This window comes from Mustela putorius, unplaced genomic scaffold, assembly GCF_011764305.1.
Source record: "Mustela putorius furo isolate JIRA1106 unplaced genomic scaffold, ASM1176430v1.1 tig00003845_pilon_pilon_pilon, whole genome shotgun sequence".
In the NCBI taxonomy this organism is placed as follows: Eukaryota; Metazoa; Chordata; class Mammalia; order Carnivora; family Mustelidae; genus Mustela; species Mustela putorius.
Window position 1 is genome coordinate 25701084 of NW_025421998.1, and position 144179 is coordinate 25845262.

Consider the following 144179-nt stretch of genomic DNA (forward strand, 5'->3'; position numbering starts at 1 on the left):
TCTGTTATGATTGAATAGTAGTAGCTGATGAATTTGCATCCTATTCCCCTTTCTAAGTATGTCTCTTGTTTAATCTAGAATCTAGATGACCAGGCAGCAGTCTACTTGGATCTTATTGGATGCATTTTCCCCTTGGAAAAGTTTCCCCAAAATGTTTTTTGTTCAATAGTATTTGTTTAGATCTTAAAATATTGTGAGGAATTAAACTCATTACTACAAGGATTTTGAGAATAGTATGCCTTACTTTAAGCTATTTTTTCTTTATTAGAACACTTAGAACAAATTCTTTTCTGGTTTTGGCATCAAGAAAGCTCTGTCTCTTCTGAGAAATTTTTGAGACTAAACTATATGTCTACCTATATGTTCCTCTTTGAGTTGTTTGTTAGGAAGCTTTAAAAAATGGCTTCATCCATTTATCAAGCTAGTATACTTCTGAGGCAGAGTTTTGTATATGTTTTGTGTTGTTCTCAGCTATTGGCTAGGAATGCCTGGGGCACTCACTTGGGCCTGTACTGCTTGTGGTGAGTCCCCACAGACAGTTCTCAAACAGAAGACAGTGTTATGGCTAGACCTGCCCTTGTGGTTCGTATTACTCTTACAAGATGGACTTCAGCAATAACCATCATGGAACTTTGAAAAAAGTTTTATTACTCACAAATCCTGTTGGGTGCACGGCACACTAAGGGTCACAGAGTAGAATGTCATGGATAGAGAGGCTTTGACCTGCAGTTCTGCTTTTATTGGGGTCAAGGGTGGAGTGCTTAGGATTTTGTGGGTTTACTTTTTATTGGTGAATTTAAAATCCAAGAACAGGAATTATAATTTGGGAATCGGAAAATAGCAGTCACTCAAGGGGTAAATTATCTAGGTCATCCAAGGCTTTCTGAAAGGGACTTCATGGGTGGGGTGGCCTGGTTTTTTATCTAGTTGTATAGCTGACAGTGTATTTATTTGAGATGGATGCCTTTGAAATGGATGCCTCTGCAATCAAAAGCTTCATGTCAAGCACTTTACATTATTATTAAAGCAGCTCATTGTCACATTTATACTACATTACACCAACCTCATCTTTGCTAAGAGTTAATGTTGTCCTCATTTTCTTCCTTTGGAGTTCTCTCTCATACATTCTTCCCCTACCCTCATGGGGGTTGCAAGTTGCCCCAAGGGGAGATATCACAAATACAGTCTCCATCATAGGAGTAGTGCTCATAGAAATTGCCTAACCCCAATTATAATGGCAGCAATGGCCTGGAGAAAGCTGCCAGATAGAGCAGGGTCTTCAGAAGGGCCTGGTGAGGAGAGAAAACATAGAAACCTTGGTGATTTAGTCTTTCCTGGAGCCCAACCTGGGGGAAAAGTGAGAGAGAGAAAGAGAGTGATGGAGTCCAAGCGGAGCCAGTGTGTGAGAGGGGTAGGAGGCTTGGGGACCTTCAGCTTCTGGGCTGGGGCTTAGGGGGCTTTCAGCTTCTGGGTTGGGTTTCAACCTCTGCCCTTCCCTGAATTCATCCAGTAGATGCTACATTGTTTCTTAGAAATGAACATAATGACTCCAGCCAGCTCAGCCAGTCTGGCAGCTGGAAGCTGGATGCACCTGTGTGGGGCTCTCACAGAGATCCATTATAACCTCCCCTTGCTCTGTTCTTCAGACGGGGCCTGACACCAGCAGACTGCACTTCTTAGCCTTACTCTGTTCAAACTGTGGAAGGCACTTTTGGAAGACTAGCTGGAGTCCAGAGGATGAGAGAAGCCCCATATTCTCTTTCTCCGATCATGTTCTAGTGACCTTTCTTCCCTGTGGCCCTGATTCCTGCCAGACTGACCTACGATGGGTCTAGCTCTTATAATAAGACTCCAGTCCTTACATCCCACTAACACAGCCTCATCACATGTTCTTTTATTTGAGGATGGCAGCTGCTTCCTACTGTTGCTAATTTCTGTGTTGCCTCACTGTACCCTATTTGGCCACCCTTTGGGTTATCACCTGCATAAACAATTTCTTCTTTTGAATTTACTTTATTAAAACATGATTAGAACAATTTCAATTTTCCTGGTAGACCCCAACAGTTATCTTGCTGAATTTGTTGTATTTCCGTATAAGGTAACTTAAATCCTGTTGGAAAACAGCAGAGTCTGGATAGATAGGGAGAGAGGAGAGAGGAAGATGGACAGTAGTGGAAGGAGAAGGGGTGATGGTGGGGGGAACAGAGAGACAGAGACAGGGACGAGGTATTCTACACTTGGTTATACATAGATCCTATGGCATAATTGTTTTCAGACATGCATTATTCAGACTGCAATTCATTCAGGTTTTTAAATTCATTTTTACTTTCTTCATATTCTTTGTGAGGTTGTTGTGAAAGAATGTTAAGAAATCTAACTCATGAAAAGAGTAACTGTTTTTGCATGATTCTGAAAGTAGCTGCAATCTTATAATACTTTCCATTTCTCATTTGGATTTATTTTCAGCATTCTTCAGTCTTGCCTAAAATAACATTTCTTGCTTACATACTCTTACACTTTGAATCAATTCAAAAATTATGTGCAAAATCTGAGTTTTTTCAAAGAAAGACACACTTTTTTTCTTTTTAATGTCATTAATATTAATCATTCCTAGAAGTTCCTGATATTAACATGTGGGGAGTATAATGGAGATATTATAAATCTGTTTAACCTTAGAGCAACCTAACAGCTGTCTTATTCCATATGTACTCGAGACATTTTTTTTCAGAATTCTTTAATGAGATATACGTGTATTATTATATATACATGATTTTAATGCTTTGTTAGGAGTTTACATTTTTTAATTTTTCTTTTTTTTAACATTCCTTTCTGACATGCCATATGTCAAGAAATAACATGTGATATGTGAGTTGTAACTCTTCAGTAGCAGATGTACGTCCATCGGAGACCTTGGGTTTCCTTTTGCTAAATATTTATGTGACATTCACACCACAAACTGCCTGTCTCAACAGGCAGAACTGATTTTTTTTTCTCTACACAAATCTTTATATAAAAATATATTGACAAAGGCAGTTACTCTCCATTTGCTAAATAATAATTACCAAAATAAAAATCAGCAATTATTACAAATTATAATTTTAAACTTTTGAGGTAAAGACTCTCACGTCTTTTAAAGCAAGGCTGAAGTTTTGCAGGTTGCTATTTAATAATTATGGTATGAAATTGCAATGCAGAATTTCTTTCTTTTTTCACAATGCATGAATTTCTCTTATCTCAGTTTACTCATGATTTATACTCCACATCTTCCAATAAGATTTTGGAAGGTATAAAATTAAGTACACAGGAAAAGGGAAAATGAAACTTTAAAATAAGTTTAAGACTACAGATAAAGGAGTTGTCGAGACCTAGAAAAACAAAGTACCAATATTAAATGATAATTAATTGTTATACATTTCTTGAAAATTAAGGCCAAAGAAAGCAAATACTGTATCACTCACAAAGTATACTAATTCACATGTATATACATTTTTTCCCAGAATTCAACTGGGAATTTACCTTCTATGACATTTAAAAATAGAGTACAAAATATCTTTAACTACAGCAAAGTTATCTTAAAATTAATTTTAATTATTCCAGTGATACCTATTTAACTTACATAAATTTTCCAGAAGGAAAATTTCTAATGGAAATTCTTCCACTTAATAGAAATTCTATGAAGTGGAGGGTATGATACTAAATCAACACAGAAGACTAAGACATAAGGTCCAGACACTTTACTTTTTTTTACTTTACTTTTTTTATGTACTTTTACTTAATACTGGAATAGAATTTGGAAAATGTAGTAAATAGATAGTTAAGATGTCCATTAGGCTGTCCTCAAATGTCAGTGTTTTAAAAGAGCCTCTGGCAGGTATTGGACAGCAGTCAAGACATGATTGAATTTTCGGATAATTATATTTCATTTAGATACATTGCTAATGTGAAATTAATATGCTATATGTAACAGAGAAAAGGGAGAGAAAGTCATTGTTCTACTTTAAATTTTTAAGAATTAGAATTTTAATCTCAAAGATAATTCAGAATTGTTGCTGCATTCGGTGTCAGTAGTTGGATGTAAGTTTGTGCTCAGTTAAGAGCTTTGGATCTTCTCAAGTGCTATGAGAAAATGTCAGAAGTATGAACTTTAAACCACAGAAGATATGACAGTGTGAAACAAAAAATTAGGGAAGTGTTAGTAGCTCTGTATATAACTCGCAAAATGTCTAAATTATACAAAGAAGTTTATCAGGCCATGATGAATTTAACCATAAATCTGAAAGAGTTTTGGTGCTATCATTTAAAGTCTATTGATTTTAATGTTGGAAAACACATACAGAATACAACCACTTTTGATTTTGTGGAATTGATACCGAGATGCCTTTGTAAGCATCCATCAGTCATCAAGCCCATTCTCAACATAAATCCAGTAGCAAAGTGCTGTTAAGTATGAATGATAATGTTTTATTTTGCATTTTTCATGGAGGAAAGGCATTTATTCAATTCATTAAAGTATCTATCGATTATAGATTAAATAGTAAAAAGACAAGAAGTAGCCATTTGACAGTCATTTAAAGTTGGGTTTTTATCTGGGTGTAACTGATACAGTAGTATAAGCATAGAAGATAACTAGTTAGGATTAAAAGAATAAATAAAAAATTTGTACATAGGGAGAAGAAAAGAATAAGAAAATTAATATCAATGTTTAAAGAATCATATTGCTCAATTGTCCTATGTTAGCTAACACAGGAGTCTAGTTCAAGGAATTTCTGGGTGTTAACAACTATTCAGAAGATAACAATTAGCTTGTAACATTTCCAAGAGGTTATGGTTTATATCCAAGGAATTACATGGTAACTGATAAAAAGTACCTTTTTCTATCAAGCTTTAACTTTGAACTGGCTTGGAGGACTACGAGAATGTTGGCCAATTCACTGGGTTGGATGAAACTCCTTTTTAAACTAACTATATTTACTTATAATTTACTTGCAGTCCACTTCCAGTTTTTCTCTCCAAGATCTATTCGTGATAAAGTAATATGTGTACTTTTAATGCCTACTGAGAGTGGGATTATTTAAAGTATGGAGGCAAAACCTTAAGAAAAACCAAATCTCTGTGTTTTGGGGGAGATCCCACAATTTAAGGAGGAGAATTACTTTAACAGCTTCAGTATTTGTGACAGTAAATCTTAGAGACTTCTCTTTAAGGAATGATTCTAGCATTCTTTTTCTCACATAAATTTAATTGCCTTGCAGTCAGCTTTCAGTTACTTCTGGCCAATCCTACTGAATCAGAGTGCCCTACCACTTCACTTCTATCTCTTGTCACTAATAATTTGGTTTGGAACAATCATAACTACAAATGCACAGTTGGGCCAAGAAAAATATTTCATAATTTTTAAGTAGTGGTATTACTTAAATTCATATATTGTGTGTTTACTTCTATTCTCTGAAAAATGGGACCACAACTAAAGTACAATACTAGCTGCAAACTCTTATTGAAGGATTATAGTCTAAAAGACAAAAATGAGGGAAACTGATAAATTTAATCACATCAACTATGAAAAAGATTGGCTAGGAGGTGAAGCAGCTAAGTTTACAAGAAAACCACTAAAGTTAAAATTAGAGGTTATTTTAAGGTAAACACATACACAGTGCAGAATCCTCACATTACAAATTTCTAGAAAAATGTAACTCTAATTCTAAAGTCAGTTCTGGAGTTAATTAAAGATAAAAATCTATGCTTTTAAGCCAAAGGTGAAAGAGTTTAAAAGTACTAAAGGAACTTGGAAGTCAAGTGATTTCTAGTCTCTGAAACGACAGAAAAATGATTCCTAGGTATAGGCATACCTCATCTTATTGTGATTTACTTTATTGTACTTCTCAGATACTGTGTTTTTTTAAACAAACAACACTGCATGGAGCTAGTCTGTCAGTGCTATTTTTCCAATAACATTTTTTCACTTCATGTCTCAGTGTCACATTTTGATAATTCGGGCAATAGTTCAAGCTTTTTCATTATTATTATTATATTTGTTATGGTAATTTGTGATCATATCTTTGGGATTATTATTGCAATTGCTTTGGGGCATCATGAGCTGTGCCTATATAAGATGGTGAACTTAATCTATAAATGTTGTGTGTGTTCTGACTGTGCCCCCAATTAGCCATTTCCCCCCTCTGCTTTGGCCTCCCTAATTTCTGAAGTACAGCAATATTGTAATTAGGCCAATTAATAACCTTATAATGATCTCTAACTCTTCAAGTGAAAGGAAGACTTATACATCTTTTACTTTAAATCAAAAACTAGAAATTATTAACCTTATTAAGGAAGGCATGTCAAAAGCTGAGAGAGGCCAAAAGCTAGGTCTCTTCAACCAAATCAAACAGTGAGCCAAGTAGTGAATATAAAGGAAAAGTTCTTGAAAGAAATTAAAAGTGCTACTGCAGTGAACACACAAACACTAAGGAAAGAAAACAGCATTACTGCTGACATGGAGAAAGTTTTAGTGGTCTGGATAGAAGATCAAACCAGCCATAATATTCTCTTAAGACAAAGCCTAACGCAGAACAAGTTCCTAACTCTCCTCAATTCTTTGAAGGCCAAGAGAGGTGAGGAAGCTGCAAAAGAAATGTTTGAAGCTAACAAAGGTTGGTTCAGGAGATTTAAGAAAAGAAGCCATCTCCACAATATAAAAGTGCAAGGTGAATCAGGAAGTGCTGATGTATAAGCTGCAGCAAGTTATCCAGAAGATCTAGCTAAGGTAATTAATGACGGCAGTTATATTGAAAAACAAATTTTCAATGGAGATGAAAAGTCTTCTAATGGAAAAAGACACCATCTAGTTCTTTCATAGCTAGAGAGGACAAGTCAATGCCTGGCTTCAAAGGTTTGAAGAACAGGCTGACTCTCTTATCAGGGACTAATGTAGCTGGTAATGAACACTGAAGCCAATGCCTATTGACCATTTTGAAAATCCTAGGGCCCTTAAGAATTTCATTAAATCTGCCTGTGTTCTGTCAGTGAAACAGTAAAGTTTGGGTGACAGCACCACTGTTTGCAACTTGATTTACTGAATATTTTAAGCCCACTATTGAGACCTATCTCTCAGAAAGAAGACTCCATTCCAATTATGATGGCTCATTGACAATGCAGCTGGTCACCCAAGAGCTCTGATGGAGATATTCAGCAAGGTTAATGTTTTCACACCTGCTAATACAACATCCATTCTGGAGGGCATGGATCAAGAGGTAATTTTGACTTTCACTTTGTATTATTTAAGAAATACATTTTGTAAGGCTCTGGCTGCTATACATAGTGATTCTGCTAATGGTTGAAATAAACTGAAAATCTTCTGGAGAGAACTCATCATTTTGGAAGCCACTAAGAATGTTCATGATTTGGGGGTCAAAATATCAACAAGAACAAGGGTTTGGAAGAAGTTGATTCCAACTTTCATGGGTGACTTTTATGGGTTCAAGACCTCAGTAAAAGAAGTAAATTCATATGTGGCAGAAACAGCCAGAGAAGTAAGATCAAAGTTGAACCTGGAGATGTTAATGAATGGCTGCAATCTCATGATAAAATTTCCATGGATGAGAAGTTGTTTCTTAGGGATGAACAAAGAAAGTGGCTCCTTGAGATGACATCTACTCCTAGTTAAGAGCTATGAGGATTGTTGTAATGACAACAATGGATTTAGAAAATTACAAAAACTTAGTGGATAAGTGAGCAGGAAGATTTGAGAAGATTGAACCCAATTTTTTTTTTTTAAGATTTTATTTATTTATTTGACAGAAAGAGATCACAACTAGGCAGAGAGACAGGCAGAGAGAGAGGGGGGGGAAGCAGGCTCCCTGCTGAGCAGAGAGCCTGATGCGGGACTCGCTCCCAGGACCCTGAGATCATGACCTGAGCCGAAGGCAGCGGCTTAACCCACTGAGCCACCCAGGCGTCCCTGAACCCAATTTTGAAAGAAGTTTTAGTGTGGGACAAGTACTATCAAACAGCTTCCCATGCTACAGAGAAACCATTTGTGAAAAGAAGAGTCAATTTATGTGGCAAACTTCATTGTCTTATTTTGAGAAATTGCCACATTTACCATAACATTCAGCAACCACCACCCTATGCAGTGAATAGCCATCAACATCAAGGCAAAAAGATTTCAACTTGCTGAAAGCTCACATACATGATAGTTAGCATTTTTTAGTAACAAAGTATTCTTAAATTAAGGTATGTACATTTTTTTGACAAAATGCTATTATACAGAAGAGTATACTATAGACATAACTTTTATATGCTATGGGAAACCAAAAAATTCTTTGACTCACTTTCTTATGGTATAGAACTGAACCTACAATATGTTCATATATACCTGTGTTATTATGGTTTAAGGCAATTTAGCTTAATTTACCACTTGATCTTAATATGACTTAGTTAAGATATATACATACATTTTTTAAAAATTTATTTCCTAAGGAAAATAAGTTTTGCTCAACTATGGTAATGTTTTGTCCTGACAAAGAAAAAGAAAAGAAGGAAGAAACAGAGCAGGAGGGAGGGAGGAAGAAGGAAAGAAATTTGTTGTGTTAATGAAGCAACTTGAAAACATACTGGATTTCATTACATATCAGCCTAGTATTTGTGCAAATGAAAAGTTTGTTGCTAAAATATCCAAAAGGTAAACACAAGAATGAAGGAAAGGAGAGGAAAAAGGAGAGGAGAGGAGAGGAGAAGGCAGAAGAGGAAAGGAAATAAGTCAATTTGTGCCTGCAATTCAATCAGGAAAATCAGAGCAGTGAGCTAATTAGAGCCAAGGATAACAAATTGAAATGACAATCTTAAAATTTAAGATAAACACTTCTGGCCCTCATAAGGCAGAAATATTTGTTTATTTGCTGCCTTCATCACTGTTAGAATTTATCTTTTTCTCTTCTTCCTTGGGTTTCTTTTTTTCTTTTTTGCAGCCCTTCTGAAACGAAACAGACACTCCACTCTTGAATTGCCTTCCTCCAAGGAGTCAAGATACTCTCTAAGAACTTTCTGGGGGAGCTCCTGTTTGCTGGAACATAAATTAAAATCCAGCAAATGGATTTGTCGATTGTTACAAAAATTTAAAAAAAAAAGGATGCTTATAAGCTTAATAGCGACTACAACATTAGCAACACTTCTTTGATCATAATAGCATAAACTGGACATTATTGCAATAACCATCTTAGTTCCAAAGCCAAAAGAGCTTAATAAACTGGCCTTATACTTACAACAGATAAATGTGCTGTATAGCTGCATTTACACTTGATTGAAAGCTACATTGAATTATATGCCATTCTTTGGAGAGAATTTTACTTTTAGATTTATTTTTTGGAAAAAATCAAACAGCTGCTTTTAGTTTAAATTGTTTACTCTTGCTAAAAGCGATGGCAGTCCAGAAACATTTTTCTATCAAAGTTTATCTGCACTTGTTAAAGTTTAGATAAGAGACTGCCAGATTTTCTGCTTCAAAAGAGATAAGAACAAATGTAACCACAGACACTGCTCATTTATCACTAGCCTGTATGGTTTTGCAGAACAAAGTAAAAATGTGTCTATCTCCACTAAGAAACAGGATACATTTGAATTACACCAAGAAGGAAACATCAGATATTTAATTTCAAAAGATAGTGGCACAGTTTTTGTGCAAGAGAAGAGAATACTTCATAACTAATAAAATAATGAATTTTTAAAGATAAAGTTGATAAATTGGTTTTGAACTTCATTACACTCAGGTGTTTTTTAAAGGTTTTTGAAGAAGACAGTGTTTTAAAACAGTCATTTATTTTTAGTCTATTGCTCAGGATTAAAACATAATGATTTTTTTGACAGAAGAAGATTGCAGATTTGTTGATATCTACATAGTATCCTTTTTTCTCAGCCACTAACATTTACATACACTTAAATAAATTACTGAGAACTATTAATTATTAGAGACAAAATAATTCTTGGTAATTATTTTGTGGATGGTATAGTCTGGGCATGATGTTAAGCACAGAGGATTAAAAGACAACAAATAAAGAATTCCAGAGGGAGGAGATGTCTTTAAAAAAATACAATTAATCAGAACGTAGTAAGGTAGGGATTATGGCAGAAAAATAAGTGATCAATTTATGGATAAGGCAAGATTCATGGAAAGAAAGACATTGAATCTGGGACTTGGAAAATAACCAGGACTATACCAAATAAAGAATGAAAAAAGGAAAGGTATTCTATTTAAGGGACATAATCAAAGGCACTGAATCATAGGAAGATATTAAGAGTTTGGGGACAAAATATAACGTGACTTTTACCAGGTGCTAAAATCGTCTGGTGGCAAACAATGTAGGAGATAGAGACTTGGACCTACTAATGAAGTTAATTTAACTGAATCTTTGGCAGTATAGCACGGTAAATTTCTGTCACGGCAAATAGGCCACTAGGGTTCAAATATCTATCTCAACAAATTGAGAAGAGCTTTTAACATCAAATCATACCAAAAAGTTTGTATTTAACTTTAGTCAATGAAACAATACTGAATTTAAGCTAGGAGATAACACAATGAGATCTGTCATTGGGAAATTTCTATGATACTGTAGAGTATAAGAATGGGAAGGAATTGAATTGCACAAGACCAAGGGCACGTTAATTTGGCCTTCTCATCACTCTTCCTCCCCTTTTAGTAAAATCACATTTTGCTTTTTTTCTGATTCTGGGAGCAAGGAGCATCCTAACCTACCTTGGCTGTTTTAATTATAATATCCTTCATCTCCGGCTATGGTGAAAGGGCCAGCAATAGGTACAGATGCCTTGCAGAAGAAATTTGGATTTACCCCCAGATTATTATTATTATTATTCTTTTATCAGTTGCTGCTAGGGAAGAATTTACTTTCATTGTAAAGACAAAGCTACTTGCAACCTTAGAACCAGTCCCTGTGGGAATAGCTACCTGAGAATTATAGATTGAAGCTGAAGAGAGGAAGAGAGGGACTCATTCCCAGTAGAGTTACATCTTCATAGCCAGTCTTCTCTGAAAACAGCCCAATCCCATTTCTCAACTTTATGTATGTGACTATAGAAGATCTTCCTCTGCCTTTACCTGTGCCCTTTGCAATGTGAATTTTCAGTCCTTTTCATTAAGAAGTGAGTCTATTTCTCCATCTTTGAACTGGGATAACCTTGTGACTTGCTTTGGCCAACAGAATGAGGTGGAAGGGACTGTATGCCAGTTTTGAGCCTGGGCCTCAAGAGACATAGGGCAAGTTGTTCTCTTACAACCTTGCCATTCCTGTTAGAACAAACCCAGGCCAATCTGCTAAAGGTTGAGAGTCCACGTGGAGAAGAGCTGCGTCAACCTAGCCAGTTGATAACCCATCTGCCCCCCACCAGCTCAGACTCACAAGCTAACCTAGCCAAACCCAATTCCTATCAGTAGAATTACTTGCCTAACTCAGAGTTGAGAGCAAAGTACATTAGTGTTATATTCCCATCAAGATTTTATGATTGTTTCTGATACAGCATTATTGTGGCAGTATATAATTAATATAATAAGATAATAAATGTTCCCTTTTTGAATAAGTTAACTGAATTTGAGATTCTGACATGACTAAATTGGACCCTAATATAACTGGTTAAGAAGACACTTTAATACCTAGAAGAAAGTTCAAGCCTAAAAATCTATGGAGTATACAAGGCATTAATATTAAAAATCAGTCTGTTGATGGGAATGCAAGTTGGGCAGCCATTTGGAAAACAGTGTGGAAGTTCCTCAAAAAAATTTAAAATAGGGCTACCCAGTGACCCAGCAATTGCACTACCGGGTATTTACCCCAAAGATACAGATGTAATGAAAAGAAGGGCCATAGGCACCCCAGTGTTCCCAGCAGCAATGTCCGCAATAGTCAAACTGTGGACAGAGCCAAGATGCCCTTCAACAGACAAATGGATAAAGAAGATGTGGTGCATATACTATGGAGTATTATGCCTACATCAGAAAGGATGAGTACCCAACTTTTGTATCAACATGGACGGGACTGGAAGAGATTATGCTGAGTGAAATAAGTCAAGCAAAGAGAGTCAATGATCACATAGTTTCACTTACTTGTGGAGCATAAGCAATAACACAGAGGACATTAGGAGAAAGAAAGGAAAGGTAAAGTGGGGGAAATGGGAAGGGGGAGATGAACCATGAGAGACTGTGGACTCTGAGAAACAAACTGAGGGTTTTGGAGGAGAGGAGGATGGAGGGTTAGGTGAGCCCTTGGTGGGTATTAAGGAGGGCATGTATTGCATGGAGCACTGGGTCCATAAACAATGAATCTTGGAACACTGAAAAAATTAAATTAAAATAAAATAAATTCAAGCCTATTCATTCAGAATGAAAAAAATAAAAATTAAAAAAATAAAGTACCTAACTTTATTTTTGTGATTGATTCTTCCATGCCATGTGAAATAATCCTCTGTACTACTAGTGGCACAAGAACAAGTTGGAAAAGAATACCATCCATCATTAGAAGTGTAACAAAACAGAAAAGATAAACACTAAGAGAATCACCAAGGCCTGGAACTATTTGGGTAATGGTGGTAAAATTAGTTAACTTTATGTTGGACACTTTACATATCCTGAACATAGTTGCAAGTACTTCACCTTATAAGGATTTTATTACTGTCCCCATTTTATGGAATTGTATATGGGAAATAATGTATAGAGTCTAATAGGTTGATAGTCAGTTTTCTCATACTATTGGTTTTCTCTAAAGACTCAGGTGAATAAAATTTAAAAATCAGGATTATTATGAATAAGCCAACATTTATTAGGTACTTGTGTATTATTATTAGATTTAATGGGAAATTGGTTTTAATGGGATTTTGATGATATTTACTGATATTTAGTCTAGGCAGAAAGAAATAACCATATTTCTCCTGCTCATAAAAACTAACCTCTTGTCTTCCACTACTATGTGCATTTCCCTGTGGAATTATTCTTAGTGAATGGCAACAAAGTGAGGATTAAAGTGTCCATTGAGACAGGATTCCATAATCTCAAGGGATAGCTCTGGTGAAACTGAGTTGGAATATATAGTTTGGGCTTACATTCTACCTTCTGCCCACTTTACTTACCAATGGGGGGATATTTACTTAACAATGGGGGGTACTATCCACTTACCCCCATTGGTAAGTAGATATTGGTTATCTATGCTTTGAAAAGTACTAGAATTACAGGATTGAACATAAACCTCTCTACCTCCTGGAGTTTATATTTTTTTTGTTAGAAGAGTGACAATTAACAATTAAGTTAGATTTTTGGTCTGATGGATCATCTTAAGTAGTAAGTGGAAATAAATAAAGCAGGAAAAAACAATAGGGAAAGCCAGAAAGATGGAAATATAGTTTGTAATAGCATGGGCAAGAAAAGGTCTCATCGAGAGCTTTGTACTTTAACAAAGACCTGAAATCATTAAATAACTGACGTAAAAGCATTCTTTGTAGAGGTAGTCTGAGAACTGAAAGGCTCAGCTAGGATTTTAACCTGCAAAGAGGAAGAGGGAGAGAAAGATCGAAACAATGACAACCAACCTTTAAATTATAGTGAGTCCATTAGATATGAAGAAGGTGAGAATGTAAGATAGAAATCTCTTTTCACTGTACAACAGTTCAAAGAAGCCAACAGATATTGCCAGAGTTTACCACAATTTTAGGTCCAAAGCATGTGTACTGCTTTGTTGGCCACAAGGAAATGGGTGGAAGACTCCTCTGACCTTTCTTAAAAGCACAAGAACCTGCTGTTGCTTCATGATAGCCACACCTTACCTATTTATAAACTCGTCTTTCTGGTAAAGTTAACATTGGAAAGTCATGCTGGTGTCTCTTTTACTGGATTTCACTGACATTTGAGGGTCTTTTGATTAATTTTTATAAGCATCCATTTCTTATGATTTTAGAAGCAGAGTCTTTCCAGTGGGAGATACAAGAAATTCCTTTCAATAATATCTCATATTTGGAGGTTGCCTCCAACTGATGAGAAACTTTACTTTGGATTTGTGTTTATACTATCATAAAATTGTTTTCCAATGAAATACTGATTTCTTAAACTGAAAGTCAATCCTTCATTAAAAATAAGTTTCCTATCTAGAGGGGAAGAGGCCACAAAAGTGATAAAGTTTAGACCATGATTAGAATTATCCACAAGATACAAAAATACCCTCCCTTCAAAATGCAGATTTACATGAAATCTGATCAATATTCTCTTTATAGGTTTGGTAACTAATTATGTGGTCAGTGTTAGACAGTGGGGGAGACAACCTGAAGCCTTAAACCCAAATCTTACTTTCCAAAAGTTTGTGTTCTAGTGGAAATATAAACACAATTGTACTATAATATGATACTATGACATGTATCGTGGTAAAAGCATGTCCAAATTACTTTAACAGATCATAGTAGAAAGCGATTACTCTATGAGGAAGTTTAGGAGGGCTTTCCAGAGGTGGTGACAATTTAATGGGATGTGAATGTGAATATGAATTTAACATTTGTAGAAGTGAGGTGGGGTAGCATCTGAGAAAACATGCAAAGTTGTGAAACAATGTGTCTGGTTTGAATGAAAATTAGGTCAGCATAATAGTCGAATTGGGAAACAGGAGCAAAAGAGTTTGGCTCTTAAACATTGTTGATGATTTAAGACTAGATCCTTTAGAGAATTTGAAGCCATTGTGGTACTTAAGTAGGATTACTAAATTTTTTTTTTAGAAAGATTAATTTTGGAGCAAAGTAAAACAAATATTATTCATGACATACACTTAAGTAAGTGACATTAAATGGTATAATGCAAAGAATAAAGGAAACGTATTTATGGAGCCATGCACAAATACTTTCGCAACCATTTATCACCCTTACTTTTTAATCATTAGAACCACTTTTCCCTCCATTTTGTAAAATGGTAGTATATCATTGCATGTCATATAATCATCTATCATCATATCAATTTTGTACAATGACAACATATCTAACTTGAGTGATAGCTGGACAAAGTTCATATGGTAGGTATCCAAAAAATATTTTACCACCAATGGTTTTATTCACAGGATTACAAAGATAAAAGATAATGTACACTTTTATATATTTAAAGTTCCTACTATTGATTCTGGCACGTAAGACACAAATTTTTTATTTTCCTTTCTTTTTATGTTTAAATGAAAATAAGTGTTTATTAATGTTAGTTTTATAAGAAAAGGCAAAAAAAAAAATCTCATTTTGAAAGTGCCATAAAGAAATCTTAGGGATTAAGCAGTGTGATTTTTTTTTTAATGACAAAAATAAAGTTATGTGATATCCATTCACACCAAAAATAATAGTTTTCAAATGGAATGCTGACCTCTGTATGGACCACTGAAATATAGAATGGCTTCAGATATGATAGAGAGAAATGGCCTATAAAGATGATCATGGAAAGATGCACATGACATAGTGTTGAACATGCAAAAAAGATTACAAAATAATACGTACAGGCTGATCAAATTTTAGAAACAAATATATATTATTATAAATAGAATCCTATTTGAAAGATCTATGCCAGACCATTGATATTTCTATGATGATGTGTTACTTTCAATTTTAGCTTATAGTGTTATATTGTTTGGCATTCTTTGCATTTTTCGTAGCTATAGGCATGTGTTACGTTTTTATTATAAACACAAAACTTAGCGATGCATACACACATACACCCCTCAACAAGCTATTTGTTTATTGTGCACCAAGATAATACACGAAAGATAGTATTAAAGAACAAAATACCAGTTCCTTGTATGCAGTGACCTAGCTCACAAAAATCCAAAGCGGAAGTGGTGGCTCTACCTTAATGAAGATAAAGCTGACGTTGAGAAAGTCCAGGGGAGGGTAATTGAAGAGACACACAGAGGTATGCCTCCACTCACGTGTGGTTACTGACTACCAACGCTGCTGCCATGCACAGACAGCAGAGGCCATCTGTGAGGCTCTCAAGTAAATAAAGATAAATCACACCCTTTATTCTACACAGAATGAGAAGCAAAGGTAGTCAGGGACCGAGGTGATAGATAGCGTAAAGCTAAACTTCAGTATATGGCACCTACAGCCGCTCAGAGACTTTTTGGAGAATCCAGCTAGAATTAAGAAAGTCTGTGTCATTTTCAGGCCATAAATTCGAAATAGAAGATTTTGAAATGGCTTAATATGGAGTCATAAAAATTTTTATTATACGTCACACAAAAAACGTTGGCAATGGTAAAGGGAAAAGTGCTATTTTTCATGCAGAGGAGAACACAGATTTTCTCTTCTGAACACTTCGTGAACATTTTGCATTTGTATATATTATGTTTTCTACTTAGATACACCCAAGAGTGAGAGAGAACATTTGGAAAAACACAAACAAACTCAAATTACCTGCTAATCCAATACTTCATGTTTAATTTACTTTCTCCCGCAACTGAATCTTGTCCTTCTAGGTTCAACCGTAACACTGTCTGCCAAACCCGTTACCCCTATTTTTATCTGTGTTAAATGTGGGTACATGCATATACAATTTAGTAAGGTAACAAGAGTAATTTCAAATCACTTGTCTATCATCTTATCATTATAGATGCTGCTATTTTGTTTATTGCCGTTCTACAGTTTACTTTCTCACTTTTATTTTCACAGTAAGCACAAGTATTTTATATGTAACCTCAGCAATGTAACATATTTTAATGGCAGTAAAATGTATCTGAATTTGTACTATACATCACTGTAAAACTGGATATCTACATTTTGCAATGTTTAAATATTATAAAATTACTTTGATAAACATAGTTGCATTTATTTCTTCCGTAATGTAATTATTTCCTTACATTAGGTGAATTAGCCTTCTTGGTCACAATCTCAAGAATCAGTTATAATACTTGTGATAAATAAATTCCTGATACCACTTGCCCTGCCCTAAACCAGACTTGCTTATAGAGTGAGTGGCAGGTCAACTGTAATCAACATGTCTTCATTTGAAGTGTTGACCAGGGTACCTGGGTGGCTCAGTGGGTTAAGCCTCTGCCTTTGGCTTAGGTCATGATCTCAGGGTCCTGGAGTCGAGTTCCACATCGGGCTCTCTGCTTGGCAGGGAGCCTTCTTCCTCCTCTCTGCCTGCCTCTCTGTGTACTTGTGATCTCTCTCTCTGTCAAATAAATAAATACAATCTTAAAAAACAAAACAAACAAACAAAAAAAAAACAAAAAAACCCCAAAGTGCTGGCCAATCTTAATTTTAATTATGGCTTTTATGCGGAAGTAACATTTTTTTTCTCACTCCATAGAATCATTTTTTCTATCTCTATTGTCATAGGATCTTAATGCATATTGTGTGCTGGTACTTATTGACCTTCATGTAGGAATTGTAGTGTATCTTAATTGTAATCCTCAGAAGCATAATTCTATCAATCAAGCTAGGCTAGGTATAGTAATGTCATGGTAATAAACAACATGAATATCCTAGTGGTTTCTCAGACAAAAGCTTTATTTCTTTTTACCCCACATATCTACTGCTAGTGGAGAGGGCATGGAAAGGGCCATCTTCGGAGCTAGACAGACTTATATCCAAAATCTAGCTACTCTTGGAAGCCAAAGCAGAAGACAGTGTCCCTGTTATTCTCTATGAAGAAACTAAAATATATGAAGCCAGAAAACCAACTACTAGTGATGCTCTAATGACACTTAAATTTTCATATGTAGTTGATGGAAGTTTAAATTCATGCAACCCTATTTTAAAGGCAATTCAATTATATGTGTAAAGAACTTCAGAAATAGTCATCTTGGTAATCCAGTAATTCCTTTTCTGGGGCTTTATTTTTTCCTCAAAGATTTTATTTATTTTTTGACGGAGAGAGAGACAGTGAGAGAGGGAACACAAGCAGGGGGAGTGGGAGAGGGAAAAGCAGGCTCCCTGCTGAGCAGGAAGTCTGATGTGGGGTTCCATCCCAGAAACCTGAGATCATGACCTGAACCAAGGCAGATGCTTAATGACTGAGCTTCTCAGGTGCCCTGGGGCTTTAAATAAATGGAGATTTCAACCTGTTTGGTGGATCTCTTTGCTTCAGTGAAATAGGTGGAACTTTTCTTCCTCAAATTGGGAAAGTATCTTTTAAATGTTATGATTTAAATTTTGTTATATGAATGAAGTACATGAAATTTATTCAAGGAGTCCAAAGGACTGTCAAAGACACAGACAGTGATTATGGTCGGTTATGTTATTACTCACGAATGTTCCCTCCCCCTCCCTGAGGAAGGATTACTCTGTCTGTCTCACAGATGCAGACTTGGCCACATGACACACACTCATCAATGAACTAAATGCAGAAGTGATATGTGTTGCCTCTGGGCAGCAACTTTAAGTCCTTTCTGCAGTGACGACTGGCCGTGGTCCAGACTAAGGCTTTTCTATCAGGCTGAGTAAGCAGAGCTTCCTAGTACATTTAGAAAAGAAAAATCAAATAAAACAAACCTCCTAACCAAGGCCTACAAAGCTCTCCATATACGAATATACGATCTGGCTCCTGTCTACCTCTGAACCTCATCTTCTACTGCTCTTCAGACCTTCCTCTAGACATCAGACCTCTTCGTCACTTTCTTTCACCAAGCAGGGGCCACTCCATGTCTTTTATTTGCATGTCCCTCCCCGTGGAACCCTGTTTTTTTTTTTTTGGGTTTTTTTTCACCCTTGTTATGTTTTCTGTCTCTATTCAAATGTGATCTTTAGGAAGATGTCTTCCCTGATCATAGATCTAAAACCTCAGGTTATTCTTCTGAATTATCTCCCTATTCTTTTATTTTCATTCCTAAAACAACTGTTTTGTGTGTCTTTAAGAATTCCTTTACTTGTTTACTGCCTTAATTATTCAGTGCTATGTTCTTAGTGCTTAGAAAAGTACCTGACATGTAACATCTGTTCAGTAAATACGTGCAGGTTAAATTAATTAACAAATACTATAACTTCAAGAATGGCCAAGTTTTACATTCTTACATTAACGGTTTGTTGTCTTGCTGCAAGGAATTTCCATAAATATCAACAAGCAGAAAATGAATTAACTCCTTGAATTATATATTTGAAAACCGGGAAGACAGAACATACAAATACAGCAAAAACATTAGTATAGGGGCGCCTAGGTGGCTCAGTGGGTTAAAGCCTCTGCCTTTGGCTCAGGTAATGATCCCAGGGTTCTGGGATGGAGCCCTGCATCTGACTCTTTGCTCAGCGGGGAGCCTGCTTTCTCCTCTCTCTCTCTCTGCCTGCCTCTCGGCCTACTTGTGATATCTCTCTGTCAAATAAATAAATAAAATCTTAAAAAAAAAACACTAGTATATCTATCATTATAAATATTTTAGCTATATCATCCTGATATTTTATTTTTATTTTATTTTATTTTATTTGACAGACAGAGATCACAAGTAGGCAGAGAGGCACGCAGAGAGAAGGGGAAGCAGGCTCCCCACTGAGCAGAGAACCCGATGCGGGGTTCAATCCCAGGACCCTGGGATCATGACCTGAGCCAAAGGCAGAGGCTTTAACCCACCCAGGCACCCCTCATCCTGATATTTTAAAGAATGTGAATAAAGTACTTGTCATGGCAAAGCAAAATAAAAAATCTGTGGTAAAGAGCATGAGTTAGACGCAGTTCATTAATAGTTATCACCACACCTGGTACTTAACATTCCATTAATTTTTAGGTAACAGGAAGATATACAGATTGTTCTGAAGATGAAATTAGAAATCTATACTCATTTCTTAGTATAGTGGCATATAGAAAGCCCTCAAAAATATTAACTGTTATTTATTATCTTTAATAAAGATGTTTTAAATTGGGGGTATATAACACACCATTATCTAGAAGTAGATTAACTAATAAATATTTTCCAAATAAAATGTCTACTTAAAAACGAGAAAGCAGACATTACATTAGATATACACTTTAACTTAAGAATTTGGCCATTGTAAAATAAAACCCCCTTTCTCACAAGTACATAGAATCCATATAAGAAATTCCCATGGAATAATCAGGCTTTAGCATTTTTAGTGTTTTTTTTTAATGTACTGCATTCTTTATCACAAGAATATAAATATGTTAATTTAAATTGAAACATTAGTAGAATATGCTTAAAATGTACTATTCCACTTTCTGCCCTGCATAAGATCCAACTCTTTCATAACTATCAGTATATCTTCACATCACGAGTATTACCTAAAATACTCATGATGAGATAAATATAATTTTGTCTTCCTAATTTTAACAAGATATTGTTTTGATTTTTTCCTGTCTTCTTTAAAACTCATTGATCCATTGTACATTTTCTTCTCACAAAGTATACAAAATTGGTTACAATAAATGTATACATAACAATAGGTAAAATACATTTAAGCAGCATGAAGGAGGAAGAAGAAATGACAGAGGGCCCCCTCCCTTTAGTAACGCTTCCTGGGAGAGCCTTGGCGGTAACTCGGTCACATGGGAAACTGCGCTGAAAGGGTCCCTGGGATACATGGCCTCTTAGGCTCTATGTGCCCAGCTAAATACTGGGGATTTTATAACTAAGGAGAAATTGGGGAATGGATTTGGGGGAACAGTAGCAAACTCTGTGATAAAGGCAATTTACACCTCTGTGGAAAATATTTAAGTCTTTTTTCCCTTTGTACTAACTATTCACAATTGTTCACAACTTTGAGGAAAATACTTAGCATGTAACGTTGCACTGTCCTTTCAATATAATGCTACTATCACTAGGTGAGTTATAGAATTATGTCAATACTTGCTTTAAGTACGTATTGTAATAAGACTAGTTTGTTATCTCCCCACACTGTTGCTACAAGGAAAATAGGTTCTTTAAGGATATCCATCTAAAAACAGATGGAACAGATCTAGAGCAGTGTTTTGCTCCCAGACAATCAGGCTGGCAGGAACTGAACAAGAACGTGGGATCCAGCCAGCCAGCTGGTTGGGATAAAGGCCAAAAAGAGGTTACACCTAGGGTCAAACTCAAAAACTTAAGTAGAATATAGCAAAAATGGAGATGGGAGGCAGAACCATTTCAGGAAGACAGAACATCCCTAACAAAGTTATCAAGGCAAGAGACAAAGGAACAAATGAAAAGAAACAATGAAACAAATCACTGTTATTTCAAGCAGCTAACATGGTATTTCTTTCTCTGAAGCCCAGTTAGCGAAGAGGGAAGAGGTATTCAGTGAGCTCTGAGGTCACTAAGAGGCTTGGGGTCTGTATTCTGGCAGATGGAGAGCCAAATAATGACTGGAGGCGTGGCCTGCTTGTTTCATATGTGTCTTTTCTGTAGATCATGGAAACAACACAGACCATGACGGTTTCGAGGAGAACCAAAGTGGATTTAGCAGTTTAGGACACTAAATCAGTCAAGGAACATAACAAGGGCTTCACCCAGGGAAAGAGGTTAAAAAAAGAAGAGGAATGATGATTTTCAAAGCATAAATCGGCGCCCAAATCAGAGGACCCAGCCGTCTGGTCTGAGAAGGGAGAGAAGGATGGGATGGATCACTGCTCTCACTCGAGTTTCCGTCCTTTTCAGATAGTGCTGCCACAACTGGAATACAAAACAAAAGCTATTAGAGGCAAATCAGTTTAAAGGGAAACCACATGACCTGGGTTTGGAAGAAATTATTTGAAATACCTATTGGACATCCGGGCAGAGAGAGGCATATGGGTTTTCTGAGTAAAACCCAGGAGAGAATTTTGGACTCTAGATACACTAAACTCCAAGCATAACACTGTAAGAAAGTTCCAAAAAATTCAATTGACTTAAATGCATGTAACTTTATTGTGAAGCTAATAAAAAGGTTGTTTTTTTTTTTCAGTTTGTCTTTAAGAAAAAAATCCACAAAACTCAGCCTCATGCAACTGTATACTTTTAACTACATGCTAAAAAGATAAAACTTCAAATGAGACCACATAACAACCCTGCCTCTTCCCCATCAGAACCATTCGTGAAAGAAAGATGCTACAGTTTCCAGACAGGATCATTGGACTAAGGTGGGCTTTTTATTATGTTTTTAGACTTGTAAATATCCTGAGAACGCTCATGATATTCCAAGGTACATAGAGACAGTGTTTAAAGATTCAAACTGATGTGGGCACCTGGGTTGCTCAGTGGGTTAAAGCCTCTGCCTTCAGCTCAGGTCATGATCCCAGGGTCCTGGAATCGAGGCCCGCATCGGGCTCTCTGCTCAGTGGGGAGCCTGCTTCCTCCTCTCTCTCTCTCTGCCTGCCTCTCTGCCTACTTGTGATCTGTCAAATAAATAAATAAAAATCTTAAAAAAAAAAAAAGATTCAAACTGATGGATGTAGGTGGCTGAGTAATATACAGATCATGTGTTTAATATCAGGAACTGTAAGTACTCTTTAATAAGCTTTAATCCCAACGTGTAACCCCGTATTTGGGAAACTTAGAGCTACAGTTTCAAAGTCACAGGTTGCACAATCACAGTTGAGGAATTGTAAGCAATTCTAGTCTTCAGCAGATCCACTGTTCTGAAGCTGCTTTGAAAACCAGAATTGTCTCTGGGTCAGGAGCTCTTGCAGATTGCTAAATCGGTTAGCTCTAGCAGGTTTATTTCCCCACAGGTTGGGAAGGCTGGTCCTAACATTGTTCCATTTTGCGAGACAATTAATCCTTCAACTTGTCCTTAGAAGGCTCCTTCCCAGTCAGGGATGGAGTCGGATCACAAACTACAGAGGGGAAGGAAGCCAAATGACATCCCCTTGGCTCGCTCCTTATGGAGGAGTCTGCTAGATCTCTACCTGGGATTGGCTTTCTCTGCCTGGCCTTTGTCCACATCCCTTTAGGCTATGAAGTAAACTGGACCTCACTTTTGCTTGAGCAACATTTTAAGTTTTTTTTTTTTTTTAACTATTCTTGTATAATTCTTTTTAAGTACTACTGTTCTTTTGAGGTTTTAACTCTACATACTTTATACTTATGATCTCAGTTTATAAAAATAAGTAAATAATAAAACCAAGGTGTTGAATTAAAAAACGGAGTAGATTTTGTTTCCAGGACTAGTTCTGCCTCTAGCTGTGTGACCATGGACAAGTCATTTGTCTCATCCACTTTTCTTTCCTTTTTTTTCTTCTGTAAATCAAGTAGGTGATTTTTAGCATGTCTTTGAAACTTTCAAAACCTCTGATTTCGTATAATATAATGCAAAAAATAAATAGGTAAATCACATTTTTTTCTGGGACTGAAGTGACCCTACATAAAAGATTATAATAATGGCCTTTGAAGGTGTTTCCCTCTTTCATAAAACACCCTCGAGTATCTGCAATAAAGGGCAGGCACCATTACTTTTTTTTCTTTGCTTCAGAATAAATTCTGGGATTGTCTCCCCCTTTATGGGCCCCCTTTGAATTCTTACCATGCTATACGTTTTTCTAAATTTCATACTATTTCTATCTCACAAGCTTGTTGCTTTCCTTTGTCAATAAGCTATATCCCTCTGTCCCGCCAAAGATAAAGAATCCTCCCCTTCTAAACTAGCCCCCTCACCTTCCTAACCTTCAATTCCACAGTAATTAATATTACAAGCAACTCATACTTTAGCTAGTCATATTTGAAGGTGAGGAGGCCATGGTCCTTTAGTTGATGCCTCACAGAACTCTGGGCCAGGCGTACTTGAAAAACAGTTTGACCTCTGAATAGCTTCTTGTTCATATCCTGCACAGATGATGGCAATGTTTTCTTGTTTAAATAAGAGTTTCCCTGTTTCCCCTACTTTTCAGGAAAATAATTAAATTAAATGTTCATTCAACAGAATGGAAGGAAAAGGTCAAGCAGATTTAATATTAAAAATATGCCCAAGTGTGTTCTTATTACAAATTATTTGAAAACTTCCTTTTCTCTAGAATGGATAGAGTTAGAAAACTTGCCTATGTAACAATGTAATGATGATTAAATGACATAAAACAGAGCCTGGCAAAAAGAAATCACTGAATAAGCATTATGTATTATTATTATTATTAGATCATCTTCAAATATAATTAAAAACTTACAATGATGGAACATTTATCAGTCTTGCACTAGCAAAAAAAAAAACCTTTATAATTTCATCTTTAAAAAAATGCTAGTGTCTCACCATTTGAGAAGTTATGTTATTCTCTTGATAATAAATGTATAAACCTCTCTCAATCTACTAAAAGTGTCATAAGTTTCTTGGGAATGCGAGGAAGAAGGAGCAGGATTTAAAAGATTAGGAACCTGGATTGAACAAAGGAAGGGGAAGATGAAAGAAAGTAACTCTAAACTTAAACAATTAGTAATGCAATGATGGAAGTGTTCAAAAAATAGGAAGATAATATTCACATTGCCAGGATTTAAAACTACAACAATATAGAGGATTAAGGAAAAATGAGCCAAAAAGCTCAACCAAATCTTGCTGTATGTTCCAGAAGCTCTTTGCACTTCTCAGTTACCACTTCCACGTTCTTGTTTTGTGCTTGTCTCCCACACTTGTCTGTATTTATAATGAGGGTAGGGACCAAGTTTTATTTATTCACTATCACATTTCCAGTACCTAGCACAATCATAGTAAATGATTAATAACTATTTGCTCACATAAAACAAAAATGTATGACAAAAGCTGGTAGAAACCACCTTCCCAACATTACCATGAAAAGAATTTGAAAGAAGGGGGTGGGATTATGGACATTGGGGAGGGTATGTGCTTTGGTGAGTGCTGTGAAGTGTGTAAACCTGGTGATTCACAGACCTGTACCCCTGGGGATAAAAATATATGTTTATAAAAAATAAAAAATTTTAAAAAAAAGAATTTGAAGATATTACTATTTCAGTAGTGAATAAAATTGAGAGATTGTATATATCATTATATTTTGGAATTGAACAGAGAGGGGGAAAAAAGAAACTTGTAAGCAGATAATTATTGATAATTACTAATACATCCATGTAACAAATATTTACCATGTAGGGCTTAACCAGTACTAAAGAGAAAATGTGCGAAGAACCTAGATGTAGCCCATGTTCTCATGGAACTTACTCTCTGACAGGATAGATAGATAGATAGATAGATATTTGATTAACTGAGGTAAATGTTCTGAAATAGAAGTGTATCATACTTTCAAATATGCAGTGTGTTACTGGGTCAGGAGAGTGGGTGGGGGGACAATTGGTGACATTTAAGCTGAAGGATGAAATAGGCATTAGTCAGCTTGGGGAAGAGGTAATTCCAGGCAGAAAGAACAGCAGATGCAAAGACTTCGAGGAAGGAAAGATCCTAACCTTGTTTTAGGATGGAAAAAGTCTGAAATAGCATAAGTGTAGTGGGCAAAAGGAAGAGAGGTGAAGCATGCGTTGAACTGTTGAACAGTCAAGGATAGTCAATATGGCTATCAGTAGGCCAATGGGAAATCACTGAGGGCTTTTAAGCACTAGAATGACATAGCTCTATTTTAAAACATGTACTTTAGAAACTGAATATAAGATGGTTTGGAGTAGATATGAAGAATTGCTTTGATATTATTGTAGTAATAAAGGCAAAGGAGAACTGTGGCTTGGGTCAGGGAAGAGCCACTGGAGATGAAGACATGTGAATGCTGTGGCGTTTATGCAGGAAATAAAATCGTTCTCTTGGAATGTGTTTGGATATAGACAGGGAGAAATGGGTAAAAGGTAAATAGTTAAAAACTAACTTTCTGGATTCTGGTTTGGGTAAACCAGAATAACGTGCTTTTTATAGAGTAAAATATTGAAGGGAGGGAAGGGATTGATGTTTAGTTTTGGATACATTTGGTTCATACAGTGACAGCACATCCAAGGAGTGATCTCAAGGAGATGGTTAAGGTCTTGCCTTTGTAACTCCATCTGGTGCTTTAGTTCTTTCTGTTTAGCTGCTGTGCCAAAGTTCCGGCCAACTTCACCTGTAAGTTTTGGCAATGGAAAAATGCTGAAAGCCCTTGAAGCTGAGAAGAGTGTTATAATGCGTTAGAGAAGGACATTCATACAGAGAAAGCTTTGTTTTTCCCTGTTACTTTGAATCACAGTTAAGATATAATTGATGAAGGCAGCAAATAAAAAAGGGACGGAGAAAATGAAAGAATAAAAACGGAATATTGACTGTGAATGCCAATGATCTATGCTCAGACTCTATGTTTATTTATTTTAGAATGAGTCATTACACTTGGTGATTATGAGTGGATCTGGGAAATGCAGATAGTTATGACTAAAAAGGAAAGAGGGTAATAAAGAATAAGGCTTTAGATCTTTTTGTTGACTTTACTTTTGGGTCATGTAAAGACCCCCAGAAAACTTCCCCACAGCTCCTTCTTTTGCTTTCCTTTCCCCCTTTTCATTTTCTTTTCTTTTATAAACTTTACTCATCTTTTTCCTCCTTAGCACTCCCATTTCCAAATGGAACTTTCAGCCGATGAGGGGATATTGTGAGGGCTAGTAACACTTGAAAATATTAAAAATTTTTGTTCTTTTTTTTTTTAGTTTTGAGTGGGTGAAGTAGTGCCATATTTTTGTGTCATATTTTTGTGTCATAAACTTTGTTTTTATGTTAACAATATTCTTTTAAATCTTTTTTTTTTTTTAGATTTTATTTACTTATTAAACAGAGAATGAGAGAGTACAGGCAGGGGGAGCAGTAGAGGGAGAGGGAGAAGCAGAGTCCCTGCTGAGCACAGAGATGGAGGCGGGGCTCCATCCCAGGACCCTGGGATCATGACCCAAGCTGAAGGCAGATGCTTACCCATCTAAACCACCAGGCACCTGTTATGTTAATAATATTATATGAGAGTTCAAGTAGATGGAATAAGTCAGGGAAAAATATGCCTCAACTTTTCCTAAGTGTCAGAATTTTACTCAAATTGAGTATAGAAAAGCAAAAATTTTCCAAAGGAAAGATTGATGGGAGATTTTTCTTTAGAAAAGAAAAATCATTGTAGATTATGAAAGACAATAGAAATCTCAAACTATATAGTTACCACTGACTCCTATTCGGAAAATAAACACATTAATCAAGTTTTTCTAGACATTATTTAGCAGATCTGTTGTGCTAAGTGTGTTGTCTACATAGTTTTAAGGGGATTCTGTAGTATAGCAGATTTGAAGAATACGCCATACCATGCTCTCTCATGAAGCTTCAAAATACTTATGATCATCAAAAGGTCCTTGAGAACTCTGCAACAAAGTATCCCAACATCTCTAAAAGTTATGCAAGCCCCATTTTGTCTCCATTACAGCTTTAAAGTGTCCTGGAAAGCAGTATTCCAAGAGACCAGTTTGGGTAAAGCTTACCTAAGTCATTGAAGATTTTAAGAAATATCCAGAGTAAGAGCTTCCATGAGTTCATGAATGAGAAGGTTCTGCTTAGTACATAAACTACCTGACTGAAACATCAATCTTATTTCCCTAAATTCTTACTCTCTTAACTGGAAGGACTCATTAAACAACCAAAGTGAACCTTTTCCTCTCTCCTCTAAAGATCCTTAATCACTTTTATAATTCCATAGTTTCAAATTTTCATTATTTTTCTTTTATAGACTATAAAGTCTGTTTTAGGGTATAGTCCTATCTTCTAAACTATTGCTACATTTGAATTTTAGCCACTTAAAAAAAATCAGAGTCCTGAAAATTGGACAGTATCTTTGTAAAGCTTCAAAAAGGAGGGAGGAGTCAAGATGGCAGAGAAGTAGCAGGCTGAGACTATTTCAACTAGCAGGAGATCAGCTAGATAGCTTATCTAAAGATTGCAAACACCTGCAAATCCATCAGCAGATCGAAGAGAAGAAGAACAGCAATTCTGGAAACAGAAAAACAACCACTTTCTGAAAGGTAGGACCGGCGGAGAAGTGAATCCAAAGCGACGGGAAGATAGACCCCGGGGGGAGGGGCCGGCTCCTGGCAAGTGGCGGAGCAACAGAGCACAAAATCAGGACTTTTAAAAGTCTGTTCCGCTGAGGGACATCGCTCCAGAAGCTAAACCGGGCTGAAGCTCACGCGGGGTCAGCCTGTCCTCAGGTCCCGCAGGGTCACAGAAGGATCGGGGGTGTCTGAGTGTCGAGCTGCGGGTATTGGAACGGGAAAGCCGGCTACAGAGACAGAGCTGACAGTAAGCTCACAGCTCGGTGTTACCTTGAACCGGTCGCAGGCTCGATGAGCTCGGAGCGTGGCTGGAGGTCAGGCAGACGGGAGTAACTGGGTGCTGTTCTCTGAGGGTGCACAGAGGAGTGGGGCCCCGGGCTCACCGCTCCTCCGGGCCAGAGACCAGGAGGCCACCATTTGTATTCCCGTCCTCCGGAACTCTACGGAAAGCGCTCAGGGAACAAAAGCTCCTGAAAGCAAACCCAAGCGGATTACTCAGCCTGGCCCCTGGTAAGGGCGGTGCAATTCCGCCTGGGGCAAAGACACTTGAGAATCACTACACCAGGCCCCTCCCCCAAAAGATCAACAAGAAATCCAGCCAAGACCAAGTTCACCTACCAAGGAGTGCGGTTTCAATACCAAGGAGAGCAGCAGAATTCCAGAGGAGGAGAAAGCAAAGCACGGAACTCATGGCTTTCTCCCTGTGATTTTTTTATTCTTGCAGTTAATTTAATTTTTTTCTTTTTCATTTTTTTCTCTTCTTCTGCTAAAATTTTTTTAACTTTTACCCTTTTCTTTTTTAATGTTTTTTATCTAGTTTATCTAATATATATATATTTTCTTTTTTCTATTTTTCTTTATTCATTTTCTTTTTTTTAATTCTTTTCTTTTTTTTTCTTTTTCTTTTTTTCTTTCTTTCTGTTTGAACCTCTTTTTATCCCAATTCTCCCCGCTCACGATTTGGGATCTCTTCTGATTTGGTTAAAGCATATTTTTCTGGGGTTGTTGCCACCCTTTTAGTATTTTACTTGCTCCTTCATATACTCTTATCTGGACAAAATGACAAGGCAGAAAAATTCAACACAAAAAAAAGAACAAGAGGCAGTACCGAAGGCTAGGGACCTAATCAATACAGACATTGGTAATATGTCAGTTCTAGAGTTCAGAATGACAATTCTCAAGGTTCTAGCCGGGCTCAAAAAAGGCATGGAAGATATTAGAGAAACCCTCTCGGGAGATATAAAAGCCCTTTCTGGAGAAATAAAAGAACTAAAATCTAACCAAGTTGAAATCAAAAAAGCTATTAATGAGGTGCAATAAAAAATGGAGGCTCTCACTGCTAGGATAAATGAGGCAGAAGAAAGAATTAGTGATATAGAAGACCAAATGACAGAGAATAAAGAAGCTGAGCAAAAGAGAGACAAACAACTACTGAACCACGAGGGGAGAATTCGAGAGATAAGTGACACCATAAGACAAAGGAACATTAGAATAATTGGGATTGCAGAAGAACAAGAAAGAAAGAGGGGAGCAGAAGGTATACTGGAGAAAATTATTGGGGAGAATTTCCCCAATATGGCAAAGGGAACGAGCATAAAAATTCAGGAGGTTCAGAGAATGCCCCTCAAAATCAATAAGAATAGGCCCACACCCCATCACCTAATAGTAAAATTTACAAGTCTCAGTGACAGAAAATCCTGAAAGCAGCCCGGGAAAAGAAGTCTGTAACATACAATGGTAAAAATATTAGATTGGCAGCTGACTTATCCACAGAGACCTGGCAGGCCAGAAAGAGCTGGCATGATATTTTCAGAGCACTAAACGAGAAAAACATGCAGCCAAGAATACTATATCCAGCTAGGCTATCATTGAAAATAGAAGGAGAGCTTAAAAGCTTCCAGGACAAACAAAAACTGAAAGAATTTGCAAACACCAAACCAGCTCTATAGGAAATATTGAAAGGGGTCCTCTAAGCAAAGAGAGAGCCTACAAGTGGTAGATCAGAAAGGAACAGAGACCATATACAGTAACAGTCACCTTACAGGCAATACAATGCCACTAAATTCATATCTCTTAATAGTTACCCTGAGTGTTAATGGGCTAAATGCCCCAATCAAAAGACACAGGGTATCAGAATGGATAAAAAAACAAAACCCATCTATATGTTGCCTCAAAGAAACTCATTTTAAGCCCAAAGACACCTCCAGATTTAAAGTGAGGGGGTGGAAAAGAATTTACCATGCTAATGGCCATCAGAAGAAAGCAGGAGTGGTAATCTTTATACCAGATCAATTAGATTTTAAACCAAAGACTATAATAAGAGATGAGGAAGGACACTATATCATACTCAAAGGGTCTGTCCAACAAGAAGATCTAACAATTTTAAATATCTATGCCCCCAATGTGGGAGCAGTCAGCTATATAAACCAATTAATAACAAAATCAAAGAAACACATCAACAATAATACAATAATAGTAGGGGACTTTAACACTCCCCTCCCTGAAATGGACAGATCATCCAAGCAAAAGATCAGCAAGGAAATAAAGGCCTTAAATGAAACAATGGACCAGATGGACATCACAGATATATTCAGAACATTTCATCCCAAAGCAACAGAATACACATTCTTCTCTAGTGCACATGGAACATTCTCCACAATAGTTCTCATCCTCAGTCCTAAATCAGGACTCAACCGGTATCAAAAGATTGGGATCATTCCCTGCATATTTTCAGACCACAATGCTCTGAAGCTAGAACTCAACCACAAGAGGAAGTTTGGAAAGAACCCAAATACATGGAGACTAAACAGCATCCTTCTAAAGAATGAATGGGTCAACTGGGAAATTAAAGAAGAATTGAAAAAAATCATGGAAACAAATGATAATGAAAATACAACGGTTCAAAATCTGTGGGACACAACAAAGGCAGTCCTGAGAGGAAAATATATGGCGGTACAAGCTTTCTCAAGAAACAAGAAAGGTCTCAGGTACACAACCTAACCCTACACCTAAAGGAGCTGGAGAAAGAACAAGAAAGAAACCCTAAGCCCAGCAGGAGAAGAGAAATCATAAAGATCAGAGGAGAAATCAATGAAATAGAAACCAAAAAAACAATAGAGCAAATCAACGAAACTAGGAGCTGGTTCTTTGAAAAAATTAATAAAATTGATAAGCCCCTGGCCAGACTTATCAAAAAGAAAAGAGAAAGGACCCAAAAAAATAAAATCATGAATGAAAGAGGAGAGATTACAACTAACACCAAAGAAATACAAACCAATATAAGAACATACTATGAGCAACTCTCCACCAACAAATTTGACAATCTGGAAGAAATGGATGCATTCCTAGAAACATATAAACTACCACAACTGAACCAGGAAGAAATAGAAAGCCTGAACAGACCCATAACCAGTAAGGAGATTGAAACAGTCATTAAAAATCTCCAAACAAATGAAAGCCCAGGGCCAGACGGCTTCCTGGGGGAATTCTACCAAACATTTAAAGAAGAACTAATTCCTATTCTCCTGAAACTGTTCCAAAAAATAGAAATGGAAGGAAAACTTCCAAACTCATTTTATGAGGCCAGCATCACCTTGATCCTAAAACCAGACAAGGATCCCATCAAAAAAGAGAGCTATAGACCAATATCCTTATGAACACAGATGCAAAAATTCTCACCAAAATACTAGCCAATAGCAATCAACAGTACATTAAAAGGATTATTCACCACGACCAAGTGGGATTTATTCCAGGGCTGCAAGGTTCGTTCAACATCCGTAAATCAGTCAATGTGATACAACACATCAATAAAAGAAAAAACAAGAACCATATAATACTCTCAATAGATGAGAAAAAAGCATTTGACAAAGTACAGCATCGCTTCCTGATCAAAACTCTTCAAAGTGTAGGGATAGAGGGCACATACCTCAATATCATCAAAGCCATCTATGAAAAACCCACCGCAAATATCATTCTCAATGGAGAAAAACTAAAAGCTTTTTTGCTAAGGTCAGGAACACAGCAGGGATGTCCATTATCACCACTGCTATTCAACATAGTACTAGAAGTCCTAGCCTCAGCAATCAGACAACAAAAGGAAATTAAAGGCATCCAAATCGGCAAAGAAGAAGTCAAATTATCACTCTTTGCAGATGATATGATACTATATGTGGAAAACCCAAAAGACTCCACTCCAAAACTGCTAGAACTTGTACAGGAATTCAGTAAAGTGTCAGGATATAAAATCAATGCACAGAAATCAGTTGCATTTCTCTACACCAACAACAAGACAGAAGAAAGAGAAATTAAGGAGTCAATCCCATTTACAATTGCACCCCAAACCATAAGATACCTAGGAATAAACCTAACCAAAGAGGCACAGAATCTATACTCAGAAAACTATAAAGTACTCATGAAAGAAATTGAGGAAGACACAAAGAAATGGAAAAATGTTCCATGCTCATGGATTGGAAGAATAAATATTGTGAAAATGTCTACGCTACCTAAACCAATCTACACATTTAATGCAATTCCTATCAAAGTACCATCCATCTTTTTCAAAGAAATGGAACAAATAATTCTAAAATTTATATGGAACCAGAAAAGACCCCGAATAGACAAAGGGATATTGAAAAAGAAAGCCAACGTTGGTGGCATCACAATTCCGGACTTCAAGCTCTATTACAAAGCTGTCATCATCAAGACAGCATGGTACTGGCACAAAAACAGACACATAGATCAATGGAACAGAATAGAGAGCCCAGAAATAGACCCTCAACTCTATGGTCAACTAATCTTCGACAAAGCAGGAAAGAATGTCCAATGGAAAAAAGACAGCCTCTTCAATAAATGGTGTTGGGAAAATTGGACAGCCACATGCAGAAAAATGAAATTGGACCATTTCCTTACACCACACACAGTAATAGACTCAAAATGGATGAAGGACCTCAATGTGAGAAAGGAATCCATCAAAATCCTTGAGGAGCACACAGGCAGCAACCTCTTCGACCTCAGCCGCAGCAACATCTTCCTAGGAACATCACCAAAGCCAAGGGAAGCAAGGGCAAAAGTGAACTATTGGGATTTCATCAAGATCAAAAGCTTTTGCACAGCAAAGGAAACAGTGAACAAAATCAAAAGACAACTGACAGAATGGGAGAAGATATTTGCAAATGACATATCAGATAAAGGACTAGTGTCCAAAATCTATAAAGAACTTAGCAAACTCAACACCCAAAGAACAAATAATCCAATCAAGAAATGGGCAGAGGACATGAACAGACATTTCTGCAAAGAAGACATCCAGATGGCCAACAGACACATGAAAAAGTGCTCCTTATCACTCGGCATCAAGGAAATACAAATCAAAACCACAATGAGATATCACCTCACACCAGTCAGAATGGCTAAAATCAACAAGTCTGGAAATGACAGATGCTGGCGAGGATGCAGAGAAAGGGGAACCCTCCTACGCTGTTGCTGTGAATGCAAGCTGAATGCAACCTCTCTGGAAAACAGCATGGAGGTTCCTCAAAATGTTGAAAATAGAACTGCCCTATGACCCAGCAATTGCACTACTGGGTATTTACCCTAAAGATACAAACGTAGTGATCCAAAGGGGCACGTGCACCCAAATGTTTATAGCAACAATGTCCACAATAACCAAACTATGGAAAGAACCTAGATGTCCATCAACAGATGAATGGATCAAGAAGATGTGGTATCTATACACAATGGAATACTATGCAGCCATCAAAAGAAATGAAATCCTGCCATTTGCGACAACATGGATGGAACTAGAGCGTATCAGGCTTAGCGAAATAAGTTTAGCAGAGAAAGACAACTATCATATGATCTCCCTGATATGAGGAAGTGGTGATGCAACATGGGGGCTTAAGTGGGCAGGAGAAGAATCAATGAAACAAGATGGGATTGGGAGGGAGACAAACCATAAGTGACTCTTAATCTCACAAAACAAACTGAGGGTTGCTGGGGGGAGGGGGGTTGGGAGAAGGGGGTTGTGGTTATGGACATTGGGGAGGGTATGTGCTGGGTGAGTGCTGTGAAGTGTGTAAACCTGGCAATTCACAGACCTGTTCCCTTGGGGATAAAAATATATGTTTATAAAAAATAAAAATTTAAAAAAATATGAAAATCCATCTGCCTTTTCCTCACTTCATTTAATTGTACTGTGTTCCCCAAGTTGATTTCTCTCCATTAGGAGAAGTCATCAAATGAAAACCTTTTGTTAATTAAGTAACAATATTGTGAAACTTCTTGATATACAGCAGATGGCATATTTGTACGTATGTAATAAGTAGGCTATTGTTGCCTCAGAATATTTTTGCAATCATTGATACAATCCTTTCCCCCTCAATGTTATGATATCAATGCTCTATGGAAGAAACTCAGATGCAGAAACATTCACGGACATAATCAAAACTGTATAAGGCTGTATGAAGTAAACACCTCCATTCATTAGCAAGCTACAACCTACTTCTCCATTTTTATTTTTAATGACCACATTTACAAATATAAATGTATAAACTCTTCAGATTTAATAACTCCTCTTTTTTCCAACTGTGTGCTCTGGTGTGTAAAATACAATAGACCATTGAAAAATAGTCTCACTTACTAATTCAAATCTAAATATGAAACCCTAAAATTCTTAATCTTCACTGAGATTTGCCTAATTTTTACAAAAATTGCACATTTCTGTGTAATACTGATAAACCTTCAAAAAGAGGTTGGTTTATAGAATATAATAATTGTAAAATATCCATAGAGTATCATAACAGGTGAACTCCTGTGCAAAATAAAGAATATACAAATATTAACAACAAGACATTGCTTATGTCTCCGAGCAGCTCAAACTGGGTGGAGGCAGTTTGCACATTAAAAACAAAACCGAGTAGGGATGTCTGGGTGACTCAGTAGTTAAGCTGCTGCCTTCGGCTCAGGCCATGGTCCCAGCGTCCTGGGATAGAGTACCACATTGGGCTCCTTGCTCTGCAGAGAGCCTGTTTCTCTTTCCTCCTCTGCCTGCCACTCTGCCTGCTTATGCGTGCTCTCTCTCTCTCTCTGTGTGACAGATAAATAAATAAAATCTTTAAAAACAAAACAGAATAAAAAACAAAATAAATCTCATGCAATCATAGGAAGACTCTCATAACAAATGGAAAGGAACCATCAGCAAACCTAGCCTAGAGCTGGAGAAGTAATGACTTCTAGATAACAGGTGTTGAGGATGGATTCCCAAGAGAAATTATGTGACATTTAAAGGCTGAGGGTATTAAAGAGAAGCCTGGTATTCACAAGGAATGTTTGAATACAGGCATGACGTTTATTCTTTTTTAAAGATTTTATTTATTTATTTGGGCGTGAGTGGGCACAAGCAGGGTGAGTGGCAGAGGGAGAGGGAGAAGCAAACTCCCCGCTGAGCAGGGAGCCCTTCCTGGGACTGGATCCCAGATCCCTGGGATCATGACCTGAGCCAAAGATAGAGGCTTCACTTACTGAGCCACCCAGGTGTCCCATGGCATGAAGTTTAAAAGTGAAGACATTTATGAAGTGAAATAAAATAGTGAAAATAAAATGACTGGTGTTCAGGAGTATTTGAGAGAAATGAGGACCCAGAGTCAGTTTGGAATTAGCTATTAGGTCAGATTGATAGGTTTTGTTTTGTTTTGATGTTCTTCTCTATCTTTTTAAAAGCATAAAACAATACATATAATCTGTAATCACACACTCTTTTGAATTATTTCCTTTGCTCAGCATTTTCTGTCTTGCTTAGATGTGCTTCAGGAAATAACATATTCTTCATAGGACTATAAACTTTAACCAAATTACTACAAATATTCTTTTTATATTGAAGTTACTTTTAAATTTTGGCTCTCCTAAGCAACACGTGCAATTGAGATATTTGTAAATTTAAGGAACCAGATAGATAGATAGATAGATAGAGACTGTGTAGAATAACACTTTTAATCTGGATTTTAATGAAAGGGTTTCAATTTGGTAAAATGACATAGAAAGCACTTTTAGGGTTGTATAGATTAAGGCTGGTGCCTGTGTCAGAAAATAGTGAAATAGAATAGCAGTGAACTTTCTGGACTAAAACTTTGAGGGAATGCAAACTTAGTTGATTCTATTCAGGACTTCGACAAATGGGGTAATTAAAGCATTATAATTTATAAGAATAAATAAACTATAATAAGAAACCAACAAAAATGTTGTCCAAGTTTTATTTATTAGACCCCATATTTACCTAGCTTGCGCTTTCATGCCTGCTCAAATACCATCTCTTAGAGAACCTTTCCTGGAGTATTCTACTTAAAACAGCAGACTATAGGTTTAGAATGGAATAGAGTTCTTTTAAAAAAAAAAAAGAAGAAGAAGAAGAAGAAAAGAAAATTTAGAAAAATCAACAATATATGTATTTAAAAATTCTTTGATACTGCTACCAGAAATACAGATACCATAACTGAATGAATGCAAATATTCTGCTTAGATAACAATCATTAGGAAGAGAAGATACTATCAAAGATCTAGATGCATTAATCATCAACTGAAATAGGTATCTATGCCAGAAAATTAATAGTGCAACTTTTTTGGGGAAGAGACAATATAACTTGAAATAATCAATAGTGTTATAGAGTTCTGTTTGGTTAGATCAATTGATAATATGTTCTTCCAAGCTTGCTTTCAGTTTGAATTAGGTGAATCTGTTGGATTCACATTTATTCTGAATTTAATGATTATTTTAAAGAGATATAGATTGATTAATTGATTAATTGGATCATTTACAATTGCTTTTGGTTTTTTGTTTGTTTGTTTGTGTTTTTAAAGATTTTATTTATTTATTTGACAGAGAGAGATCACAAGCAGGCAGAGAGGCAGGCAGAGGGAGAAGAGGAAACAGGCTCTCCGCTGAGCAGAGACCCCGATGCAGGACTCGATCCCAGGACTCTGAGATCATGACCTGAGCCGAAGGCAGCGGCTTAACCCACTGAGCCACCCAGGCGCCCCTACAATTGCTTTTGTGATACATAGTGGTGATGGTAAAGGAATTCAGATGATCCTTCATGACAATATTTTGCCTATATTAGCAAGGTATATCACAGCACCATTCTAGCAAATACGAAAATTACTAAATAATTGTATATTACAGTGGGAGAAATCAAAGTGCATGGAGATTAATGGTTTAATGAAGACCACTGATAATGCCATGGATAGAAGCTGGAAAAAAATAATGGCTATTTGTCTTAGTTCTAGTATTTCTTGCAACAAAGTATATGTAATTTCTGTCAGTATGATCCTTGTTTTCTGCATTAAGTCCTAGAACAGATTCAAACATGTCTATGTAGATAATTATAATAAGAGAAAGGAAGCATTTTGATAAAATATTTTTATTATTATTAATAATAATAATATAATCATGGTTATAAAAATAGCAACTTTATTAACTACAGAAACTTTATATACAAGTCATAACCACAGTGTTCCCTTTTTGGGTAAGCATTCAGCTATACCACTCTATAGGCAGCTTATCAATTTCCTATTTACACCAAGACAAACAGTCATAACATCCACAGTATTCCATTTTCAGTTTCCTAAAGACAGAAACTTTCTGTGCAAATGGAAATGAACTTACTTAAATTTACACTGTCAAGGTTTGGGGGACCAGAAAATTTTAACTTTTTTGTATTAGTAAATTCTTAGTATGAAACTCAGTTGAACATTGAAGGAGAACTTCTTTTTGAACTTTATTGTGTAAAGTATTTACACATAGACTAAGTTTTTTTATTCAAGTTAACTTTATCATTCAAATGAGTTTGTCTATAAATACGGGATAAAATTAAAAGTGATATGTGGAAACAGTAAATCAATTTAAAGTTTTTTAGTATGAGAGTTTATTAAAATTCTTTACCTCATGATTTCTATATTGCAGTACTAGTATCTCTTTTAAAAAAGAAAGAAAATATTTAAAAAGAACAAAATGCTGACAACAGTTTCTTACTTCTTGACAGTGCTTTTTTTTTTCTTTTTTTTCCCCCTAAATGAATGTTGTGGCTATAACATTCACTTTGTATAGTACCATTGGTACCAACAAGAAATATTCACAGGAATAAGTGAAATACAATTTTGCTATCACATGCCATTATTGTTTATTTTTCTTGCCTTCCAGTGTCTCACGTTTCCCATAGTTTGAAACACTTAGATAGCAAGCAAGAGCCTATTAATGCTAGAGACTGACTCAATATAAACCATTTTACTGAGGACCTGCCCACAGCAAATAGGTAAAACTCATTACATATTTTACAGTAAAACTAAAGAAGTATACAAAAGGATTATCATCCCTTCTGCACGGCAGAGGCATTATGACAAATATTTTAATTTTATGTTACTATTCCTGGCAGACATAAGAAAATGTCCACAATTACAACAGCACATAACCATTATTCAAACAGCCCAAACAAAAAATAACATTGAAAACTTCTAGATTAAAAGATTTGTTTGTCCATTACTCAAAATACAATGGATTTTGGATAAGTTGGATTTTTCATTTCTTGTGATTTATTAAGAAAAGAATGACCAGGAAATAGTATTTTTCTCCAGAGAAAAATGACATATTATTCATTGTCATACCACCTAAAATTGCATGGATCTTGTTCATCTTGCTTTTACTGTCAAGTCTACTGATCTCCCCTCATTACAAAGGGAACTTCTCAAAGCTAGGGCTGCTTTGTGTGCCATGTCTGATGTTTTATTGGTGGTATGTTTTAATAAAATGGAAATAAATGGAAAACATTTATAAAATGGAAATGGAATGGAAAACATTGAGATCAAAATATCTAAAAAGTTAGCTGCATCTTGTATCTATTCCTATTTCTCTTTCCATGGAAATTTAGGGAAAAGACAAGAAAGAAATATCTTAAAATGTGAGTATTTAGATATATTAGAATTTCATAAATGTTTTACAAATATCATTAATATATGATTTAATCAAATTTTACCAGTTCAAGAAAAAACCTGAAAAGTTCTTTAATTTGGGACAATATACCTTTGAAATTTCTAGTGTTTTTATTAAAATGATATATCACATAAGGAAAGAAAAATATAATCAAAGAAGATGACGTGGACTGACAACTTTTCAGATCTTTCTTTACTTTCACTGTTTCTTGATATCAGAACATGTTTTATTATAATGTGTTCAATTTGTTGGCACAATTTGGATAGATATTCTGGATTCGCATAGTTATTTCTGGATTTCCTCTGCTGTACTCCCTGGACTAAACTTTCAAGTAAATTTAAGAGTGTTTCACTCGATTGAACAGTGTCCTATGAAGCATTGAGCATTGTTTGGATCTCTGGCCTTAACTGATATCATTCAAGAGAAACAAATAAGAGAAATGGGGATACTGGATTGGAATCACTCAAAAAATTATTTTAAAATTTGTACAGGGTGATTTTTTGAAAATTCACAGCCTATCCTATTAGACTTTGTTGTCTCATTTCTTGACAAATACAGGATTTTTAGTTGATCATGCCAAATACAATAACAAATATGATAATTTTGTATTATGAGACAATACAAAATTTGAATGAATATTCCCCTTGGTATTTGAAAGATTTATGTAAAATGAAATAAGATAAAATGAGAAATTTTCATAAAATATTTCATTCTGCAGACTTAACTCCCCTTTAGAAAATAATTGAAGTCCGTTTAGACAAGCTAGTTCCTTTCCTTTCCTTTTACATTTTTTTTCCTTTACTTGAGTGAAGTTTCATTAGGCTAAAAAACTTTTAGGTTGAGATATGTATCCTGATATTTTTCTTCAATATATACTTCAATTCCTAGTTTGATGAAAGTCTATTTACAAATCTTTGGAAACATATGGAAATTTTCCTCTGAAATAATTTTTAAAAATTTAAAGAAGATGAGCTATAAGCCAATCACAGCATCAAGTCTTAGAATTAACCTACTTAAATACTTTTTTAAGCTTCAGTTAGACAATTATCTAAGAATAATTAAGAAAATACTTCAGGAAAGTAGATCTAAAAATATTTTGCATAAATAAGGGTCCCTAAATTTAAAAGAAAGAAATAATACTAATACACATAACCCTCCTCCCTTTAAGAATTAGAAACTACACAATGACTAGGTTGATAAATACAGTTAAACACAGAGATTAGGTGTTACTTAACTTTGTGGGTCATGACCACACCTTAAATGTCAACCAGTAGAGAGGTCATCTGCAGATTACATATACAGAATGAGTTAGTCATTTCTTTCTTTCTCCTTTCCTTGAAATTTCTACTGGTCTTTATAAATTTCTCTTTTTCTCTTAAGGAAAAACTACAGGTACACACTTTCAGAATATTTAGAGGTTATATTAGATAGACCATGATTTGAACTCTAGTGTATGCACATGTGTACCCAGGTCTGCATAGTTGGGCACATGATTTTGTAGAAAGTGTATGGACCAGTATTAGAGGATACACAGTGAAGAGAAATGAATGAAATATAATGTATGGTGTATGAAAGGTAATATAATTTAATATAGAGTTACAAGTTAAGGACAAAGGTATAAATTGTCTTTGTGAGGTTAAAATAATGTTTAACTTACGGTTTATTCATAAACTAACCTTGGAAAGCAGCGTAGAGAGATTAATTGAACTTTTCCATTAAATCTTTTATCATCCAGCAATTATACCTTTGCAGTTTTTAATCCATTCAAGTATCTTCAGGAGATATGTTACTACACTTGCATGTACCTTAATTCACTTCAACATTTACAAAATAACACTGACAAACAAAACAACAGAAAACACCCATAAATATTAATGAGTATCTTAACAAACATGACACTCAAGTAGTTGTCTTAGGATTGCTTTAAGTGACATTTTAATTCCACGTTCTCCGAAATCTTCATGTAAAATAGATTTCTATTGATTGGAGCTTCAGACAAAATTCCATCAGCTATGACTGTGGTATCTTATAAGTTAATATAATTTTGTGTATCCATTTTGCATAATACGCTACTCGGACAAAAATGCCAGGACGATTTGGAATGGCACATCCACGACCAGGAACAATGACACCAAGAACCATTCTCATTTTATGTTGTTCACAAACAAGTGGACCACCGTAATCTCCCTAGGAAGAAGACATACAACAATAAAAACAACAAAAAAGTATTATCTTAGAAAAAAATTAATAGTTCATTAATATTTCCTATACAGATTTAGATCTCAAATATGCACATATACAGAAAAAGAATAGCTGCAACTGAGATATGAAGACATAAATATATGTACTAGGCCATTGGTCATCTTTTTATTCAATTACCCAAGTCAGACTGAGAGAAGTACAGAAGTTCAAAGTGTTCTATCATGTGGAGTATTCCTTTAATAATGACTTATCTAGGGGCACCTGATGGCTCAGTGGGTTAAGCCTCTGCCTTCAGCTCAGGTCATGATCTCAGGGTCCTGGGATTGAGTCCCGCATCGGGCTCTCTGCTTGGCAGGGAGCCTGCTTCCTCCTCTCTCTCTTTCTCTCTGCCTGCCTCTCTGCCTACTTGTGATCTTTCTCTGTCAAATAAATAAAAATTTAACAACAACAACAAAAAGAATGACTTCTCTAGGGGAGCCTGGGTGGCTCTTGATTTCATCTCAGGTTGTGATCTCAGGGTCATGGGATCAGGCCCCACATCAGTCTCCACACTCAGCATAGAGTCTGCTTGTACCTCTCCCTTTGCTTCTCCCCCTGCTTGCACACACACACTCTCTCTCTTTCTCAATTTAATTAATTATTTAAAATACATAAAAAAGAATGACTTGACTTATACAAAATATCCACTCATCTTTTAAAATGTTTTTTCTTTGTTGAATGCAGATACATTAACACAAAATAAAAGATAGCTATTTTTATGGTAAGCTTTATATTTACTTTTATTTTCCTCTGATGTTCAAAATATGTTCAATATGTTTTTGCATTTAGAAAATGCAAAAAATATAAGAACTTTTGTACTCCACCTATAATCATACAGTTTTAATTATTAAATTGCATCAAAATTTCCCTTATTTCGGGACGCCTGGGTGGCTCAGTTGGTTAAGCAGCTGCCTTCAGCTCAGGTCATGATCCCAGCGTACTGGGATTGAGTCCCACATCGGGCTCCTTGCTCAGCAGAGAGTCTGCTTCTCCCTCTGCCTCTGCCTGCCATTCTGTCTGCCTGTGCTCACTCTCTCCCCCTCTCTCTCTCTGATAAATAAATAAAATCTTTAAAAATAAAATTCCCTTTTTTGCTTTCCTTCCTTTAATCTTGTCCCCAAAAAGATTTTAGAAAACTAAGTATAAATCATAATTGATAAAATAATTCTATTTACTGTTTGGAAATTATGTTTGGGGGTATAAAGAAAGAATATTCCTGAATTTACTGTTGCATTTGTAGTTAACATAATTACATTATGTATTTTTTTATATCTCATACCCCCCTTTGTAGAAGGTAGCTTCTAATTTCATGACATTTTTTATATGGTTACCCTGTCTATCATCATATACAGATAGATGATAGATGAAATATAAATAGATTGATAGATTGATTTGTGTGTATATTTTTATAAACATGTATACACTAATGCATATTATTATATATAAAATCATTATAAATATGCTGCATCAATTTCATGTACCATGTAGCCTTCTAAGATTGCAGTGACGGACTTTTGGCATCCTTTTGTGAAGAAGAGTGTTTGAGACTACCTTAATATTCTCCTAACAGTGATGTGATAAATGAAAATGAAACTACTATAGGATTCACTTCTGTAACACATGTAAAGAAGAGCACTATCAGGGCGCCTGGGTGGCTCAGTGAGTTAAGCCTCTGCTTTTGGCTCAGGTCATGATCTCAGGGTCCTGGGATTGAGTCCCGCATAGGGCTCTCTGCTCAGCAGGGAGCCTGTTTCCCCCACCCCTGCCTGCCTCTCTGCCTACTTGTGATCTCTGTTTGTCAAATAAATAAATAAAATCTTTAAAAGAAAAAAAAAAAAAGAAGAGCATTATCAACATTGTATGATGGGGAAATTAAGACAGAGGTAAAACAGGAAATAAAACAAGTAATGGAAAATAGGTTATTCTAAGACACATATAAATTATGATACATAAGTTAATCTGATTTTAAAAAAATACAGCAATGATTACTGATAAAAACTCTTTAAAAGCAATTCACTTTGGCAGACTTTCTCCAAATGTGATCCTATTGCTATTATACAAACATCTGGGAGGTCTTCTTCAAGTGTTTAGATTTCAATGGCTTCAGGGATTATATTACCTTTTAAATATAAGTGATTAAAAAAATGTATTTTTGAGAAGTAGCAGAATCAATTTTAAAAATTATCTTGCCAACATGGATAAAAATAACAAATACATGATACTGCAGTAAATAATTCAATGCTAAAGTTAGAAATCTATCAATGTATAAATGATAAATCATATTGTAGGCTATTCCTAATGATCAGTTGTCGAAGCATTTTTAGTAATGACAATAGTACTGGATAAGTGCATAGATTCTTAAATGATTGGGTTGCGCTCAAACCTTTGTGTTTAAAGGGCTCTTAGTGTAAATAGGTAGCTAAGTAAGCAATCAATCTATCAATCAATCATTCTTCCAGCAGATTTTCAGTTCTAATAATGAACGAAGTAATACTGATTTACTGGGAAAACATCAAACCTGAAAGTAGTTATACACAATCTGTTTCTAACTATGTCATTTTAAAGCAGTTTTTAAGACTCTAACTTATGAAATGTATTTTATCAGGAATAGAATCTCAGACCAATATATATAGCACATGCTTGGAAATACATATTTATGCTCCATATTTATTTACCTACATGTCAAAAGAGATTTCACTACTTGTTGAACTCATTCCATATCTTATCTCACATAGTATTCCCCAACTCCAAAGCTCCTAGGCTTGGAGACTGTGTCTCTTATATTCAAAATACATCTAAACACTCCAATCAAAAGACATAAGGTGACAGAATGAATAAAAAAGCAAGACCCATGTATATGCTGCCTAGAGGAGAATCATATTAGACCTAAAGACATATGGAGATTGGAAATAAATAGATGGAAAAGCATTTATCATGCAAATGGAAGTGAAAAGAAAGCCAGGCATAAGAATACTTATATCATACAAAATAGACTTTAAAACAAAGACTGTAACAAGAGATAAAGAAGGATACTATATAACCATACAGGGATGAATCCAATAAGAAGATAGAGCAATTGCATGGAGCACTGGTTGTTATATGTAAACAATGAATCATGAAACACTAAATTAAAAAAAAATGAGGTACTGTATGGTGTCTAACAAAGCATCATAAAAAAATTGTAGATATTTATGTACCTAATATGGGAGCACCCTAATACATAAAGCATCTAATAACAAACCTAAAGGAAGTAATTTATAGTAATGCAATAATAGTAGGAAAACTTTAAGACTCCACTTAGATCAATGGATAAATCATCCAAACAGAAAATCAATAAAGAAACAGTGGCTTTGAATGATACAATAGACCAGATGGATTTTACAGATATATTCATAACATTTCATTCTAAAACAGTAGAAGTCAATTGCACAGGTGACATTCTCCAGAATAGATCACGTATAAGGCCACAAGGCAAGTCTCAATAAATTCAAAAAGATTGAAGCTGCATCATGCATCTTTTCCAACCACAACACTATAAAACTAGAAATCAACCACAAGAAAAAAATCTGGAAAGACCACAAATATATTTAGGTTAAATAACATAAAAACAAACAAACATGGAGACAAATGAATATGAAAACACAGTGGTCTAAAATCTTTGGGATGCAGCAGAAGCTGTTACAAAATGGAAATTTATAGCAATCCAGGCCTACCTCAAGAAGCAAGAAAAATCTCAGGTAAAGAACCTAACCTTATATCTAAAGGACCTATACAAAGAGTAAACAAAACCCAGACCAAGGAATAATAAAGATTAGGGGAGGAAAAAAAAAAGAAACTAGACACACAATAGAGCAGATCAATGAAACTAGAAGCTGGCTCTTTGGAAAGACTAACAAAATCAGTAATTCTTTAGCCAGACTCATCATAGAGAAAGAGAGACAGAGAAAGACAGAAGGAAGACTCAAATAAAATCAGAAATGAAGATGAAATATAACATCTGACAATACAGAAATACAATTGTAAGAGAATATTACAAAAAATTATATGCCAACAAATTGGACAACCTAGAAGAAATGGATAAATTCCTAGAAAGATATAAATTTCCAAAACTGAATCAGGAGGAACAAGAAAATTTAAAAACAGACTAATTACCACCAATGAAATTAAATCAGTAAAAAAAAAAAAAAAAAAAAAAAAAACCTCTCAAAAAACAAAAGTCTGGGACCAGAAGGCTTCTCAGGTGAATTCCACCAAACATTTAAAAAAGAATTAATATTTATTCTCAAACAATTCCAACAAATAGAAGAGGAAGAAAAGCTTTCAAATTCATTCTATGAAGTCAGCATTACCTTGATATCAAAACCAGATAAAGATGCTACAGAAAAAGAGTACAGGCCATCTCTGATGAACATAGATGCAGAAATCCTCATCAAAGTGTTAACAAACCAAACCCAACAATACATTTAAAAATCATTCACTGTGACTGAGATTTATTCCTGAGATATAAGAGTGATTCAATATTTGCAAATCAATCAACACAATACATCATACAAACAAGAGAATGGATAAAAACCATATGATTATTTCAATAGATACGGAAAAAGCATTTGACAAAGTACCACATCTATTCATGATTTTTAAAAAAACCTTCCACAAAATGGGTTTGGGGGGAACCTGCTTCAACATCATAAAGGCCATCTATGAAAAATACATCGCTAATATCATCCTCACTGGGGAAAAACTGAAGCTTTTCCTATATTGTTGAGAACAAGAAAGGCATGTCCCCTCTCACCACTGTTACTTAACATAGTACTGGAAGTCCTAGCCACAGCAATCAGAAACGGGAAAGAAAAGAAAGGCATTCAAATAAGCAAGGAAGCAGTCCAATTTTCACTATTTGGAGATGACATGATAATCTACATAGAAAACCCTAAAGACTCCACTAAGAAACTACTAGAACTGATGAATGAATTTAGACAGGTGACAGGATACAAAATCAATCTATAGAAATCTAATGCTGAAGAGGTTACTGCCTATGTTCTCCTCTAGGATTTTGATGGATTCCTGTCTCATGTTGACGTCTTTCATCCATTGTGAGTTTATCTTTGTGTATGGTATAAGAGAATGGTCGAGTTTCATTCTTCTATACATAGCTGTCCAATTTTCCCACCACCATTTATTGAAGAGACTGTCTTTTTTCTGCTGGATATTTTTTTCCTGCATTGTCAAAGATTATTTGACCATAGAGTTGAGGGTCCATATCTGGTCTCTCTACTCTGTTCCATTAGTTCATGTGTCTGTTTTTGTGCCAGTACTATGATGTTTTGGTGATCACAGCTTTGTAGTAAAGCTTGAAATCAGGCAGCATGATGCCCCCAGCTTTATTTTTCTTTTTCAACATTTTCTTAACAATTTAGGGTCTCTTCTGGTTCCATACAAATTTTAGGATTGTTTGTTCCAGCACTTTGAAAAATGCCAGTGGAATGTTCATCGGGATGGCATTGAAAGTATAGATTGCTCTGGGCAGTATAGACGTTTTAACAATGCTTATTCTTCCAATCCATGAACATGGAATGTTTTTCCATCCTTTGTGTCTTCTTTGATTTCTTTCATGAGTGTTTTGTGGCTCCTCGAGTACAGATCCTTTACCTCCTTGGTTAGGTTTATTAACAAATATCTTATGGTTCTTGGTGCTATAGTAAATGGAATCCATTCTCTAATTTCCCTTTCTATATTTTCATTGTTAGTGTATAAGAAAACAACAGATTTCTATGCATTGATCTTGTATCCTGCCATATTACTGAATTGCTGTATGAGTTCTAGTAGTTTGGGAGTGGATTCCTTTGGGTTTTCCATACAAACTACCATGGACTTCTAGTAGTATGTTGAACAACAGTGGCAAGAGTAGGGATCCTTGTCATGTTTCTGATCTCAAAGGGAAGACTGTCAGCTTTTCCATTGAGAATGGTATTCACTGTGGGGTTTTCATAGATGGATTTTATGAAGCTGAGTAATCTTCCCTCTATCCCTATACTTTGAAGCATTTTAATCAGGAAAGAGTGCTATATTTTGTCATTTTGGAACTTCATCAAGATAAAAAGCCTCTGCACAGAAAAGGAAACAGTCAACAAAACAGAGACAACTCACAGAATGGTAGAAGATGTTCACAAATGACACTACAGACAAAGGGCTGATATCCAAGATCTATAAACTCAACAAAGATCAAACTTAACAAATATCTTATGGTTCTTGGTGCTATAGTAAATGGAATCCATTCTCTAATTTCCCTTTCTATATTTTCATTGTTAGTGTATAAGAAAACAACAGATTTCTATGCATTGATCTTGTATCCTGCCATATTTGATCCAAGATCAAACTCAACAAATACAGAATAGATAATCATGTCAAAAAATGGGCAGAAGACATGAACAGACAGACACTTCTCCAAAGAAGACATACAAATGGCTAGCATACACATGAAAATATCTTCATCATTATTAGCCATCAGGGAAATTTAAATCAAAACCACATTGAGATACAACCTTACACCAGTTAGAATGGCAAAGATTAACAAGACAGGAAGCAGCAACTGTTGGAGAGGATGTGGAGAAAGGGGAACCCACTTACACTGTTTGTGGGAATACAAGTTGGTGCAATCATTTTGGAGAACACTGTGGAGATTCCTCAAGAAATTAAAAATAGAGCTACCCTATGACCCTGCAATTGCATTACTGGGTATTTACTCCAACAATATAGATGTAGTGAAAAGAAGGGCCATCTGTACCCCCATGTTCATAGCAGCAATGGCTACAGTCGCCAAACTGTGGAAGGAACCAGGATGCCCTTCAACAGACGTCTGGATAAAGAAGATATGGTCCACATATACAATGGAATATTACACAGCTATCAGAAAGGGTGAATACTCAACTTTTGTATCAACATGAAGGGGACTGGAGGACATTGTGTTGAGTGAAATAAGTCAAGCAGTGAAAGTCAATTATCATATGGTTTCACTTACTTGTGGAACATAAGGAATAACATGGAGGTCATTAGGAGAAGGAAAGGAAAAGTGAAGTGAGGGAAATCGGAGGGGGAGATGAACCATAAGAGACCATGGACTCTGAGAAACAAACTGAGGGTTTTGGAGGAAAGGGGGATGGGGGCTTAGGTGAGCCCTTGGTGGGTATTATGGAGGGCACATATTGCATGGAGTACTGGATGTGGTACATAAACAATGAATCTTGGAACATTGAAAAAAGAAAATTAAATTAAAAAAAAGAAATCTAATGCATTTCCATATACAAATAATGAAGTAGCAGAAAGAGAAATTAAGAAAACAATCCCATTTACAATTGCACCAAAGATAATGAAATACCTGGAAATAAACTTAACCAAGGTAGTGAAAGACCTGTGTTCTGAAAACTGTAAAACAATGATGAAAGAAATTGAAGATAGCACAAAGAAAGGGAATGGCAGTCCATGTTCATGGACTGAGAGAAAAAATATTGTTAAAATGTCTATGCTACACAGAGCAATCTACAGATTTAATGCAATCCCTATCAGAATACCAACACCATTTTTCACAGAACTAGAAAAAACAACCAATCAAATTTATATGGAACCACAAAATACCCTGAGTGTTTCAAAACAATTGAAAAAGAAGAATGAAACTGGAGGTATCACAATCCCAGATTTTAAGATATACTACAAAGCTGTCATAATCAAAACTGTATGGTACTGGCAAACAATAGACACATAGATCAATGGAATAGAATAGAAAATTCAGAAATAAACCCACAATTATATAGTCAATTAATCTTCGGCAAAGGAGGAAAGAAGACTTAATGGGAAAATGACAGTCTCTTCAACAAATGGTGTTTGGAAAACTGGCTACAGGCAAAAGAATGAAATTGGATCACTTTTTACACCATACACAAAAATAAATTCAAAATGGATTAAGGACATAAATGTGAGACTTGAAACTATAAAAATCATAGAAGAGAGCACAGGCAGTAATTTCTCTGAAATAAGCCATAAGTCATTTTTTCTAGCTATGTCTCTTGAGGTAAGGGAAACAAAAGCAAAGAATAAATTACTGGGACTACATCAAACATGAAAATAAAAAGCTTTTGCACAGTGAAAGAAACAGTCAACAAACTAAAAGGCTACCTAATGAATGGGAGAGGATATTGGCAAATGACATATCTGATGAAGGGTTAACATCCAAATATATAAAGCTTATATAATCAACACCAAAAAAATAAAAAATCCAATTGAAAAATAGTCAGAAGATAATAACAAACATTTCTTCAAAAATACACAGATGGCAAACAGACACATGAGAAGATGCTCAACATCACCTAACATCAGGGAAATGCAAATCAAAACCACAAGATATTATCTCATACCTGTTAGAATGACTAAAATTTAAAACACTAGAAACAGCAAGTATTGGCCAGGATGTGGAAAAACAAGGAACCCTCTTGCACTATTGGTGGGAATGCCAACTGGTATAACTACTTTGAAGGACAGTATGGAGGTTCCTCAAAAATTTAAAAATAGAACTATTGTATGATCCAGTAATTCCACTACTAGGTATTCACCCTAGAAATATGAAAACAGTAATTCAAAAAGGTATATGCACCCCTGTTTATTGCAGCATTACTTACAATAGCCAAATTATGGAAGCAGCTCAAGTGTCCATCAATAGACAAATGGATAATGAAGATCTGATACACACACACACACACACACACACACACACACACACAGGAATATTACTCAGCCATAAAAAAGAATGAAATCTTGCTTTACAGCAACAAGGATAAATCTAGAGAGTATAATGCTAAGTGAAATAAGTGAGTCAGAGAAAGACAAATACCATATAATTTCACTCATATGTACAAATTAGGAGACACAACAAAGAAAAAAAAAAGACAAACAAACAAACAAACAAAAAAAACAATAACAAAAACAAAAACACCCAGAATTTTAACAATAGAGAGCATACTGATGGTTACCAGAGTAGAGGGAGGTGAGATAGGTGAAAGGGATTAAGATTATATGATGAGCCTTGAGTAATGTGTTGAATTTTTGAATCACTGTATTGTATAGCATAAACTGATATAACACTTAATGTTAACCATAATGGAATTAAAATTTTGAATAAAAATTTTTTAAAAAGTTCTTAACTTCAGAAATAATTTTAGAAACACAAAATGTGCATAAAATAAAATAGATAAAATTTAAAATATTAAAAAAACATGTAAAATAATGGTTTAACAGCTTGTCTATGTAAAATAAAATTTGGAATACTGCCAAGATGAAAAAAAAAAAACAATTGCCTAACAAATGAAAATGTTCAAGCTCTTAAAGTCACCAACTTCGACCTTTTGGTTTTTTAAAATAGAATTCGTTTAAACCACACACACGCACAAGCACACACACACTGGCTTAACCAAAAACACATTTAAAAGTTTAAAACCAGACATAGAGTTCATTTAGGCAGAATTTGGGAAGATCTGATAACTTTAGAAAACATTAGAAAAATGCAAGCTTTTAATTTGAACAGCTTTCCCCTAGAGCTCTGGTTGTATTAGTTTATTGCCTTTCTGAGAGACAAATATCATCACAGCTTGCCGATAATGAAATATGGATTTTCTTACTGTTTATTTAAAATAAGTGTACAAGGATAACGAAGGGAGTTATCTTTCCCAAATTCTCTCTATTAGTAGAGAATGATTTTTATTTGAGAAAAGTGAACCAAACACACACACAAAAGAAACATAAGTTATGATATTTATTATATACTTCTTATTTTTAAAAAAATGCTCTTTTTACCTCACATGGTCCCGATGCAATATTTTCAGCTCCAGCACATATTTCAGACTCATTCAGAGTCACCTTCCCTTGATGGTATTGGCTGCATTTCTCATTTCCCATAATATAGAGATGTGCTACTCGTAACAGACCATCAAAGTTGATGGCTAGAATGGGGTAAAAAATGTACAGTTAGAATTGTTTTAAATAAAATAAGTATTATATTGCCTTATCATTTTAAAAATAGCTTACATCCAGTATACCCCCAGCCATAAACACTGCAAGTGGTTTTTTCAGGAATGGTGCATCCATAATTAGGTAAATCGATTGTACTAACAAAATCATCCAGGACAGCAGGCCTGAAAATAGAAAATACAATGATAAGTATCTTTGATTGAATTCAACCCCAAATTAACAAATTAAAATTTGGTGTTAATTTTTAATATGAGATTAAGAGAGAATAAATAGTCTTATTTCTTAAAAAAAAAGAGAATGTCTAATATACAATGTATGTAGTAGAGGTAGGAATAGGTAGCAGAGAAATGAGTCACTTACTTGCTAATATTACTTGCTAAATGGTCACTGCATTTTTTTATTCATTATTTTAACTATTAAAGTTATCAAATGATTCACTAAGTTTTGATTTTAGAGCAGGCTGATCAGACTGTTGGTCAAACTTCATTTATTAATTTTTGAAAATTTTGAAGATGACTCTCTTTTTCTCTATACACACACACAGAACATATGACAAGCTATTATAATATGTTTACATAAAAGAGAGAATAGCCACATAACTGAAGAAAAAGCTTCACGAATTCCACTGTAGCTTAAAAATGCTCTCAAGCAACTAACCTAGCAAGCTTCAGTAATACCAGATCTGATCCTTCAGGCCCATACACCAGCTGGGAAACATTTAGAACCTGTTTGCGTTTCTCATCTCCTTTTCCGTGGACATCATGAATCCCAAGCCAAGCTTCATAATCTTTCAAGTCTTTGTTTCTAAGTAAAAAATTAAAATGTAAAATATAATTTTAAACTGGGTGATATTATTCACACATATTATTATTTCAGTTTATAAGGGCAGATAAATAACCCAAATTTAAAATTTGAATCAAAGTATAATAAAGAGCAACACATTTCTTACAGAGATTCTGAATGCTACAAGCACACAGAAGCAAAAGGAGCCTTTAAACTGCTCAATTTTGAAACAGCTATTTAAGAAAAAAGAAAACCTTTGTATAAGGCTTAAGAGTAAATCATATTTGAAAAATTTTCAGGTAAAGCACATTACATGAATTATAATATTCTGCAGATTTTCCTTCTTAACTTTGTATATGTTTGATTGTCAATTAGGATTAAAAATTTATACTAACAAAATCAGAGACCTTGATGAGAATCAGGAAGTCAGCTTACAAATGCTGCCTCCCTAACTTTTCTTAGGCTAATTCTCATTAAAAATTATTCTCAGGATGTCTACCTAGACATACAGCATGCAAGGAAGAAGTTGAGGAAAAGTTATTTACATAATTCTAGCAAAATTTCCCCCCAAATGAGAGTAATGCCAATTGTGGAAAGAACGGAACAGGAGTATCCAGTCGTAAATATCCATTACATCAAAGTAGGCTTTGTTAACTAAATCTAAAGAAAGAAATTAATTTATTCATTCCTTGTTGCTGAATCTGTTAAATGAATACACATTCTAAGCCTGAAAGCTAAATGGAAGTCTACATATTTTTAAGTGCTCAAAACAAATATTGGTTTCAGAAACACTTACCGAGAAGGGAAACATTGTCTTGCGGTAAGAATCCAACTTTCCTTTATCAATGATCCTCCACAGATATGTTTATTTCTATGAGAAACAGGAAAGAGAAACAAGTAACATCTGTGTGGAAAGGGTGCCTGCCAATTAATGCAAAACCTATGGCTCTGTTTGTTAAAAAATAAGTGTATTTGGGAGAAAAATGTAGAAATTAACTCAGAGTTAACTAGAATAAAGTGAGTAGTCCTTTGACTGAAAGGATGATATTTGATGATTGTAGCATTAGCATTTTTTTATAATGTGATTACAATTTTAGGAAATCAACTTTATTTTTGCATAAGGAGCCATTGCCAACACGCACATTCACATGTGTGTGTCTCTATCCTTGGGAGAGCAAGGACAGAGACTTGCTCTATCCTATTCTAAAAATAGAATAGTTAGTATAAACAAAAAAAATCACAAAAGAACAACAAAAACAACATGGTTTTAAATTCAGTGTCTGATTATAAAAATGCGAATCTGGGTTTTTACATAAACTATGAAAACTATCAGATGGTAGCAATGCATATTTATACACTATTCCCCTCTTAATTACCATTATTTATTTTTGATACATTAACTTAGAACATTGCTGAGTTTGAGTAAATTTGTTCAGCTTAAAAGAAGCAATATAAAATTTCGCTTATAAAATTAAAACAATTTTGTGAACGTATCATCTGGGAAATTATAAAATATCTGTAGAGAATAAAAAATACTAGTACATTTGTTTGATCATATCCTAAATCTGTAGATGCATTATTTTTTGGCAGAGAAATGGAAAAAGCACAACTTTTCACAATTTACATTTCCAAAGAGTACAGATGTTCAGTGCTTCAGAGGGTAATAGAAGAAGTTTCCCAGACTAAGACCACAATTATTTATGGCCTGTACCACAGAGCAGGATGAGATTATATATCGAGTTTTAATTTCTGTTCCTCTCAGTAAGTGTTTTGGAAGAATAACTAACCAGCTGTTTTTACTGAGGACTTGGATCTAAAAGAAAAATATACTTATCTAAAAGTTTATACTACTCTAATCTGATGTAAAAGAGTTTCACCTGCTCCTCAAAGGATGGAGACTTCCAAAGGAGTATTCTTATACATTCTCCCGTGGGTAATAAAAAATTTAGAAGTATATGCCCTTTTTTTTTGCCTGGGGTCATGAGATTTGCAAAGAATCACTTATTCATTCAGATATATGGATTCCTGGAACATTTTATTTCACAGATAAAATGAAACACTCTTCCCCCAAAGTTGGCAGCTTTCATTAAATCTTTATATTTCATAATTGGCTGTAATATTCTGGTGAGTTTCACAATTCTGTTTCAGTACTACACACCTAGGACAGCTACACTATAATTATCGACATAAATATTTGTAAAATTTGATGGGTTTCTCCTTGCAAGAAGGATATATTAAAAGAAGTTTAGACCATCTTCTACCTGATGTCTAAAGTCTTATGTATGTTTATATAAAAGTATATAAACTCCGTGCTTCTTAAGAATTGGCTTCTTCATAAAAGAACTTTGGATTCAAGTTGTCTTTATTCTAAAGGTCACTGTGGAGTTTAATTGTAGCAAAAGATGTACTTTCTTCCTCTACTCTAGGAAGTTAGAGGTAAAGAAACAAAAAAGGTCACCAAATAGAGGAGATATTTGAGTTAGTATCTGAAGAATGAGAAGGATTTTGCAGGCACAAATTATGGAGAAAGAAAGCTACAACAGTTAGTGGGAACAAGGGCTTAAAGGCTTAGAGGGGAAAACATGAGCTATCTTTAAAACAAGGGATAATGTGGTTTGAATTCAGGTGTATCTGGGGGTAAGTTGTATGATGAGTTTCCAGTAGAGACATATACAAAGATACTTTAACATTCTGGTTACCATATGGCATAATATATGTAGTATATAGGAATTTTTAAGATCAGATTTTAACTTAACTCCTATTGTCAATATTTAATTCTTCAAATGTAATTACTAATCTTAATTTTTGTATAAGAATATATTGTGCAAAGTGATATTACTGAGACATAGACAATGAGAATTTTTTTTATCCTTACTGAACAGTATAATAGCATAGTAGTCAACTATCAATATAGTTTGATATACCATACTATCAGTATAGCATGTCATTTTTTAAAAAATGATAAAATATTCTAGAACTTAAAATTATTGTTATTTTCATTTGAATTACAACAAAAAAATAGAAATTAAAAGCAAATGTAAAATTTCTGGTATGATTATGCATGGGTGTGTTAGAAAGTCAAGTCATAATATCCTAGATTAGGAAAATAATTACATGTGAATACACATGTAATCACTATTACAGTGATTTCAAGGTATAAGTAGTTTCTCTGTGTAGTTGTGTTTTCTCAAACACTATGAAGCATCACTTGCAATCAGAGATAGTGTTATCACATATGGGGCCTCATGAACATTTAAAAAGGCATTATCTCTGAAGGCACATATTGTAAAATCCAGGGATGTTCAACAAGCAGAATACGGTCAGTCTCTTCTTGTGTCCAAATGGGTGCTTACAACCATCCTGTTGGAAATAATCCAAACACATACGATTTGTGTCTATTAATAATTACCTGTATTTCAAACTAACCATCCATCCTACATTAGTTCGCGTTGGAATTCCATTTACAACTCGTAATTGTTTTGTTTTGGCACAAGATATTACAGGATCTAAAAAGAGGACCAAAGATAAATAACATTTTAATAAAACATTTTGAAATATTCAATGCCTTTCAGTTTCTTAAAAGCAATGGTAATTAAAGAAATGTAACTACTGTAATTTTATCAGTACATTTGGGGGGAAAGAAGGTATTAAGACTGGAGTGTCAAAGCAGGCCTAAAATGTTTTCTATGCTTATCTAAGGAGACAAGCAACATAGAAAAATGAATCAACTCTAGGTATTTCCACAGTGACAATAATTTTGCTCACCAAGCACTCAGTACAGGCTCTTCAAGACTAACACTAATTGTATTTCTTTCACAAATCTCAATATGAAATGAAACAATTGCATTCACAAGTTATTTCTAAATGTCAATGGAAATCAATAGCCTCAATAAAAAACTATTTGTTTTTTTGTTACTCCTGAGTTTTTATGTTAAGAATGTAGAGCCATTTTGAAACAGCTTACCAACATTGTATTTACTGAAATTATGTCCAGATGACATAATTGTTATGTCCAGATCATTATATCGAAATGACACAATGCCAAATTCTTTGGAGTCAACTTTTTCCTGACCCTCCTCCATATTCCTTGCCTTATCCTTTCTATTCCTGTGTATGGTCTAAAATTTCCATTTGTTTCTTCAGCCTGGAACACGGAGGTGGTCTCTTAAGTCAAAACACTTGAGTATCTTCCTTCAGCTCAAGAAGTATGTGAAAATCAAAAACAAGCAGCTCCAAAGATTTTCTTAAATTGAGGATTCACTGAACTTCTCAGTTTGTATCATCTTTTACCTAGTGGATCATTTAAAGAGCCTTAAAGATAAAGTAGCATAGACACCCTGCATAATTTTCCGATCTTCTGATTTTATTCTTTCTAACTTTAGCATCCTGATTTAATTTAAATAATGGTGAAAATTCATTACATACATTTTGTCCAAAATGACAAACAAGAGAAATGCTCTTTTCAAAGTTAAATATAACATCTTATATTTTCTGAGAATTGAATTTTGATATTCAGTATGTAGTTGCCTTTGTAACCTCTTTTACACATGTACATAGAAAAATTAATAAAAACAAATAGATTAATTTATTTTTATGATAGAAGTTAATATAGTGAAATTTTTCCATGAAGAAAATTATGACATCATTTCTGACACGTAGAGAGTCAAATAAACTATAATTTTAAAAGATTACTTACGGTCCAAATTGACTATTGTAGGTGTGGTATCACCTTCACCTGTAAAAATAAATTTATACACATATATGTTTCTTTTATATAGAGACATACATATACATAAACATACATATTTCTGTCATATAGAACCAAAACTAATATATTGAAATGCAAATGTTTGCTTGGGCCATTCATACAGATTTACTGTAATTTGGGCACTTTTTATTTTTTCTGAAAATTACTTTTATTTTTTAATATGGTTGAAGATAATTGAAACATCATGTTTCAGAGAACTCTTCAAGAATTCTAGAAGGTAGAAATCAATGTCACTAATGGAAAAAGAGGGATAACAAAATATAATTATGTTTCATTAGAATATTTAAAAGATTGTTTTTTCTATACTGTAATAAAAATGTATGAAAAAAGAGAACTAAAACCTCGTAACTTACTACTTTTTCATAACCTCTCTACTGGGGTTTAATGCCTGCAAAGAGAAAAGCTTGGAAGATGCTAGGACTAGAAAATACTTATGCAATAATGAATGAGGCATAGGACATTTCCTGTAGTTTAATGTCTGTCTGTTCAGAATTGATGGCATAGAGTTTAGTCAGGCACTGTTTAGACCCAGCTGGTTGTTAATCCCTGGAAATGCCCTGAGCTCAAATAAACCGGCAACAAAACAATAATGGCATATGGATTCATTTGTAACACATGCAAATTTGATTGTTATTTATGGGGAATCTCATGAGAATTAATACATGCTAAAGAGCTTTTATTTATGTTCATCTTCCAGATCTAGATATTTTAAATGAGTAAGTGTAAAGGAAAACATATAAATTTCATCATTTCCCTTTCCCTTTAGCGCAGCCTGGGGGAGGGTTTTGTCTTAGAGTCAGCAGAGGTCAGTGTTTTAGCTCATACTACAAATTAGGATTGAGGCCAACTATGGTCATTAAAACATCAAGGATATTGGTTTTTCCATTCAAATCAATTACTTTAAATTCTAATATTAAAAACTAGATGTTTATTCCTTCTGGTATTATGATGAAGAAGACTAGACTTCTCCTTAATTGTATATCAAGTTTTCTATTTCTAAACATCAAGTTAATAGGTCAACAAAATATTTCATTATTATAATTTACTACAGTATTTAAATTTTAAAAATGTATAGATATTGTATATTTGGGAATTTGATAATTTATAGTTATTTTATACTTACATATTTTTCCTTTAAACCAATATTTCTTATACTTTAGAATAAGCTGAAATATCACTTGAAACCAGATTTCTAGAGATTCTGAATTGGTGGCTAGATTATGAGTTTTTAAAAACATTTTAGGTTCTTCTTTTGCACACTTTTAGCCAAACTTTGGGAAACTGCACTCTAGGACTTTGCCATTTTACCATCAAATACTATTCTTACTTCTTTTTGCCCCACCACAGTACTAAAATCTGAAATTTATATATCATATATGTATTTTTCATGTATATATCAGATATATATGATACAAATCTGCAGTATTAATTCAATTTAAATTTGAAGGGAAACATGTCAATAATAAAATTTACCTGTAGAAGTGTAGGTAAATTGTGTGTGTGTGTGTGTGTGTGTGTGTATGGGTGTTTATATGGCCTCAGAACCAAATATGAGTTCTTACTAAAAAAAACTTCCTTTAATGTATTCTGAAAGTTTCAACCAAATTCAGAACATTATGGACATCACAAATTTCTCCAAGCAGGTATCTATGTTCCCATTTTCATTACATATTTTAATGTGAATATATATTTGTTAAATTATTATAGATACATAAATGTCTCTACACTGAGAACTAACCAAAGGAAAAAAAATATTTTTCTATTGCTGTATATTTAGCATGTTCTAATATGGGGTTTGTACACAATAGCCACTCAATTTAAAATTATTAATAAATGAATAATAATGCAAACTGAAATGAAAGTTAAGTTGTCCAAGGCAATTACAGTGAGAGAACTGAAATTCTTAACCAGGAAGTTGGAGTTGAAGCTCTTAACCACTACACTCTAAGTATTTAATACTGAGTATTTTTCCAAGATCTACAAAGTGTGTATGTGTAGAGATTAATATATAGACATTTCTGTAATTTAATTTTACATATCTGATCATCTTTAAAATGTATGCTAAGTAATACTCTGTAAGCATTTTTTAAAAAGAAATAAAAATTTTTATATGTTTTATAATACAAATGTATAGTGTGAAAATGATTTATACAGCCTCTACAGTTAAATAAATAAGAACTCAAATCTTCTAAAGATAAATCTGATTAGCCTTTCACCAGCAGGAATGTGTAAATAAATCCTGGCTATAAATATTATTTAGAAAAATGACAGTATAAAAATATTTATTGAAATTATGTTCAGAATATATTGAAATAAAAATGAGTTATCTGCAATAACATTTAATCATATGCTAGTGACACTCTGAAGTCTTCCAATAGCACATTACTAACTTTTAGTTTTAAAATGTTAGTTGAAAGTATGTTTTGAAAACATTTAAATTATTAGAGTCCTTTGTCAGATTTATAAACCAAATCACAGTTCAATTCTACAAGAGCATTTTTCTCTGTGTCTACATGCAATAGAACTGTCTTAGAAGACTGACATTTTTTCCTTCTTTCTAAACCATTGGATATTTTATTAGCCTCCATTATTCTTAATCATATATTAAGATTCACAATTCACGAAAAGGTACCATCAGGTAAAGCTAATATTTATAAAAAACAATAATTTAATCATTAAAAAGATATATGTCCCAGAGAGGTAGTAGCTTTGCTTTGTAGTGTTAAAACTAGAAAGATACCTTTTAAAGAAGAACATTTTCATAACCTATGCAAACCCTAATACTAAAAAAATAGAAAATTAGGAACACATGAATTAATTTGAAAGGTTATGATTACAGCTGATGGTATAAAATATAATAGTATGATACGCTATTTCTTTCCAAACCTATAAGGTAAACACCTTTATTTACATGTTTATTTACCATTATATAAATAACTTATTTCTTCAAAATAGGTTGGGAAGTTCTAAGTCTTAATTATAGACATACTAGATGAAGGTCATATTTAAGAAATATGCCTTTTTATGCTAAAATTTCATGAAACATGACTACTGTTTCCAGTTAAAGTGAGAAATTATCTCTTTAATGTGCCATAAATTATGTGTTTGTATTTCATGTTTTAAAGCAAACACCATTTCTTCAATCTAATCTTTTTAAAATCGGTACTTCTGTTCCTATTGTCAAGGTACTCGCTACTAGCTTTTCTCACATGAAAAACATTCTTTTAATTTTATTAATAAACACTCTTTTAATTTTATTTATTTAGTTAGTTTTTAAAATTTTAATCCCAGTATAGTTAACATACAGTGTTACTATACTAGTTTCAGGTATACAATATGGTGATTCAACACTTGTATTCATTACTCAGTGCTCATCAAAATAAAAGTGTACTCCTTAATCCCCATCACCTATTTCACTCATTCTCCCCATCCACGAAGAGAAACATTCCTAAATAGGACTCCTATTGAATTTATGCAAATATGTCCTTTTTAGACAGGAGATAGTTTAACATAGTGTTTAAAGATGTGTGTTATAGGGGCACCTGGGTGATTCAGTCGTTAAGCATCTGCCTTTGACTCAGGTCATGATGCCAGGGTCCTGGGATTGAGCTCCACATCAGGCTCCCTGCTTGAAAGGAGCCTGCTTCTCTCTCTCCCACACCCCCTGCCTGTGTTCCCTCTCTTGATCTCTCTCTCTGTCAAATAAATAAATAAAATCTTTTAAAAAAGTATTTTTGTTATAAACACAGAGCTATGAGATATGTAATCTAGTAAAACGATCTTTCACTACTGACACAGCTTTATAATAAGCCTTTTTCACTCAATATCATACAGAGGATATACTTCCATCTCAATATATATTATTCAGTGGTACTCATTGGGGATGACTTTGTTCCCCAGGGGGACTCTTGGCAATGTCTGAAGATAGTTTTTGGTTCTCATGACTGGAGGAAGGGGTGGTTTTATTGACACCTAGTGGGTAGAGGCCAGGGACACCACCAAATATTTTATAGTGCATAGGACAGCTTCCTACACCAAAGATTCCTGCAGTACAAAATATCAGTAGTGCCTATGTTGAAAAATCCCGAGACATTTCTCAAAATTGACTTTCAGACAAACTTTTCAATTCACAAAGTAGCACAGTATTGAAGATTCTGACTATCCAGAACTTCACTAATATTGGGCATTAACTATTATTTTCTTATTTGCCAACCCGATTGGTGAAAATGACATTATGCTACTAAAATTTCACTTTTTCTTACTATTAAGCTTTAATGTATTTTATTTGTTTATTAATTATACTTATTCTTGATGATTTATTTTCTTCATTTTTCTCCTAAATTATCTCATTTTTTCTTATCAATATATAGGAGCTCTTTAAATGAGGTATATCAGACATATATATTTTACATATCTTTCACTTTACACACTGATAGTCTTTTAAAAAATCATCTTCAAAAGAAATCATCTTTGACTCAGAGATGTGGATGGGATATTCTAGGCTCTTTGGTCTTTGGCTAATGCACTGAGAAGAAAGTGAAAACAACAGTATCTCAGGTCTGTTGATGGGTCTGTTACTGGGCGGGGGCTTTGTTAGAGCTCTGCTATAGCTTGAACAGTTAGTATTGGGAGGGGGGTCTTTTTTCTGGTGCAGTCATATTAAAATGATGGCTATTTATTGCTTCTGGATTTCAAATGGGGATCTTCTGAGGAGGAAAATCTTTTTTAAAAGGTCAGCAGAATGTCTCCTTGTCTATAGGAGAGATGAAGAAAGGGGTGCACATGCATGCATGCGTGTGTGTGTGTGTGTGTGTTGTTGTTATTGTTGTCTGGAATGCATACCCACTTTAGGATTGATTCCAGCCCTCCTATATCTCCTCCTCTGAATGAGGTATCAATTTAAAGGAGATTCAGAGTATTTAAAATATTTCACCTGAAGAAGGTCATTAAAAATACTCACAACGAGAAATAGGACAATAATCCCAAGGAATGAGAGGATTTCCTGTGTAACACCAGGGACCATGGGCATCATCATCAGGATTCCGACAGTAATTTTTATTCAGCTTACTAGCATCTGGTTCCCAGAAGATATGCCTGCATAAACAACACACTCTAAACATCACAAGATGCTCACTGCGTCCAACAGAAACAAACTGTCACCAAGAAGATAAAATCCTAGCACATAACTTTCATTATAGATACAACACAAACTTCTATTTGGTGTGAATTTTGGTTATATTGTTTTAGACTTATTTTGTTGTTCTTCCAGCTTGGAAGCATATTCTCTACTCAGAATTATGAAATAAGGCTACAAAATTTTGATAGATAAAATGATGAAATATTTTGTGATTTTGCTTCTATTTAATAAGTATAGTGGCAAGGTGAAAACCAACATCCTTATGCATAGAAATGGAGAAGCACTGCCAGAGAAAGAGCAGATGACAAAGAAGATCAAAGTCATAAAATACATAGAAAATGCAAGCTATTGCAAAATCATTTTTCATGTTTCAGAAACACAAAAAGCATTACTAGCAAAATCATGACAGGACAGAAATATACACTAAAAATTAATAATAGTGTGCTAATGAAATAATTAAAATCTAAACTCTCAGTGATTATATAGTTACAATATATGAGTTTTTGACAGTTAACCGAGTAACAGTTTCTTACTTTACATCTTAAATAAGTTTATTACAAAAGGAAAGCAAAAATACTCTTATTTTATTAGATCATGCACAGTCATAAAGTATCAGTATTTATTTTGATAAGATTAATAAAGCCAAATTCCAAATGGCCATCCCTACCAAGTCATGAAAACTACACAAGTAACTGAATTGTTTTGGATTACTAATTATGACTGTGCTTGAATGTCACTAATGGATCATTTAAAAACTGGAAAGAGCTTAGTCAGGTAAAGTTAGACTATCTTTCCAAACTCAGGTTCATTTCCTAGACGAATAATAACAGCAAACACAAATAGTACTTACTATGTGCTAGATTATATTTTATGTGATTTACATATATAACCATAGACCAACCTAATGGGACTGGCTCTATGATTATGCTAATTTATATTTGATGAAATAGAAATCCACAGAAAACAATTTTTCTGAAATCACATGGCTTATATGCAGTGGAGCAGAGGTTTTAACAAATGGCTCTTTCCAGAATCAGTGTTCAAACCACCATTCTGTATAATGTCCTTACCCAATTGCAGTTTATTCTTAAACCAAAATGGTACCATGAGTCTTCCATTCATCAATTCACTGCAAATTGTTTTCAAATGACTTTCAACAATTTCTGAATGTCCAACCCACATTCCATGAATTATAACTATGAGTTATAACTATGAGTTCCCTAAATAAATATGTAATGTATTTCCACTTATATGTTGATAATGTTTAAAAGGGGACTCTGAGATGTTTAAGAAATCTTTATTTGCTGTCCTTGCTAATTTTTGAGGTGTAAATTCTTCTGCCATAAAAATATCAAGTTTCTAATGTCCAAATCTTCAGAGATTTCTGAAGGCAGAGTCAGTATAATTGTTTCTCACAAATTCATAAGAGCTAGAGCCACCAAATAGCAGTGTTGAAATTCACATTCAATCTTCTTCATGCTAATTTTCATTTAAAATTCTATAATGATCTTAATGCTTAAGATAAAATCCAAAGTTCTTAACACAGCTTACAAGGCTATATATTGTCTTGCTACTGCAGAGTTCCTTTTCTGTGGACATTAACCAAATTATACTATCTTTCTTTTTTTTTTTTTCCAAAAAAAAAAAAAAAAAAAAGATGGGGGTTGGTGGGGAGCAGAGGGAGAGGGAGACAGAGAATCTTAAGCATGTTCCATGCCCAGTGCAGAGCCTAACACTGGCTTGATCTCAGGACTCAGGACCCTGAAATCATGACCTTAGCCAAAATCAAGAGAGATGCTTAACCAACTGAGCCACCCAGGTGCCTCCAAAACACATATTTAAATAAAAGGACAAATGACAAATGACAAATTTGTTTTAGTGATGAAAAATAAGCAGAAGATAAGAAATAGGTGATGGGGTGCCTGGGTGACTCAGTGGGTTAAAGCCTCTGCCTTCAGTTCAGGTCATGATCCCAGGGTTCTAGGGATCGAGCCCCGCATTGGGCTCTCTGCTCAGTGGGGAGCCTGCTTCCTCCTCTCTCTCTCTCTCTGCCTGTTTCTCTGCCTGCTTATGATCTCTGTCTGTCAAAAATCTTAAGAAAGAAAGAAAGAAAGAAAGAAAGAGAGAGAGAAAGAGAGAAAGAGAAAGAAAGAGAAAGAGAGAAAGAAAGAAAGAAATAGGTGCCAAGGATGCTTTCATTATATGTGAAATTAAGCACAATTTCCATGTGTTTGAAGGGAATTTATACATACATTTTTTTTATCTCAACATGTTTTGTTCATTACTTAAGTTTTTTGGTCCTTAACTTTTAGTTTCCAGAATTTTTGTATATTAAAAATATTTTCTCTTCATCTATAACATACCTTTTTTTTTTTTTCAACCTTACCAAAATTATTTCTGATTTTCAAACGATTCAATCTTTGGGCTTTGGGGCAAGCTACTCTTTCTGCCTTATGTATGCTCCTTCTACACTTCCTTTGACAAACTTCTACTTAACATATATGTTCTAATTACTTTCTCTTTCTCTAGGAAGCCTTCCTGACCATCTAAGTCTAGACACTTCTTTGCACTCTTATGGCATAAAATATGCTATTTTTCATGTTTTTTATAATATGGTATGGACATTTGCTGTTGGCTGGCATTCTGGAGTGTGAGATCCATGAGGTTAGAATTCTGCATTATCTTTGAACTCTTAGAGCTGCAGTGTCCCAAAACAGTAGCTACGAGCCACATGTGGCTACTGAAGCATTGGTATGTGGCTAGCCCAAATAGAGAGGCAGTCTAATTTGGTTATTTTGTTTTAGACTTATTTTGGTGTTGTTCTTGCAGTTTGGAAGCATATTCTCTACTCAGGATTATGAAATAGAGCTACAAAATTACCATAGATAAAATGAAAAGTTTTGTGATTTTTATTTCTATTTAATAATTAAAATGGAATTATTGTAGAATTACATTCTTATTAACAGTTTCAGTACTATTTATAATTATGCATACTAGATCTTAAAGACTTAATATGAAAACGTAAAGAACTCATTAACAATTTTCATATTGAATACATATTGAAATGAAAATGCTTTTAGAGACCTTTAATTAATAAGAAATATTAGCTAAAAAAGTCTTGCCTATTCAGTTGTATTCCTTTAAATGTAGCTATTAGAAAACAAAAGTGCACATGCAACTTACGTATGTGAAATCTGTATTTATGTTGGAGAGCACTGCTTTAGAGCTATCACTGTTTATAAAGTAAATTAATCGAAACTGTATCATCCACTAGTAAATACATTTTGGAAGAGAATCAAGTTAAAATTAAAATAAGACTATGATTGGGAGGGAGACAAACCATAAGTGACTCTTAATCTCACAAAACAAACTGAGGGTTGTTGGGGGGAGGGGGTTTGGAAGAAGGGGGTGGTATTATGGACATTGGGGAGGGTATGTGTTTTGGTGAGTGCTGTGAAGTGTGTAAACCTGGTGATTCACAGACCTGTACCCCTGGGGATAAAAATATATGTTTATAAAAAATAAAAAAAAATTAAAATAAGACTAGAAGCAAAATAACTGAACCTCTCAGAGCCCTTTAATTCTTTTTCACACATATAGAAATATCTTCTACGTAGGATTGTGATGGCCAAATAAGATAATAACTCACATATAGCAACCATGGCATAAGTGCTTGATCATATGATACTAACTTTTTTCCTTCTATTCTACTGCATAATCTATTCTGGGATTTTGGAAAAATTCAATTTTTTGTCACAAGTATGTCTCAAACTTCTTTAGTAATTTCAAACACACTAGCACTATTGCTAGGGTGGAATGGCATACATATTTTTTCTCTGAATATGTCCAATGTCAAAATTTCTAATTCTCTGAAATATATAATTTTTTTCAATTACATATAATACCTTTCTTTAGTTGTAGAAAAATTTAATATGTCAAAATAAAGCTATACCAGGAAATCTGTTTCTAAGTTTTTAATAGTTAAGTGGATATTTAAGGTATATATGTCCATGAAGATGGTCACTTACTAATGTTTCATGAACTGATGTTAATAATTATGAGAACACAATCATATAATATACTATTTGAAATACTAGATTTGCCACTTAATTATGCACTGTCTTATCAAATTATACAGTTGTTTCAACATGACCATATTATCCTTGATGGTGAAGCCAAAATGTATGTCCAATTTTTTTTTTAATTTTTTATTTTTTATAAACATATATTTTTATCCCCAGGGGTACAGGTCTGCACAGCAAAGGAAACAGTTAACAAAATCAAAAGACAACTGACAGAATGGGAGAAGATATTTGCAAACAACATATCAGATAAAGGACTAGTGTCCAGAATCTGTATGTCCAATTTTTATTAATGTCTCCCATGGGCATCTACCACAGAACACATCGTAAACATTCAATAAAAATGTTCTAGATTGAACTGCTTATTTAAAAGTTTGGGGGCACCTGGGTGGCTCAGTTAGTTAAGTGGCTGACTCTTGATGTCAACTCAGATCATGATCTCCAGGTCAGGCTCCCATGGGGAGTTTTCTTTAGGATTCTCTCTCTCCTTCTGCCCCTCTAATCTTCCTGCTTTCTATCTCACTCTCTCTCTCTCCCATAAATAAATAAATCTTTATAAAGAAAAAAGGTTGTTACATGAAGGGAATACACTAAGTTGAGTTGCACAGAAAAACAAATCTAATGTTTTTATTAGCTTACTATAATGTATAAGAGAAATTAAAGAAACGGCAACGTGCATATCTGAATACATTATCTGCTATCATCACTACATATTATGTATTGAAAGAAAGATATTTACACACCTGTGTAAGTCTTCCATGTTCTTCTCCCACATCGAACATGTTAGTCCAGATCGGGTTTTGGATAAATTGCCCATGTAATTTTTGCCATTCCCACGATAACAATCTAAACATAAAATATATGAAAAGGACTAGTGAATACAAGGAAGTATAGAACAAAAACATTTATTACAAGCATGCAAATTCATGAAAGTCAACATAAAAGTTGACAACACACTCCGTGCAAATCAAAGATACTCAAATATTTCAAATAAACTGTCTTTATTTTCAGCCAAATTTCTTCTTCCTTAAATAAGGGTTTATGGATTTCATTACAGATTTTAAAAATAATCAAAGAAAAAAATTAATGAGTGGCCCTTATGGATACTAAAGAAATGGGAATTTTTAGAATGACATATATATTTCCCAACATTTTCTTTGGAAAAATTTTCTCCACAGAAAAGTCACAAGAATGATACAATGAACACTCATATACTCGTCACATTTATTGTGTTTGGGTTTTTGTCTTTCATGAAATTAACATTCTGAGTCACCCAAGCCAGCTGTTTTGCAAGTGCTCTTTAATTCTATTTTGTCTGATTATTCTTTCATGATAAAAATCAAGTTAAGGACAGGATTGGGGCAGAGAAGATATATTGTCCTTTTCAGAGCATTTTATCTCTTGACATCTGATATTAGTTTGTTCCATTGTTGGTTGTGAGTTTGATAACTTGGTTAAAGGATGTAAAGGAAAATTGTTGGGACCTCTGACACTGAGTAAGTATCTTACTTACAAAGAAATTTTCATAAAATGGCTTAGGCATACTGTGATTACTTTTGCATGCATCAGTCACTACTAGGCTGTTTTTAAAATAGTTGTTTTTTGGGCATCTGGGTGGCTCAGTGGGTTAAGCCTCTGTCTTTGGCTCAGGTCATGATTTCAGGGTCCTGGGATAGAGTACAGAATTGGGCTCTCTGCTCAGTGGAGCACCTGCTTCCTCCTCTCTCTCTCTGCCTGCCTCTCTGCCTACTTGTGATCTCTGTCTGTCAAATAAATAAATAAAATCTTAAAAAAAATAGTTGTTTTCAAACAAGATGGCATTAGGAGGGAGACAAACCATAAGTGACTCTTAATCTCACAAAACAAACTGAGGGTTGCTGGGGGGAGGGGGGTTGGGAGAAGGGGGGTGGGGTTATGGACATTGGGGAAGGTATGTGCTTTGGTGAGTGCTGTGAAGTGTGTAAACCTGGCAATTCACAGACCTGTACCCCTGGGGATAAAAATATATTATATGTTTATAAAAAATTTTAAAAAATAGTTGTTTCCCAACTTTCTACATCTCTTTATTATCATTTTTCTGCAAATAACAGTTTTTCCTTCTCTTCTACTCCTTCCATATAAGTATTCTATAACTACCATTGGTGCTGCTGGAGCCACTGCTGCTACTACTACTAATAGTAGTGCCTGCAGTAGAAGTGGGACTATGCATAGAGACTCTTATGGCCTCTTTGTACTTGGCATGAGAAATAATCTATTCCTGTTGCTCATTCTGATGCTCAAAGTTATTGCAAAGTTAGCTGATGGAAGCCACTTTAAACAGACTTCTGTGCCTTTTACTGTGTCCCATGTGGTTTTTTCAATTTTTTTTAATGAGTAATTTATGTTTTATTAAACATTGAAAGAAGCGTCCATATTCCTAATTTTAAAATAACATGAAAAAGAAGTCAAGTTCTTCCAAACATATTGAGTTGCAGTTCTATATTTAAAAAGAAACACAGTTCCAAATTTTAAATTAATAACATATATTTAAAAAGTGACTACCTATTAAACATTCCTGATTTTTATATGACTGAGGACTGTAGATTTGGCCATAAAATGTTATCTACAAATATACATCAAGAGTATTTCTTTTTTAAACTTGGTAAACCGGACTCCTGGGTGGCTCTGTTGGTTACACATCTACCTTTGGCTCAGGCCATGATCCTAGGTTCCTAGGACTGAGCCCCACGTCAAGCTACCTTCTTCTCCTGCTGCCCCACCCCTGCTCCTGCTTGCTCTCTCTCAAATAAATAACTAAAATCTTAAGAAAAATAACTTGGTAAACCATAGTCTATCATCATTGCCTTTGAATATGCTTTATAATCATAATAAATAAGTACAAGTCTTAATAAAAATTTTAAATAATTTAATAATTTGTTCAAGAATCAATTAACATAGTGAAAAAGAAATATAATAAGTATATTCAACAGTAATGTTTTCAAATCCATAGATATTTCATAATATCACTGTAAGGAATTAGTCTTAAATATAAAAACACAAATAGGATAAGATTTGATACACAAAACATAGCAGTCATTCCAGCACACAATAAAATTGCTTTCAGAAAGCATAAACTTATAAAATTCATTGCTCGTACATAAGCAGACTATAATAATGAAAACATTTTCCTCTGATGGTGTTTTGTTTTTGTTTTCTGATATTAGGAAAGTTTAAATATTTAGCTGTTAGATAAATTCTTACTTAAGAAAGTAATTGTGAGCCTGACGATTCACAGACCCAATAATTCACAGCCCCCAATAATGTATTATTTGGGGCAAATAATACATTACATGTTATTAAAAAAACATAATTGTGCAATGCAATATACTTGTACTATTTTTTATACATTTTTGGGTTTTTTGCATATATTTTTTCTATATTGGAGGAAGAGATCCTCCTCACTATCACTGCACTTTTGTTTTCTTTTTTTTTTTTTTTTTTTTTTTTTTTTTTAATTTTTTATTTTTTATAAACATATATTTTTATCCCCAGGGGTACAGGTCTGTGAATCACCAGTTTTTTTTCGGTGTTCCAAGATTTATTATGTACCACACCCAGTGCTCCATGCAATCCATGCCCTCCACAATACCCACCACCATCTCACCTATCTCCCCATCTCCCTCCCTTCTAAAACCCTCAGTTTGTTTCTCAAAGTCCACAGTCTCTCATGGCTCATCTCCCCCTCCAATTTCCCCCAATTCACTTTTTCCTTTCCTTCTCCATGCCCTGATGTCCTCTATGCCCTTTTATTTCAATAAAAGCTATAATATATATATATTTTTCCTTCTTAGTAAACTTTTTATTTTAGACTAGATTTAATTTATAGGAAAGTTATAAGTTGGTACAGAGAGTTCTCATATACCACACAGTTTTCCCTACTTTTAATATTTAATGACATTAAAATGATAGAATTTTTGTAACTATAGAGCCATACTGATGCATTATTAACCGAAGACAATAGTTTAGCCTTCATGGTCTCAGAAATATCTTTAGTTGTTAACCTAATATCCTTTTTTGTATTCTAGGATTCCACATTTTACATTATATTTAGTTGTCATGTTTGCTAAGACTTTTCTAAATGTTGCAGTTTTTAGACTTGCTTATTTGATGACCTTGTCAGTTTTGAGGAAAATTGATCAAGTATTTTTTTTTTAATCTTTTTTTTTTTTACTTTTAATTTTTTATTTTTTATAAACATATATTTTTATCCCCAGGGGTACAGGTCTGTGAATCACCAGGTTTACACACTTCACAGCACTCACCAAAGCACATACCCTCCCCAATGTCCATAATCCCACCCCCCCTTCTCCCAAACCCCCTCCCCCCAGCAACCCTCAGTTTGTTTTGTGAGATTAAGAGTCACTTATGGTTTGTCTCCCTCCCAATCCCATCTTGTTTCATTGATTCTTCTCGTACCCACTTAAGCCCCCATGTTGCATCACCACTTCCTCAAAGTATTTTTTTTTTGAACATTTAAAAAAAGATTTATTTATTTAAGGAGACAGGGGCAGCGGGAGAAAAAGAATCTCAAGCAGACTCCCCTAAAGGGCACAAAGCCTGACATGGAGCTTGATCCCACTATCCCATGACCTTGAAATCATGACCTGAGCCAAAATCAAGAGAGGGGTGTTTAACCAACTGAGCCTTCCATGCACCAGGCAAGTTCGTTTTTGTTTTGTTTTGTTTTGTTTTGCTTTGTTTAATGTCCATTGGTTGGTTTTGTCTGATATTTACCTCATGATTAGATATGGGCTATAGATTTTTAAGAGAAAGACATGAGGTTTCTTTTAGCACTTCATTACTTGCTAGTTAAAGATATTCCAGCCTCATCTTGTTCTCTTCTTGTCCCAGGCCTCCTGGAATCATCAGTGTCTCCAAGGGAACTTTCTTTGTTTTACAGTTGAAAAGTAAGCAGAAGATAAATAAGAAATAGATGCCAAGGGTGCTTTTGTTATATGTGAATTTAAACATAATTTCCATGTGTTTGAAGGGAATTTATATATACTTTTTTTTTTTTTAGAAATCTTAACGTATTTTGTTCATTGCTTAAGTTTTTTGGTCCTTAATATTTTAGTTTCCAGAATTTTTATATATTAAAAATATTTTCTTGGGGTGCCTGGGTGGCTTAGTGTGTTAAAGCCTCTGCCTTTGGCTCAGGTCATAATCTCAAGTCCTGGGTTCGAGACCCACATTAGGCTCTCTGCTCAGCAGGGAGCCTGCTTCTCACCCTCTCTCTGTCTCCCTCTCTGCCTACTTGTGATCTCTGTCAAATAAATGAACAAAATCTTTAAAAAAATTTTTCTCTTTATCTATAATATACATTCCAACACTTATTTCCAAATTTGTCATTTGTCTTTTTATTTAGATATGGGTTTTGGAGGTCCCTGGGTGGCTCAGTTGGTTAAGCATCTCACTCGATTTTGGCTAAGGTCATGATTTCAGGGTCATGAGATCAAGCCCAGTGTTGGGCTCTGCAGTGGGCATGGAACATGCTTAAGATTCTCTGTCTCCCACCAACCCCCATCTTGCTCCGCTCTCTGTCATGTTTTTTTTCTCTCTAAAAAAATAAATAAAGATAAATGAATGAATTAATAAATATATATTATATTATGTAATATTATATATATATAATATATATATTATATATATATGGTGTATGAGTGTGCAAAAGCATTTGTCTTGGTAAGCTTTTAATGTAGTTTATCGTTTTTGTTTTTATTTTTTCTTTTACTGCCTCTAGACTTTGAACGTTAATTAAAATGCTTTTCACCATATTAAGTTAAAAAGGGATTCTTCCAGGTTTACTTCTAGTATCTCTATGGTTTCCTTTTGTACATTCAGATATCTTATACATTTGGAGTTTATTTAGAGGTATACTATAAGGCATGGGTTTAATTTTATCTTTTATAATTTTATCCATTATTATACTTTAAGAAAAGTTCATTTTTCATCTGATGTTACATAGTGCCACATTTTTAATATAACAAATCTTTGGAAGGGGTCTGTTTCTGCCCTCTCTGTTTTTTCCAGTTGTCAATTTATTCATTGCACTAGAACTAAAGTCTTACTTAACAAGCTGTTTATAAAATGTTTTAATATCTGATAAGGTTAATTACCTGTAATCACCCTTACTTTTCAAGATTTTCCATAGTATACTTACAATGTTTATTCTTCCAAGAGAACTACAGAATCAGTTTGTTTGGTATCAGAAGACTTATGGATCTATTTATTATCACATTACATTTGCAAATTAGTTTAGGTATGGGTGCCTGGGTGGCTCAGTCTGTTGAGCATCTGGCTCCTGATTTTGGCTCAGGTCATGATCTAAGGATCTGAGATCAAGGTCCAGGTCAGCTCCATGCTGAGAGCATAGAGCCTGCTTAAGATTCTCTCTCTCTCACTATCCCTCTACATTACCCTGCTAGCACTCTCTCTCTAAAAATTAATTAATTAATTAATTAATATTAGCTTAGGTAGAATTGATGTATTTATGATGTTGATTTCTCATATCAAGAACAAGGGATGCTTTGTCACGTTAAAGTACAATTTTGGGGCTTTCAGTGGTGATTTTAAGATTTTATTATATAGATTTTGCACATGCTTTCTAAATTTATATCTACTTTTAGTTTTGTTGCTATTATATAATTTTCCCCTTAACTAAATCTTCAAATTCATATATGAATGCTATCTTAGTGAATTTTTTATTACTTGACTTCAGTTTTCAAAGTATATTACTATTACATCATTTGCATAAATAAATAACTTTGGCTTTTTTACCAATAAACATGCTTTCTTATTTATATGGAATATCTTCTTATTTATATGGCTTTTTTACCAATAAATATGCTTTCTTATTTAGATGGAATATTTATATGCTTTCTTATTTATATGGAATATCTTAAATATTCTTATTTAATACAGTATTAAAGAGAAACATGTTAACCTATGTTAACTTATATTTTACAATGTTAATGAGTAAAGACAGTATACATTCTAGCTTTCCTTTTTAACTTCCTAAGAATGTCTATAATGTTTCCCCATCAACTATAAAGGATAAATGCTTTTGTGTATGTGGGCATGTCTATGTGTCTATATGTGTATATGTTATAATGTGAATATATTTTTAAGGCAGTCTCTGTCTCTCTGTTTATATATAGAGAGATATAAATCTGGATAGATGATAGATAGATAGATAGATAGATATAGATAGATGATAGATAGATAGATAGATATGTGTGTATAGTGTGTGTTTTCCAGAAATGCTTATTTGGGTACTTTTATGAGAAAGGAGTGAATTTTGTTAAAGGAATTTCAAAATTTATTGACATTTATTATATGATCATTTTTCTTAGATCTAAGATGAATTGTGTTAATGGGTTTCTAAAACGGAATCATTTTTTTCTTAGACTAAACTCTGTTCAATCATTATGTATTATATTTTAAGTTGCTTTATCAGACTACTCAAATTTCATTTAAAATTTTTATATTCACAAATGAGATAAGTTTACTTTTTTCCTATGTTACCTTAGTCATGTTCAGGTACTAATATTGTAATGTCATCACTACTGATGGAAGTTTTACTGTATTTTTGAGCTACATATCAGTATATGTAGCATTGAGATTAACTGGTCTGTGAATGCATCTAGGGAGCGTATTTTTTTTTAATATTTTAAAATTTATTTTCAGCATAACAGTATTCATTGTTTTTGTACCACACCCAGTGCGCCACGCAATCCATGCCCTCTATAATCCCCACCACCTGGTACCCTGATACCCCGCCCCTTCAAAACCCTCAGATTGTTTTTCAGAGTCCATAGTCTCTTATGGTTCACCTCCCCTTCCAATTTCCCCCAACTTAGGGAGAGTATTTTTTGATGGAACGATTACATTAATAAATTTCCATATTTCTTCTGTAAGAATAGGTCTAATTCTTTGACTAATTTAATTGATCCAGTGACAATTTAATTCAAATAATTTTAGTTTTCCTAGTAAATTACTTATTTCATTTTTATTTTCAAAGTTTCTTACATGAGGTTATACAAAATAGTCTTTTATGTCTTCTAATTATCTTGTTTCAATGGTTATTTCCCCTTTGATAATTATTATTTTAAGTTTTTGTCCTTTCTTTTTTTCTTGAGTCAACTAGCTGGTGATTATCTATTTTGTTAATTTTTTTCAAAGAACCATCATTTTGCTTTATTCATTAATTTTACCATTATTAGTTACAGACCTTACTAATATCTGCTTTATCTTGGTTTTCCTTTTTATACTGCTTTTAATTTACTTTTTTTCCCCAACTCAAAGTTTGAAATTTCATTCACTTTCTTATTATTAATGATATTGATATAACTATTTAAAGCTATGAATTGCATTCCATTTACTACCCTAAGTATTTATGATATCATTTGATAAATTGTGTTTTAAAAGCTTTTTTAAAGAAAGTCTGTAATTTCAGTTTTCATTTTTAATAGTTATTTGATATTCAGTTGGAAGACTATTCATATATATGCTAATTCAGATGTTGCAAGATTTAGGAAAAACATTTCTAACTCATCAGTCTAAGTGTTTATATGGAAAAGGAGAAGAGCAACATCCTTCCTTGTTCACGTGTGTGTATGTGCACGTGTGCATACATATCACATATTTAACAATGCATACCATTAGCTTGGCAGTATCACACAATGGCATCACCATTAAAATCTGATAGCTTTATGTTGGATTAGCTAACAGTGTCTCTTAAGTGGATGTCTTCATTTTTTAGTTGCCCCACAAAACCTAGCACATTGTTGCATGTATCAGGTATAATACATTGTTTAAAAAATATAATATATTGTCAAAAGTAATAGAAAGCTCATTTTAAGGAAGGTTGTATTTAATCCCAGCTGTGCTAATTTGAGAATTTAGGCAAGTTATCCAAATTTCATAAAATTAATTTCTTCATCTATTAATTTCTAGATTTACTAGATAAGCAATAGCATTGGCTTAACTTGTACAATCTAAAATTCTCATATTCTATTACCTGATTCTTTGGTAAGTGATATTTATGTACATAAAAGCATCTTAATATATGTAAGAATCTTATTAAACAATTGATCTAATTTGCCTTATCAACTCATATTTAAATGAATAAGACAGGGACAAAGAAGATCCAGGTGGTACTAAACCTCCTTTAAACATTGGTTTCAGGGCACCTGGGTGGCTCGGTGAGTTAAAGCCTCTGCCTTTGGCTCAGGTCATGATCTCAGGGTCCTGGGATCAAGCCCCGCATCGGGCTCTCTGCCTGCCTCTCTGCCTGATTGTGATCTCTGTAAAATAAATAAGTAAAATCTTAAAAAAAAAATAAACATTGGTTTCAACTTTTTTTCTAACCAACCTTTAAAATCTGCCAAAGAACAGTGAAATTAACTGAAGAGGGACTCAAACTCTCTTCCCTCTATAACTTTTAATAGCTGCTCATGAAAAATGGCACTGCAGAAAAAGTTAAAGGATGGAAGAAGTATGTATAGAATAATAAATCTATGAAATGGAGCTTTAAATTTGGCTTGGGCTTTTTAGGATGATTTATGACTAACCATGATCATCATAATTAAATTTATGGCCAAGAATATGATTATTTAAAAATCATAACCCTCAATTCATTATATACTAATAAATGCCCAGATTCCAACATCATCATTAACCTTTGACAAATGATTTCTTTTTTAAACCTATCTCAATCTACTTTTCTCTACTGCTGCTCCCTGAAACGATGATCTTCAATGGCATCTATGTTTCCCAGTACAATGGTGATTTATCCCAAACCCCACTGCTATACATCATCTCCGCTGCTGACCCCCACGTCCACATCACTCTCCTCTCTTTCCTGAAATACTGAAACAGTCACACAATGAATTCTCCTGTTTGGGAGAAGTTGTCAAAAGTTCAAAAATTATGGCTATTTTCCATAATACACTCAGAGTCATCCTGTTAAAACTTAAACCAAACAGATCATCTAATTTATCTTTTTGGAACCATACAATAGAGTTCCTTCTCTTTCAGAATAAAAATGTAAATCCTTCCAATTTTCTAAGGAGTATGCGATTTTAGTCCAACCCTTCTCTAACCACATCCCCTGTGACTCTACCCCTTGCTCTGTACCAGCAACAGTGATGTGACTCTACCCCTTGCTCTGTAAGGGCAGTGATGCGCTTGCTATCTCTTTACCTTTCAAGCACTGTCCCGCCTCATGCCTTTTGCATCTGCAAGTTTCCTCTACCTCAAATGCTGTTTACAAGTTATATGCACATGGCACATACTGCTTCTTCCAGGTCTTCCTTAAGTGTTCCCTTGGTATGTCAGATCTTCCCATACCATTAAAATATGAAATAACACCCTGTCCTCTAACCCTGGGACATTTTTCTCTCTGGCACTCACCGCAAACTAACTCATTCCCACTTCTATTTTGCTTGTTTTGTTCCTGTTTTCTGTTTGCTGGAGTTTCTGGAGTTCCACGGGAGTCAGAGAATTTTGTTGTGTTTACTAGTATATCCCCAGTGTCTAAAACAGAGCCTGACACTAGTATAAGCTCAAATAAATAAGTGAGTGTTGAGCAAAAGAATGTATAAAAGAAATGCAACTTCAGACTTGGTGATTTTGTTTGAGAACTAGCAAAACTAGTGCAACAAGAAGTAGGTCTCTCTTGAGGCATTTCCCCTGAATTTAATCGTGCCCACCCTGCAAAATGTCAGCTATTACCTTGTCCACTTGACACATCACATTTTGGAATTTGGGAGCAGTAGCCAACTCGGATGTTTGGATCAGTGGTAAAACACCAGGGTGACTCAGCCCCATCTGGATTTCGGCAATAATTTTCTCTTAGGTCCCTATTGAGAATAAGCATGTTAATGTGAATTGCCAGAGTTTTTACAAATGGTAAGTTAGCGCTATTAAATTTCTAGAATCCCAGAATGCATGCATGTTTATAAATAGAGTTCTAAGTTTTAGATTTAGGATAGTTACAACAATTTAGAATTCAGCATACACAACTGACATTGCCCACATTACTGAAATAATTAGTCAGATGTCAGATGTCAGTATTCTCTTCATTGCACAGGCCTGGAGTTCCACACAAACACTATTGCTTCATGAAAGGGAAAAAATAGTACCACTTCATTTTTCTCACTCATTCTCAACACTCAGACGCTCAACTATTACAATTTTTAAAAACTGGCCTATTATTTATTATGTTTTCATGACCCATATACAATGTAGAAACAACATCTATCTCTCTTTGCTGAAGAAAGGCTATTATGAATAACTGTTAACTATTCTCATTTAAAAATGGGAGTTCTATCTATCCAACATTTGATAAAAAAAACCCACAATAGCTATTTCTTCTTTGAATTCTGTACTTTTTTTTAACTTAATTTGCTGTATAGATTTCTTTGCCTTACAAAGTACTTCTTTATTGATTCACAAAAATTATTTGAAATCTTTATAAATATTTCTATAAAATGAAGGCCTTTATAATACAGAAAACTTAACTGTAGAATAAATTGTCAATGTAATAAATGTATATCTTTTATTTTAGCAGTGATTTAATTAACACTGAACTTTTCAACAAGGAAAGAGTCTATACTAATATTCTCTATATGTAAAATAATTTTACCTTAACATAGGGTTCACATTAAATAAAATGTGAACTTCATTATTTACTCTTCTGAAAAATGTTCTTTAATTTGAAACAAGCTTGGGTTTTCTCCTCATAGACCGATGGCTAGTAATTTAACAAAATTAATATTCAGTATATTAGAAACTGCCTTATATATATCACTTAGGTCCAATAAGAAGTACTACAATTTTATTAATACCCAAGGTCACCATTAGAAATGGAGAAATTTTTTAAGGAAGAAACTTGGATTTTGCAGTAAAATCAACAAGTTAAGAAGTTATCTAGTCAAAATAGGTGCTGACACAAACTGTGTTATTTAAGATTATGAAAACAGTGATTGCCAATAGTTACAGTCACTGGACAGCAGGTGTTCATAGTTACAACTCATATTAAAGTAATTACTTTTCTTATAAAATTATTAAATTATTAAGATAAAGATAATCTTTTATTTCTCTTAACTAATTTGCACTTACATTTTAAAAATTTATGATAGTATAAAATATGTGCATTGAGTTTTACATCAAGTTTACACAAGTTTGCTATTTTAGATGAATAATTGCTTAGTTAAATTCTCTTGAAAATTTGTACATATACAATTTTTTACTTGAGTATTATTACCAGTCATTAGAAATTAACAAAACATGTGAATGGCACTGACACTGTCTTCTCTGTTTGTCTTAACTAATCTTTTGTCATTTTCTTTGCTTTCTCTACTTTGGTATTTATTTCTGAGGTGTGAAACACATGGGTCAGGAACAGAGAGAACTTCTATGAAGAATATGAGGGAAGCAAACTTACAATGACAAGTAAATAGGTGTTATTATAAAATAATGAAAATATAATAACATGAATTATTTACTATCTGAGCAAATACATTGAATTGGCTAAAACAAACAAAAAACACCTATAAAATATCTTCTCTCTCCAGTGGATAGGCCAACTAGTACTCATACTTCCCCATCTTGAAATGTTAAGCTCTCTTATTAAAAGCCAATTATATAAAGCCAATATATGTTATTTATAGGTGCTATTTCAGCAAAGCCACTATGAATGGCACGTGTGTTATAAGTTTCAAAAGCAATCATTTTATGTTCCTCATAACAAGGCAGACAATTTAAAAACACATGGCATCGTGGCTGTTCTGTGTAGCAAAAGTCAAGTGGTGAAAAAAAACAGCCACGGAGAAGGTACATAACAGCAATATAATTGATATTCAAGGGCAGTTTCTTTGGCTTGATTCATCTAAACAATTGGTTCACTTTCCCACTCTTTAAAGGAAATCTGAAACAGCAGAAAACATATTTAAAATTTTTAAAAATAATATTACTTCAAGGTCAAAAATGTATCAGTTTACATTGTTGAGTGAAATCAAGGCATGCCTCTTCTTGTGAAAGAAAAAAATATGTAATTTCCCTTAAAATTAATGTGAAATATTAAGAAGGCACTAATTTTAAACTTGCCTGGTTATCATTACCATTAATGATTTATTAAAGGCACCTGCAAAATCAAAGCTGTGATCAGAAAACTGGGGATGTGTTTCCCAAAATACAGTACATTAACCATCTGATTCAAAATTATCTAGAGTGCTCATTAAAATGGATATTTGGCCTCAGACTTAAGGAATCAAAATATCTGAGTGGATGAATCTGCCTTTTAACTCAACTTGTCCCTAGACACACTACAGTTTAAGAATTACTAACACCAAAATTCGTTGAGTAACCATTCCACCTCATTTCCTGCAGAGTCTACTGAAGTTTATATGTGCCTAATATACTCACTTGCACTTGAAATTTTCAGGAGTTATGTCATGCTGGTGAGGATACTGGGAATCCCAACGCTGACATGGAATTCCATTCCAAATAGTACTGATGGTGCCCCGGTAGCCTTCTCCTTGACCTTGAATGCATTCAGTTGTTTCCATAGGGACATCTGTGTCATTCATAGTACCATGAGCTATTGGTAAGAAAAAATATTAAACTTGAGTAAAATCTTATAATTTGTCACTTACCTCTTAGTTTTAATTTGCATACATATTACTAGGGTTTTCTGTCACATAGGTTTTTTTTTTTAATTGAGTAGAATTAAAATTCAAGTTATCATTATTGTTATCTCACTCAACCGAAAGGAATGAGTTACTATGGTGGACTCAACTATAGGATTCCTCTGCTCATGAAATAGAATGTTCTAGCTTGGCTTGACATAGACTAGTCTGAAAGAACATCATATGACAGCACTTAAATTTCCTAGATCTATCCACCCATTGATTAATATTAGATGTAAAATCTTTCTATCTATTAATGTTTTTAAAATGTGTTTTTTAATCACTTTTCTTACTTTAGAAATTGAAAAACATCTATTAAGTAATATAGTGACCACATAGGGAGATTAAAAGGTGCTATGCTGGGGCATCTGGGTGGCTCAGTCACTTAAACATCTTCCTTTGGCTCAGATCACAATTCCAGGGCCCTGGGATGGAGCCCCATGTCAGGTTTCCTGGTCAGCGAGGAGTCTCCTTCTCCCTCTGCCCCTTCCCCTGCTCATGTTCTCTCTCTACTTCTCTCTCAAATAAATAGATAAAATCTTTTAAGAAACTTAAAAAAATAAATAAAAAGCACTATGCTATATGTTTGGCCATAAAAAAGAAAGAAAGGGAAAATGTGACTAAAGAACAGGTTTTTTTAATCAATTTATCATTATTACCATCCCCATCCCAATTTTCTTTTCATTCAAACACTAAAATAGTATATTTTTGGAAAAATTCTTTAAAGGCATTTTACTTCCGTGTGGCACTATAACTAATATATGCTAAATAGACAGTATTTCTTTTTGCATTTTAAGGTTATTTATTTATTTAATTTGAGAGAGAGTGTGCTGGCGGGGGGGAGGGACAGAGTGGGAAGCAGGTTCCCTGCTGAGCAATGAGCTTGATGTGGGACTTGATTCCAGGACCTTAGGTTCATGGCCTTAGCTGAAGTCAAATGCTTAACTGATTGAGCCACCTAGGTGTCCCTAGACAGTATTTCTGAAATGACTCTACAGTTAATCCTAATGAGTTTGTTTAAAAACATATAAAAGTTGGTATTAGTATTATCCATGATTTTCCTCCAGTATGATAAATATATTCTAAGCTGGTGTCTTAATTTTTTAATCAATTTTTTAGTATTAAAAGAAATCAGCCATTCCTATGCAGAATTATCTCTTGGGTTTTTTTTCCTAGTCCAAATACAATTCTTACCACATTTCATACAGATCAAAAAATCTCCATAACAAAGTAAGAAAAAATACAAACTTAAAATTTTACTACAACTTGGACTTTCTCTTTACTCTTTAATGTTTATCCAAACAAAATGTAACTGAAAACTTTCTGGAGCAACTAAAATTCATACACTTTCTCAAAACATACATAAAAATATTTATGATTCAATAGAGTAAAATCAATGTAAACTCCCCAGTTACCTTTACAATCTAAATGGTCATTAAAGATGTCCCTGGATAAAACTCAAACTGACATACTCTAATACAATTTAGGATTTGAATAAATGCCTTTGATTCATCCATTTTGGAATTATATGTATCATTTCCCAAAAGAAGTCAGAATTAGACATGCCTTCAGAGGCTAGGGATGTCTATAAAAGTGTTCCATCTTTAATAGTGTAAGTTCATTTTTTTTTAAAGATTTATTTATTTATTTGACAGAGAGAGAAATCACAAGTAGACTGAGAGGCAGGCAGAGAGAGAGAGAGGGAAGCAGCTCCCTGCTGAGCAGAGAGCCTGATGCGGGACTCGATCCCAGGACCCTGAGATCATGACCTGAGCCAAAGGCAGCGGCTCCACCCACCGAGCCACCCAGGCGCCCCAGTGTAAGTTCATTTTAAATGGATCCTCAATTTCATTTAAATGTATTTCTTTCTGGAATGTGTGGCTGGCTCAGTTGGTTAAGTATCAAACTTTAATTTTCATTCAGGTCGTGATCTTATGGTCATGGAATTGAGCCCCACGTGGGACTCCCTGTGCAGTGGGGAGTCTTCTTGAGATTCTCTCTCCCTCTCCCTTTGCCCCTCCCTCTGCTCACATGTGTTTTCTTTCTAAAATAGATAGATAAATCTTTAAAACTAATGGATGAATGATTAATAAATTAATTAATACATAAATACATACATACATAAATTTCTTACAAATAACTACTCTTTATGGGGCTTAATGTTTTATTTCATTCAATTCCATGCAAACTAAGTGGAACCTAAGTTTGGAGTTATTCTATGAAACAGTGGAAAAGAAGGAAGATTAATTAATGACCATGTCAACCACTGGAATATGTTGTATAAACGGACTTCCATATGTTGCCCTTAAAATAACTTTTCTTCAGTTCCATTTAAAATATATTTTTATCTTATATATCTACTGCAGGCAATGAAAATTTGGCCCAGAAATACCCTAAATTAAAAGGAACTTCAAGTGGAGATAAGCAAAATATCCAGAGAGTAATCCCAAAGTGGTCATTGACAGTTGATTTCTGAGAGTTAATATATGCTGATATTGGTAACATATCAATTCAGGAAGAACAAAATTTATTGGCCTGAAGAAATGGCTTGTATGAAAAACTTAGTGCTAGTTAATCAAGTCCTTTATTATTTTAATATTTAAGTTCTTAGATGAGGGGCTTCTGAGTGGCCCAATTCCTTAAACATCTGCCTTCGGCTTAGGTCATGATCCCAGAGTACTGGGATCAAGTCCCACAGCTTCTCCCTCTCCCTTTGCCCCTCCCCCTGCTCATGCGCTCTCTCTCTCTCAAATAAATACATAAAATCTGTAGAAAAATAAAATAAAGTTCTTAAATGAAATAGAAAGTAAGATAGATTATACGGGTCCTCAGGAACTATATTTTATCAAAAAAATGCCACCAAGCTACTATATTTCTGATGGTTTAGGTTAACTGTTAAATGATGTGAAGATACTGGGTGTATGTGGAGGGGAGCATCTTTAAAGGGTGATAACTTTAAAACAGTTAAGAGACCAAACTTGTACTGACCTATTTCATATCTAGTTACATAACTATGATGTAAAAAAGACAAAAACAAATGTCTTCAGCAACATATCAATTCATTACCTTAACATTTTAAGAAGTAAAATTTTTATTCCCCTACTTCTTGGGCACAAGTTCCTTGGAAGCAAACTGAGTTAGGATTTAGAACCCAGACAAAGGGAGGAAGGTCAGAGTTATGGCAGCCAGAACAAAAGTACTTTAGTTAATCTTCTTAGGGACTACTTATCTGTCTTGGGTACTTCTACTGTCTCACTTTCCTGTGTATTTGTGTGCATTTGGTTTTATATGTTTATTATTGACATATTTTTCTCAACTATTACTGTGACATTGTGAACATATAATCTAAAAACCCAGTCTTGGTGAGTTTCAGGGTCAATCAGGGCAGCCTTTGGTTAGATGTGGATCCATCACATCTCACTGAGAACATAGCTAGAGGCTGAGCCCATGAAAGATTAACATGTTCTGCTCCTTGGATACCACAATGTCAATTTAAGATTAAAAATCAGATATGGTTTCTAGAATTGTTTTTATATAAGAGTAATTGGATTTACAAAGTATTTTTCCATAAATATTTTTATTAAAGCAACATTTTATAGAAATAACCCGTGATAATTAAAATTTGAAACACAAAGCTCTAAACTCAAAACAATTTAATTGCATTTTTAAAAATAAAAAGACAGATAATAAACAAATATTATCATAATTCATTAAGAAATCAATACCTAGGAAATCAATACCTAGGAAATTCGGTGAGTAATCACATGTTCATCAGAAAATTTGAAGAGGAATCCTAAAATTTTAAGGCTAATAAGAAGTGAACATTTTCCTAATTTGAGGTAGAAGTTTTCAAAGTTTAGGAGTATCTGTGAAAAGTAATATCTGTATTACTAAGTAATATCTATATTATAAAACCCTATGTAAAAAAAACGAATAAAAATATTGAGGAAAATATTTCACTATTGATTCAGCCACTAAAATTCCAGTGTGAAATTCAGAGACCTACCTGTTGATACTAACTTTGCACCTCAACTGCAGAGGTCCCCAACAAGTTTTAATTAAAGATTTTTTTCACTACAATCATAAAATCATCATTTGGACAATTTTGTTGAAAAATTTTTCTTGAATTTCATTAATATTATTTAAAATCTTTGATATAAATTTAAGAATCACTAAATATTCACTTAAAGACAGTGTAAGTTAAAATGAGTAAATAAAAACACAAGTTTGGATTTGTTTTAAATAATTGGATTATTTAACAGATTCTAATCTTTTGGTGGAAACTTGAACCTTTTGAAATTATAGAAATTATACAATAAAAAGAATTACTGCACATTAATAAAAATAGAGCATAGTAAAGAATAAATAGAACTTTTTATTAGACCTTGCTATAGACTGAATGCTTGTGTCTCCCCCAAATTCATACTTCGAAATCCTGTTACTGGACAAGAGTAATTGAATTAATGTGATGGTATTAGGATGTAGGGCTTTTGATGGGTGATTAGATTATGAAGGCAGATTGTTCATGAATGGGATCAGTGCATGTATAAAAAAGATACCACAGAACTCCCTTACTCTTCTACCATATGAGGAATCTCCTGGAACCTTGGTCTTTGATTTCACAGCCTTCAGAACTCTCAGAAATAAGTACCTGTTGTTTAGAAGCCACCTGGTCCTTGATGTTCTGTTACGCAGCCCAAGACAGGCCTCAACAAAATATTTAAAAAATCTAATTAGTTAAAAATATATATTTATAAAAAATAAAAAATTAAAAAAAATCTAATTAATAATATTCTTTTTAAACTTTTGTTTTAATAAGCATCCATAACTTTGAGATATACAACCTCAAACCGCTTGATGTTTTAATTCATTGGAAATATTCCTTATGATTTTAACTATGAACTAGCAGTACTGAGATAATATTTTTCATTAACTAAAAAGTGCCTTCTGACGTTAGCATGTCTATATTTATCCCATTTGACACTCAGCTCCTAGAAGTGACCTCATAAACAAAAACTACATGATTTCTGGTGGCAATTATAGAATAAAATGAAAAACTTCATTATATTATTTGAATATATTATCTGATGAGGACCATGTGAATGATTTTTCATAGACCATTTACCTGTGATGCAAATGTTTCAACTCTGTTCCCTACATAGGTAGTTCATACTCAAACAAGATGAATTATTCTTGAATTGCCATAAAATAGAATGCTTTATCTGTCCTACTATATAAATAACAAAACTTGGTGCAAAAACAAAACAAATGTTTCATACCAATCGATTTGGGAAAAACTATTAAATATGGGGGAAAGCTATCCCTTTGGATTTAAAACTTTAACATGGGACCTAAATAAGAGAAGATTTTGAAGTGTGTAGTGCCAAGCAAAGTGTTAAAGAAGCACAGGAACATCCCTAAATATCAGCGGACATTGATCAAGTTTAGCCAAAGCAACATGTGTATCTTGTGTATCTTCATATCATGTGTATCTTCATATACACAAGCATTTTTGCAAGTATGTCTACCAGGCACACCAAAAATACTAGAAACACAAATATGAGAGTTCCTCACAAATAAAACATTTGTTCAAGGTTGTCAGTAATGGCTACCCTTTAGAGCAAGTACAAAAATAGTTATATGATCCTTAGTGGCCTATGAATGAAGAAATGTTTTTCTTTGATGATTGACACAAAATGTTCTATTTGAAAATGCTTTACAAAGAACATGTGCTACTGAGAGTTTTCACTGTCCTTTCACAACATAATCAAATACCATGGGTGCCTCTTGGAATATTCATTTCACTTCATTGGTATGGATGTGTAATGATGATTGCTATAATATCTGGTCAGGAATTTCAAAGTTTGAATAGATTTTTTGAAAGAATAAAGATAAACTGTTATGTAATCCTTTAGATGAACATCTTGCCACTCAACCAAAAAACCACTAGAACAAGATGACTAAAAATAAATATGATCCATTTTCTCAGTGAAAGTCTAGCCAAATTTTTGCTGAGATACCACACAGCTCTGATGGAGGTCTGAGAAAGGCAACTGGAGATTATGAGTGCACGTGTATGTTACAGAGAGCCATGCCCAAAGCTCATAACCTCTACATGAACGATTAGTAAATCCTTGCAGTTACAGTCCCTTTTCCCCCCCAAATTCTAAATTTCCCCATGGTGGTATGCTATTGCTGTTCTTTTGCCTATAGCTAACAGCAAGTTGTTCCATAGGCCATTGGACAAATACCTGATTATTCCTTGGAACACTTCAGCCCAACCTAATCTATTCCCACTTCAGCTGCTGAAGAGCAACTGAAACATAAGGTTTACTTTAGGATGATCCCTGGAGACTGATTACAGTGTGTAAAGCTATTCTCCCGTCAACGGACTTGTGCTTTTTGTTCTACAAATGGCAAGATCAGGTTCAATGAAAATTTAAAGAGCTTCTTGTTTTAAAATTGACATGGGAAAGTAGTATAAAGACCTCCAAAGTACAAACCTCAAATTGGTTGTACATTTGCTTTCCATGTGAACCTAGAATTCCTATCTGAAACTTTTCCCTGGAAGCCTTTTCTGGTAGAAAATGCTCAAGGGACAAGACTTTCATGAAAGGTCTTCATTCTATACTCTTATTCCTTAGAAGATGACTTGAAAAAGACCTCCAAGTATAAGATCTGTCCCTTGAGAAAGGGTATTGATGTTTTTTCCTGACTCAGAATCAATGAGATTTTATGTCTATGCATCTCTTCTAGCCTTGGATGAAATAATAAAATACAGAGAAATATAGGCTTTCTTTAAGAAAGAAAATAATTAGCTAAAATTATTTTCCCAACATGTAAACACACAAGGGTACATATTCTCTTAAAATGACACCAATGTACATTGGTTACTGGAAAGAAGGATTCTTTTATTTATTACCAGTGGCAACATGCCTAATTTAGTCTGCTTGGACCACCATAACAAAATACTATAGATGAGGTGGCTTAAACAATAGAAATGTACTTCTCACAATTCTGGAGGCTGGGAAGACCAAAATCAAGGTACCAGCCAATTTGGTTTCTAGTGAGAGCTGTCTTCCTGGCTAGCAGATGGTCACCTTCTTGCCATGTCCTCATATAGAAAAAAGAGAGAGATCTCTCTCTTACTCTAAGGCTACTCATCCAGCAAATTAGCATCCCACATTTATGACCTCATTTAACCTTAATTACCTCCTAAAAACCCTATCTCCAAATATAGTCACATTGGGGATTTAAGGCTTAAATTACGAATTTGTGGTGGAGGGGTGTTGCATGGTTCAGTCTATAACAATAGTTTGAATAGAAAGATATAAAAAATCTGCCTTGGTCACATTTCTGAAATGAAGAGTTGTCTTATGGGTATAAAGTTTCAGTTGTTCAAGATGAATAAATTCTAGAGAACAAGTCATTTCTACAACATAGTACCTATAGTTAACAATACTATATCATATACTAAAAAGATATCAAGAGTAGATCTCAGGTTAAGTGTTCTTACACATACTTAAAAAGTGGGATCCAGGCAGGAGGAAACTTTTGAAAGTGACTATTATGTTTATTACCTTGATTTTGGAGATGGTTTCATGGATATACAGCCATGTTCAAACCCATCAAATTGTATACAATAAATATGTTGAGGTTATATCAACTACACCACAGTAAGTTGTTAAAAAAATTAACGAAATGATTTTGGGCACTTATCTATCTAGAACTTAAAAGAAAAAGAGAAGAAAGAGGAAGAGGAAAATAAGGTAAAACATGATGAAACTTGTCTATTTTTTTGGTAAAGAAAATGCCATTGAGACAACCAGCAACAAATGAACAAAAGTAGCTCAGGGAAGCATGAAACCTTAAGATGAGTTGAGGATATAGGAAGAAACCTTCCTGGGTAGTAATGTCTAAGAAAAGCTAAGTTGTCATATGAAAGAAAATCTAGAACCATAGAAAAAATTCCAGGAGATGCGCTCATGCACACATGCACACACGCATGCACGCACGCGCACACACACAGAGAGATGAAAAGCTATCACTGTGTAGAAATAACATTCATTCATTCAACAAATCCCTGTCATGTCCAAGGCAATGTGCTGACACAAAAAAGAGACATGATCTTTGCTCCGTTGGAACTTAGAAATTTTGATAGACCTATTAATCAAATAATTTCAAAATCAAAGGTAAGGACCAGACTCTGAAAAATACTTAGAAGGAGAGGTTTATGGTGGTATAAACATATAATAAGGAATTTGACAAGTCAGAGAAGTCAAATGAAGAAATGATAACTGAAGAGATCATAACTGAGTTGAAATTTGAACAATGAGTAGCTGTCAACTGGGTGGGGAAGGACGAAAAAAATTTCAAGGCAGAGGAGATGACAGGGGTAAAGGAACTGCAAATGAGAATATGGAAAAAATGAAGTACAGGAAGTAAGCTATTCTGGCTGGAATAGACAGGAATACTATACAATGGTAGTATAGAAGGTGGGAGATATGGGTAGGGAACTAAAAAATGGCTTTGTCTTTGTTCAAAGGGTTTTTTTGTTTTTGTAAGGTTGAAGTAAATCATTGAAGCATTTTTACTTGGGTGTGTGTGTGTGTGGTGTGTGGTGTATTAAGGATACAAAATGATATACTCAGATTTTTATATCATTCTGTTTGTAGTGTGAAGAAGGGATTAAAGGGAAAAAAACAAGTAAATATGGATCCAGCTCCTTTCAGAAGGCCATTTAAATATTCAAGACAAAAATAACACTCTCTTAGATAAAGGAGACAGCATGGGAGTGATGGCCAGATTTGAGAGGTACATAGAAGAGAAACTGACAAGTCTTAGTGATGGACCCAATGTGAAGAGTAAAGGAAAGAGCATGTCTAGGATTATTCTAGGTTTTTGGATTTTAAACGTAATGGTGGTACCAGTCATACAAATGAGGGTTGAAAAGCAGATTAGACCATCCTACAAGATAAAGGAAGAATATCAAGTACAGGTGATAGATGATGAAAATCTCCAACTGGGTGGTGAGTAATAGAAAACAATTGGAGCAGCCAACAGGTATATGAGAGTTAATGTATATTCTTTTTTTTGGTTGAGTTAATATATATTCTAATGGAACCACAGCCTATTTTTCTGAAAAAAAAAAAAAAAACAACGTCAATAACATAGTTATTTTTCATTTTAAATATGTTGTATTTATTAGCATCCAATTAGATTAGTATTTTAATGAATTAATATTTTAATTTCCAATATTATAAATATTGATTCATATAGTTCAATACATGATTTAGGGTTCTCAATAATGGTAGAGTGTAAAAATATCTTCAGTCCAAGAAGTTTGGAAACAAATAATTTAAATAATCAATTAGATTTTCTATGTTGTATCAAACAAAAGACAGATTTTCAATTTCCAGAGAACTATTTTCATTTCAGAAAAATATAGTTACTCCCAACAAATATTATATCTCTTTGAAAGGTAGTGAACTAATCTATGGAACAAACTATTATTCAGAATACAAAGTGATTATAGAGGAAAATCATAAGAAAATCAGCACTTCTTTCAGGGACTATACAGGACTCCCAATCTTGTTATATATTTGTAATGTCTTAAAATTCAAAATACCTGGAAATCTATTAAAAATTATATAGCTAGGTAGACCAACATATGGATGGTGCAGAGCAAAGGTCATTCTGTGCAGCACATGTGAAACATGGTCGTGGAATTTTTAAGGGAGAAGATCCATAAAGACACCCCTGCCCATTAGCTCCTTCAGGCCAACATCTCAGAGTTCGGTTTCATCCAGTTCTGCTCACTCAACTGAGATGTTGTCGGGATAACTTGGTGAAATGACTCCCTCTATGAGACTCAGTGAGCCTACCTCAACATGGAGATGAGAGACTTGACCCAAAATTCTGAATCAGGTGACACTGACCCCTGAAACGATCAATTGCCTTCTACATGCTCCTGTTGCCTGAGGAAAAAGCCTGGTAGAGGAGGAAAAAGACAAATAGGAGCCAGAAATAGGATGAAATTCAGGGCTAGGGCACAAAATTCTCTCAGGAGCAATGGGAATGCCTGGACCCTGCTCAGAGGGCCTTGTACAGCGATGTGATGTTGCAGAACAAACAGTAGGAACCTGGTCTCTCTGGGTGAGGATAACTAGCTTACAGATGACAGGATCTACCCTTGGGTATCTACATTTTCCCTCTGTGCCTCTATGGAGCCCCTGCACTCATTGACTGAGATAGAAACCTTACTGACTCAGAAATAGAAAGCTGCTTAATGCAGCATCTGGACTTGAAACTTGCCCCTTCTTCAGATGACCAGCTTACTTCATTCCACATAAGGGGTGGCTCCAGAGCTTAAGCATGCTGAAACCTTATGGAAACTATAACATATCCAATTCCCTCTTTTCTACCCCTGTGCTTTTGATTGAGTAATTCTTAGAAGAGAACTGGGTATATGCATATTATACTATTCTGAATGCATTCAGAAGGAGGTAATCTGTTCATAAAATTTTGAAACCACTTTTCAGCTTTCTTGAGTATAACTATCAAATAAAATTGTAATATGTTTTTAAAAAGGTACACAGCCAGAATATTTGTGAGCAGTTGCCATTTGGGTAGAAATTGTCTACTGTATGGGGGGTAACTGAGAAGGCCAGTCCCAGAACACTGAGGCCCACATTCACTTTCAGGGATGTACTCACTAATTATAGGACTAAAAGGTTGGAAACAAAGTGACAGGAACAAATTTGTGGTTCATTCAGCTATTTAACAAATAAAAGGAACAGAACAAAGTATTCAAAACCTCTACTCTGAAAGGGTTCTGAATATGCCCATGTCAAGGCTATATCAGCTTTTATTTTACTAGTTAGAACCAATGCTCTGAAATTCAAATTTTATATAGAACTTGGAGTGTTTTGTTCACTTCTATATCCCCAGAATCTAGAAAAGGGTTTCAGGTATAAGAGCTAGACAGTAAATATGTATTGAATAAACCCTATGGAAAAGGGGTCACCGATCTTTCTTGTGTTTTCTGTGTGCTCCCTGGAGTTGCTGCTCTGCAAAGGTTTTGGCTGCCACTATGTACTTAGGATTTTGCATGAGCTTCAAAAAAGACTGAACTTACATGTGGTCTTAGCACAGACATCAAGCACATACACTTCGACATAAGAAGGACTAAACTTTACCTTTCTCCTCAAAGTTACGTGTCTCTTAAATATGCATCATCTATCTAATAACTTAAAAAATATTTGACTTTCCTCTTTCCCTACCTTCACATTCAACTTGTCCTCATATATTGGACACCCAAGTTCTTCAGTATTGTACACATCCTTCCTCACCGTTATTCTCACTGCTTGTTGCATTAATTCACATGACTGAATTAATTAATTAATTAATGTGAATTAATGCAGCCTTTTCAAATCAGCTCTTCTCAGACCCACCTGCCTCCTTTCTTAGCCTCTCCACACCAGTTACTGGAAATATATAGTAATTCTTCAGGTTCAGTGGTCTCTAGCTGGTGTTGGTATTTTTGGTTTTGCTTTTGTTTTTTTGTTCCTGTTACTAAAAGAATTTTTTTTAAGTATCTATGTTCTCTCATATGTTTTTAAGTTGACATCTACATTTTTATGGCTGCAAAAGATGTGATTTCTAGTATAGGTTAACTACTGACATGTTGAAACCAAAAATTTTATATCATACTTTTATATGTGTGAATGGACTCTAAATCCTGGAGTCATTTGATACCTACCTATTCCTGGATAAGTGTACATTATCAAGCTCTTTTTCTCCTTGAATCATTTTTTTTTTCCATTCTACTTTACTCATGGAATGTTATTTGAATTTAATGTATTTTATGCTGGAGAGACTTATTCTTCACCCTATCATACTTTTCTGAAAGGCTTTTATATTTTAAAATTATTTATTTACATTTCTTGTGACCACAGAATTCCAAGAGGTAAATACAAATATACACCACACACGCATATACACACACAAACATATATTCTGGATAGAGTTATGTAACAATACTGCATAAATGATAAGCGGCATGAATATATAGTATTTTCAAAGGTCTCTTGGTTGAATGTCACCAAGGTTTTTAGGACAGTGCACCACAATAAAATTCAGGAAGGATGGGAAGTTTGCCTTTGTTCAGTAGGAAATAAAGGGAAATTGTGAATGGGAAGGAAGGATTTTGAACTTGACTAACTCCTTAATAACACATGCACTTCAAGCAGAAGTTTTGGGGCAAGAATTCATACGGAAGTAAAAGAGCTAGAATTTGAACCTCTAAGTTGTTCATGCCCACAGACCCTGAAGAGAGACTTTGTGTTCCCCTGACTACCTGGATACCAATTTGGAGACTTCTGTATTAGTTTATGCCATACATCGAAAGTGAAGAGATTTTGCAGATGTAAGTCCCTAATAAGCTGACTTTAACTTAATTAAAGGGAGTTTGCCATGGATGGTCCTGACCTAATCAGGCGAGCTCTTTAAAAAAGGATGTAGAAGTCAGAGGTTCAAACTAGCAGAAAACTATGCTGTTGGCCTTGAAGAAGTAAACTTCCCTATTGTGGAGAGAGTCATGTAGTAGGAAGTATCAGACAGTCTTTAGGAGCTGAGGACCTCAGCACTGCAACCCAAGAAACTGAATTCTGTCAACAACCAGTGAACTTGGAATGGGATGCTGAGTCTTAAATGATACAGTGTGGCAGGCACCTGGGTCATGGCCCTGTAAAGTCGTATGCAGAGAACCCACCTGAGTTATGCCTGGACTTTTGACCCCCAGATATTATGACATAATTAATAAGCATTTTTTTAAGCCACTAAGTTTTTGGTAATTTGTTATACAGTGATAGAAAACTGTTACACAGTTAAAACCATCACCAAATGTCTTGGTGTTGCCTCATAGGCTGTACTGTAAATGTAGACCAAAATATTTGGAAGCAAATTCATAAAACATTATATCATAGGCTTTCCAGAATTGCAGAATGTCAACTTTAATTCATTTGAATAAAAATGTAGTCTCCATATATGATTTTACAAACTAAAAGCCTTGTCATAATGAAATATTTCTAAAATATTCCCAATGTTTAAAACATTATTTTGTTCTTAACTGTATAGGTTTGGCTTACAAGTTCTACCATCCTTTCCTTAGAATTAACATCCTATAAACATCATCCTCTGTTTAGCAAAGTTATCTGAATCACTGCATGTTAGTTGCATAATTAGCCAACTCTTCTTTGGACAAAAAAGAGAAAGAAATATATCTAGTAGTGAGGAATTGTCATACTTATTTTATTTCTTTTCTCTCACAACATCTAAAATAACCAAACACTGATTGGTAAATGAATGGAAGGACAACAGTGAATGTGCAGGTGAGTATGCATGTGAACGTGTGTGTATCTGTGTGTGTATTTATACGGATCTTATTCCAGAGACAGTTTATAAAAGTATAAGAGTACCTAAAACACACACACATATACACACCCAGAATGGAAGGGAAACATGGATTATAGTACCTAAGTAATCTATAACAATGGAAAGCTTAACAAGATTTTAAAAGTCAGCAAGTGGAACTAACCCGATCTATACGGAGAAACACTGTCACAGGAGTCCTCTTTTATTTTAAGGGACCAAACAGATGATTCAGTTTCCTTGGAACATTGTGTTCACATCCAGAGCCTACCAGATTCTGCAATTACTTCACAGATGCTAGACACATCCTCTTTTTATGGGCTTTATTTGAGTTGTCCAAAACATTTCCTTTTATTAGCAGGTCTAAGTGGGGAGAGATTTACTTTGGCACTATCACAGTGTGGATAATATTGAATTAAGTTTGTTCAAAGGAATATCTCCATCAGGCTGTACTAGGAAAATAGGCAAATGCCTATCCCTATCCTCAGAACTGTCCACTTATCATTTAGGCTGCTGGTACCTGATCTTATGTAGGTTATTTGTCTTTATATATCCATATATATGCATATCTTTATATTATCAAGCCAATTTATAATGTAATTATACCTTGCTAAACTCATGTGATTCTACTGGTCTTAAAGTATTTTAGGATCCAGCTGAAAAAATAAGACTTGTACTCATAGAAATAAAAGCATGGCCAAATCTAATTATCCAGAATTATTTCAAAGAGTAAAAATGTGTATGTTAACCATGGAAGAGAGGACCAAGTATACAGATTTAAAAAGCTACCACAAAGCAAGTGACGACAGAAGGTTTTATCAAAAATTCAGGAGTGTTGAGTAAAGGCCTGTACATAGAAAACAACCATAGCGCAGATAGAAGACAGGTTGGAACAACACAGGCTGTGGACAAGGCAGACAGAGAGGTGGGGTCAGCAACTAGAGATTAAGGATGTCTGTGAGAATCTTCCAGTAGACTTCTTAGTCTTCCTTGCAACTCTGCCATTCACCAAAAGAGGTTCACCGTCACTTGACAGCTCATGTTATGTCTGGGGAGGAACAGTATGGAAAGGACACCAGATTGGAAAGGAAAAATCTAAGGTCCTTGCTTTTATGGCCCTAATGACATTAGGATACTGCACATAATCCCTGATCTTTTTCTCCCTCAGTGGGTTGTTTTTCTTTTTTTAATAACATGAGAATGTTTAGGCCTTCACCGTAATTATAAATGTTTTCTGTATATATGTTCACTTGCATATTTATCTCTTTCAAAACAATGACTCTGAAAATTCCAAAAATTTGGGTAGAGTTATGAAACACATTCTTAAAACAGTAAAACCTATACACACTAAAGCATCAAGTAAAATAGCTGTTAACCTGTCTCACTAATAATCGCCTGCTTAGATCCAGTCTGTGAGAGGAAAAGGAAGCAATAAATTTGACCTTAACTTACCACACATTTTAATTGCACAGTACTCCCATGGGGTGTCAGGGTCAAGAGTATAGCACCATGGCCTCGGCTTGCCATCAGGATTGCGGCAATAATTATCATCAAAGCCTTTGTCGGGATATCTGTGAACCACACCAAGAAAAGTGTCATGTAAATCTGCCTGGAAACACCACCCACCCCTCAGTTCACAAAATAATGTTCGACCTAGCTTTGCTACTACTAGATGGGGGAAGAAAAGATTTCCTGTTGTGCCTTACAAAAACTGCTGTTTATCAACTTTTGCATCTGTTAGCTCACATATCTAGTAAGTACAGAATACATCCCTTTTGCTGGTAAGTTAGGTCCATTGGTACCTGTCTACCAGCTGAGGTCCCAAACTGAATCCTCTTCTCACAAAGCCCAATTAAGGACAGATTACATAAACATGACCTCAGGTAGAATGCTCATTAAGAAAAGGGGTCCTTTTCTGAGGATGGCTCAAAGTTCAAACTGAAAGTTAGGTTTCAATAGTTCTGTTACTAATGATAGCTCAATTTTGAAAATAGAGCCCTTCTAGGTCATGCCCTCTCCTCCACCATGGCAAGAGAGAAACTCCATCACACCAGTCTCTCTATACCTTCCTCCCTTTAAATTAACAAGGTCCTGAATTGGTGACTTCATTTTAATTGCTACCATATTCCTTCTGCACTAACTTAAAAGACAAGAGATACATTTAAAAAAAACCCAAAACACATAGTTTGAATTTAATTTAAGAGAACAAGAAACAAACAAAAAGAAAAAAAAAAAAACACCTTTCAGAAAGGTGGGGATAAAGCTTCCCCTATAATTGTATTTTTATTCTTTATAATAAAAATAAAGTAATTTTTAACTAAATATTTCATATGAAATGAATGAACCAAAGGTAGACATATTTTTTAAACCATTTATCTCAAAACCCAATCCTGAGGAGAAAAGTAGATTTGGTGGCATGACTTCTCCAGACTGGCAATTCTAAAATACGCTAGGATAAAGCAGCCAAAGAATTGTTTGCTTCACCTTGCATTCCCTTCCTATGGGCATAACTTATGTCATGGTGCCACACATGTGACCCCACTTTACCCAGTCACTGAAGATGTGGCTTTAGAAGAACATTAGCTTGTATCTAGCAACAATGCCTCCTCCCATAGCTTGGACTGTGGTCATTACTTAATGAGCCTCTGTCTTTTTCCTGCCATGGAAGAGAAAGAGGAAGCTTCTGTTAGTGCTCCTCTTCTGCACCCCACTGATGCTCCTGTGTTCAGGACCATTATGACTTCAAGGGACTCAGTCTACTCAGTAGACACCAGTCAAATGTGTAGCCAGAATTCTCATATACTTCATGAGTCCCTTCACCTCAAGGCTCTCCAGAAAATATGATATAAAGAGAATTTCTAAAGGCAGTTCATCATGGAGCAAATGTCAGTTTGTAAAAAGAATCATTGGAAGGATGATTTGGTAATATTTTACCTTTCTGGCAAGAATTTGTGCCGGTGTGGTGTCTGGTGATCCCAACGCTGACAAATCTTGCCTGATTCTGTGTGATCCATGGGACCTCGATAACTTTCCCCATTGCAGGTCATGCATTCAACTAATAAAATTAAAGTATGGCATGTTAATTGCTTCTGACAGAAAAATCCAGAACACCACTTTTCCATTGAAAGAACATTAAATCATCTGTTTAGCAAAAAGATTTTTAGAACAATTTATGTACCACTTTAATGTTGAACTGGGGTCTAATGTCCTTGAAGAGTGACATAAAATATTCCCCACAGAGCTCTTCATATAGTTTACGTGGGATTTGTGTAGTTAGTGTTATGCATTTTTTTCATAGTACCAGGACGCTTCCTTTCTAATTTTTCAATAGCTGTCCAAAAGCACCCAGAAACTGGAAATATAAGACAGGCCCTTGAGATCTACCCTTTCCTGGTCTAAAATGCACAGAATTTCAGTGTCTATACTGACAGTAGAATGATTCCCTTCTTTCAATGTACCTCAAAATACATAAATAGGAGATACACAGCTTAAAATGAGTACACATCATGCCCCTAGGTTTAATGCCAAAATCAGGACCAGGTAAACTTGAGAGATTAACTTCAAACATAAGTGTGGTACTATTCAAAGAACAGCGATATTTTAAAAGAAATCATGGTTCCTCTCTGTTCCTGAGTATCCATGTTGAATAATTGGGCAGCCTTACATTCTTATCTAGACTAAGATAGAAGATGACCTGCTATTGAACTCCTTGTACTCACTGTCTTTAAAATGTATAAGCTCATGTAATTATGCAGGATCCCACTGATGATTCTGTGAGGTTAATTAATAGTTCTCCTCTGGCTGGCCTCTTATGTTGCACTGAAAACTCTGAATCACATCAGCTAGCTGAAAATGAGACTTCTCAAATGGACAGGTTGATTTGTAGCACAGCAGGAATCCTGTGGAATAAATCATTGCTTGGCTTTCTTATGAATCCGGCAAACTTCCCCAAACACATCATTTGTATCTTGTGACTACTGACCATCTAACTTTAGCCAAAGCAGGGAAAAGATATAAATGTTTAGCTTTATCCGTTGGTATCTGGCCTAATAGGTATATGTAATAATTTGGGATATAATATTAGAATAATCACTTCTGGACCTTTGATTTTTACAACCTAATAGGACAGTAACTATTAACTTTCTGAAATATAAGACCATTTGGCTTTATCCATCCACTTCTTTTTATGTAGCTTAATCTATGAACAAGACAAGAGATGAATTCAGCTTCTTCTCATTCAGTTCTGAGATTCCCCAGACTACAGTCGATAAACACCTGATCATAAATGAGAGGTGCTCTTTTTGGCCAAGGTCATTTCCACAATAACATGTTCAACATGGATTATGCATTATTACATCTCAGCTTTCCAGTTCAACGGGGTACAGATTATTTAGTTCCCTTCTTCAGAAGAATGCAAGGTTTGATATCTTCACAGAAAATAATGTGGCATTTATCATTCTTTGTTCTTTTGTACTGAATGAAAAAGTAGAATAGAATACTATGGTCACATGTAAGAACTAAGTGTCCACATGTTCATTCTCTAGCCTTGTATGGTACACAGGAATCAGAAATATATCTATGTCTTTTTTAGCAGATGTGAGTTGATAAGAGTAGATCCATTTCTAATGAGAGTGAATTAAATTATTTTCTGCAAAGCAGTATTGTGGGGATTATTATAAAACATTTTTCCTAAGCTTCAGTATTTTTAATCTTCTTAAGGGAAAATACTATGCAAATTAAACATGATTCCATAAGACAACTGCTTTACAGGAATGAGTGTGGTAGATCACTGCTACTCCAAACCTCAATGTATATAAAAGTCAATTTGAGATCTTGTTAATAAACAAGTTCTGATTCAGAGGATCAGGACGGGGGCATCATTAGTTCCCAGGGGATACTGATGTTTCTGGTCATTAGAATTCACATTGAGTAGCAAATGTGTGGATAATTCATCCTACTCTAGAAGTTCTAAGTGTTTATTGATAATGGCTTTGTAGGAGAGAATGGATTTTACTCAGATATTGAAGGATGGATGGATTTGGATAAGCTATTATGGAGCAAAATAAAATAAAATGGCACGGAAACGTAAATTAGTGTATTATGTTTATAGCAAAGTGAAGAGAGAGTTATGGATGCAGTTGCAGACCAAAGAAGATTTTTTAAAAATAATAAAAGTCAGCAAGAATAGCGTAAGATTTTGGTAGGCAATGAAAGTTGGTGTTGGGGTGGGAATAAATGTGTCCTATGATAGAACTGAGAAGACAAATATATTATAGTTATAAATTCTTTGATTACTCAGTACTTTGAACATATAAGAAATCATTTGACCCTTGCAATGAGGAAAACAAGGCTTACACAAGTTTTAAGGGACTTACCTAAAACAGAAAATTTCAGACTTGTGCCTGGAACACGGACCTTCTGACCACAGTCCAGGGTTCATTCCATTCTTCCTAATAATCTTTTTGTCTCATGTATTTTAATTTGATTCTTATGCATTCTGACTGGTCATACTTTTAAGATAGAGTCTTAGCAATAATTTTAGAAAGTCAATCTTCCTGCCTTTTCAACATTGTCTTCATTACCCCTTCTGCTTTACTATTTATAACAGTAGGTTGCCCTGTTGTAGTCTCACCTATTGGAGGATGGGGAGAAGGGGAGCAAGTAGATTGGCCATCTTACTTGGGCTGAAAATTTTATTGTTTCACTATTCCATCAAGCATCAGGCTTCTAGTAAAAATTTCCTCAAGAAAGCCAAGTTTTAAACTCATAGTCACTTTTCAAACTTCCAGAATTCTGTGAAAGTTCTAAGTTGTTCAAGCTCAGTTGAGCAGTAGGAATGGAAATCAAATCCATCTACTCAGGGACGTAGGTGAAAGTATGAACTATATAACACATAACATACAGTATGATCTATTGAACACTGAGGATCACCCCTCTTCCTCTATGTCCTTTTGGCTCTTTTATTGCCAGTGTATTTTCTAATGGTTCTAGCAAGTTCGTCCTTTTAAAAACAAAACAAAAACAAAAAACAAAAGCAAAATACTGTCCCAGGGCACATAAACTCAAACTAAGTAAATGTTTCTATTCATAACTAGTTTTCCTAAATATACCACTGCCCTAAACAAAAGTAGAAAACTACATTAACTACACATGAATTATAATATGAATAGGATTCATTCAACATCTTTCTTATCATACTAACCAACTAACTCAAAGATTGTTATGTTCTTTTCTCAATTATAAAATTACAAGTGATTTTAGTTTACAGACTAAAACAACTATTTTGAAAATATCTCTCAGAAAAATCCATGCTGGTGATTACTTCAGCAAAACTGTATGTTTGAAATATGGATAGTTTTACAAACCCACATTTATAAGTAATCATTTTATTTAAATCTTTGTTTTTAAAAGTCCTTCTCCACAGAATATAAAATTATACATATAAAGTTATAGCAGTATTGTTTGGGATTTTAAATGTAAGTTATTAAAAATAATGAGTATGGCTTAAAAAATGTATTTACTTGAATATTTGGCAGTCATTAAAAGAGACATCTGTTCCAGTAACTGGTGATTGCTTTGTTCTAAATCCCAAGCAAGTGTTAAAGCAAGAAATCAGATTTTAGATACCTCAGTTTGTTATATTTGAATTAAACAACCGTGATATTATTTTCTTTATATAATTGTGTAAGCTTCTAAATGTGATAAGAGTATTCACTTTCTTTTGGAATGCTTAATATATTTCAAAGATTAAATTATGATAAAATAATATTAATCACTAGATATCAGAAATACTTCTCTTATGAACCAAACTTTCAGATAAATTTCAGATGACAATTTAGCCAAGAGTTTAATAGAGTTACAAAAATTTCAAGAAATACATCTACATTATTTTGTATATTTTGTATTACCCATTATAAAATAGCTCTGTTTTTCTCTATTAACATTTTGACAGTGCTTCTTATTTTAGATCCTCTTCAGTAAAATCCTGCTAATGCATTATTCAATATCGTGTGGATTTAAATATCACAGCTCAATTCACGCTCCCTGAAATATGTTTAGCCTATAGGGCAGGTGTTGGTTCACTCTTCTCACAGGAGGTTATTCAACTACCATCAGATTCCTAATTACTTCCAGAAAAAGCCTATCTGCAACCTTTAGTCCATGGTGATCAATAACTTCATATGCCATTAATAGTAATGAGCATTGCCCTTTTCTAAGGGAAATATAATAACCTCAAATTATTAAAGGATAATAGAGATGTACATTCTAATGAGATGTTGATAACTCGAAATAAGATTTTTCCAATTAGGGGGCGCCTGGGTGGCTCAGTGGGTTAAGCCGCTGCCTTCAACTCAGGTCATGATCTCAGGGTCCTGGGATCAAGTCCCACATGGGGCTCTCTGCTCAGCAGGGAGCCTGCTTCCCTTCCTCTCTCTCTGCCTGCCTCTCTGCTTACTTGTGATCTCTCTGCTTACTTGTGATCTCTCTCTGTCAAATGAATAAATAAAATCTTTAAAAAAAAAAAAAAAGATTTTTCCAATTACTTCTTTTCTAGCATATTTATTCTACGTGGTCTTATCAGTCCAGATCTATGCCAGTGTATTTTGATGAAGTTTCTTGCAAACCAGGGTTGAGACATCATATTCCCACTGGAACTAGGCAGATAACATAAATGCTCAGCTATTTAAAGTTTGACCAAATTACCTTCCCTTGAAAATACTTTCCCAGGTCCAAAAAAAAAAAAAATCACTAAACAAAACTCCTTGCAATGACTTTCAACCTCAGAAAACTGTGATAATGGAGAGCTCCTCCAAAAAAGTAAGTTTTTTCCTTCCATGTGTAAATTTAAAACAAATGTTAATTACAGATTTATTCATACAAAACAGACTTGTTCATAACGTTATCACAGATCAGTTTATTATTTTTAAAAGAGAAGAAAACAACGAAGAAGTTATAGTGAACAGAATATGATATGGAATGGAAAGTAAGAATTTACAAACAGAGATGGAACTGGCTCTAGCACATGAAGTCAAGAATTTTAAATAACAACAGAAAACAAATTCACCTTCTCCATGACAATTCGCTAACAATGGCCTTTTTATGTGATCAATATCGACCTAATATTAAATGGATATTTATGGAAAAATAGTTTAAAAAATTGGGTTAATAACAAACAGGTAAGATATCTTACTATAAAAAATTGGACAGTGCCCCAGCCGCCCTCTATCCCCAAGTATTTCAAAATCCTACTAAATTTCTATCAGAACTTAATCCATATTTCATTTGGATTTTTAGAATTTTAGTTTCTGACAGAACTGAAGAGCCAGCTGTTCGGTAGATAGGCAACTAAGAAAAGTGAAACCACATACAATGCTGAAGTGGTTACTCTTCCTTCTTGTCAGGCCTTCAGTTTTCCAGTGCAAGAGTGAGGACAGGGCCCCTTTACACTGTGAGGGGAGGTAAAAACAGACATGGCCTTGGGGGCCTGCCTTCAAGACAGTGTGGGCTCTATGGCTTTGATCTCTTCAGGTACTATTCTCAATGGTGTGTAGTGTCAGTCTATGTATCAGATTTGCTTTTCACCAGAAGGCACACAACCCGATCGAACTTCCAGCGACCCCTCCCCATACTCTCTTTTGGGCTCATAGATCCTGGCCACACCACTTCCGGGTAGGTTTGACAAAATTTCTGCAGAAGCAGGTGCTGGATGAATAGAATTAGCATGACTCTTAAAGAGCTAAACTTCCTTTGGCTCCTTTCAGGTGACATGTGGGAAGAGACTGTGAGGTATGTGAACTTGACAGTAGGTGAGGAAGCCCAAACTTTTACTCTCCCCAGAGAGATGCCTCAGGCTCCGTTGAAATTCAAACTGATAACCCCTTTGTATTAATCTGATGAAAATCAGTTTTTAAAATATCGTGTAAAAATGCTCAAATGATTATCTATAGTTGCATTTGAATGAACAACATATTTATTACGGTTTGATTCATCTCTGTTAACCTTTAATGCGAGTTGCAGTTCTACAGAAAGCGGGAGCAGAGTGCCCCACACGGCATTCAGGTTCATTTACCTTCTGAACACTGAGGAATGTCACAGACTTCGTAGCGTACCTCTGGATTGCTTGTGAAACACCAAGGTCCCCCTTCTTCCCCTCGAGGATTTCGACAGTAGTTTTCCTGTAGGTCTTTACCCCGATAGCTCGAAGGCAAAAAGCTAGTTTTAAAATGATAATCATTACAGTATAAGAGCATGCAACTTTATTTTGGGCCTCTTAATTTTACTCATCAGTGGGCAAGTTTTTCCTGAGGTAAAGAAATCCTTTATTCTACCTCAGACTTCCGTATCTATTAACTTGAACTTTATCATTTTCATCCGCCCTTAAGATACTTAAATTTTATAAATATTTGCCCGACCAAATGCCCACATTCAACATCATTAACAATGACTAATCTCTGGAGTCGCTAATAGCCAATCATTCTAGAACCTAACTGACATTGTTCAAACCACAATTTCAAAGCTCCCCTCAAAGACAGCACGTGACTGAGCAAGGCCACTGAGAGAATGGAAGAAACACTGCAGCCGACCTTGAAATCTCACTATTACACTGCTTATCCAAGATAATTACTTGTTTATTCCTTTTCTCATGAAGAATAGCCCTCTTTTTTTCTGCCTAGCTGAGAAACAGGTTGATGAAGTGACACAAACAAAAGGTCTGGAATCAAATTAAACCTGGATTCAAATTTCAGTTCTCTCTTTGACTAACTAGAGACCCCAGCAGGTAATTTAGACTCTCTCAGCCTTTTAGCTTACCTGCACACGGAGTATAACCGTAACTTACAGCATCTTACGCTTTTGGGGGTGTTTTTGAGATGACAGAGTAATCAACATTCAATAAATGCTACTTATTATTAAGCTCACTCCATTTAGTAGTGTTTACCCTGTCACAGTGAAAAACAGAATTATTTATTCTCTTCAAAAAATGAGCAATTTTCACTGCAACTGGGGTTTAGTGGATTAGTGCTTCCAGACTGTTTGTAACAGTTTGCCACTGGGTGCAGAGACTATAATGCATTGCCTTCTTTTGAAATTTGTAATGTCCTACTTATAGTTTTATCAGCATAAAGTATTTCAACACAAAATCAGAAAAATCCAATGACTTTTTCATTCGTTTGTACTGCTTGTGGCATTGGCTTCAATGATGCTTTCTTCTGCTGGACTGATTGCAAAAAAATCTTGTAAGAAAGAATATATACCATGGGTGACACTAAACTTTTTTTGAAAATCCAGTTACATTTTCGATACTCAGTTCATTGTTGCTATAAAGCTTTATTTGTACTCTTAGTATTTCTGACTTCTGACTTGTACTTCTAGTGAAGTCAAATGTGTTTCTGATCCATTGAAACTTATTTAGACATCATGGTTTTTTTGTTATGTTGTGCCACAAAATGTATATGGATGTGCGCTGGGTACCCAGAAATATTTCATAATGACATTTTTTCATTTGGACATGAAATATACCAAAGTTAAGTCCTCAGAAAATATAAATTATTGGTTCAAAAAAGTCTACTTTAAGAGACTTACTACTAACCAAACATTTTCAAGGAAACTAGTATTATAAATATTATGAAATTCCAAAATGTCTTTAAATAGAATTTATATTCTTACTTCAGTAGAATTTTACATATGGGGAAACAAAAATTAAACATCAGGCCATATGATTGACGTAAATTGTAATACAATTAACGCTCATCATGATTTCACAGTTTCTAATAGTATTTAATTTTAAAATAAAAAGAAGGCATTTTTACAATTAATTTTGGCCCTTTTATTCCAGAATAGCTTAAGATACCTTTTGTTTGTTCCACTGCTTGAAATTTTCTTACAGTTTTGCCAGTTTTCCAACAACTTTTCATAATAAATTTCTAATGAAATACTCATTTTTCTGACAGAATCAAAACTGACTTTTACTTCAGATTGTTTTTTGTAAAGAAATGCATAAATTTATCTAAGAAAATGCTCCTATAACTCTATTTTATGAAAAAAAAAACTTGGCATAGTAGGGTAGAAAGAATAAATTATTGTTAATCACAGAATCTACATTGTTGCCCCCAAAATATCATTTAGCTACTTATATGACACTAGTCTTTAGTCCCTACCTAATTTATTTACTCTTTGCTTTTCACTTCTTCACTTTTAAGATATATGGCACGAATTTACTATAAGGTCCTTTTTGGCCATTTTATGTGTTGAGTTTACTTAGAAGAAATTAAATAATGGATTTAGTTAAAAATAAGTGATTTTGGAGGAGACCTTTGTTGTATACACATACACACACAAACACACAGAGAACACATATACCTTGCCAGTGGATTTGTAAAGCTAAAAAGAAGCTGTAAAGAAGTAGTGAATGAATCAGTCAATGGTTTAGTAGTAAAAATACAAGTAAGAAGAGAGAAAAATTAAAAATCAAAATAGATATGGCAGAAATATGAATAATATTTTCTCACTGGAACTAATAAAATTTAACTGAAAAGGAAAGGTAGTGCTTTCCATGATTCTATGTCAATGCATATGAAATTCCTTTTGAGGACATTCATGACATTCTGGTCATCTCTTTTTTCATCCTTTAGTGTCTATGGCTTTTTACCCAAATTAGCTGATTTTCTTTTGTGTCCTAAGGTATAGCCTTCTTTTCTTTAGCATGCTATACTTGGCCAAGGCATGAAGAGATCCCTGCTCTTTTCACTTTTATATGTTCATTCAACCAATGTTGAATTACACACAAGTCCTTTGCCAATCAAAGGTTCTGTAATAAACTTTTATTCACATATATAGTATTGGTGGTTCTTTGTCATTGTTAGCAAGGCTTTAAGAGAGAGAAGTAAAGAAATATTTAAAGCTTAGTTATATCATCATATACTTTGAATTATAAATTGGTTCTCCTGGGTGCTAGTCACCTTTTCTTTTCTTTTAATATAAACTACATTTATGGGAAACTTGATCTATTCTATCATCTGCTTCATTAATGAATGCTGGTGGCCAGTGAAGGATATAGATGTAGATATCGAGTCACCTGATTTTCTGGTTAAGCTTCTATACTAATTTCATCATCTATCATCATCTTCCCATTAAGCTACTTGTAAAATAATTTCAATTTAGGAGTCGACAATAAATCACTCTTCCAGACAGATATATGTATATATTTTTTTCCATTTCTCATAAAGTTAATCTTTAGATAGCACTTAACTTTAAAGTGTTAAGTTTTCATGCAGATAGACCAATAATCTGCTACTTGATAAAAATTAAGTGTTTCCATTGTTAAACAAACAAAAGAAGATTTGATTAATATACAAGATCTTCTCAGCCCTAAATCTCTATATCACAAGGAAATGTTTGTTGGTAAAATAGCTGATTGGACTGGGAAGCCAGTTCCCAGGGAGATCTATTTCATATGTACTCTTCTCACACAGAATCACAATCATAGAGAATTTGGGTTGAAATAAGACCTCTACTGGGTCAGTCCAGTGCACTCAACTAGGGTAGGATTGATTTCAAATGCTATTCCTTTGTTCATGAAAAACTTAGATCGATCTATTTAAATTAAATTTTTCCTCATATGGTGTCATGGGAGTCACACCATGCAAATGCTTATGAGGGAAGAAACCAATTATATTGGATTTTTTGCTTTGTAATATAATGCTATATTTCAGAGGTATTTGTGTGTTATTGTAAGTAACTAATTTGGGGCAAAAATTAGTTGTTTTCTGTTATTAGAACCCGGTAAACTAATAGGCTTAGATACTTAATAGCAAGTGTGAAATTAGGCCAGAATCACAGGTTTGATTCCAGTGTAAAGCAACTAACTCTTTTTCTTTATAAATGGGACAATTAACTCATGTCTGTTTATAGAAGTAAAATCATCTTGCATAATTATGCTCCTCAAAAATGAATGAAATGATGGGGTGCTTGGGTGGCTCAGTGGGGTAAGCCTTCGGCTCAGGTCATGATCTCAGGGTCCTGGGATTGAGTCCCACATCAGCTCTCTGCTTAGCAGGGAGTCTGCTTCCCCCTCTCTCTCTCTGCCTGCCTCTCTACTTGTGATCTCTCTCTCTCTCTTTCTGTCAAATAAATAAATAAAATCTTCAAAGAAAAAAAATGAATGAAATGAGATAAAAAAGTGAATTAATCAAGGCAAAGTCATCAACATTATTACAAAAACAATTCACAGTATGCGTCCTACTGCTCAGTGTTTCATGCTCTATTTTATGTTAAAAACACAGGTTATACAGTGACACTGGCTCGGTTCACATTCCGGCCAGAGCACTTACTAGTTGCGCATGACCTTAAAAAGTTCCTAAGGCTCTTTGTTCTTCAGTTTCACTGTATATAAAACAGAATTAATAAAACCACCCACTATGTGGTTCTTGGGGGGATTAAATGAGATAAACAAGATAGACTATTCAGCAAGATACTTGGCTCATGGTAAACTAGATCTTCCAATGCACTTACTAACCAGGGAGAACTGTTTTAAACTACCTTGGTTCCTGTCCAAATTATTTGCGAAATAAATCCTGAAAAACTGGGGCTAAATTTAGTTTTTTAGCGAGTATTAGAAATCTATGTTTCCTCCATGATGATTAAAACTCTCAGACTAATGAGCCCATGGATGCTGTGTTTACTCATCTTTAAATAGAATTCATCTGTTACAATGAACACAATTCTTTTCTGCAATGTAGACATTTAATTTCCAAGCAATGAGAAGTTTTCTCAAGTCATTAGGCAATAGGTAAAATGGGAAAGCTGGTCAGTCTCTGGTATGACTTATTAGCAGAAGTTCTCAGTTTTGTCAGTACTTTGGAATCATCTAGGGAGCTTTAAAAAACAAAATACCAGTGCATGGGTTATTCCCCTAAAAGATTCTAATTTAATTGGCCTGTGTTGATGCCTGGGTGGTGAGATTTATTAAGAGCTCATAGCAGGTGATTTTTAAAGTGTAGCCAAGGTTGTGTACCACCATAGTTAAAGTATAGTCAGGCCCTGGCTCAGGCCAGAATCTGATCCACCATTTTTATATCAGGGTCAACCTTTCCACTCCAGCTGCAGAGTGCTGTAGTTTCTGGAAGGCAAAGAGAGGAGGGGGGAAATTTTTTTTTTAATCACCTTTTCATTACTTCCTCACCAACACCAAGATGTATGAGCTGACATTTTTGAGGTAAGATACTGTTAGGCTTCATCTTCATGATAAATTTATTCACCTTTGAATCTCAGTCATGAATTCACGTAACCCTTGGCTTAATGCAATTCAGCAAAATTGGCCATTATTATAGAACCGTAGGATTATTCTGAAGGACTCACAGGAGATTGCTAACACACATGTAAAAAGGAAAGGTTCTACCCTCTTTTTTCCATGCTTTTCTTACCTGTGTTCATGAGGGATCATGGAATTCCAGGGCTGGCATTTGATGCCACTCTTAGTGATAGATACCGTTCCCTTGTAGCTACCTCCTTTACCAATGATGCAGTTTCTAATGTAGTCTATCAGAAGAAAGCAGGGAAAAATTTTATAACTATGTGTACCATATGTTATATATATTAAAAAAGAAAAAGAAAATTCCATCCAAATCTTTAAGTACTTAATGTTTATAAGTTCGCTCAAATCATACTGACATTTCTTGCCTGCAGTTTCTACTATTTTCAAAACAATACATTTCAGAATAATACAAAACAAGAAAAAGACTTCTGAGAAGTTTTAATTTTATGACTATATTCCTGGATAACAGCAGAGATTAGTCTATATACTTAATGTAGATTAGTGCATATACACAACTGGCTAGGCAAACTTAATTTGACAGAATAATTTGCTCAAATATAATACTATTTTAAGAAAATGTTAAATATAAAAATTAAGTAATATGTAAAATCTATTCAATTCAAAGGGTTACTTTAAGATAATAAAAGTAACTAACTTGTCTTTATCTTAGTAAAAATGTATAGGTTTTTGTATATGCGTCTGTGTGTATGTCTAAGTGACAGTTGTATTATGTTGATTCTTATTTTCTATATTTTTGTTAACATTTCGGCTGCAAAACTATAAAGCAATTCAATTTAAACAAACTATATATTCCTATCAAATAATAGTATATACAGTTACTAGCAACCTAGAAGATTAAAAGGTGATCTTATACTAGATCATAAATTATGATTAAGATTTATATGTAGAGATCATCTTATTTTCTTTTTTTTAGGATTATCTTATTTTCTACCATAAATTAATTTTAAGTGTCTATGTTTTTACCAGGGAGATTTCGTGTATATTACCAAATACTCAAATTTAATGACACAATACAGTTTAAGAAAATACTTAACTTGAAATAAATACTATTATCATAAATATAATCCATAATTATTATTTCATGTGATAAGAGATTTATTTTGTAAAACTCATATTTATTTAACAGTCTCCAGTTATTTCCTCGATATAAATCTGCTTTGGACCAAAGTAAATACCTGTGAATATAGTATCAGATAAACAAAATAGACACATTAATAAATAATATAATGTCAATTCTTCTTTCAAAGATTTTCAAAGTATATAATTAGGAAAAGACACAATTAATATTTCAAAATCTCCACATTAAATTATCAGCAATCACCACCATGACAGATTAGTTACCCAAAGTTTTGAACATTTAAAATGCTATGTAATAAGCTCAAAATATACTATGATATAAGGTGTTTTAAACTATTAATTTAAGGTGGCACTTTCTAAAATGAACATGGACAACATCAGTTCTAGGATATGCTCCTAGAAATAAATAAAGAGGGAGGGAGCAGTCAAATTACGGGAAGTTTGGGAAATACTCTCTTTAAAATACCATATTGAAATAGTCAAGACACTAGTATACTCTGTCTTAAAGGACTAGTTGACTGTGTAACAGATCCAGCATATAATAGAAAAATTAGTGGGAAAGAGCACTGTGACAGAAAATTACATATATTTTATGCTTTATATTGTTATGAAATATTTAGGGAGAACCAGTTACCTTTGTTTTCATAGAGATCAAATTCATGACCAAACTCTTTTTTCACTCCACTTGTCATGCTATTGAAAGGTAACCAGAGGCATCGTTTCCTTGCTTTATCAAAAACAAAGGCCCTGAAAAAAATATCTAAATGAAAAGAAGGAATACTACAATTTATATAGTTTTTAAAGAATGGGTACATGGTTTAACCAAGGAGGGCAATATAAAAGAAAACACACAGTTATATATGCATCATAATAAACATGAGTGATTTTTGAAACTACCATTTTGAATGCCAAATAAGAAGGAACAAAATCAAGTTTTCATACGTGTAGATTTACATATAAGAATACTATTTAGTAATGTTCTCATTACTTTAAATGATGTCTAGAAAAATGAAGTCTTAAACAAGCAAAATCAATATATAACACAACTGCCTGGATTATTTCTGAAGACTTTTTTTGTAAGTACACAGCAAGTGGGAAGATTTTGTTTTTAAGTATGTACAAATGATTATATCTGATATATCGTGACTAATTCCCAAAGTTTGTAATTGTGTAAAGTACATTCTAAAAAGATATTTCCTAAAATGTATTAGCCAAATCACAGTCTAGGAGATTCTCCTAGCAAAAGGGATCTGAAATCAAATGTCTGTAAAATTTTGCATATTATATCCCTTCTTGGTGAGTTATAAAACATGGATGCTTATTAAAGGTTATGAAAATCTTGTATCAGGATCAGTGATTATGTAAAGCAATGTTCCCTAAATAGACTTTCTTGCTAGGTATTTTTAATTTAAAAAATCTATTAATATCACATTGCATATGCTCTTGATATATCTGTCTTGAAGAAAATTACGAAAATGTGTCACTCCTACAATCATCATTCCTATAGCTAAATATGATATTGGGTTTTGTTGTTCACTAAAAAAAATCTCTCTAAACAAAATGATAAGTAGGAAAAAAACCTTAACTGAGAATAGTAAAGAACTTGATAAAATTTTCAACATATTAAGTGTTACCATGTTTTACAATGTAGAAAATGAAGTGGAAATGTAGAAATGTAGAAACTGAACTGTTTACCTTCCTTTAAAAAATGGTATTAAAACTCCTCACTATGTTTGTGCTAATTGCAATGCCACCACCATTAGTTTAAGTAACTAATTAAAAGAAATATAGATTTTCTAAGAATAATGATTTTTTTCATTTCTAATCCATATAATATCTTTTAAGAACATCTATTTTTCTCATAATTTCAGATATTCCAAGCTAGTCCCTTATTTCTTAGTAATTGCCAACTTTTAAATAATTTTAAATAAGGAGAAATAACTTTTATGAAACATAAAATATGCTATAAAATTATTTAAAGTATTTTACCTATGATCTCATAGTTTTATATAGTACATTTTATTCAATATCCAAATAACTTCAAAAATTATATGCATAAACTTTGAGCTTTGACTTATACATTGAAGATTTGAAATATCTAACTACAAGAACATCTTACAGCTGAAATTGTAATTAAGAGCAAATCATAAAAAGTATATTTTTGCAGTGCTGGCAGGTAACTTGAGAGGATTGGCTATTAATAGATTTGAATTTTGATCTGGTGGACTGTAGCCTTATGTAATACATGTTAAATTCTCTATAATGTTATTATAGCATGTTGGGAGTGTGTTAAATGACTTTGAAGGCATAGTAATTAGAAAAAGACGACATATAAAAAAAACTAAACAGACATCTAAAACCAAATGTTAAAGTTACAGTTGCTACTTTACTTCACATTAAAATAAAGTTGAGTCACACATATATAACTACTTTTCTATGGATAATATGGCTTCGACATGAGAATGCCTTGGAGGTGACTCATGAGGCCCATCAGGAACATGCGAGATTTGTTTCCATGAATACACACAGGCAATTCCATCTGACAAGTGGGTAACCAAGTTTGCAGTTTGCTGACTTGAATTCACCCTTTTTGCTCATTCCATTACAATGCCATATTCTCTCAGAAAAGTGTTTCCTGAATCACTTCATGCCTCCAAATAGACTGGATCCAAACAATCTAGAGTTGCATCTTCTTTTAAGTTTGACTTTAAGAGTCTTTATCTTCTCCTTATTTTAATTATTATATTCCTTTCAGTAATTTACTTTGTCTAGTTTCTAGTTGTTTACAGCAGGTAGGCAATTCCAGTACCAGTTACTCAGTCATGGGTGGAAGAAGAAAGCCTCGTATTTTCTTCTCTTGAGTCAAGTCATGGATAGCAGTTTTCTGAGGAGCTTAGAATCAGGCATTCTGGTCCTCTTTCCTACCCAGCAAAAAAGAACTTCGATCTCTGTAAAATCAATATTGTTGATACCTTCTCAGGAGGAGATCGTGTTTGAGAATGTTCCACCCCTCACCCACTGAATCACAGATGTTTTCACACAGCATTGTTGGTGTTTTCCAAGCACTTTGCATATTTGCCATTGTCTTTCAATGACTCTAGTCCATGTAACAAGCCTGCAAAAAGATCCTTTAACTCATTAAGAATCTAATTTCAGAGTATCACAATATGTCCATTCAGTTCTGAACAACCAATGTATTTAGTGATTGCAAATACATGTGCATATATATAGAAGTGAGAAGGATGACACATTTCTGGGCAGAAGAATTCTTTCTGTACAAAGATATTATACATGTGGTTTTCTGCACAGTTTGCAGTAAATTTGAAGGCTAAATGTAACTCAACCAGAATATAGTAGGAAAGTATGAAACTTCATATGCATGGGATATGTAAAGATTTGTAATCAAGTTACATGTGTTCTCTAATGCAGCATAATCATTCTAGTTCCTCCTAAATAAAACATAGGGAAGGTTTTTGTTTTATTTTGCTTTTTGGAGATAAGGCTGACTAAGGTGAAAATCAAAAGGTAGTAATACTTTCCTTTCTCATGGATTCAGGACAGTGTATTTTCAAGTTCAGAGTTAAAAATAAACAATAAGATGAAGTTCTCCCATTTCCCTTGCCCCACCTTCCCAAGCCTGTGAGGGGAAAATACAATAAATCCAACCTCCTCAAGTGTCAGAATATCACCATAAATCTACACAGCTCTGATGTTGATTGAGAGTAGTTTTCTCTAATTTATTTTTAACAATCTCAAGGCATGAAAGTCAGGAAAAGAAACAGAATTATCATAGGAATAAACTTGCAAAGTCAATTCCCCACTCCACTTGCCAGGAAATATCTCCCTGAAAGTGACAGTTTGGCAATAAAAATACTTTCAGAGGAGCTGTATATGAATAGAAGGGAGATAGTCTGTCCTGCACTACATCTGTTGAGGACCTCCTCTGATCAGGTCCTTTCCCCCAGGCCCATAACACTCATTTCTCTGAAAAAGGTAAAACGAGATTAGCATCGCTTGCCACGGCATTACTAAAATGGGTTCACATTACATGTCACTGTCCAAATGCAGTAGAGTAGAATTCAAAACTGACAGGATATCATGCACAGTCCTGTAAAAAACAGAATGAAATAGGGAATAAACGGGTATAAAGTAAATGAGGGGATGGGAATGTTTACAAACAAGAAGGAGGATTGCATTTTCTTCAGGCAATTCAGAAAATTATTCATATGCACGAGTCTCCTTCGTGGCCCCAAACTCCCAAGTCTTATCCTTGAGATCATTGGCAAAGTAGGAAGGAATTCTTCCCTATGAGGTTAGACAGGGAATTGCAAATGATAAGAAAACCCTCCATTTGGATCCCCTCATGCCTCTTTGAATCTTTCTTTAACTTTTCACCTGAAACTTCATCATCACTACACCCAACTCCTTTTGAACAGCCTTTGCTGCTGACACCAATCCTTCTATTTTTTTTTTTTTATCTAATTCTCTCAACACCTTTTATTTAAATCCCTAAAGACAATGATGTAAGTTGCAGTAAATTCTGGCTCTGATCCAATTTATATTCTGAAAATTCCTTCACTCCTCTTGCAAGGAAAAAAAAATTACTCTGAATAGAATATTTTAAAATGTTGGATAAAAGGCAATCTAATGGAATTTTAGTTTATAAAGTCCAACTGTTCATAAGATGAGAAAACACAAATTCCATAACCAAAGGCACTCTGAGTTCTAAAAGATACCTGTTTATGTGCTCCCCTTTACTCATGTTTCCATCAGCTTAGAGCTACATTTTCTGTTATAATGAGTTAAGACTAAAGTCAAACTTATGCTTTTAAGGGCAAATTACACTGAATACAAAGGGAAAAAATAGCCCCCCAAAAACCCATGATGATAATTAGTAGATGCTATATTTGGATAGTTACCCTAAGAACAAAATGAAGCAACTTACTTGCAAGTGAATGGAAGTCCTTTATTCCTAATACATCTATTGGCACATTGGTCTGCAGTGTTCATTTTTTTTGTTTTTATCTTCAGTAATGGGTCTTCTTTAATTAGAGTAGTCTTTGCTGACTTTTTGAATTCATGAAGTGTGTTTCTTCTTTTCTTCTGTCCTTCTATTAATAATAATAATTTTTTTTTAAAAAATGGAGGAAAAGCTTTTAAGGCTCATATAGAAAAAAATGTCCTTAAGGATCATCCACAAGATAGTGATTTTATCTGAGAACATTCTAGAGCTCCAAAGATTGGGGGTGAAGTGAGGTGGGATTGATACTCTTGGATAGTTAAAAGCAAGAGAGGAATATTGTAATCAGTGAAGAATAAGTTAACTTGTCGTGTAGGGTCACTCATCTACATACTTTAAAATGAAATATGCTTTTAAAAATTAGGACAGAGTTCACTCTACAGAAATAAATGACATGATACTCTCCAAAAAGTATGAAAGCAAATGCCCAGGCATATCATATCATGCTCTATAATTAAATTTGTCATTTCCTTCTACAGTTGGTCTTTATGTAAGTTATAGTATTAATTAGATAAGTCAATTCAATTACATGTGAGAAACTTCTCACTAAAAATGGTGCAAAGGATAAATTCTTCTGGCTCGCTTTAAAGTATTTCATATTATTCAGATTTTAGCCCTTCTCATTTCCTACAGAAGTGTTTTCTGTGCTTGGGGGCACTATTTCTTAAGTATAACTGAATTGTTTGTCTTGAAATTAAGCCAAATGCTATAAATCAAATGTATGTAAAACTTCAAGCTTTAATGTAGCAATATCATTTTTCTTCATGAGTGTATTCTACAAGGCCCCTAGATAGCACGAAGCCTCCTATTAAAAATGGGAAAAACAGAACTAAAACATCCTAAAGGACTTAATCTTATAGATGACTTTAGAGTATCAAGAACTACTGCTTCATTCTTGATGTGCCCAAAGTTACCTAGTTTCTAGTGATGGTTACCATCTTCAAAATGAGGATCAAAATGTCTAAGAAACTGCATCTGTTGTACAATAAGGATGGGCATGATTGTGCCTCTCCTCTGCCTGCCAGTTCTTTTTTTTTTTAATATAATTTTTTATTTTTTATAAACCTGCCAGTTCTTTTGAACATCCTTATAACAAAGGCAGTAATAATATATTCATTTTTAAGATGAAGAATCCAAGACACAGGGAAAAATTAATTGCCCATTTAGCAAAACTCATTTGAAACCCAGCTGCCTCACTTCAGAACCCCCAGCCCCCGCTCTTTAACACTCATGATGCCATCTTTGAAAAAAAAATTCTAAGTAGGTAGAAATATGGCTTATAAATATTTTCTGAAGATCCGGTTCAGAGCTATCAGTAGAAAAGAAACTTGGATGCTTGAGCAGGAAATGCATTCCTGGTCTTTATATGTGGTGAAATGTGCCAAGAAAAGAAGGTGAAAATTTTTGTGCAGAAAACTTGGAAATATGGCTAGCAGAGTGAGGTACAAACAATGGCATCACACCCTCAATTTGCCAGCAACCACTGGCTCCAGTTGGTTTATTAAACATGCAGATGCTATTCATTAATGTCCAGCCTAACCTGAAGTCCACAATAAATAAAAGAAAACATGAAGTCCTCTAAATTTCTGGTCCTCTGTAAAACTCTACAACACAATCCCCAAAAGACTGGTACTAATTTCTGTAAAAATGTTTTCATTTTTAACTTTTCTTTGCCCTACAAGATGGAATGGCCATGGTACAACAGATATAATTTAAAAGACATTTTAACATAGGAATTCATTCAACCAAATAATCTATCAACATGTTATTTATTGAGTGTGGAGCAAATGACTTGCATAATGTTGGAAGACAGATGATAATCCTGGCATTCTTACCGACTTGCCAAATGACTTTGTTTAATTACCTGAAATGCTAATATACCGATGACTCGGTCTACTAAAATAAAAGTTATATTATATTTGGAGCTATTTAAATTATAATTATTAAGTAAATATTTAGACATTAATTTGGATAAAAATGTTATATATGTGCAAAATTTCGGCTTTGTTTTTGAAATTCCATTCTTTAATTTCTGACAGAAAAGAAATTGTTATGCTCCCAAGCAAATAAGTGGTATAATTCTTTTCACATTTTGGTTTCTGCCACAGAACCATGTTAATGGAAGATATGTCTCTGCATTAGGAGTTTCTTCCTTTGACCGTAGTGCACTATATCTTAAGTGCTGTGAAGTGTTTCACAGAATAGTAATCATCTGATTTCCTATGTAAATTGGAGTATTTCTTAGAAACAAATAGTAGTTTATGGATGCTGAAAATCTATTAAATAAAACTATATAGAGATATGTGGATTATATACATATATATATTTCTCAAATAAATTCAGTTACCTAAAAATATAGAATTAAAATTGGCCTGATGAATAATGTGTTTATTATACATATCTAAATGTGAGAGAAGAGCAGAAAACTAAATTTTAAAAGCCTGAGGCAAACATTAAATTCAGAAATGTATTTTACTAATTAGCAAATAAAACAGAACCCCTTGTGGATGCTCCGGTTTCTTGGCTCAATACCATGCAATATGAAGGCAAGTATTGAAGACTCCTGTAGAGAAAACAGGTCTCTGTGGGATTGTTCGTTGTGTTTAATCCCACTGATCCTCAGTTGTCCTATTGAGATGTGTTAATGTGTGACTATACCTCATAAAAATAGTCTAATTCTTGCTTGTTTTTTTTTTAAGATTTTATTTATTTATTTGATAGACAAAGATCACAAGTAGGCAGAGAGAGAAAGAGGGGGAAGCGGCTCCCCGCTGAGCAGAGAGCCCCATGTGGGGCTCGACCCCAGGACCCTGAGATCATGACCTGAGTGGAAGGCAGAGGCTTTAACCCACTGAGCCACCCAGGCGCCCCTAATTCTTGCTTGTTGATAAGTTTTTCCATCACGTCTTTCATCTAAAGATAAAAAGCATCCAGAAAAGCAAATAAATCTATGATTTCCCTTTACTAGATAATAAATAGGAGTGAAAAGCTTGTATGGGGCTACAGAGCTAACCAAAGGCAATGGGAACCAGATACCAGAATCCTCTTTTCACTATTTATTTCTCATGATTGAGAAGCTTTCCTTTATAATTTAGTCATTTCTATTGGGTCAGTAACAAATTACTCAAAAATGTGAAGTTCAAGCTCATTGTACATCATGTAATCCAGGCATCTATAAAACTAATTTCTTCTTCAGTAAAAGAAAAATTTAAACAGGAGTCTAAAAGACAGCATGTCAAAATAAAACTCCTTTTCTGAAAAGATATTCAACTTTTTCTTCCATATGTATTAACAACTGATGATTGTTTTACTGAAAACAGTTAGAAGATCAGCTTAATTTGGGAAGAAACTTAAAGAAACAAAAACAAAAACAAGAAAAACAACAACAAAAAAACCCCACCACTTTGGATCAGATTTTTCCCTACTTTTTTTTTGTTTGTTTGTGTACATAATTATTAGTTGAAGTTTATTAACAAAATATTGAAATGAAATCAAAGGATGAGAGATCACTGCAACTTTGTCATGCTTTCTTGTACTTTAAATTACAACTCCTTTCTCCTCAACTCCCAGTATGGGAAAACATTCTGGAAGCTATATTTCCTGAAGAACCAGAAATCCCTGTTTTAGAGCTGAAATCATTAGGATCTTAGTGAAAACCTACAAACAGAAAGTAGGGTCAAATGTATCAAGGTGCTTGAAGAAAGACACATTTCTCCCTCTGGTCCCTGGCCTCACACTCATTTCTCTCAGTACCTCATATATTTTCTTCTCTGTATGGACTAACCACTGACTTCAAAGGAAAACCATGCAAGGAAAGGATTTGCAGGGTGTGGAAAGAAGCAGGAATCTGGCTCCACATATTCTGAGAAACCTACCCACATGATTAGTGATTAACAGCTTGAAGTGGCAAGATGTTAAGATGAAAGTACACAAATAATTAATGGAGGGAATGGTTGTGACTGGAGATTTTAGCCTTCCCAAAGACAAGAATCATAAATACTAATTCACAGTCTCATTGCTGTTATCTAGGGCTTGGATTTCCCAGTTGGTATTTGAGAAGTAAGCAAGATAATCCCTTCCAAAGAGGGATTATACAATGAAGTGTATTGAAGATGTATGTATAATGTATAATGAAGATGATACAATGAAGTGATAGTCAAGATGTGATTCAGGGCCTCCCTTCTTCATCTTAACTCAGCTTCCTTGTTCAGGATGTCATTGTCACAGACATTTCTTCCTGATTTCTTCCCTCACCACCTGTTTCTGCCAACAACTCTCCCTCCATGCACCAACCAAAACAACCATGCTGAAGTACAACTTAAGTCAGGTCTCTTGTCTACTCTTAAGATTTCCAACTACTACCCAAGTAGTTTCCAACTACTACCCAACTACTACCCAACAGGTTGCCACAATATTCATGCTTATGCATGCAACCCTATCTCATTTTTCTAATCACAGGCCATACTGGTCAGGTGCTCAGTGCACCAGTCGCACATGGTTACCTGTCCTCATGCTTTTCACCTCTATGTCTTTGGCCACTTTGTGTTCCCCCAACTTCCATACTGACCATACTATTATCCATTTTTCCATATTCAATTTGGGTACCATATTTTCCCCAAATTTCTTAAGCTAGAAATGAACTCTAAACCATAGTATTATAGTATTTCTAACATGGAGATTTTCATATATTGCTTAGAAAAATGGATTTTTAAAAAGCATTTTCAGTTGATTTCACTGTTTCTGGCTTCAGTATAAATAAAAGGGCAAAAAAGAAAAAAAAAACCAGCACATATTGCCTTCTCATAGATTTGGGTAGGAATCTCAGCTCTATCTCTTTACCATAAGATAATTAAGGTTGTTAACCTCAATTTAACTTCAATTTCCCCATGTAAAATAAATTGAATACTGCAAATCTTATTAGAGTTAGATAATTTCTTTTTTAGGACATTGTCTATAATAGTTGCTTAACAAGTGTAGGTTTCTTTCTCATTTGTCCATCTTTATATTTCCACAGGTTCCTGGACATTAGATGCTTACTTAATGCTTCTTTTGGTACCGAGAATTGTATATCTGTTTCCAGTGTAGGTGGAAGTGGATGGGGGTAATTCTATGTAGACCAGCTCCTCCTGTAAGGATGGCTTGGATCCACTATTTGCATATTTCTTAAGAAACATTGCAATAAATGATCTCCATAATACATTCTGTTATAATTGGATGTCACCTCATTATAGTATCCACTACTTTTGTAACATTGTATTATTTTGCAATATGTACAAATGTAGACTCAGGATAAACCTAAAAGTATAACCAAAGCAATTAACAACAACAAAAAACCCTAAATGTTTAATGTTAGAAGATATAAAAAAGGACAAACTTTATATGTTCTAAGGACTATCCATGGTCTCCATTTTGGAGAATGTTATTAAAAAAAAAAAAATCTATCAAAATAAACTTGCCACCCAACCTAAGCCAGACCCTTTTTTGATGACAATTTTAGCATTATCCACTTCAGGAATTATTCACAGCATATCTGTAATTCCCAATTGGCCTTGCCTTGCCTGCCAGCACACTCTTGGGCTACATTCTCCCTATACTCAGGAAACGCTGTCATTTCAACATTAGCCAAAGTGAAATATAATTACGAATGTATATCTCCTGCCAAAACTTCGTAATGCATGCCAAAAACAAATAGACATTGTCTATGGTTGATCTACCGTTTGGGTTTTCCACATTGTGTTTCCTTTGCATTAGCAAGATGATTTCAGGTAACCGTAATATACTTCAGACCGTCACCATTTGAACCTTTAAAAATGAAAGCCCTCCAAATATTAGCCGTGATTTCAGTTTACGCTCAAAATCCCCTAAAATCAGCAATGCCTTATGAGAGTTCATTTTAGCATGACACACCTCAAGCATGATAACCTGCCTGATGGAACTAACTTCTTTTTCACCTCTTTGGAAATCGTACCTACTTGTTTTCAAACTGGTCCTTCCTGCACACTGTTGTTTTTCACAAGGACCACTCCACAAGATAGAAGAAGAAAGCCATGTGGGTCGAATGCTTTCCCTTGTCATTTAGCAAATTCTCGATGTTTTCAACCAGGGTATTACATCAGAAACTGATCAGAGCTCTGATAAATTTCATATTTAGCTTATCTCCAAAGATATGGCCAGCCCTCTGGTTTGTATTATGAAAGGGCCATGTCTACCATGTGGGCATCTGTTCCATTCTTTTATTCCCTCGTGCCTACCCATGGTGCTCACTACCTTCTCCCATTGGCATCTCAGCCACTACAATGAGAGTACAAACAAATACAGATGTTTCCTCTTGCCCTGATAACAACAGAAAACTTCCCAAAGCGGCAAATGGAATCTCTACACTTCCAGGAAGGTAGTACGAACTCCCCAGCAGTTCCTTCCCAACCTGTAAATTCGAGGGAGAAAATGGGAGACTGAAAGGAGCCGTTTGCCAGCTTTAATCAGAGTCACACAGTTTGTGCCTCCGTTGCACTGCAGTTTCAGAGGGCAGGCATCCATACCCAGACAGAATGAGATCTCAGAAGAGAGGCTTTCTCTTTCATTTTTATGACATGCATATCTCCAGAGTTTAACCTGCCTTCTCCAGATGAAAACCTGGATAAAGTCATCATTTAGCGCTGAAAGTTGACTGAGTGACATGGGGTAGAGGAATGTCATGGCAAATAATCCTCTGGAAAGAAGGGAGTCCCTGTTGTACTGACAGTCACTCTCCCCTCTTCAAGCCCAGACCTTCTGTTCAGCTTTAAACTTGTCCAAACCCAGCAAAATTTCAGCCAGCATTAGCACTTCATTCCTGCCCCACAGTCCACAACCAGGAGGCTAAGGGGGAGCCTGGGCTGGGGTTGGGGAGAAGGACACATTCAGGGGATGTTAATTATCATTGTAAATGCTTTGCAAACAGAAGAAGAGAATATCAAAAGAAAGAGCCGAGATGTTTAAAAAAAAAAAAAACAACCCATGCCACACACGGAGTTAAGAAAGGATGCTGAGGCAGGGGTGAAGAGGGTGTTAAGAAGAGGAGAGGTTAGCAGGAGAGAGTTAAAGGAAGACTCATAAGGAAGAAGAGAAGACTAACCTGCGTAGGGGATGGCGATGGGAAGCAGAAGGAGATGGAGGAGGACATGCTGCAGCAGCAGGACTGGCAGAAGTTTGGTCCCCCACATGGTGCTGCCGGACGCGCTGGCGGATCCCACTGGACGAGATGCCTGGCTGAGAGAAGCCTGTTCCGACTCAGTGCCTAAAAGAACCAGTCGGCTCTGAGCAGCTTTTTATTGCGATGAGCTAAGTTTGTTGTGTGATTAACTGGAAAGATCTAGGTCTGAACTCCCTCTTACGGTAAGAAACTGTTTAACAACAGCCCTTACTCTCTTCCACCCCCTTTCTCTCCTCACTAACTTCCCCCCACCTCCACCCAACAACACCAAAGAGATCCCAGGTCCCCGCCACAGCCCCCCCCTCCCAACTCTGCTTAGGAAAGAAACTTACAAAGAAAGGGTCACCTGGCCTGAGGCCAGCTCAATTTGGAATCTCGAGCTCCAGATCCCTGTGACTCCTATCCGAGTAGGGAAGGGAGGAGCAAGGCTCAGCCCAAGAGCTAAATCAAGGCACAGGCAGAGGACCAACTCGCTAAATTTAAACAGGAAAATACATGTGTTTACATGTCTCTTTGGGAAAAGAGGAAGGGGAAGCAGCAGCAGAAGAAAGCGAAGAGCTGCCTTTCAGTCAAATGTGCTTTAGCTTCTAATCTGTCTGTTTTCCCTGCTGGAGCAAAGTAGGGATTCAAAACACTGACACAGGTTCCCTGTGTGGGAGAGACGGGGAGGGAGGAGGGAGGCGGGCGAGGAGGCAGAGCCAGGCAGGTCCAGCCCAGGTAAAAGGACCTTAAGTAAGAAAAGATGTGGTATTGTGGGGTAAAAATAAACAAGCAACAGACACCCACTGTGTCAGGTAAGAAAACTGCCCCAGCCCCAAATGCTCAGAGCAGGCAGCTTTTGGCAGCTACACTAACCTGTGCAAACAACACAAATGTACCTAAAGTGCATCAGAGCAACTTGTCTGATTTGGGATCTGTGATAAAATCTGGTCATGCTCTCTCTTAAAATAGCTAAGAGATTAGGATTATCTGCTGCCTGTCTCTGACAGATAAATGCAGCATGGACTATGTGTCCATATACCACACACGCACGCACGCACGCACGCTCGTATGTCTGTATGATGCACGTACCTTCTAAGACTTCAACTGGAAATCTCTCAATCCATTTTAATTCCTAAATAATGAAAGTGCCCCTCTTCTCCAGCTTCATCCCTCTGAATGCACCACTAGCCTCCCAAAATCTAAACAGAGAAACAGAGCGATTGCATGGGGAGAGTGGAAGGAGGTGGGGGGTGGGGAGACTCATGTCTGCAGAATCTGTGAGATCATGGCTCAAACCTCTCCTTTTACTGAGAGGATTGATTTGTCTTTGCATCTCCAGGTGATGCTCTGACTACTTCAGGCAAGAGCTGACTTTATTTGGAATGGCTTTGGGGGGATAGTTTCCTGTGCATCTCTGAGATGGGCACAAATGGGAACCAGCTTTTCTGTTGACAGAGGAAGAGAAAGTGGGCATGATGTGAAAATGACTTTGGGGCACTGTGCAGCTGCACAGAAGTGGTAGTGGGCAGAATTAATGCCATCCACACAGAACTGCCTTCCCTTCCAGTGCGGCTGTCATTCGTCCTCCTCCAGTTCCACCCACTGCCCCCCCTCCAGAGAACACCCAAGTTTAGGATATAGCAAGAGAAGCCTGGGATTAAGAAAATTACTTTTCAGTTATCTACTTTATAGTAACTTCTCTTACTGTAAATCCTTTTTAATCATTTTCTCCTTATAAAAACAAAACTGAGCAAACTGAAAAATCATTTGGCAGCCTCTCCCTGGTATCCCAAATATCCATGTTACTGTCTTTTTGCTTTCTGATAGGCTTTTGGAAAATCTCAGTTTCAGTGTATTGCCTGGCCGTGATCCTGAAATGCCCCACAGCATGTCTTGTGCTCTATTAGGGATTCAAACTCTTTTTTAAAGAAGCTAGATTTTTCTAGAAGTAAATACTCGTAGTAAAGAATTAAGGAGACCAGTCTTTGTTTTTTGTTTTTGTTTTTGTTTTTGTTTTCTCTCTCTCTCTCACAGAAATCAGAATCAGGGCTCTAAGCATGATTACAATTATCATTATAGGCTTGGAGCAAAAGCCATCTTGGATAAGAGATTTAGAGCACCACAAGGAAGTTGAATAAACTTATTTAATAGGTCACACATTTTCACAATTTTTATTGTCACACTAAATACAATAAACATGTAAACCTATCTATAATTGTATGTTTATATTTCTCTTTTGACGGGTTATTTGGTTTCTCTGTGTTTAAATGCTAGCTAATATGCGTTGAACTTTTAGTATATGCTGGCATTGGGTCCAATGCTCTTTAAAATTTGTCTTATTTAATCCTTACAATAAACTCATAAATAGAAAGAATTATTATAATTCCTATTTTATAGCTGAGAAAATTTAGGTAAATTATTTCTCTCCTAAAATAACTTCCAAAAGATCCCAAAGGAATAAAGATCCAGGTATGAGACTCAAAGAGTTAGTCATAGCCCATAGAATGAAAAAATTTCTGTAAGCCCATGAGAAGAACCACCTGTCTTTTGTTTAAGATTATAATCTCCAAAATTAGCCCAGGATGGACCAATAAGAAATGCTCGGTAATAAGCTACAAAATAAAACAATATATGAATAACTTAAAATCTCCCTAAACTATAAAGAAATATGCACATGAAATAAATTATTAGTTGTGCTATTATTTCACTTTGTCCTGGTAACACATTCCCTTTGTTCTTTCTAAGTTATAGTAATGATGATTTGCCCATCCCTTGCTCTCACCTTTATACTCTTTAAGTGTTAAACTGTTTGTAAAAGTCTCCCAAAATGTGTCTGAAAATTTTTTGATAAAATAGAGAATCTTGTAAGGAGAATTTTTAATTGCTACACCCTGTGTAATTACTTAAACGCAAGTTGAATAATCATTGCCAATATTATATCACTTTAAATTGATGATAACTTTGAAGTCTCCAGTAAGCCATATAAACTAAATGGATTGATAGGAAAAAATGTACATTATTATACTTGCTGTTTTAAAAGGTTGCCCACGGTTTTAAAAAATTATAGTTTCAAAAGCCCCAAGTTTTCAAGCACAAGTGATATTGGCATTTGTACATGGGGAAGAAGCAGATGTGCCTTTGTGCTTTGCAGACCACGGATGAGTTCTGTGCTCTTGGACGAGTCATTTTATTTTAATAAATCACTTAACAGTGACTGGCACATGCATGGTGCCATTCTGTTTGGTGCCTCTACTCTTAGACCCAGTTCAGTCATGTCCCTAGTTCCAGGTGCCACTAATTGAGAAAATTAATTAAGCTCCTTAAGCTCTGTTTCCCTTCCACTAAAATGGGACACTATGTGCCAGGTACTGTGCTAAACATCTAACAGGTATTATCTCACCTACCAATCCTCCTACCTGGGGAGGGGGGGGGATATGTATATCTAACAGGTATACATATTTATTTGTTTTTCTTTTTTTAAAGATTTATTTATTTATTTGACAGACAGAGATCACAAGTAGGCAGAGAGGCAGGCAGAGAGAGAGGGGGAAGCAGACTCTCCACTGAGCAGAGAGCCCATCGTGGGGCTCGATCCCAGGACCCTGAGATCATGACCCGAGCGGAAGGCAGAGGCTTAACCCGCTGAGCCATCCAGGTGCCCCCAGGTATGTATTTCTATTGCCTCTGACTTATAAGTAAGGAAACTGAGATTTGGAGGTGGTATGTAACTAGCATTCGGTTAAACTGTTAATAAAGCGTGACTTGAAGCCACAGCTGTCCAGGTATAAGTCGCCACATTGACAGAAATCCAGATTGAGAGATTTCCAACATCCTTCCCAGCTTGAAAATGTGATTATTCTACTGAATTCTTTAAGAGTCACCATACTTTTATACAATTCTTATCTCCCACATCAGAGAAAGAGGCACCTGTGTAATTTTTGGTGCTGCTTATCTTTCCCATGCAACCATATTTTCTTATTCTTTCCTTCCTTATTTGTTACACCCTCTAACTGGTGATTTGTCATCTATAGGACTCACCACTGAAGAATTCGTGTTGACTAACTTTAATGTAGGAAAGTACTGCGAAACTCATCATAATTTGTATTAATTTTCTTTATATAATACGGTTCATTTCAGAGCACGTATATAAAATGTTGGTCAACACATTAATTCACCTTAGCCTAAATCCAAGGGGCAATCATCTGAACGTTTGTGTTCCCCCAAAGTACAAATACTGAAATCCTAACCCCCAGAGATAATAGTATGAGGAGGCAGGGGCTTCGGGTGAAATCCTCATGAACAGGATTAGTGCCTGTAAAAAGACACTCCAGAGAGATCTCTTGCTTCTTCCACCTTATCAGGGCACAACAAAGCACCATCTGCGAACTAGAAAGCAGGCCCTCACAAGACCGAATCTGCTGGTGCCCTGATCTTGAACTTTCAGCTTCCAGAACTATAGGAACTAAATTTCTGTTGTTTGTAAACCAGCCACTCTGTAGCATTTTGTTATAGCAACTAAGGACTAGGACATGCGTATCTTTTATAGGAGCTCCTCATGAAAAAGGAATATACACTCCAGGGACAGAAAATGGGTATTGGGTAATTGCTACACAGAAAACAAAATTTAAAAGTGTGTCTAATGCCTAACACTGAGTAGTATAGTAGTTCAACTAAAATGTTGGATCAGATAGATAACATTTTTAAATATATGAAGTGGAATCAAAAATCAGAATGATACAAGCAGGTGTGATGGCATATTTAATTGAAGAGTAGGTACAGTGATCACACAAAAGCCTACATCTGTACTGTCAGTCTGATGGCCTCAAGGCATTTATGCTTTCATAAATTCCAATTGAAATTAAGTAAAACTAAAACTGAACTTTAAAGTTGCGCTTTGTTCCAAATACTCAGTAGCTAAATGTGTCCGGCCACCAGTTCTCCTGGTGGGCCATGCAGATAGAGACTTTCATCATTGCCAAGAGTTCTATTAGATAATGTTGCTCCACTCTAAGATGGTTAATATAAATGTCATCTAAATGTGATTACAGGCTCAAGGAGAGGGGCAAGGCAAGGCAATGTTAATGACAAAAGAGGATACCAAAGAGTAATCTGTATACTGGTGACATTTCATCTGAAGGTCCCCCCTTTCTCTCCACTCCTACTTCACACAGTTTGAACATGCCTAACAGGACTTCAGTTCCTTTGTCTTCTGAACATAGAGTAACAATGACTGAAGACAGCTCATTGTTGAAGGATGACTCCAGCACATAGTATGGACACATACACAGAGAAATTGGCCACGAGAGAAACTTCTTAAAATAGGGAAATTTAACAAAACCTCTGTCTTCTAAGGAATCAGATGCAATCTATACTTTTGAGTAGAGGGTCCTGGGAACGTGGCAAGTCTTTGCCTATAACATTAAAAAGAAAAAAAGAAAAGACAAGAAAAAGACCTGACTGAAAACAATAGACAGGACTTAAAGATGAATTATAGGCATAATGTAAAGTTGTTGTTGTTGTTTTTAATTCAACATGGATTAACCACTAAAAAGACTCTAAAGTTTACTCAAGCAAATCATAGACTCATCCACTCACTCATGACTTTTGCCACACTCCCAGGAAATCTGTTGCAGAGTTTGTGGTGAGACCACAAAGCAACATCCAGGGAAGCGACAGTAACAGTTAAGAGTATGTCATCACAAGGTAGGAATTGTCAAGTGAGTTAAAAAGCAGGGTTATCGGGTGCCTGGGTGGCTCAGTTGGTTAAGTGACCGCCTTCAGCTCAGGTCATGATCCTGGAGTCCTAGGATGGAGTCCCACATCAAGCTCCCAGCTCCATGGGGAGTCTGCATTCCCCTCTGACCTCACCTCTCATGCCCTCTCACTCTGTCTCTCTTTCTTTCTCTCTCTCAAATAAATAAAAATCTTTTAAAAAGCAGGGTTATCTTTCTTCTAGAAATATGTCATATCCACTTCAACAGAAATCGCATTTTTTCCTTGTTGTTCACTCGTGTTTATAAAGCAATAGCATGACACATATTAAAAGAAATTATCCAAAAATCAAAAGGACAGTCCTAACTAGAACTGTTTCTTGCCTTTTGGGAGTAGAGAAGATAGGCGTTGAGAACACCAGGAAATCTGAGCTAAAACTAAACTCTATGATGCTGCCTTTCGGTTTTCTTTTCTGAGCCACGAGGGGCCATTCTCTGAATCCAGGGGGCCTACTTAACTAACACTCATCACCTTGTGCTTAGAGGCCAGCTTTTATGTATTTCCAGGTGTTGGCTGCTTTGTTAAATCTGCAGTGCCCCCAAACTTATAAAGCCCAAGCATTCCACACCTGGTATGCTGGGCACTGGCATATTAGTAAAATGTATGAACTTGGGGGAATCGATATCTTTTTTTCTGAGTTGAAAATCCAACAAGGATAAAATCATTAGTGTAAGAAAAGTGAAATATTCATGATATGACCCTTTTCAAAGCAACTGTTTAATCCATTCATTGAGCATCTTAAAAGCCACATAATAAAAGTGAGGTTTCCCTTTTATTATATGTACATGTTGCATGTTTATTGTGGTCTTGGGGATATCTGAGGGCAACTCCGTTTACCAGATGGCACTCAACACCAGGAATTACATTTCAAACTTGAGAGAAAAAGGCTTCACCTGGTAAGGCACTGCTTTTGTGTGAATGTGTATGTCTATATATGCGTAGGGGGGTGTTGGGGGGGGGAGGGTTCTTTATAATATACTATACTATGTAGCATCTGGTGTATTGGACCTACTCATGAATTACTTAAAGAGCTATTTAATGCTATGATATCATTGTCCCATATAACATAAGGACTTGGTAATTTTTTTGAAATGACTAAATTTATATCTAGTTTATTTGTTAAAAGACCGTATGGTTTAGGTTTGTTTCTTTGTTTGTTTTCTTTTAAATCTTACACTTAAATTCCTAATCTGTGAGCCTGGGACTTCTCATTCTAAATGGTGCGGTACTTGGCAGACTTCTTAATTCTCTCGAGTTTGGGTGTCTTTGTACTTACTGGACTCCTGAGACTTTATAGAGCTAAGGGACTCTCAGATCCACCAGAAACAGCACTGTTTTGTAGCCATGTAATGTTGAATATGAGGAGGCAAATTACGGCTCTTGAAACTGTCTATATTCCTTAATTAATCTTGCTATACTTATATGCTTTTATAATTCACAATAATGTTAGGGAAAAAATAGCAAAGTTATGGAAATTGCCAAGCTGAAAGGACAGATGAAGTATGTTGCTCAATGTTTTAACCTAATTCTGAAAAAAGAGAGAAAAATGAACTCTAGAATGAACGAAATGTTCTCACCCGGCAACTCTAAAACAGAATTATACCTCGTATATTGACTAGGTGATGACATTTAGCAGAACACCCACAATGAAGAACACCAGATTATAACTATCTCAAACTTATTTTTTTCTTTGCCCTGATAAAAGAAAAAAATGTTCCTAGAGTTTTCTGAATCTCTTTCACATGCTTCATTTACTTATTTATTTATTTTTATGAGTAAAAGAGGTTACAGCCTTCTCTTCTAAAAGTAAATAAAATAATTTCTTTAGCCACCTCTGTCCACCCCCAAGAGAACATACTTATTCTAGCAATTCTTAGTTTAAAGTCATACTAATATTTTTTCCAGGTTTTTTTTGTTTTGTTTTGTTTTGTTTTGTTTGTTTGTTTTACTTTCCTCAGAAACAAATTTCCACCTCCCCAAAGGGCTACATGCCTTGTGGTTACTCAGCAGCATCCCAAGAGTTACTTATCAGAAGAAAACATTGTGTCTTGCTTAATTTTTAATTCAGGATTTTTATACAATATGTAGCTTTAATGCCCTGTGATTTAACATTTCTTGTTATGAATTTATTTAATTTTCTGTATATAAAAAGATAAAGTCAAGACCCACTGCTTCAAACCCTAAATAAACCACTGACTAACTGAGAAAACCTGAACAAATTAATTCACTTTACTCCTCTGAAAAATGATTATAACAAAGGTGTGACAGTGACTTATAATTATGTTTATTTTATAATAATCAATTATGGTATGGTGGTTAATAGTCATACAAACAAAGCATGTGGGAAATATTTAGGAACATAATACAATTTTTGTTATTAATATCCTTATTGGTACTGAAATATTTAAGAAACTCTTTTGGTCATTAATATCTCAAACAGAAAATACCTAAAGAAAAAACGCAAAGTGATGACATGCTTTTGGCGTAATGATATTAGGAAAGCCCCTAGTGTTTAACAGCTATTTAATCTAAAATTCTATTGTTATTTTACAATAAATTTTGAGTGACACTAACTATGAATTTAAATTTCCAGATGCATCACTGTATTAACTAATCTAGAGAGGCAGAAAAAGTCACAGAATTCCATGTGATAAAATATTGCTAGTGAAAAATTGTATATAAATAAAACTTTGATATTTTAAAATGTAAAAATTTGGGGCATGCTTAACTTTGCATTGGCATCTTGCCTGGCTTCATGCCATTACAATAATTTTCTTGAAGTTACATAGGGGAAATACAACATCCAGAAACTCATTTGTGGGCTTTTTCCATTAAATCAGTTAAAAAGAAGACCAAGTATTGACATGCTTCATCCAAAAAAATCCTTATTGACTCAATTTCTCAATAATAAAATATTAACTTTTTCTTATATCCAAATAATTCAAGCTAATTCCTCATTTTACATTCAAGTCTTTAAAGTAAACAATTAAAGATACTGTCCACCTTGCAGTTTATAGCAAGCGGTGTCTAGAACATCTTACTATTAAAAGTAGGATCTGGGTAGGCTTTATTAATTTTCCCCTAATATACCCAAAATGTGTGATGTTTGTTTTTAAACAACATGACAAGATAGTAGCAAATTTACCATTTAATTTTATGCACATAAACACACATATACATATACACACATATGAATCATAAATAAAATCTTTTTGTCAAAAGCACCCCAAGGTACTCTTAAGAACACCAGTTTACCAGCTAGTAGACTGTTAGATTTTTAAGTCACCCAAAGTCTGTCAACTTACAAAAGAAGAAATTGAAACTGAAAATAAAAATCTACTTTTCTAGAACTCTCAAAGACCCCTATTCTCTGACACACATCTTTAGACATTGATTTAAGACAAAACCCAAGATCCATGTCCATTGATGCTCTAATGAAATTGATTTCAGCTCTAAGAAATACCATCTTAATAATATATCATTTTTCATAACAAAATTTAGGAGCTATTAACATGCATTGACATTAGAATTTATTTATTATTGATAGTTAAAACAACACCCAAGAATATATTTATGAACATATACTAAAATAAATTCTAAATTGATAAATTTAGAATAAAATAAATTCTAAATTGACTTGGAATCTTTTGACTTCAAACAATTAGATATTTCTGTAATCATACCCAAGCTCTGTAAATTTATGTACAAGTGCTGTGTATTTCCTAAATACACTTCCCTTATATCTTAAATGCATTGCTTTATGTATCTTTCTATTCATTCATTGATTCAAAACATTTATGGAGTGCTCTGTGAGGTGCTAAAGATACTACATTGATTTTATATGTTGTGGTAGGCAGAAGAATGGCCCCCAAAGATGCCCTTGTCCTGGTTGCTCCACCCAATGAATGTTACCTTACAGAGTAAAGGGACTTGGCCTATGTGATTAAGGTTAAAGACTTTGGGGTGAGAGATTATCCTGGGTTATTAAGGTGGACTCTACCTCATCCTAAGAGTCCTTTAAATCAGAGAACCTTCCCCAGCTGTGTTTAGAGAGACCTTGCTAAGATGCTAAGATGGGTCAGAGAAATGCAAATTGCTGACATTCCAGTTGAAGGGAGAGGGCCACAACTTAAGGACTGGGGCAGCCTCCTGAAGCTGAAAAAGGCAGGAAGCATATTTTCCCTTAGAGTTCCCACAAGGAACACTGGTAGGCCATCATCATGTGCATTTTTTCCTAGGGAGACTCATGGGAGACTTCTGACCTACATGAACAAAGATGATAAACTTGCATTGTTTTAAGCCACTGAGTTTGTAGTAGTGATTACAACAACAACAAACATCCACGCATATGTGTTGTCTTAGTTTTCTGAGTAGTTTGTAAACTCGTTAAAGGTAGAAGTTAGGCCTTACATTTCTTTGTATCTTTCAAATTATTTATTTCTAGCTTTTCACTTAGTAAGCATTCAAGAAATCTTGACTGAATGATATAATAAGGAAGTTTTGAAAAGTTATTTATACTGATTAAGTCGTGATGGCAGTCTTAACCTCGTAGTGGTTTCTGTCTCGTCCTGCGCAATGATGCTGCCCCAGAGAAGCATTTTGCAATGTGCTGTTTATTCAAGTAATCAGGAGAAAGCACAAAAATTACACTTGACATTGCAGGAAGATTAGCAAACAATAGTGCTGTTTTGAAAGACAGAGATCTGTATCTTTGAAAGGGGAAGTTGCAAAACTGTCTTTTCCTTTATCTGTTCAGATTCCTAAGGAAGGAGGATTTTACAGCTAGTATTATCCTTGTTGGAGGTTCTTTTATAAGTCTGGCGCTCCTCCAGTCCAAGTTTATCTGATACCCTAAGGCTTCCCAGAGACTCCTCTGGGATCCAAATCCAAAATTCTTGAGCAAAATGTAACTGAAAAATTGATGTAACAGTGCAAAAAAATTGCCAAATAATTTATTTAAGAAGAGCAGAAAATAGAGGAATTACACAAAGTCTGTCAACTACAGATGGGTTTTGCTAAAAATCCTGGCCCACGTCCTCTAGGACCTGTGGGTATAAAGTGGGTAACTGAAAGTATTTTTATCCACCTCCCCCCCACCGTATTGGCCCATTTACTATTTCTTGGATGACTGTTGTATTTACACATCTTATTACAAACATAAATCATATGTTAAAACCTACTCCAATTCTTGCACCTGCTGGGAAATGACATTAATAATCTCTGAGTGCCCAATGTACTAATAGATATGAGGTCATACAAAGAAATAGGACATATGCTCTCTCCAGCCACAGTAGAAATGATCTTCTACCAGTAACCCTAACAACAATAACCTGAGAGAGTTGCTAAAGCTATATAAATTTATTTCTTGGATTTTTTTTACATTTCATTTTGCATTTCCATTCTTTGGATTACATTTTTCATGATTTTTAAACTATAAGTAGAACTGAATTTATCTTTCCTTCTTCTTCAAGTATCCTAGTTTTTGATCATTGTGATGGCTAGTCAGTAATGTTCATCTGATTATAGTTTCTGCAACCTTATTATTTTCACTATATTTTTTAAATTTAAAAATAACTAGAAATACCATCTTCATTAATTTAAGAAATGTGCCTGGGAAATCATCAGGTTATCTCCTTTTTGATTTTGCTATAAGTAACTTAAATGCATCAACTCTAGAGCATAAATAATAATAGACATTTATCAGAGCACCATTTTAAGCATATTCCACATTTTATGTCTCTTAAGTATTTTTGTATATCTTCATGACAAACATATGGATAGCTATTATTACTACCTCCACTTTACAGATAAAATCTTGAAGTTACCTGTGTATTTTTAGTATAGACAAATCTAAGATTGGTACCCAAATTTATGTTACTAACCTCCAACAAGAAAAAAAAGAGGAAAGAAAGAAAAAGAAAAAGAAAAAAGTAAAGTACTGCACAACAGTCTACAACAGAGGATAGAATTTTTCCTCTAATTTAAATTTGAATTAAACATGGAAAATGGGGAGATTTATTCCTTAATAATCTACTTGACTTCTCTATTTGGTCGGTGGTAGTACGGATCAGTCATTTCTTTTAATCACAACTCAAGACTTCCCCATGCCCTGTATGCATCTATATCACCTTCAGCTTCTTCTGAACCCTCTTAGTGATTAGTTCTTTGGACATTGAACTAAAACATCGATTCTAAAATACTAGTTACCCATTGCCACAAGCAACACCTTCAGCTAATAGCCACTTATCATCTCGTATTTCTTCAAAGAATCCACAATCATTTCAGGAAGTGCTTTCTGCTGTTGATCATTTATACCATTGGAAATTCTCCTTCATTCATACTAATCTGAAATCTACCACCTTATAATTTTCCGGGATTTGGTCCTAATTCTGCCTCTCAAAGACAAGTACTATTCCCTTTCAAATAACGAATATATGTACCACTTCAAGTGATGGACCTCATCCTTGTCCTTTCAACTACTTGCTTTCAGCTCTTGCTTATGTTCAAATGCCCTCTTAAATCACTAAGTTCAGAGAAGAATATACACCATAAACATGATCCGAGGTACACAGAATGGAACTCAACTTATCTCTCTTCAGGCATTGAAAACTAAAGAGATGTCAATTGGATTCAATCCTTTTAACACAGAATCTGCCGTCTATTGACACGCTATTATATGTCCAGAACTGGGCAAGATTTTTATATAACATCATACCATTTAATCCTCATAACAACCCCCGGGGTGGGTCATGTGAGGAGCAAAGCATACTATTTCTGCCCAGATGCAAATTTTCTTTCCCCACATTTTGTACAGTGCGGTCTCTCAGTGCCCACCCAGTATCACTTCTTTAAGCAGCCTTGTGAAACTTCTCTTACATATTTTGTGGATATTTAGGAACAATAAAATATAAAATGTACATAAATATATTTTATAGCAGTATTAAAACAATGTAGTAAAACTATTCCCACATAATAAATCCTCATAAATGCAGTAATTTTAAAGTGTTATTTTCCCATGTAACCCATTCTTTAGCTCATGCTTATAAGGTTATGTCAGCCCATATATTTACATATAATTTGATTATGTAATATTTACAGATAAATATTTGGTCATAGAATTTTTACCTTTTTTTTTTGAAGTTGAAATCCACCATCAATAGAAAAAAATACCTATTGTTAAGGAAAAGCGTTTGGAACATAAAAATAAAAACACCTATACAAAAAGTACCCATAAATCACAAAGAAAAGCCTTTGAAACATTTACCCACATTCAAAACCAGAGACCTTGTTTTTCAACTGGAATAAAATTTAATTATGATACCATTAAGATCAAGAATAACTGTCCAATAATGTGTTTTAAATTAACTAAATGACACCTTACACTCCTTTCACATCTACTCTAGGAACCCCTGATCTTCATAGTTCACAAAAATATAAACAGACTTGTCAGACCTCACTAAATTTATTAAGGTTTGGCAGAATGCCTATGGGGGGAAAAATCATATTTCAGAATAAAGTTTAAAATGAGCAAGAAAAATAACCTCTTGAAAGCTAAGCAGCAGAGCAAAGCCGATTGCAGCTAACTGGTAAAATAATGAGTTCCTTTAGTAGTTATCTGTCGTATATTTACCATTTTTTTAAATAAAGTTCTAAAACAGATTTACTGCAGACTGAGTTCTGCTCATTCTGGCAGATGTAATCAAAATCTTACTGAGGTAAATATGGGTCGAGAAAACGAGAGAGCAAGATGAAGATAAGCATATGAGCTAGATGATGCTGTCTCATACCCTGAAGCCTTCAATTTGTTTTCACCTGCACCTCGAGTTTATATAATACTTGGTAAATCACCCTTATATTATGTGGGCTTATTGGACTTTAGGGGTAGGAGTGTGGCTACTTCAAAGTAATAAAACAATGGATAAAATATTTCATAATATTTATAGAAATACAATGCATTTAAATTACCATCCTTTAATTTCCTTATAAAGAAATTAAGAAAATATTAAAGAAAAATGAATGTGCTTATATGAAAATGTATTCACAGATTCAAAATGTGTTTTGAATCTGTTTCATATAGTTTCTCTATACACATTTTGAATCTGTGAATACATTTTCATATAAGCACATTCATTTTTCTTTAATATTTTCTTAAAAGTAGCAAATTCACAGATAGTCCTTAAAATAATTGAGTGTTTGATGTGATTATTCTCGAAGGGTCATCTCCCCCAAACTGTGTTTGCTTTTTACTTACAAAGATTTTGATACTATTCATTCAGGATTTCTGGTGGTGTAACATTTTTCAAAGACAAATCCATTTTAAAGTGTAATGACTCAGTATATTTGATTTAAGAAAAAAAACTTTTTCAATAGGGTGTAAGTTGCCCAAAGGCTTAGTAATGTGATGCATTAATTATCTTCACGATTAACGTAATTTTCTGCTACTGTAGTTAAAAGTGTGTATAGGTGTGTGTGAGAGTGTTATACTCCCATAAACAGAGGAGATGGATTTTTCAAAGGGATCTACAATTTAAACTGATTGTTTTTAATGACAGGAGGGAAAACAACTCCTGAAAAACAACAATAACAACAACAACGAATTGTTACATAAATTTTTTTATTTTACTTTAATCCTTGAAATAAAAACAAAAAGAAGTCAGTGTTCTACCTCCTATCAGATATATCATAACAACAAAGACATTCAAGAGAAAATAGTCAAAACTAAAACAAATTTGAAGACTAAACTATTAAGTATATAATTACCCCATGAGTTATAGATTACATGTAGGTTTCACTAAAATAAAATTTAAATGGTAATAATTAAAATGTAATTTTAATTTTCCACCAAACGAAAGATTGTTTTCATTTTTGCTAATCTTTTCCAGCTATTGAACTACCACTAATGTTACACTTAACTCCAAGTAGGGCCGCTGATTTCAGAGGAAGATGGTAATATATAACAGGCCAAATATTGTGTTCTGATGTAGAAAGGGCAATTCTACTTAACTGTGAGGATGTAACACATAGTATTATACTTTTTTCTACTCTTATTATATATTCATTATGTTATACAAATGTGACATAAAAGCACATGCAAATTTGTATTAAAAATATTACCACAGGAAAACTTTAGGAATGTGTGGGGCCAAAAGCAAAAACACTATAAATTAACTCATGACTCATCTTTGAATAGAACCAAGAGTTAATAAATGAGCATCTAAGTAAGTCCTACATATTTTTTTAATGATGTTTGATATTAACCAGCAAATTACATTTTAATTTTTTTTCATCCTATACCATAAATGTTCACCAGGAAGCACTAGTGACAAGATAGACAAAGGTCTCTGGTGATCTGGAGATGACATTTTGGTGGGGAGAGACAGCCGACAAGTAAATAAATAATGACTAAGATTATTTCAGATAAAAAGTGCTATGGTGGATATAAAGCATAGCAATGTGTTGGAATGGTGGGATAGGTAAGGATGGAAAATTTAGATTGGCCTAGGGAAGACAAAGTGGGAGGGGTGACAAGATAGTTAAGACCAAAATATCAAAAGGAAATAGTTCTGAAAAATGTGGGACAGGGAGTTTCAGGCAGAGGGAACAGCAAGTATGATTTTAAAGTTATACTTCCAGAATGAGCTGTCACCTGACTTACCCTCTCAATAATTTTCAGTTATTTTTTGGCCATCTTAGTGAGTATTTGAACATCAAATCAGAGTCCATTTAACAGACCAACATATTAACTTTATTTTAAATTTGCCAACCCATTTAACTTGAAAATGTTTTTGATGACATTACAATTTTCAGATCACCAGGTTCAGAATCTTGAATTAGCTGAGACCCACATCTTTTTCAGGAAGCACTGGCCATTATTCTTTTAAGATGCTCTCCTATCTTTCTTCTTGCTTCCCCAGATGGGTCAACCTAGACCAGTTAGGTGACTTCCATAAAACATAGTCTCTCACGTGTAAAATAGAGATAAAAATTATATGCACTCCTAGTGGAAATAACATGGTATTGAGAAAGAGATAGACAAATTTAAAATGTGGTCCAGCACTTACCACTATGGCATCAGGAATGTAGACAACCTATTTTAATATCCCTCCCCTTATAGAAAGAGATTCCACAAAATAAAAATGGTGTACTTGCTTCACAAAATTTTTGTAAAGAATAAGGGGAACCTAACAAATAATTAATGAGTGCCAAGTAAACTGTCTTTTCCTTTTTGATTATGGAACTAAAGAAATTAATATAGGAAAGTACTGACAATGTAAAACATTTTGTCAATTTTTTGTGTATGATTTTTGTCCTCCTTGTATTCCCAGTGTCACCATCTGATACAAATTCTCATCTCTTCCCACTTAAAATTTTCACTGATCTTTGGATGCCAAATTAAAAAATTCAGAATTCTTCTGCCTTTAGCTTTTTCATGCCAAGCAAATTGGAATTGGGACATTGGAGCATATAGCCTGGAGATTTTCTCTAGAATAGGTTATAGGAGACAGGAAGTGTGAGGAGGACAGAGTTTTGGCAGTTAAAGTGCCATGTGATTCTTGCTCCACCACAGAATTCCCTGGGAATGAGAGTCGAAGTTCAGGGTAAGGTAGAAAGAGGATTCCAACCACTTTATTAGAAGAATTTTCTCCATTTAACTGTGATCTCCTGGAGGTCAAAGCCAGATCTCATTCATCTCAGTACCACGGGTGCATAGCACAGTTTTTAGAACATTAGAACATGGTATGTGCTTAATAAATGCAAGTATTTATTTTCACATGATACTGATATAGTCAAATGCATCTTGAAATAGGAGGGGGATAGATCACTGAATATAAAACCATATAAAAGACTTCATCACAGTGCCCATGATTGAGTTTCTAAGGGTGCAGAGGTTTACGTGGAAAACTCTTGGACTCCTGCCTTCATGTGACTTGAGTGACTGGTTGTCCTGAAAGGACTATATTCGATGAGCCAAATGGGAAGGGGGTACTCTCTTAGTCCTGTAAACCACCCCCATCACCCATGATCAGGAGCCTAGCAGCTTCTTCTGCAGACTTAGCCAACACAGTGACTATAATATAAGAGCAGGTCCTAGCCCTCAAAGAACAACAGAGAATCTCTTTTTGAAGCTATCATTCCCTACACTGGGAGGTCTAGTAAAGAGGGTCTTTTGCTGTGGTTGCTATATTTGTTTTCATTTTTGGTTTTGGTTTTGTTTTTGCTTGTGCTTTTTTTTTTTTTTTAAACCAAGTTCAAGGCCAAAGAAGTGTATCGCCCATAAAGTAACCCCAGAACTTCATGCCAGAGGAATTTCTGACAAAATGAATGGTTTCAAACGCAACAGCCTGCTACCAAGTTCCCAGCTTGCAATCTCCCTGGAATCTGAAGTCTTGGATTAGCCCCCAGCAAAAAAGCCCCTCATTCTGATGCCTCTGCCATCCCTATTGTCTGCCCCAACCCTATGGACTCTCCAGGCTGGGCAAGCTAATTTAGACAACTAGATGTGTGCTCATACTCAAAAGCCATTTTGTTCTATTCCTTCCAAATATATTTTTAAATGAAACTGAGGAGAAAGTAGCAAAGCCTCTTTAAAAACCCAAATTCAAGCACAGCAGAAGGAACACAGGAAGTTTTACTGAGTAATTGAAGTGATTACATGCAAAGCACTTTCCCATAATCAAGGAGTTTCAAAGGAGGGTAGAGAGTGATTGACAGTGTTGGCCACCCTTGAAACTACATCCTGATTGGAGGAAATAATTACAAGCAGGAAGAAAGAGACCCAGTACTCTACATTTTCCTTATTTTCAGATCTAATCTGGAAGAGGAAAGGCAATGGTAAAAATTAATGTTTCTAAAGTTTGGAAATCTTGTTCTTGAGGAATAAGAAAGCAAGAGACTCGGCTTACACCGGTCTCTTATTCCTCCCCCCCCCCTTTTATTTATTTACTGAACACCTATTATGCTCCAGGCTGTGGGAAATATCAAAAGATATGACGTCATGAAAGCCATCCTTGTGAATTGTGAACTCTGAGAAGATAAAAGGTGTCACTGGGGATATTAAATTTTTAAGAAAAGTAATTAGAGCCAAGGGACGAACTACAATGCCAGATGGAGCTTGCTTCCTATCCGCCAGGATGGACATCCACATACACATATGTACGGATAGATACAGAGCAATTTCGGTTGAAGCAGGCAAGGGGCCACTTGACTCCAAGAATTTCAGAGCTCCAGGAAATCATTTGAAAACCACTGGACTAGAAGAAAGTGTTCATGCGTTTCTGTTTCCTTCTGACGGTTTGGCCCCTCAGAAAGATTCAGGCTCTTTTCCTGACGTCTGTGAAATGCTTCCGCCTCCTTCCTTCTATCTTGATCTTTCACCTTAATTCTTGATCTTTTTTTTTTTTAATTTTTTTTTTAATTCCAAAAAAGCAAAAGCTTGACCATCTTCTCTGCAGATTCCTGGATTCACACTTATCTTTTGATTTCTCCCATTTGCCTGTAGCAGCTACTAAAAATACGGTATCTAATTTGTACATTTTATTACTCATTCAGTGCATGATTTTATCACAAGCCCCTAAAAGCTCATGAGATAATTCTCTACAACTTTTGGAATACTTATCACAAGTGCCCAGTCTTTGGAGTCAGGTTTAGAAGGCTTGAATCCCGGCTCTACCACTTAATGGCCATTGCCTGTAAGTAAGCTACTTACCAGTTCTCTGCTTCAGATCTTCAGTTACAGAATGGTCATTAATATTAGTATTTTCCCTTTATAATTGTTTTAAGTGTTAAATAAAATAATGAATGTGTAGTGTTTAGCATAGTGCCTGGCACATAGTAAGTACTCGATAAATCTCAGCTGCTATTATTATCAGTATTATATTATTTTCTTAGGAGAGGCTTATGAAATGGAATTCTGTGGAATAAAAACTAGAAGAGGTCTGTTTCACATTCTTTCTCAAGGAGAAAAATGGAAACTTTTCAGAATGCCACCCATTCACAAGAATGCATTGCCAGGGCCAAATGGGAAGGGACTAAGAAATACTGAATGGAACTGGCTAAGCAGAAAGTATATTAGACTAAACAATAAGCTGGGTGATGGAGGGGGATAAGGCATTCATGAGAAAGCATTGGCTTTGAAATCCCTGGTCACCCATGGTCAAGTTGGATGAGCAGAACATGATGTGGCCCAGCTGTCTTCCTCTCCATGCTCCTTCCATGCTGCCAGACTTTTTTTTATGATAGGCGTTTAACACCAACAGTATTTAATGCTACCTCTAAGAATTCTGACCCATTTTATTATTAAATCATTCTCTAAGATCTTTAGTAGATTTTGTAAAATTAATTATAGCTGCCAGAATTTAATTGGTCTAGAAGCAAGTACAGAAGTTGGATGTTTTGAAAGACACACATAATCAGCTCTCTTGGTGTAAGGCTGGACCGCTTAGTCCTGCTGTGTGCCTTTTCTAGTGATATAGAGAGTGAACCATCAAATCCCTTGCAAAACTTTAGATTCTACCAAAGAGAAAAAAATTGTAATATTTACAAAACAAAATTATTTTATGAATAGTACATTACACAATGAAACACCTTTAAAGGACTTGCTTTAACCATGTTCATGTAAATTTTTAATCTTGTAAATTTGTCTAATTTGGTTGACATTCTCTGAGCCATCTTGTTAACTAAAATACGTTGGCTACTTGTCCAATACCATCTTGTGTGTACAAAAAGCTACTTTATAAATAATTGAAATTTTAACTACTCCATCCTGTATGTGACATATAAAATAAAAGCAAAATGTTGAATCTCATTAAAAAAATAAACTGTATAAATTGTATAATCCTCTGGAAACATTTATGATCACACAAGTATTTAAATTACCATAGACTCAACATGTAGTGATCATTTTGAGGAGCAGAAGAGAAAAGATAATATTTTTAATTCTTCAATTATTCTCCTTATTTTAAAGCCAAAGAATCATAGGATAAAACTAAACCTTTCGTTTCACATATATTTATTAAACTCCTTCTACGGCCCTGGACAATTATAATTATCTGGTGTACAAAAAAGTTACATGTATTTATTTATATATAGTGTGTGTGTGTGTGTGTGTGTGTGTGTGTGTAGCAAAGAGCTCTTTTCATGTGTTTCATATAGAACTCTATAGAAAGTATATCACTCTTTTCTGGTGCCATATATTTCTTAGAACATTTTACCCACTTAAGAATTCAAACACCAGAGAAATATATATTATCTACCATTTTGTTGATGAATAAACTGAGACTCAGAGATGTCAAATGAATGCCTTAAAATCCCACAGCTATTAAGTAGCTGTAAACCTAGCCAACCCAGGGTGCCTGGGTGGCTCAGCCAGTTAAACACCTGTCTGCCTGACTGCTTTTGACTGATCAGGTCATGGTTTCTACAGTCTCACAGGCCTGGGATTGAGCTCCACATGGAGCCCCACATGGAGCCTGAGGTCAAGCGCCACACTGGGCTCCCTGCTCAGCGGGGAGTCTGCTTCTCCCTCTCCTACTCATCTTCATGCTCTCCCTCAAATAAATAAATAAATAAATAAATAAATAAATAAAATCTTAAAAACAACAACAAACAAATAAACAAACAAAAACCCTAGCCAGTATGCCTCCACAGAAGATGGATGAGAAGAAGAATTCTAATCACGGCAAGAACTTTTGATCAAGAAGAAAACCAGAACATTGAATTTGTTTTTGCCAAGTTCTTGGCTGTTTGATGACAGAAAAGAAATTTTTCTTTCTTCTGAGTTTAAACAACAGGAGTTTATGTTCAAAAGAAACTTTTTTTTTTTTTTACAGAGTTTATTTATTTATTTGAGAGAGAGAGAGAGCACAAGCGGTAGGGAGGAGCAGAATCAGAGGGAGAAACAGATTCCCCACTCTTCAGGGAGTCCCACACTGGGCTCAACCCAAGACCCAAAGATCAAGACCTGAGTCAAAGACAGACACAACTGACTGAGCCACCCAGGTGCCCCAAAAGAAACATTTTAATCATTACTTATAAAGCTGGTTTCTCTCTAGTTCTTGAATCACTCTTGCATTGATAGTCTACTTGGGAGAGGCTTCGATCACAACACCTGGCATTTATATAAAGTTTATGAAAGATGGCTTTTTTGTTTTAATAGTCACAAACATTCCATAAAAGAATCTTTTGGAAAAAAATTCTTCAGCTTGGGTTTGAAATATTTCTTGCTTTATCATTTCTCGGCCCTTGGGCTAAGATCAAGTGTGAAATTTTTCTTGCATTTTTTTGGTTGTTGTTAATTACATCAAATTACGTCCCAGGCAACGAGGCAAATATTGTTTTGTTCATTTAACAGATTAGAAAACTGTAGCATAAAGAGGTCAGGAAACTTGCTAATTCCATTACATTGGACCAAGATGAGATTAAAAGCCAAGTCTCTTCATTCTTACTTCAGCGTTTTTCAACCACTCCATGCTCCTTTCTTACATCAAATAGGGCCTAATATTCTACAAACAAATCATGGTGTATGCACCGAGGAGTAGAAGTGGATAATGTTGGTAGCAGCTGTCCCATCCAGTGTTTGCCCTTTACCTGCCTACCCACTGGGTGGTTTTACTTTCAGTATCCAGCTCCTGTGACTCTTCTTCTGAGGGTGACACTAGGACTTGGGAATTTTTAGCCCTCTGGAATGGCCTAGAAGCAATCCTAAATGTACCTAAGCTTTCTTGCCTGAAAGAACAATCATGAAGCACAATCCAAACTTCAGAGTCCCCCTACAAGGGGGCGTGGCTGACTCAGTCAGGAGAACCTGTTACTCTTGATCTGGAGGTGGTGAGTCTGAGCCCCACATTGGGTAAGAGATTCCTCAAAATAAATAAATAAAATGAAGTTCCCCCACAGCATCAGGTCAAAGCTGCCTCTTGCGGGATTTTGCCTATGACCACTCTATTGTTTGGCCTTGTCCTGCCTTCCTCTTCTTTTGCCACAGTCCCCTGGTGGGGGGGCTCCTTAATAAATCATTCATACCTGTGTCTTTGTCTTGGAGTTTGCCTCAGAGGAGCTGAATCTCAGACAGAAGGCATTTGTTTATTATTGTTAATGTTATTGTTATTATTGTCATAATAACTGAATTTTTGCTTTCTGTACAGTCCCACTGCCTTAACTACTCTTGTGACACCTCCCTACCGCTCCTGAGAGCTAAATTTAGATTGGCTACTCCTGAGCACCGTCTATGCTGAAATTTCGAAAGTCCTCCTAATACCCAAAACAGGGTCCAGAGGCTTCCTACATTCTCGCTGCCTCTCCTACTTATCCCTACTAGTGGAAATTTCTAAGGAAGAAACATCAGTCATTTTAACATTTTTACACAGTGTGTAAACCTGGTGATTCACAGATCTGTACCCCTGGGGATAAAAATATATGTTTATAAAAAATAAAAAATTATATAAAAAAAAATTCTTCTATTAACGTTGTTACCAATACCTAACTGTTCATACACTTTTTTCAAATAATTTTTATTATTTTCTTTTCATTACTACTTAGTTTATATTCTCATCAGTCGCTTCTTGTCCTATTCTAATAATATTCTACATTCCCTCATAGTCTTTATTACATTCCCTTAAATGTATCCTACACCAGAACGATCTTGAGATATGACTATGTTATTTCTTTGCCTGAGGGACTTATGGCTTTCCGGGGTCTGGGACCAAGCCCCATTCCAGCTCAGCTGGAATCAAATCTCCAGCCTCATCTCATCAAATTCCTCCACTCTATGCAGTGCCAAAACCAGTCAGAGTTACAGGCAAGCTTTATGAATGCACCCTGAACTTGACATGTGAGTGTCCGTGGAGTGTCCTTTCTGCCTGGAACATATTCTTTCCAGTTCATCTGGCTTATGCTCATCCTTTATCATCCTATCTTACAACCCAGCACCTCCACTGAATTAGTCTCTGAACCAGACAATAGTTCTTCCCTCCTCATTTGCAAAATGTGCTGATTATAATATTTGTCACATCTCTCACTTTAGACTCTTCTTAGATCCTTAAGGGCGAGGACTGTATTAAATATCTTTGTGTTTTCAGTTGGAGTCACAGAATAGCTGAACAAAATATGAATGTTAAAAAAACAAATGATAGATATTCTATGAATAAAACACTTATTTTCTAAGTTTTCTACTAAGTCTGAGGTCTGACTTACAGAACTCTGCTAAGTTACGTTCCTGGATTAGAAGTTGTCCAACCCACATTCCAATTCCAAGAAGCCCATTAACAGTGTCCTTGATACGTATGGTTCACTTACAATGTGCTTGGACACAATGTTCTGAGTTTCATTTCCTTGTCTGCAAATGGGGATAATTATATCCACCCCACAGATAATATGTAAAATAAGCAAATGACAACAATAAAACTCAAGGCACTAGTCAGCTTTTACCAATGCAGATGTTACTGTTGGCACTAAAGAGTAACAGCAAGAGAGGCAATAACCTTTGAGAGCGTGCCCACTCCAAGGCCATTTCCAGGAGAAAAGATTTGTCTGTTACACTGAACAAACACATTCTTTTTAAGGAGATCTCTCAGTCCACATTTCAGTAAACAGTGGTCATCTTAAAATGTTAATGAAAATGCCATATAGTGATCTTTCAAAGGACAAAAATGCATACTTATATCTCCAGAATCCTCAGTGACCTCTAATTACATCAGACTGAATCAATCAAAAAATTCCATTGGGTGACTAGGGGGTTGCTATAGATTTGA

The 144179-nt window shown here is 34.8% G+C and overlaps 1 protein-coding gene across 4 annotated transcripts; it reads right to left on the reverse strand.

Moving 5' to 3' along the window:
- Window positions 1-20022: 20022 nt before the first annotated feature.
- Window positions 20023-121164, reverse strand: HGF (hepatocyte growth factor). Of its 4 annotated transcripts, XM_004739619.3 has the most exons (19): window positions 121011-121164; window positions 120601-120762; window positions 113412-113577; window positions 109101-109213; window positions 107478-107592; window positions 102128-102270; window positions 95992-96112; window positions 94510-94628; window positions 79364-79538; window positions 76670-76797; window positions 66640-66742; window positions 61638-61771; window positions 56606-56644; window positions 55319-55415; window positions 52706-52780; window positions 51784-51930; window positions 51184-51290; window positions 50953-51098; window positions 37291-41058 (listed from the first exon to the last, which is right to left on the reverse strand). In XM_004739619.3, the coding sequence occupies exons 2-19, from the start codon at window positions 120686-120688 to the stop codon at window positions 40882-40884; spliced, it is 2193 nt and encodes a 730-aa protein (XP_004739676.1). In that variant the 5' UTR covers window positions 120689-120762; window positions 121011-121164; the 3' UTR covers window positions 37291-40881. The 4 variants fall into 4 exon arrangements, with proteins under 4 accessions (XP_012916121.1, XP_004739676.1, XP_004739678.1 ...); XM_013060667.2 differs by lacking the exons at window positions 37291-41058; window positions 121011-121164 and adding an exon at window positions 20023-21608 and having other exon boundaries at window positions 120601-120944; XM_004739621.3 differs by lacking the exon at window positions 121011-121164 and having other exon boundaries at window positions 102128-102255; window positions 120601-120943.
- Between the last annotated feature and the right edge of the window lie 23015 nt (window positions 121165-144179).

Coding starts and splice junctions, on each gene's coding strand:
- HGF (XM_004739619.3), bottom strand. CDS start 120,688: ATGTGGGGGACCAAACTTCTGCCAGTCCTGCTGCTGCAGCATGTCCTC. Junction 102,271..107,477: donor ATGATCCCTCATGAACACAG/GTAAGAAAAGCA, acceptor TTTTAAAACTAG/CTTTTTGCCTTCGAGCTATC. Junction 61,772..66,639: donor AACATGGAAGACTTACACAG/GTGTGTAAATAT, acceptor TTGTTTATGCAG/GCATATCTTCTGGGAACCAG.